The sequence below is a fragment of the Eurosta solidaginis genome, chromosome 5, assembly GCF_040869045.1.
Source record: "Eurosta solidaginis isolate ZX-2024a chromosome 5, ASM4086904v1, whole genome shotgun sequence".
Lineage (NCBI taxonomy): Eukaryota > Metazoa > Arthropoda > Insecta > Diptera > Tephritidae > Eurosta > Eurosta solidaginis.
In genome coordinates, this window is record NC_090323.1 from 18,252,832 (window position 1) to 18,397,010 (window position 144,179).

Consider the following 144,179-nt stretch of genomic DNA (forward strand, 5'->3'; position numbering starts at 1 on the left):
GAAAGAGATTGGAACAAAGAATACCAAAATTGCCAAATCGAAAAAATTCCAATCCAAGTCGAAATGCAGAATAGGGCTGAAGATTATTATGTAGTTTCTTATTTTGAATGAGATATGACGAATAAATGCATCATAATCGCATTCAAAAATGATTCAGAAATCCCAACCAAAACGATTGAAATATGTTCACGAATATAATCGGAAAATGGCAGTCAAATATTACTCTAAAACAATTAAAGCTCAATTTTACAATGATATCAAAAATTAATAAAAAGCGTTCCGAAAAAGGAATCATATGATTATTCAAGAATAATCACATTTAAGGTACATTTTTCTCCCCACGATACATTAATTTTCGAATAGAAAATGCTTTTAAATTCTATCTTTTCTTGTTCCAAAGGATCAATTTGTTCCATATGGATCAATTCGTTGTTGCATGTTAAATTTCTATTCGTATCTGAATCGCGCTTCATTGGAACGTAACATTTTATAAATAGCTATCGATTTTGTTGAAATTTTATTCTCATCGCTATGACATCTTATTAAAATTGCAGATTTTTTAATTAAAGGCAATTCCTTGATCATTTAATTCGTTTAATATAGGAAATTTTTGAGAAATTGCGTTTATTAAGTCGTTAAATTTGTGTGAGTATATTTCAATTGCATTTATCTTGTGCAGACAAAAGAATATGTGTGAAAAACAGTGAACACCTATATACTATAAAGCCGGCTGCAAAATGCAAGCCTCAATGCAAATATAAATTAAGTTTGCTGTTGCAAAATATATACACTTATTTCGTTTTTTATTAAAAAAAAAACACTTATAGGTTGTTGAAAATGTCAAGTCTCGATATATACGATGATACGGAAAATCTTATAAGTAGTGATGAGTATAGCGATGAAGATGAATTAATGAATGCCGCTGTAAGTACACATCATAACAAAAAGCCGGAGAACTCTGAACGGTACTACCATAGACCAACTGTACATAAAAAAGAAAAAGTAAAGGTACATCCACGACCGCCGTTTAAAAAAAAATTATGCAGCAAGTATAAGTCTAGATCACTTAAATGGTATGTACTATAATATGATACATATCAAAGTCGCCTAAGTCCATCATAAGCAAATGTTAAGAAATTCTATTTATTTGTTTCCGAACAGTCCATTTAATGTAGCTGTTCAAACTGTGAGGATATTACGGTAACGTGTTACAAGAAGGTACACCACCTAATTTTTATCAAAAATTATCAAAGGTGGTATCAAAAGACGCGTATCGACCTCCGTTTTTAGAATCCGAAAGAAATTTTTATTTCAGTCAAAGGGTATAAACAAAAAATCGCTTAAAATTTTCATTTGGTTGTTGTTTTTTGGCAGATTTCTTGTACACACACACACACCCTAATGCTGAAAGGTGTTCTGCGCGCATTTAGTTTTGATCCCCAAACCGGTGTCGGACCCACCCATGGTAATTATTTATAAGCGCGGGGATTGGGCCCCATATTTTGAACCATCTAGGGGTCATTTTACGGTTTTTTGTAAATAACTTTCGACAGAAATAAAATTTTTGATTTCCGCTTTCGGATTCTTAAAACGGAGGTCGAGACGCGTCTTTGATACCACCTTTTATAATTTTTGATAAAAATAAGGTGGTGCACCATCTTGTAAAACGTTACCGATATTAGTAAAATTCCACTTTGAGAACCATTGCAAAAAATTTTTTGTGCAAAGTTAAACCATGTTTGTAATAAGGTCTTGTTGTTGTAGCGATAAGGATAAGTTTCAAGCTTAAATTGGTCCTATTTTATGCCTTTTACCGACTAGCCCTATAAAATAATGTTTGCCAAATTGGTGTGCTGGGCTGAATTGCCTAATAAGTACAATACTCCCCGAAGGCCTTTGGAAGTGTTATCGATGTTGATCGCCCTTTGCCGGATGCAGCTCCGGTAAGTTTCGGTAACAAGCTCCATTAAGGTACTAGCCCGACCATCTCGGGAACGATTTGGTATGACCGCATGGAACCTTCTAGGCCATACCGTCCTCGCACCCCCTAGATCCATGAGGGACTTGGGGTCGCCAGAGCCCCGCCTGTTAAAGAAACATAATTCACCACGGTGAGGTTGACAATCGGGTTGAAGAAGTAATATATTGCGCTGGCAACCCCTGGAAAGGCTTGCGCTAGACAATCCCTTGAACAATTTGGTATTTTGGTCGCCTCTTACGATGGGCATACCTGCCGCAGGTATATTGTATGCCCCCTAACCCGATGGGCGACAATTTGACGTTTCGACTTTCGAAATTCCAATAAATTTGTCACAACATGCAGTAGCAGAGCACAATCCGAGTCGCTTCACGTCTTCTGTTTTAAACTATACATAATAATATTTATGCATAATGTAAACAAAATCTGAAAAAAATTTCATCCGTGGACTGTGGCACCCTTGATATGTATGCCCACATATGATGTATATAAGCTATAACTTTCAACAAATCTTTTCAAAACAGGCTTAATGGCCGAGCGAAACGTGAAAAAAGCAAACAATATTTGCTTTGCTTAAAACGAAGCGAAACAGCTCGATTAGGAACACTGAAACGCCACAAGGAAATTGACTCAGCTGATGAGTGGAAGGACGATAAATATTCTATTGATCAATCAGAAACTATAGAATTAGAAGAGTCTGATACTGAATATAGCTCACCAATTAAATGCGATGAGAAAAATAAAGGGGATTCAGCAGAAGTCAAGGAGAAAATAAAAGAACGCAAGATCGAGAAAACTAGAAAGGAATTGGTAGAAAAGTCAAATGAGCTGGAAATTGAGAAGCAGAAAGAGCTAAATGAAAAGCAAAAGGAGTTGGTTGAAAGGCAAAAGGAATTGCATGAAAGGCAAAAGGAGTTGGTTGAAAGGGAAAAGCGTCTGGTAGACAGGCAAACGGAGTTGGATCAAAGACACAAAGAAACACTTGAAAAGCAGAAAGAAAAGGCTGAAAAACCAGAAAGTTTAGATGAAGAGCAAAAAGAGTCGATTGAGAAGCCTAGTGCAGTTGAGGTAAATATTCAGAGTTAAAAAATTTCAACTTTTGAAAAAAAGTCATATTTTTCTCACAGAAGCAAAAAGTATACTTTCTGTATTGCAAGGGATATAAAATTATTTCCCTTGTCGTGGCTTTTTGAAACAAAAGAAAAGTTTAAACTAGTAATTTTTTCCATTCCTCTTCTTGGAAATAGTAAGGTAGCAAGGTAAAAGCATTGTTTATTCAGCATTTCACGTGGAACTCCTAGGAAAGTTTGATAAAGAACTTTTGCAAGTTTGCATACACCATTAATGTAATAGCCCGACTATATTTAATATGACTACAGTTAGGCAATTCCGCATAAAAACAAAAAAAAAAAAAATTGCTGGTCACTCGAAAAAATGTCTTACATCCACCATGTCGTTGTTGTTGTAGCAGTGTTTCGCCCCATTGGGCCACTCAGAATTTGTCATCAATATTCTCTAACTGGAGACCAACTTGCAGTTTCAACAGGGGTGGACCAGAGTGAGAGCGGTGTTAGAGGCATTGGTTCCACTTTGCAATTAAAGAAATGGTTGGTGTCATGTGAGAACACATTGCAAGCAGGATATACATTAGGTATATCGGGGTTGATTCTGGATAGGTAGGGGTTCAAGCTGCTACGGTATCAAGATCGAAGTTGAGCTAGGGTAATGGGCGTCAGCGGGGAGTGCTTTCCTCTTCTTCGAGTTCAGGGTATTTATTCATGACAATTAATAGTTGTTGTTGTAGCAGCAATTAGGAGTAATAGTATTTAGTTTACGGGACATCCCAAATTTGCTCCTTTATTCCGACCGTGAACAGACTATAAGCGACCCGACTCTTTGTCAGTTTGTGTCTTGTGGATGCTTTGCACATGACTTCTTCTAAAAAGTTGCAAGTGCCGCTGGGTCACGTGTATATTGTTGATGGGAATATTGAGAGAGGCATAAATCGGTGGTAGATAAGCACGTTGAAGCAATTCAGTTTTCTATCACTATGCCTGCGTAGGTTATTTTAAAGCATGCTCGTATTAGGGGTCTGTACTCTTAAAACACTTAAATGTAAAAAAAAAGGCTAGGATACTAGCAACTAACAATCAGGCCACTGGCTCACCTGGACCATGCTAATGTTATGCAACGTAGAGTATCAAAGTACCAAAAACGATCCACAAAGGACATCAACAATGACTTTAAGTGCATCTATTTAAACATAAATAGCCTAGTAGCTAACAAATCCGATTTGGAAGTGTTGGCGGAAGTTCATAGACCAGGCATCATACTGTGCTCTGAAACTTGTACAACCAAAGATATTCTAGACAATGAATTAAAAATAGCAACCTATAAAATGATAAGATGTGATTCCCATAGTAGGCACACAGGAGGTGTGTTAGTTTATGTACATAGTACAATTGATGTTAAAGTAATCTATAATGATAATATAAATGAAAACGTTTGGTGCATTGTAATAAAACTGAAGAAGGTTGATAAAAAGTGGCAGATTGGAGTTCTGTACCACTCGCCGAGCACTAGTAATGCAGCTTTTGTTGAATACCTAAATGAAATTCTAATTGATAAATATGAAAAAAGTAACCATAATATAGTAGTCGGTGATTTTAATATTAACATGAACTGCATTTCAACATATAGTACTAAATTAAATGAGATATTTGCTGTGATGGGGATGAGCCAAAAAATAGAATTTAATACGCGAATCACAGATACAAGTGAATCGAAAATTGATCTATTATTTTCAAACTCGGATGAAATTCTCTGTAATAATTTGCAGGAATACAAAATATCTGATCATGAAACTATAAAATTTAATATTAAAACGTCCAAAGTATACAAGATGAGACTGACCAAGAAAATCATAGCATGGGACAAATATAATAGTGATATTTTAATAAGCGTCCTTAGATCATTTAACTTCAACTTTACTATAAACTTATCAATTGATGTAAAAGTCGAATTAATTAATAATATAATGATTCAGGCTATGGAAAGTTTAACCTACGAGAAAGAAGTGCATATCAAGTTAATGAATAAATGGTATGATAGAGAATTGGCACAAATGAATAAATATAAATACAATATGTACACGCGTGCGTTACAAACTGGAGAGTGGGATAAATATAAAAATATAAATAGGTCTTACAAAAAATTAGTCAAATTGAAAAAAATAAAGTATATGGAGAATAAAATCATTTTGAATGAATATAATGCTAAAGAAATGTGGAAATATCTCAAACAAACGGTCAATCAAACTAAAGATAACGAAGGGATAAAAAAGGTGATACTGGATGGCATACTGGTTGAAAACGAAACCGATCTGGCGAATGGTCTAAATAGATTTTTTGTAAACAGTGTGATTGAAATTAATAATAACATCGAAACCTGTCAAGTAGCACTAGAGGATACACAAGTCCATTCAAAATTAAAGTTTGCTGAAATTACCACCGATGATGTTATTAATATCCTAACAGACTTTAAATATAAAATAGGTGGAAGAAAACTGCTATCCGAAGGTGTACTAAAAGATTGTATATCGTATACCGGATATTTCTATGCTCAAATAATTAATAACAGCTTAGAAGATGGTGTAGTACCTGAAATGTGGAAAACGTCAACAATAATACCTGTGGAAAAAGTTAAAAAGACAATGCAACCTGAAGAACTTAGACCCATAAATACCCTGCCAAGTGATGCTAAAATTCTCGAAGTCGTTGTTAAGAATCAGTTGGTGAATCATCTTGAAGTAAATAATATACTAGTCTACCAACAGTCAGGATTTAGGAAAAAACACTCCTGTGAGACAGCGCTGAACTTGGTGATATCTGATTGGAAAGAAGAGCTAAACAACAAAAAAGTAGTGGTTTCAGTTTTCCTTGACTTCAAAAGAGCTTTTGAAACGGTGGATAAAGAGATATTAATAAAAAAAATGCAGCGGATTGGCATAACTGATATTGAACTTAAATGGTTCCGCAACTATTTGAAGCAGAGAAAGCAGAAAACAGTTATAAATGCTGTGACGTCGGATGAATTAGAGGTACCCATAGGGTTACCTCAAGGCTCAGTATTGGCACCTATATTATTTCTTATATACATAAATGACATAGTCAATGCTATCGAAGGTTGTGAAATTAGACTTTTTGCGGATGATGCATTAATTATGATAAGTGAAAATAATATTAATACTGCACTCGCCAAAATGCAACATGAAATAAATAACTTGTATAAATGGTTGTGTGGTAATAGACTGAAACTAAACATAAATAAAACTAAATATATGATAATAACAAGGAGGAATATCAATGAGGATGATATAGCCGAGCTAAAAATAAATGATGAAATTATACAAAGAGTTAACAGTATAAAATACTTAGGAATAATAATTGATAATAAACTCAAATTTGAAGATCATATAAATTATACAATTAAAAAAGTTGCTAATAAAATAGGAGTGATGCAGAGAACAACGAAATTCATTCAGAAAAAGTACAAAATAATCTTATATAAATCAGTTATAGAACCGCACTTCGTGTACTGCCCGTCCATTCTATTCATAATATCGGATAAAGAAGTAGACAAGCTCCAAAAGCTTCAAAATAGATGCATGAGATTTATTCTTCAGAGACCTAGAGATACACGAACGGCTGACATGTTGAAGACTTTAGACTGGTTAAGTGTGAAACAAAAGATTTTTTTTCCACTCCATGAAATTCATATTTAATATTAAACATGGAAATGTACCTGAGTATTTAAATAAAAATATAGCATTAGTTGAGCAAACTCACAACATAAATACGAGGAGCAAACATAATTTCAAATTGCCGTTTTTTAGAACTGAAATTGATCAACAGAACATTTTCTACAAGGGTCTGAAAAGTTACAATGAACTGCCTATGGATATAAAAAGTTGCAACCAAATAACAGTATTTAAAACAAAATTATATGAATATTGTAAAACCTTAGCTATAAGATAAAAAAACTGTAATATTTTCAAATTTACGAATTAGGCTTCTGGCCGTAATAAATAAATAATCTAATCTAATCTTTCTTAACAATAAATCAAAGTCTCAGATTTGTTTATGTTTTAGTTGAACAGGTTTTATAATTCACAATTATTCTTTCCTAGCTATGTCCCCAAGAACGAAATACTGATATTGAAATTAAGAAATCACAAAAGAGGCCGCGTTCCGTTTCGCCAATGTCAGAGAAAGACGAACATGATAATGTGAATGAAATAAAAAAACCACAACCAGAAAGACGAACTTCCACACAGTTATACAGAGAAATCAATGAAATGTTTCCTAAGTACGATGAAGTTGTCAGTAATCATGTAAAGCACAACAGTACTACGATTAATGCAATAGATGAAAATATGACACGACTAATGCAGGACATAGAAACATTGAATGATATCTTGCAAGCAAAAGAAACAGAATGGAATCGTTTGTTGAATTTGAAAAGGGTCAAGGAAGAAATACTTGGAAGATTAGTACGCAAGAAGCACTTACTCTATATGCAAGATAGGAAATTTGAAGATCAAAAATATAATTTACAAACTTTAAAAGAATTAGAACTATATTTGTCAGAATCACAACCGTCGTCGAAGCCAGTCAATATTGGTCTTTCTACTACACATCAAATAATTGAGAGTCGTGCCAGTATGAAAACGGAAGAATTGCAAAAGGAACGTAATAATACCAATCGTTTACAAAAGTAAGATTTGTAATCTTTTTTGTTAAAAAATTCTATATTTGGTTGTTTGTTTTAGCATTTTAATTTCGAGTAATATACTGCAGCGTGCAGAGGCGTGCAATAATGAGTTTAATCCTTCGAAAAATAGCTCAACATCTTTACACCATCATCTGCATGCATCGCATGATGACAAAAACGCAGAGTTGCAAAAGTATCAGTATTTGGAACAAAAAATTAAATCAAAATCTGGTCGACAGGGCCCACTTGTTGATGTTAAAAGTATAGTTGCAGATTTTCGTCAACAAAATCCTATAGTATTTCCACGCGTTGGAAAGCGCATTAAAGCAAATGATGTTAATTATAATATTAGAGCATTGAGTACATCTCCAAATGTAAGTTTTAAATTTTTTTGTTGCTGAATTAAGCAGCCCAATTAGATGATCGTACTTCTAATCAAAAAAATATTTTTTTATTCGTTGTTGCCAATGCTTTTGATTTTATATATAGGGTATTGATGCCAATAGCGCATTTATGGAAACATACAATGGCAATGGATCAAATTATTCACCAACACTAGAAAAATTATTAAGTACATCGTCTCGTAACAACAGCCTAGCACATGCCAAACATCATGGTGCGCCTTCAAAACAGGGATTTAAATTTAATACAGACAGCCAAAAAAGTTACTATCACCTACAGAGTGATGATGGTTGTAATGAAATTTCTATAACACCAGTGAATTGCATTAACCGCTATGCACAAAGAATGCAAAATTCCAAATCTGGATTGCTTCGGACTGCATTAGATGTGGTAGGGAAATTGTACAACGTTTGATGTTTTTGTTATAATTCACAATTATTATTTTTACTTTATCATAGAACTCTCACCATAATGACTATTACGATTTAACTCACAAAGTAATTCGCGATGTACGCAATAATGATTCACAATTATGCCAAGAGTGTAAAATGAATGAGGCACGTTTTGTATGTGCTGGTTGCGGTAATCAGTGGTATTGTAGTAGGGAGTGTCAGGTGAGCTTGAGATTTTATTTTACAATTTTCCTATCAATAAAATAATTTTTTTTTTATTAAATTTGAATTAGGTCAACGCATGGGATAAACATTCAGAGATCTGCAATGAGTGAAAGATGGCACATTACGAATGACTCAATAATGTAAACATTTTCAATGTGTTTTTTTTTTTTCATAAAATATTATAAATATACGTGTATGTATGTCGTTAGCTTATAAAATTTCATAATACATATTCAGTAAAGTTTCCATGAATTAATATGTTATTAGTAAAGGTCTAATAAACATCAATCATATAGCATTAAAGTTAATTAAATTTTGTTTCCCTTGTATGTGGCAAATTTTCAATTAGCCAAAGGAGATTAAAGGAAAAAAGGCGTTCACTTTAAAGATAAATAACATTTTGCAGTCGTTTTATTTTGTAATGCCCACCATAAATGTACATTTTTAATTATTTTCACAATACTTAAATACTTTTTCAATATAAATTACAGGCTACATACATATATACATACTTTAACAATCATATTAGTATCAACACTTAAATCTACAATATCTTAAGAATATACGAATTAGCGGTGGTGAACCGCGGTTATTCGCTTGTCACAGATTGTTCACGCTCATCAAATACACTTTTAGCATAGTTGACCTGTAAGAAATGTTTACTGATAGTTTACCTATGTTATTTATGCAAGTTTATAACATAAATCAGAAGTGGATATTAACTACGTTTTTCAAAATTTTGGATAGTAAATTTCAAAAGTGGAATAATAATTGTTTGCCGCAAAGCTTCAGATCGCGAAATACTCTTGTAGGGATTTTGTAAGTATCATAAAAAGTTACAAATTTTTATCTATGTATATTCACTGTATTTACTTAAGACAGAATAGAACAAATCATTGTATTAACAAAGCAGCTGCTGCCAAATCATAGTACATTTTTTTGAAGATATTTAGCCATAAGCAAGGGCAGGTAAAAGAGATTTTTAAGTTGCCAAGATGTTGTTGTAGCAGTGCTTCGCCCCATCGAATAGGCGTGACTATTGTTTACTAAGATTTATATGTAAGATTTACAATGGCTGTGACCGATCACAAATTGTCATCAATATCCTCTAACGGGAGTCCAAGGATCTTTTGAGGATATATGAACGTGAAATCAACAGGCCGAGGTGGTTTTCATGGACAAATTTCTGTGCGGACGTAGAATGCTCCAGCGAAACGGCGAGATTGAGGAAAGTCTATCCAAGGGAGGTACGGCCCAGCGACTAAAAAAAGGAAATTGTCACACGTGAACATTCCCCCGAGGCATTACCTAACATATACTTCCCATCAGGAGATGATGCGGAAGAATTATGTACCAACGTCTTCACTTAGTCAGAGCGAGAGGTACTAGGATTGGTGACAAATACTAAAATTAAGTGGGCAATAAAAACTTGTGCCAAGTTAAAATCGTCAGGTCCAGATGGAATATTCCCTGCTATGCTGCAGATGGCAAGTGAAACGATTGTGTGGCTTAGAATAATCTTTGATCTGCAAAATTTCCAAGATCATGTGCAAAGCCTACGATATTAAGACGCACAAAGTGGCTCATATCTATAAAGAGAGAAGACTTAAGGCTCACGATGGGCATACTAACTGGACACTATGACCGGCCCAGTTCATCCTAACCTATCCATAAGAAAAAATTGATTTCTTTGTTATGTGCTTTCGTAGTTGAAACCAAGCCTATCGTAACTTTATTTTAAATTAACGTATTACAAAAACGAAAGAAATAAAAATTTGGGCGTGAATCGAATTTTTTCTTATTCTAATAATTGTTTCTAACCGTTTTATTCGGTACTGTACAGTGTACAGCTTCTCCAACCCAATTGTCAACCGCACCTACCCGTGGCGAATCCTGTTTCATTAGCCTTTTTTTACAAGCGTATACGTTTACGTTTGCGCGTAAATGCTTAGATAATGCTTAGGAGACCCATCTATCGACAGTAGTTAAATATCTAGCTACAGAGCAGGGTGTACCTAAAATCGGAGACACAAACCTCTGGTGGCCCTGAATCAGTTGCGATGAATAGGACACGCACCATTTTAAGAGGTGATACATAGAATTAGTGTGAGGTGAAACATAGACACATATTTCAGTTACATCTGAGTATAATGCGTATTGAAATTTAGTAGCACAAATTTTATGCGCAGCAATTTCAGAGGTGTATTTAAAGTTTGACGCTTACCAGTCTATATAAAGTTTAAGCGTAAACATCTATAGATGTAAAAAAAAAACACAGCTATTAACAGCCGAGGCTCTGGCGACCCCGAACTCCTCATGGATGTAGAGGGTGGGAGGCCGGGATGGCCATAAGGTCACATGTGGCCATAACAAAGCGTTCCAGAGATGGTCGGGCTTGGCACCGGAACGTACCGGATCTGCATCCGGCAAAGGACCATCAACATCAATAACACTCCCAAGGCCTTCGGGGAGTGTACTTATTGCTACAACAACAAAAGCCGCATCTATATCCGGCTATGGACCATCAACATCGATAACGATCCTCAAAACCATCGGGGAGTGTCTTTATGGCTACAACAACAGGGATACTCTTTATATGGAATATATGTTATGTATGCATGTTATATACATCGCATGAGTGAAGTGTATGTTTGGCTCATTTCATCAGGTGATTTTATTTTTTTCGTTGCAAGTAGCGTAGTGATTGTCAAAAGATGAAGAATGCAAACTGATATGAACACCTAAACAATACCCCAGCGGGTTAAGGGGTCAGAATATTCCCGCGGTAGGTATGCCTGTCGTAAGAGGCGACTAAAATATCAGATTCAAGGGGCTGTGTAGCGCAACCCTTCAGGTTGCCAGCGCAATATACAGCTTCTCCAAACCCAATTGTCAACCTCACCTATCCACGGCGAATCCTGTTTCACTAACAGACGAGGCTCTGGCGACCCCAAGCTCCTCATGGAACTTGGGGGTGGGGAGGGAGGGAATGGCCTGAAGGTTTAATGTGGCCACGTGTGCGGGCTAGCAGCTTAATGGTGCTGTTACCGGAGCGTACCGGTTCTGTATCCGGCAAAGCACCATTACATCGATAACACTCCCCAAAGCCTTCGAGCAGCAACCTTATCGCTACAACAACAACAACAACAACTAAACAATTATTTATTGCCATGGTGGTAAATTTTTATTAATAAGTACTTTCACGTCGCTAAAGTTATTTTGTTAGTAAATGCATCCAAACTAGTGCATTATTTTCCCACAACACAAGAAATTCGAAGTTTTATATTTTCTCTTAAAAAGCCTAACACCAACACGCAGATTTTGACTACTTGAACACAGGTACGTTGGTCCTGTACAGATGAGGATTTGAACCATGATACATCGTAAAGTGAAATAGATCTGGAAATCTCTTTTTAAGATTAATTTATAAGATTTAGATATTAATTTGCATAATAGCAAATTGAAATTTAAAAGAATTTATCGGCAAAAAGTAGTTTAAATTGCCGATCGACACTCGCAATAGGTTATCCGATTTCTCTTAAAGCTCTTTAATATGAACTTTATATCAACTGTTTAATTAAGTTGTTTTCATTTTCAAGCACAAGTCTTTAGGGGCGAAACAGCGACAGCGACCTCTATCAAGTTTTGGCCTCACCTCTTGTTGCTCTCGCCATTTTAACGGTTCGATTTCAATTGTATCCAAAACAAGTAAAGGTGTCTAAATTTGGGGGTAACCGAACATTATATACTCAGCGTGAGCTTCAATTGTACATTTCATTTCAGATAAATTACCTTTCTACATAACACGTGGCACCGCCCTTTTAAAAAAAATGTCTCCCCATTTCCTCTTACAATAAAAATTGATAAGTGAAATATCATTGATTCAAAACTATTTCTTGTTAAGTTACAGCTCATTATTCTAGTATACAACCCTTTTAAACTTGTTTTATATCTAAGTTGCCGTGGTCTTTAACCGATCCCGTCCATTTTTACTAGAAATATTTTCTGCTATAAGGAAAATATGTGTACACAATTTCATTACGATGTGTTAATTCTTCTTCGAGTTATGGCTCCCGAAACATAGAAAATTGCTTAGTCATAAAGGGGCGGTGCCACACCTATTTTTTAAAAATCCAAGTTTTTCCTATTTATTGTTATAAATCCACTTGGGAAATGAAATACCATTAATATAAAGTTCTGCCCCTATTACCGTTTACAACTCAACTTAGTTGGGTTGTAATTAAAACAACTCAACTTTAAGACAACTCAACTCCTGTTTGGTATTACGAATTACAACTTATTTCAGTTGAAATTGAATTGAGTTGCCAACTTCAGAAAGTGATGATTTGACAGATAAATAAACAGCTGATCAATTTGTGGCAGAAATTTAAGCATTTTCAAATGTGTTTTTTTTTTATTAATATTATATGAAATCTATTTTATAATGACAAAAATGTTGGTGATTGACATTTCGCGAATACGGAAAACATTCGCGTGATCATTCCAATCCCTTGGAACCACCAAGCACCAAGTAAGACAATTTTTAAGTGACAAACAAATAATGAGTTTCATATGAAGTTATTTTGCAGATTTGAAAGGGAGCATTTTACTCAGTACTAAACAAAATTAAGGACCATTTCCGCATACGCGTTCGTATTTTCAAATTATGCGCCATACTCCGATTCCTTGCTGACGGCAGCTATCAAATATGATGTGGAAATGATTTTGGTGTTGGACTGGTTTTAGATATTATTGAGGAGAATATTTGTGCGAAATAGATTAAAACCCAAACAGAAAAAACTGTATTTTACTCAAATAGGATTCCCAGGAGTAGTGATAAGTATCAATGGGACTCGCATAATTATTTCACCTATTTTGGCTGCATCCGAACTGCGGCCAGCGTCGTCCAACTAAAGTCAAAAAGTTATTCAATGTAATTCGTTTAAACGTTGTTTTTTCTAGAAATGTGTACAACATTGTTGATTATTGTTTGATTAAAAAAGGTTTAACTACCGGCTTTAAATGTTTTGCTTTTTTTTTTTGGTAACGTTTTATAAGCCCGTGCACCATCTAACTCTTATGAAAGGTGGTATCAAAAGACGGGTTTCCATCTCCGTTTTTAGGATTCGAGAGCGGAAATTAAAAATTTTATTTCTTTTGAAAGATATTTACAAAGACCCACAAAATGGCCCGAGAGGGTACGAAATATGAGGCCCGTTCCACAGTTTTTTTTTGCACAGAACATCGTTCTGCGTTGACCGCCTTTGGCCGCGATTCGTAAAAATAACTCTGGTTGGGTCCAACACCTTTCTGCATAGCTGTGTACAAAAAATCTGGCAAAATACAACAACCACATGAAATTAGATTTTATTAGAAATAAAATTTTTAATTTTTGTGGTAATTCTTTACGACAGCATGACACTGCTAATACGTGTCCAAAAATATCGAGAGAGGTATTAAACGATGCGTCTTGGCATCAGTATTAATAATCCGAAGGCGGAAAATAAAAATTTTAACTCCTTCAAAAGATATTAAACAAAAACCGAAAAAAGACAACAACATTACAACAACCACATGAAAATCGCCAACTTCAACTACAAATATCTCCGGACAAGAGATAAAATGTTTCTTTTCCGCCTTCGTATTACTGTTCTCGAGATTAATACGCGTCTCGATATTTTTGGACGCGTATTAGCAGTGCCATGCTGTCGCAAAGAATTACAATTTTTGTTTTCGGATTCTTAAATCGGAGGTCGAAACGTGTCTTTTGATATCAACTTTGAGCATCTTTGTTAAAAATTAGGCGGTGAACCGTCTTCTAAAACGTAACATTTTTTCAAAACAACTGCAAAATTGCATGAGACAACTGCTAGTAAGCAGTTGTAAGATTTTGACGTCTTTGACAACTACACCAACACAAGGTTGTAAACGGCAATGCCACAAAAAGTTGTAAGACTAGACAACTCAACCGAAATTTTTTTTGACAGGTTGAGTTGTAATCTGTAATACCAAATTGCGAAATTTCAACTCAACCAGAGTTGAGTTGTAAACGGTAATAGGGGCATTCGTTTTTGCAAAGATATAGCGTATTTTATTCGTCCACGACCCTTTTAAAAATCTTTTATATAAAATTGGGCATGGCCTTTAAACCGATCTCGCCCGTTTTTTCTAGAAATATTTCCTACTATAGGTAAAATTTGTGTACCCAATTTTAATACGATCCGTTAATTTTTCTTCGAGTTATGGATCCCGAAACAGAAAATTGCTTAGTCATAAAAAGGGCGGTACCACGCCCATTATTTTAAATTTTAAGTTTTTCCTATTTACTGTTATAAATCCACTTGGGAAATGAAATAGCATTGATATAAAGCTCTTTTTGCAAAGATATAGCTTATTTTATTCTTCCACGACCATTTTAAAAATATTTTATATAAAAGTGGGCGTGGTCCTTAACCGATTTCGTTAATTTTTCTTGAAAGCATTCCTCATAGTAAAGGCAACCTCTGCCGAATTTTGTTACGATAGGTTTAACGATTTTTTATTTATGATTAATAATCACCCCTATTCTGCATTTCGATTACGTTCCCGTTCTGCTTAAGTCGAAGTTGGGTATTCTGCATTACGACGGAATCGCAACGAGAAGAGGAAGAGCAAATGATTTTTCGAAATCAGCTGTCTGTACGGAATGTGTGAACACTGGAACAAAATAAATTGAGGAAAAGTTGTAAAAAACACTGAAAAACGTTTAGATTTTATTATCAAAGCCATTTTGTACAAAGAAAAGCAATAGAATATATTGCCGCAGTGTTATATTTTTTTGAGTGAAGTGCTTTCATAATTGTAAGGGTGTTTTTGTCGTTTTTTTGTCGTTTTTTTTTGTCCAATTCCCTGCCATGGACACCAAGTTTTGTTAAAACGGATTCCTGCACGAATATAGTTGACATTTTCTCAATTTTATGAATGCTAATTTCATTGCAGTGGCCTAAAATACTTTATGAAGATTTATTTATTCTTTCCGCATGGATTGTTTACGTTTTCGCTTCAACTTCTTCTACTCCGGCAGCTTGCTTTAGCATATAACTGGACCCAACGAACAGACAAAAATTATAGCTGTCTATTATAATGGAATCAATAGCCGCGGCATTATTTGTGGAGTTGGAAAGCAACGCATACGAAAATGGCCAGGTAAGGATGGAAAGGCAAATATTGCGAGATTTGTGTAATCAATTTGAGATGAGTAACGAATTGTAAGAAATTTAACTTAAAAGTGGTAAAGTTTAATGACTTATTTTCTTATTTAGGTTAAAAACTTTCGACTTAATAAGGATGCTTTCAAGTATGTGTTAGATACTTTTGCGGGGGCAAATACGTCCAAGGACTTCGACATCGACAGGTTGTTTTTGACCTGGAAACATATAAAAAACAATCATCATCAAGCCTTTTACGTTTCTCGACAAGTTTTACTTACATTTTTGCTAAAATTCTGTTATAAATTAATAAAAAAATAAAAAGAAAATATTTTTCCGCCAACTAATTTGCAACTTAGAAAAACGGAACTACTATGTTGTTGTTGTAGCAATGCTTCGCCCCACCTAACAGCCGCGACCGATCACAAATTGTCATCAATATCCTCTAACGGGAGTCCAAGGAAACTTGCTGTTTCAACAGGGGTGGACCATAAGGAAAGGGGTGTTAGAGGCGTTGGTTCCACATTACAATTAAAGAGATGGTTGGTGTCATGTGGGGACACATTGCAAGCGGGGCATACATTTTGTATGTCGGGGTTGATTCTGGATAGGTAAGAGTTTAACCTGTTACAATATCCAGAACGAAGTTGAGCAAGAGTGACACGCGTTTCCCTGGGGAGTATGCGTTCCTCTTCCGCGAGTTTTGGATACTTTTGTTCGAGTACTGGATACACCGGGCAATTCCCGGCATAAAGGTCCGACGCCTGTTTGTGGAGTTCACCAAGGACCTGCTTGTGTTTTTTTGCTTCATACGGCTGAGTTCTCAGGTGCCGTATTTCCTCAAAATGCTTACGGAGATGACTCCTTAAGCCCCTAGGCGGTGCTGGTTCATCAATCAGATGTCTGTTGGGATGCTCAGGTTTCTGGGTATTCAACAGGAACTGTTTGGTCAGAATATCATTCCTCTCCCTGATGGGGAGTATTCTCGACTCATTATGCAGATGGTGTTCTGGGGACATAAGAAGACAGCCCGTGGCAATTCTGAGAGCAGTATTTTGGCAGGCCTGTAGCTTCTTCCAGTGGGTAATTTTTAGGCTTGGCGACCATATGGGTGACGCGTAGCACGTAATCGGCTGGCTAATGGCTTTGTATGTAGTCATGAGCGTTTCTTTATCTTTTCCCCAGGTACTGCCAGCGAGGGATTTGAGGATTTTTTTACGGCTCTGAATTCTCGGAACAATTGCGGCTGCGTGCTCACCAAAATGTAGATTCTGATCAAACGTCACACCCAAGATTTTGGGGTGTAGGACAGTCGGTAGCGTAGTGCCATCGACGTGGATGTTCAAAATGGTCGACATTTGGGACGTCCATGTTGTAAATAAGGTCGCGGAAGATTTAGTCGGTGATAATGCCAGGTTTCACGAGGCGAAAAAACTGGAGAGATCAGGGAGGTAGCCGTTTATTTTATTGCATAGCTCATCGATCTATGGCCCTGGGCCTGTGGCCATTATTGTGCAGTCATCGGCGTAGGAAACGATTGTGACTCCTTCCGGTGCTGAAGGTAGCTTAGATATTGTTACGAATATTAGCAAAACTAAGGGGTGCTGCCAACTCTAAGCCGATGCTAAACAGTGATATCATGCACATCCATAGATCAATCATTATGTATCTACTACATAAACGAATCAATAATTGCGTCTACACATATGTACGTATACGAGCAGCGGAGAAACAATGCACAAACACATGCATATATCTTATCTGAGTTGTCACAAGAGAGGGCAATAATTTGTGCAAGTATTACTCAAATGAGAAATTATACATCCGTAGTTGTAGCTGAGAAATGTATAACTAAGTAAAATTCTGGAAGCGCCTAGAAGATGCCACGAAGAAATCACAGAGTATAAAAGCATCAGCGGTAGAGGCGCTATGGGCAAGTTTCGATTCAGACGCTATCTAGCAATAGCAGTAATTATTTCGATAGTAGAGTTTCATTCGAGCTATCAATCAGTTTGTTTATTAAGCAAGCTAATCGTTGCAAAGTTTAAGTGTTATTGTGAAGTACTTTAATAAAGGCCATTTTGCATTATTAAATATTGGAGTTATTTATTCAACAGTTTAGTGATTCGAACTCAGCAGAAGATTGCAAATAAGGAGAATTGCAAGTAAATTCGTTACAATTGGTGTCAGAAGAGGAATTGTTGAATTAATTCCGAAGATTGGGAATACAATTTGGACATGGCAAAGTTCAGTGAATTGAAGATCCAGCAACTGAAAAAGGAGTTGGAGAACCGTGGATTAAATACAACCGGCAATAAGATCGAACTTCAAGCATGGCTACGAGATGTAATGGAGTCGCAAGGAATTGATGTGGACGAGTTTGTCTTTTATCGTGATGGGGACAAAACAACAACAAAAATTGAAGAGAAAAACGAAACATCGCAGACAGTTACAAGCACAGACTTGAACATGATATTGGCTGCAATAACTGCTCAAACATCGACAGTGGCATCTCAGCTGGAATCGCAGGAGACACGTTTAACATCCAAGATGGAAGAACAGAAAACGTATATGTCATCTCAATTGGAATCACAGGAGACACGCATAACATCGAAGATTGAAGCACAGAAACACAAATTTCTACACAACTGGAAGAACAGAAAACATATATGGCATCACAACTGGAAGAGCAGAAGACATATATGGCATCCCAACTGGAAGAGCAAAAGACATATATGGCATCCCAACTAGAATCACAAGAGACACGTATCTCAGAGATATCGTCAGAAATAACATCTAAAATTGAAGCACAAGACGCACGAATATCCGAAATGTCGGCACAAATTTCAGCACAGGTATCATCGCAGATCTCTGCACAACTCGAAGCGCGTATGGACGAGAAAATAACGCAGTTTGAAGAAAAATTCGAGGCAGAGGTGGATGCTTTGAGAGGTCGTATACAGGAGTTGCAACTAATTCGCCCAGTTGTTTCAGCAAGCAATACGAAGGTAAAAACTCCATCTTTTGACGGCTCTGTTCCTTTCCAGGTCTTTAAGCTACAGTTTGAGAAGACCGCAACAGTGATCAACTGGACTGCTGAAGATAAAGTTGCTGCACTCTTCGTAGCATTGAAAGGACCAGCTGCCGAAATCTTACAGACTATTCCAGAGTACGAACGGAACAGCTATGAAGCATTGATGGCCGCTGTCGAGAGACGTTATGGAAACGAGCATAGAAAACAGATATTCCAAATTGAGTTGCAAAACCGTCACCAAAGAGCGAATGAGACTTTGCAGGAGTTTGCCTCGGGTGTTGAAAGGTTGGCACATTTGGCAAATGCGGACGCACCCGTGGAGTACACCGAGAGGGTAAAAATCCAGAGTTTTATAAATGGCATACGGGACGTAGAAACGAAGCGAGCGACATATGCAAACCCAAAACCTACATTCGCAGAAAGGGTATCCCATGCACTGACTCAAGAAACAGCGTCACTTTTGAGTAAGCCAGCGTACAAAGCTCATCGCGTGGAAGTGGAAAGGCCAGAGTGGGTAGACGCAATATTGGAGGCGTTGAAAGGATCGCAAAAGCGGAGTGAAAAAGTTATCAAATGCTTCAAATGCGGGAAGTCCGGTCACATTGTACGTCATTGCGATCTTGGTCCTAATAGTTCAAACAATGTGGGTGGCCGTAAACGCAAAGCTGGAGGAGATGAGCAAGAGCGAGTAAGAGGTAAAGATCGAAAGCTAGATCCAGCTATTGAATGCCCTGTGATATCTGTGTTGCAAATTGGTAGAAAATTGAGCAGTCTTACCGTCAGAGGGAATGTGGATGGTAAAGAACGTGTACTGACTATAGACACGGGCGCATCTCATTCCTTGATCCGATCTGATTTGGTCAACAGGAGAATAAAACCGTTACCTGGAGCAAGGTTGCGTACGGTCACTGGCGAGTATAACCAAGTCCAGGGAGAAGTGATATGTGAAGTCTTGATTGGAAAGGTCACGGTTCTACACAAATTCGTTGTGGCGAAGATCGTTGAAGAAGTCATATTGGGAGTAGACTTCTTGGTTGACCATGACATAAAGATCGATATGCAGAGAAGGGTGATGCGTTATGAGAACCAGGATATACCACTTAACTTCAAGTTGAAGAAAGGGTTCATTAGTAATCGAATAATGGTGGAGAAGACTCGACAAAGGCCACGAAAGTCAAAAGAAAAGGTTTATGGATCGAATGGGCCAAATAAAGCGAAATTAAAAGTACCTGCGAGAAAAAGACCGGCATTGACAAACCCTAATGGACGCACTAAAGCGACTGAAAGAATTTTTCAGAAAGAATGCAAGGGTCGTTTCAAGCCAGCGCGCACTACTGTTGTGAAACATCAAGACGATAATGATGATGCAGATTGCACAATCTGTCAAGTGCAAGCTCTGCGAAGAAGTTCATTGGCCAAACAACAGAGTGCGAGGGAACGATCAAGAATAATGAGTAGTAAGATGAAACGCAGGTACAACGAGAACAAAAATTCGGAAGGTTTCTTGGAGGGAGAATTGGTACTGTTAAACAACCCTCACCGGCGGAAAGGTGTTCCAGCCAAATTTCGGTGCAGTTGGGAAGGCCCGTACAAAGTTGTGAAGAAGATCAGTGATACCATCTACCGCATACAAACCACTGGGAAACCACGGATTAGAAGAGTGGTACATTTGGAGATGCTAGCGGCGTTTAGATCGGGAGATTTGTCTGATCGGGACGATCAGACTTAGGTGGAGGGCAGTGTTACGAATATTAGCAAAACTAAGGGGTGCTGCCAACTCTAAGCCGATGCTAAACAGTGATATCATGCACATCCATAGATCAATCATTATGTATCTACTACATAAACGAATCAATAATTGCGTCTACACATATGTACGTATACGAGCAGCGGAGAAACAATGCACAAACACATGCATATATCTTATCTGAGTTGTCACAAGAGAGGGCAATAATTTGTGCAAGTATTACTCAAATGAGAAATTATACATCTGTAGTTGTAGCTGAGAAATTTATAACTAAGTAAAATTCTGGAAGCGCCTAGAAGATGCCACGAAGAAATCACAGAGTATAAAAGCATCAGCGGTAGAGGCGCTATGGGCAAGTTTCGATTCAGACGCTATCTAGCGAGCAATAGCAGTATTATTTCGATAGTATGGTTTCATTTGGGCTATCAATCAGTTTGGTTACTAAGCAAGCTATTCGTTGCAAAGTTTAAGTGTTATTGTGAAGTACTTTAATAAAGGCCATTTTGCATTATTAAATATTGGAGTTATTTATTCAACAGTTTAGTGATTCTAACTCAGCAGAAGATTGCAAATAAGGAGAATTGCAAGTAAATTCGTTACAATATGTAGAAATTAAACAAAAGTGGGGATAGGACACCACCCTGTGGCACCCCTTGTTTGCACCGATGCCTGCCGACCACCCAGATAATTTGCGGTCCACCTTTTAAGACATGGGGGAAGGGTAGACCCTTCCAGGTCTTGCAGTAACGAGCCATGGTTGACCGTATCAAAAGCTTTTGATAGGTCTAGCGCTACGAGTACTGTTCTATGGTGGGGGTATTGATTTAAACCGCAATTTATCTGGGTGTTAATGGCATTTAGCGCGGTGGTAGTGCTATGGAGTTTTCTGGAGCCATGCTGATGAGAGGCTACCTGCAAATTTGCTTGGAAATAAGGGAGCAAAATGGCTTCAAGCGTCTTTGCTACTGGCGATAGGAGAGATATCGGACGATACGACTCTCCTATGTTAGCTGGCTTCCCAGGCTTTAGTAGCGGGACCACCTTGGCCATTTTCCATTTCTCGGGTATGACAAAGGTGGAAAGAGACAGGTTGAAGACATGCGCTAAATATTTGAAACCCTCTTTCCCTAGGCTTTTAAGCATCGGCATGGCTATACCGTCTGGGCCCACTGCTTTGGATGGTTTAGCGCGACCAATGGCGTCCTCAACCTCTTTAGCGGTGATGGTGATTGGTGACGCGCTGAATTTGTGTTTATGTGCGTGTCTATTGGCCCTCCGTCTATCTTTGTCGACCGTAGAATGCATTATATATTGTCGTCAGAAAGCGCTCGCACATTTTACGGAACTACGATCGAAATGCAGAATACACAAAATCGAACGATTCGAAGTTGGATCGAAAGAGATTGGAACACAGAATACGAAAATTGCCAAATCGAAAAAAAATCCAATCCAAGTCGAAATGCAGAATAGGGATGAATATTTGTAAAATTGATTTTATCACAAGTGGGCGGTGCCATGCCTATTTTGAAAAATGTTTTCAAATTTTTATCAAGAGTCTCAATACCAGTCCACATGTCAAATTTCAACATTCTAGGTGTATTATTTACTAAATAATCAGGTTTTTTGTGTTTTCCAAAATGTTATATATATAAAAAATGGGCGTGGTTATCATCCGATTTGGCCCATTTTCAATATTCTGGGTCCAGATAAGCTCGTGTACCAAATTTGGTGAAGATATCTCAATATTTACTCAAGTTATCGTGCTAACGGACGGACGGACCATGTCAATCAAATTTTTTTTCGATACTGATGATTTTGATATATGGAAGTCTATATCTATCTCGATTCTTTTATACCTGTACAACCAACCGTTATCTAATCAAAGTTAATATACTCTGTGTGCAAAGCACGCTGAATATAAAAAGCCTATATAACTAGAAATTAGCGTGAAAATTTCATTTTGAACAGCTTTTTGGGCCTCGTGTATTTTTTTTGTTTAAATTTGGGGTTTAATATTTATACTTACACAACGTGCCGCCCGCTCTGCTACCTCTTCGTTTTGACATTTAACGCGCGGCCTCGTTATCTTTGGCAGGTTGGTTGATATTTCAATGTAATAACACGGCATATGTTTGCTACTACTAGCTCCTGCCGCACTCGCTACATTCGTTGTAAGCGGATGACACGAGAGTACTTCACTCAAATGGCATTCAAACATAATGGCTGGATCTTCTTCGCAGCGTGAAAATATGCGTATGAACTCAGTCGTGACTAGCAGTCGTAGCTTAGCATCTTTATCATTGCACAAATTCGGTTCATAAGACATGAGTTTCTCTGTGAAATTTCTGCGATTTATTATATACAAATATTGCTGCCCCTTAGCTTGCCGATATGAGTATACGGGCAAAAGTCCACCAGGTGCGCCAGTTACACAGCGTGGTAAGCGTTTGCGATCGGGCAGCATATGTCCTGAAGTTTTGCTCGTCTCACGTACTGCGCTCGCAGTTTCGGAGGCTAAGTCCAGTACACCGATGATGGGTTTTGTTACAGTACCGACAAGTCCTTTTCCAAAGCCACTCAATAGCCCGGGGAAACCATCCGCTTGTGCACCTGTATATGTCTGTCGTACAATACTTGTTACACCACCAAGCAAACCAAAGCCAAGACCCTTGAGACCTGCTGCCAGATGATTTCCTGAAGTATTTGATTGTATTTCTAGAATACGTTGACGTGCTTCATTATCATGTTCATCGAGCACAACACGCCCTAAGCTGTCCGATAGTGTTTCGGTTAGCTTTGCTGTTGAATTGGAAATACCATGTGTAACATTCTTCACCAGACTTTTTACAGATCCCTCGAATATTAGACCTGAAACGCCCTCCGAAAGATCGTTCGCAAATCCAAGTGGGTTGCCGAGGAAGTCAACACTGCCTAATATTGACGCTGCATGTCGTTTTATTTGGCCTACATAATGACTTTTTATGGCTTTTAAATATACCTCTAAAGGTTCAAAGTGATTTTTATCAGAAAACTTATCAAACTCTATAAGAGCATCTTCGAACTTAACCAAAGTCAAGCCCAGCTCCTTTTTTGTTTCAAATAGCTCCGGTGTTAGCTTGGGAGCCGTTAATACGGATACGCGAACCTGAAACGATTCGGAAAAATGTTAAAATGTTATATATCAAAATGATCTGGGCGAAAAAAGAAATTCATTTAGATATGTCCGTCCGTCCGTAAACACGATAATTTTGAGGTATCTTAAAGAAATTTGGTATGTAAGTTCCTGGGCACTCATCTCAGATCGCTATTTAAAATGAACGAAATCGGACGATAACCACGCCCACTTTTTCAATATCGAAAATTTTGAAAAACCGAAAAAAGTGCGATAATTCATTACCAAAGACGGATAAAGCGATGAAACTTGGTAGGTGGTTTGACCTTATGACGCAGAATAGAAAATTAGTAAAATTTTGGACAATGGACGTGGCACCGCCCACTTTTAAAAGAAGGTAATTTAAAAGTTTTGCAAGCTGTAATTTGGCAGTCGTTGAAGATATCATGATGAAATTTGGCACGAACGTTACTCCTATTACTATATGTAATAATGCTAAATAATGACGGATGACGAACACGCCCACTTTTAAAAAATAAAAATTTTAAAAGTCAAATTTTAACAAAAAATGTAAAATCTTTACAGTATATAAGTAAATTATGTCGACATTCAACTCCAGTAATGATATGGTGCAACAAAATACAAAAATAAAAGAAAATTTCAAAATGGGCGTGGCTTTTAATGCCATAAGTCCAACAAATATTTACCAATCCTTGTGAAATTTGGTAGGGGCATAGATTTTATGACGATAACTGTTCTCTGTGATAATGGGCGAAATCGGTTGAAGCCACACCCAGTTTTTATACACAGTCGACCGACGATAACTTGAGCAAAAATCGATATATCTTTACTAAACTTAAGATCGCGGGTTCGAATCGAGCTAAAGGCCTAACAATAATTATTTTTATCATTATTATTGTTATGATAAATATTTTCTTAATTGAAAAAATTATTAAATTAGAATGGAAGAAAGAAAAAATTTGGACAACTGCCAAAGCTCGTTGTATAGATCCATTTCGGGAACTGCTAAATTCCTTCATCGGCAACGTTTAGGCGCCGCTGCTATAACCATTCAGCCATCACAGCGGTTTTTTGTTTGTCTTCATTAATCCTACATCTATTCTGGTTCTTGCCAATTGTTATTCACAACACTGCGACATCTGTTGCAGAATGAATGTGAAAATTGGACTTGTTTGATGGCAAAGCTGCCATAGTGTCATATTTTACACACTTTTTCCCCGTGCTCTGGGATGTATTAACAATTTTTGATGTTATATCGGCCTACTGATTTGTAAGATCGGGGGTTTGAATCGAGCTCAAGGCCTAACAATAATTATTTTTATCATTGTTATTGTTATGTTGTCGATTCGAACCCGCGATCTTACAAATCAGTAGGCCGATATAACGACAACAATTTTTTACTAAACTTAGTTTACGTTCTTATCTGAACTCACTTTATCTTGGTATTAAAAATGGGCGAAATCCGATTATGACCACGCCCACTTTTTCGATATCGAATATTTCGAAAAATGAAAAAAAAAAAAATGCCATATTTCTTTACCAAATACGAAAAAAGGGATGAAACATGGCGATTGGATTGGTTTTTTGACGCAAAATATAACTTTGGAAAAAACTTTGTAAAATGGGTGTGACACCTACCATATTAAGTAGAAGAAAATGAAACCGTTCTGCCGGGCGAAATCAAAAGCCCTTGGAATCATGGCAGGAATATTGTTCGTGGTATTACATATACAGGCGGCCACCGTGGTGTGATGGTAGCGTGCTCCGCCTACCACACCTTATGCCCTGGGTTCACACCCCGGGCAAAGCAACATCAAAATTTTAGAAATAAGGGTTTTCAATTAGAAGACAAATCGGGGTCGCCCCTCGGCAGTGTTTGGCAAGCGCTCCGAGTGTATTTCTGCCATGAAAAGCTCTCAGTGAAAACTCATCTGCCTTGCAGATGCCGTTCAGAGTCGGCATAAAACATGTACATAGGTCCCGTTGTTGTTGTTGTTGTAGCAATGCTCGTCCCACCTAATAGCCGCGACCGATCACAAATTGTCATCAATATCCTCTAACGGGAGTCCAAGGAAACTTGCCGTTTCAACAGGGGTGGACCATAAGGAAAGGGGTGTTAGAGGCGTTGGTTCCACATTACAATTAAAGAGATGGTTGGTGTCATGTGGGGACACATTGCAAGCAGGGCATACATTTTGTATGTCGGGGTTGATAGGTAAGAGTTTAATCTGTTACAGTATCCAGAACGAAGTTGAGCAAGAGTGACACGCGTTTCCCTGGGGAGTATGCGTTCCTCTTCTGCGAGTTCTGGATATTTTTCTTCAAGTACTGGATTCACCGGGCAATTCCCGACATAAAGGTCCGACGCCTGTCTATGGAGTTCACCAAGGACCTGCTTGTGTTTTTCCGCTTCATACGGCTGGGTTCTCAGGTGCCGTATTTCCTCAAAATACTTACGGAGATGACTCCTTAGGCCCCTAGGCGGTGCTGGTTCGTCAATCAGATGTCTGTTGGGATGCCCAGGTTTCTGGGTATTCAACAGAAACTGTTTGGTCAGCATCTCATTTCTCTCCCTGATGGGGAGTATTCTCGCCTCATTATGCAGATGGTGTTCTGGGGACATAAGAAGACAGCCCGTGGCGATTCTGAGAGCAGTATTTTGGCAGGCCTGTAGTTTCTTCCAGTGGGTGGTTTTTAGGCTTGGCGACCATATGGGTGACGCGTAGCACGTAATCGGCTGGCTAATTGCTTTGTATGTGGTCAAGAGCGTTTCTTTATCTTTTCCCCAGGTACTGCCAGCAAGGGATTTGAGGATTTTATTACGGCTCTGAATTCTTGGAACAATTGCGGTTGCGTGCGCACCAAAAAGTAGATCTTGATCAAACGTCACACCCAAGATTTTGGGGTGTAGGACAGTCGGTAGCGTAGTGCCATCGACGTGGATGTTCAATATGGTCGACATTTGGGGCGTCCATGTTGTAAATAAGGTCGCGGAAGATTTAGTCGGTGACAATGCCAGGTTTCGCGAGGCGAAAAAACTGGAGAGATCAGGGAGATAGCCGTTTATTTTATTGCATAGCTCATCGATCTTTGGGCCTGGGCCTGTGGCCATTATTGTGCAGTCATCGGCGTAGGAAACGATTGTGACTCCTTCCGGTGGTGAAGGTAGCTTAGATATGTAAACAAAAGCGGGGATAGGACACCACCCTGTGGCACCCCTTGTTTAATTCTCCTTTGTTTTGATGTTTCGTTTCTGAATTGCACCGATGCCTGCCGACCACCCAGATAATTTGCGGTCCACCTTTTAAGACATGGGGGAAGGGTGGACCCTTCCAGGTCTTGCAGTAACGAGCCATGGTTGACCGTATCAAAAGCTTTTGATAGGTCTAACGCTACGAGTACTGTTCTATGGTGGGGATATTGATTCAAACCGCAATTTATCTGGGTGCTAATGACATTTAGCGCGGAGGTAGTGCTATGGAGTTTTCTGAAGCCATGCTGATGAGAGGCTAGCTGCAAATGTGCTTGGAAATAAGGGAGCAAAATGGCTTCAAGCGTCTTTGCCACTGGCGATAGGAGAGATATCGGACGATATGACTCACCTACGTTAGCTGGTTTCCCAGGCTTTAGTAGCGGGACCACCTTGGCCATTTTCCATTTCTCGGGTATGACAAAGGTGGAAAGAGACAGGTTGAAGACATGCGCTAAATATTTGAAACCCTCTTTCCCTAGGTTTTTAAGCATCGGCATGGCTATGCCGTCTGGGCCCACTGCTTTGGATGGTTTAGCGCGACCAATGGCGTCCTCAACCTCTCTAGCGGTGATGGTAATTGGTGACGCGCTGAGTTTGTGTTTATGTGCGTGTCTATTGGCTCTCCGTCTATCTTTGTCGACCGTAGGATGCATTATATATTGTCGGCAGAAAGCGCTCGCGCATTTTTTCGCATCCGACAGCACCTTATCGCCAAAGGCGATGGAAACTTTGTCTTTGTGCTTAGTCGGATTCGATAGGGACTTTACGGTGGACCAAAGTTTACCTACACCGGTAGAGAGGTTACAACCTCTTAGGTGCTCTTCCCATTTCGCCCGCTTGTGTTCGTCCACAAGCAATCTGATGCGTTGGTTTATATCCCTTATTTGGGGGTCGCCTGGATCAAGCTGTCTTATAAGGTCGCGTTCCCTCGCTAAGCTCGCGGCCTCCGCCGGGAAGTGGGGCCGGATTTCGGGAATTCTCCCGGCGGGAATGAAATGTGCCGAGGCGGATTCAATGACCTTACGGAAGGCACGCTCCCCTTGGCGGGCATCAGTCGGGATAGGGAGGGCAGCAAAGCTGCTGTCTGTTGTAGATTTTTATTCTTCCCACTTTCCTTTTTTGAAGTTTATGAAAGTGCGTTTTTCGGTGACGATGAAGTCGGCGGTACGCTCGAACGAAATAAGTATGGGCAGGTGGTCGGATGCCAATGTTACCATCGGCTGCCAGTTGACGCAGTTTACGAGTTCTGCGCTCACGATTGAGATATCTGGCGAGCTATGACAGCTTCCTACCATACGTGTGGGGGCGTCTCCGTTTATTGTGCAGAACGTCGTTTCGTCTATTTGATCCGCCAACATCTCACCCCTACTGTCCGCCCGCAAGTTTGAATGCCATAGGTCGTGATGGGCATTAAAATCGCCTAAGATAATGCGATTGTTGCCAGTGAGTAAGGCCTCGATATTAGGGCGGTATCCACTGGGGCAACAGGTGACAGGAGGGATGTAGATGTTGATGATTTCTAGATTTGCATCGCCTGACCGGACAGATAGGCCTTGACGTTCTAAGACATTGTCACTGCGGTCGATGCCAGGATCAAATATATGATATTGCACAGAGTGTGTATAATAAACGCGAGGTCGCCTCCATTTCCGCTCTCGCGGTCTTTCCTGTGGACATTATAACCAGAGCAGGTCTGCAATGCAGATCTTGCTGTGAGTTTAGTCTCTTGAATCGCAGCAATGCGGATGTTGTGCCGCTTCATGAAATCGACTATCTCCGTAATCTTCCCAGTTAGTCCATTACAGTTGAACTGCAGAATTCTGAAGTGCATGAGGGGTGACGCCGCCACTCTAGGGGTAAGTGAGGGGTGACTACGCCTAGGTTGTGGAAGGCCAGGACGCAATTGCTGTTGTGGCCTTGGGACTGGGCGCCCTTGGGCAAGCATTGGGGTACCCGCATGATTTGGGTTTGCGACCTGGCAACATGGCGCGATGAAACCCGTCGGGGGGTTGCCGTCGCGGAGACCAGAACATCTAGGAAAGTGGCACCACCCAAGGCAGGAGCTGCATTGAGCGGATGTCGCAAACCTATATATTCTGTGCTGGCAGACGGTGCAAACGGAGGCAGGGACTAAGAGTTTGTTTCCCTGACCTGCACGATTGCTGCCAGAAAAGAGGGGGGGAGAAGAAGACGGGGGCAGGGGCTGATGCTCAGCATTGCAACCAGCTCTACTACGAAGGTAGTAGTTATGAGTGGTATCAGCTGTTTGAGTTGTTGGCGCCGTGGGGCGCGAGCAGCAGCGGGTACTTGTTGTGGCTTGCTGAGCAGCGAAGCTGCTGGAAGGTAGTGGGGATACGCTTAGGCGTAGACTACGGGACGCCCTTGGGCGTGAGCAGCAAGGAGCCACAAAAGATTTATAAAAGTTGCGTGGACGTCGGGTTTTGGGATCAAGCCCAGAACAACCTGTCCGATGCAACCATCCCTTGCACGAGACACACTGAACAGAGTATGACCGTCCTAAAAAGATTCTTTTCTGGCAAATGCAGCAAAACCATTTCTCATGACCGGTGTCAGGAGACGGACCCGGATTGGGTTCGATACCTTCCCGGAGTAAGAGAATATGTAGCAGTCCTGCTGCAAGGAGCTGCTGGGAGGATGACAATTTGTGGGAGGGACGAAACAAATTAAATGGGGTCACACTGAAATGACAGTCCTTGGTCGGGAAAAATCCCGAGTCGCTCCGGTACATAGAACCGACTGCCTTGGGAACCGACTACAAAGTGGTCCCGTCCGGCCAATTTGTAGGGAAAATTAAGAGGAGCACGACGCAAATTGGAAGAGAAGCTCGGCCTTAGATCTCTTCGGAGGTTATCGCGCCTTACATTTATTTATTTTTTATTACATATACATATAAATAAATTAGCGGTATCCGACAGATGATGTTCTGGGTCAGCCTAGTCAACATTTTGGTCGATATCTCGAAAGCGCCTTCACATACACAACTAAGGGCCACTCCCTTTTAAAATCCTCATTAATACCTTTAATTTGATACCCATATCGTACAAACACATTCTAGAGTCACCCCTGGTCCACCTTTATGGCGATATCTTGCAAAGGCGTCCACCTATAGAACTAAGGGTCACTCCCTTTTAAAATTCTCATTAATACCTTTAATTTGATACCCATATCGTACAAACACATTCTAGAGTCACCCCTGGTCCACCTTTATGGCGATATCCCGAAATGGCGTCCACCTATAGAACTATAGTCCACCCCCTCTTAAAATGCTCTTTAATACCTTCCATTTGATACCCATGTCATACAAACACATTCCAGGGTTACCCTAGCTTCATTTTCCTACATGGTGATTTCCCTTATTTTGTCTCCAAAGCTCTCAGCTGAGTATGTAATGTTCGGTTACACCCGAACTTAGCCTTCCTTACTTGTTTACATTTCATATCAAAACACTTGCGGGTAGGTAGTAGTAGATAAAGCTCATATGTCTAGCTAAGGCGGCAATTAAAGGTGCTATGAGTTTTCATTAAGGCAATCCTACCCTAAAGACATGTGTACGTGTGATGCTTCTCCATTACCTTTATGACATTTGCGATGGGTGTGTGTTAATTAGAAGAGGAAGAGGGCGGACCCTAATACGCTGGAAGGACCAGGTGGAAGGCGACTGGCGCGTCTTGTTATGCGTCACAAACGTGTTGCTTATGTTTATGTTTAATAAACTGGGCGACAGGCTAGGGAACTGTCGTAGAAAAGCATGGATATTAGACTGGGTCGATTTATTAACCGATATCGCGCCATCGATTTTTCGCATACCCAAAAAAATAATTTTCGGGCCTGCGAAAAAAATTGGAGACAGGGTCAATTTTTCGACCAAAACACTCCCCAAAACCCAAAAAATATTCACCCTTATTGTCATTGTCGTCACTGAACGACGAGGACTCACGACGACGTGTTAAATTCGGTATTGACATCGTCGTTTTCGATAACTATTGACGACTATCGACACATGCTTGGTATTGGCTAAAGCGCCAAATACACGACACGAACATTTCCGCGAACATTCCCATTATGTCATGTTTCTACGACCTTTTCTGTCGTGTTTGGTGGTGTTTGCCAGTTCGCGCAAATGTTCGCCAAAAATCAAAATATTTTAATTTTTGGCGAACATTTGCGCGAACTGTTCGTGCGTGTATGGCGAAATAGCTCATAATCGTAGTAATTTCTGAACGGAACAGACGTGCGCGGAAAAGTAAAATGGACAATAAAAAATTTCTGAAAGAGAACTAATGTTCGGCCAAAAGTTCGTATGGTGTATGGCCAAATCTGCGAACAAGATTGCGGAATGTTCGCGGAAATGTTCGTATCGTGTATTTGGCGCTTTATCCATACCGATTTGGTGTCGAAGTGACGACGACGTCGATACGATGTGACGTCGACTGAAAAACGACGACGATGTCGACGACGACAATGACAATAAGGGTATTTTTTTTTTTTTTCAAAAAACTGTTATCGCCAACGTTTTTACAACGGTTAAAAAAAAAACAACATTTTTGTTGGGTTCTGGGGAGCGTTTTGGTCGAAGAATTTACCCTTTCGCCATTTTTTTTCGCAGGCTCCTATCCTATTGAAAAATCGATGGCGCGATATCGGTTAACTTTCGTCCATACAAATCGACCCAGGTTAATGGATATGATATATGCAACACTCAATTGGCCTTAGGTTAGGTTGGGTTGAACTGGCAGGTCCATGAGGACCTCACATAGACTGAATAAGTCCGTAGTGTTACCAGAAGTTTGTTTTAACGACCAAACTGAAAAACCCTATCAAAAACCAGGACCTATGTTATAAAATAACTCCGTCCTCTTGGCAAATACTAGAAGCTTCCTAGGATTTAAGGCACTTGCTGCTTCTAGATCTTACAGCTGTAAAACTCCTAATAGCTGGAGTCTTAGCCTGGCAAGCTCAGGGCAAGAGCACAGAACGTGTTCGATCGTTTCCTCCTCCAGCCCGCACTTCCTACATCTGCTATCACTGACCAAGCCAAATTTAAAGGCATGTGACGCCAGAAGGCAGTGTCCAGTCAGAATACCCTCATGAGTCTACAGTCCTCTCTTTTTAATGATAGAAGCAACTTTGTTAGTCTAAGGTTGTAAGACCTGCACATAATCTTCGACACTGTACAGCCCCGCGCTTGAACCCACGCCTTTCCTGCTTGGTCGATCATGTGCACCTCTCGCCTTCGCTTAATTTCGCCCAGTCTAATTGGGACGTCTACGGAGCAAGCTTCAAGGGAAGCGCCCTTTTTAGCTAGTTCATCCGCTTTTTAATTCCCATCTATTCACATGGTCTTTCCTTCCTACAAAAATATAATCCGGCTGAAGACTTAAATTGAAACTTATAGGATTTAGTGGTCTAAATTCTGGCTTGTGGAATTTGTATCTGTATTTTGAACATCGCATCTCATTTATAAAATCGAGTTTTTATATACCGGCCCTTCAAAACATTCGTGCGCCATGTTTGAGTTTTATATATTTGTGTATATTGTTCAAGCTTGTAAATTACCTGACTTGATCCAATATTCAGTGTTTCGAAATAGAATCTTCGGGAGTTCATAGAAAGGGATAACTCTTCGATATTTTGTAGACCATAATCGTAATCCTTACTCGTTTTGTAATCTTCCAATTTGCCAAAACCAAGAAAGTAAGCCACTTTTAAAATCAGACGCTCTTCCAGTATCAAAACGAATGGTTTAATATCAAATATTAAATATTCAAATATGATTGCGTGTTTGTTGGGACTGGGCAAGAGTTTCGTTTTCAAAATTAAAGCGCTGCTGGACGAATCATCGCTAGTCATGCGTGATGTATGCAGTAATACTGGACAAGATGTATCCAATAATTGATTATCAATTTGTAGATCGACAACTCTACAATCAAATGATTTGACAAAACGTGTTGAATGCACATCGATTACGATGGTTTCCAAAGTTATAAAGACTAACTCCTCACAAGGTTGACGTGTGACGACCGAAATGCCTAACCCCTTTTGTAAATCAACTTTAAGCTGAAAAAACGAAATAATGAATATTAAATTATATAATTTTCATATTATCAAGTGCGCACCGAGAAATCATCGAAGATTGTCGTTTTGTGCTCATCGACAGTCATACGACTGCTAATAGATGCATGATTCCAATTTGGATCAGGTGTAAGTTGAACATCTTCTGGCTTCACTTTAACATCGTGTATTTGTATAGTACGTATGGGTCCATCCATTTTGCTCACAACCTCCAAATGACCAGAACCAGGACGTAGTTTCTGAATTTCGATGCTTTGTTCAAATGGAACATTATCACAGCTAGGAAAACGTGAACTCGATTGTATGCGACCCAGTACGACTTCAGAGCCTGGACGTAAGCCGAAGACTCCATTACGAACCTAAAATAAACCGGAGAAAAAAAAATATACCAGGTTAATTGAAAACGTTGCATAGTATTCGGTTATTAAGGATCAGTTGAACTTTTGGGGTTTAACTTAAGAACTCCATATTGTGAATTTGGCCGTAGAGATGTAGTGAGTTTTGAAATCCCCGTAAAGACAGAGCAATCCTGTGATTGAAAATGCTATGATACTATTGAGCTTTTTTTTTTTTTTTTGTTTTTGCTCCCACTCTGAACATGAACAGAGCATAGAGCAGAGCTGTAACATAAAAAATCATAGCATCTGTAGTGGAGCGATAGCAAAAAAAAGAAATTAATGCTACTTGCTGTGTTGGGCATTGTTATGCAGAACAACAACTTGCAATGCAACGTGGGAAGAGAGGTGAGTGTCTCGATGCAATAACAATAACAGAATCAATATGCTACGACAACAACTGAAATATCGACAAATAAAACCACGGTTACAAAAATAGTCCAACAATAAAACCGATAGAAACTTAGATCTAGCTACTTAGAGAATCGTTGGGTGCAACGATAAAGCTCCGAATGATACCGATCTCAACTTTGGATAAATCCTCGGGAGATCGAAGTGAGTCGCGACCGCAGTACTTTCGCCTAGTTCTGGCGAAAGCTGGGCAATCAAGCATAAAGTGATTTGGTGATTCCACCTCATCATCCTCCATACAGCTGCAGCAGGATGAAGTTTCCAGTATATTGAGACGTACCACATGGATACCCATGGGACAGTGCCCTGTCAAAACCCAAATGTCCATTGATAGGTGAGCCTTAGTGAACCCAATTATTTCAGCAGGCCTCCTGCCATCAACTTTCGGCCAGAAAGATCTTGCTACCCTGCAAGACGTAGGCTCCGCCCAACGTTTGCTGAGCTGACTCGAGGCCCAGCTAAATTACAGCAGCAAATACCAACAAACAAATAAAAATAATAATGTTTGCGAACGCTCCACTCCAAATACTATTTCGTTCGTAGTTTTAATTTTGCCATTTGCTCTGCTATCGGTCTATATCCGGTATATACCACCAACATCGATAACTCTCCCCAAATCTTCGGGGAGTGTATTTACCGCTACAACAGCAACAACCACATTACTGAATCAGACGAACTCATAGAACAAGTACAAGAGAAACAAGTATGTATGGACGGGACTGTCTTAGGCTCAGTCGAAGACCACATAACTTTCATAAATGGATCTGAACAATGTGTTGAAATTTCTAAAATTCATAACATCTGAACAATCAGTTATATATGGGATATATATTATGTATACGATCGACTTATTTTGTTTTGTTGACGATGTATATTGGAACGATTTTCCGTCATCCCTTGTCAAATTTGTTATACGACCGACCTTAACGATCTTTTCAGACAACATTGTGTGCCTTATATGTAAACATCTTGTGAAATTTCAAGTTGCTAGCTGTTAAAATGGGGAGGAAATCACCTTCTATCTGAACAATCGGTTGTAAGAATTATATTTTGTATATATGACCGATCGTGACGACTTTTCAGACTATAACGTATCGTCGCCCGCTTGCCAGAAGCATGAATGTGCAAAATGAAAATGTTGGGAAATCGAGTTTCAAAGTTTATTGCTTCCTTAAAATTAGAAGTAATAGGTTTTAATGTAAACATGTATCAATAAATCATACTCACAATATGCTCTTTCAAGTGAGATAACTGTTTTGTTCGCATCCCTTTTATTCTCCGAGATTTAGCACATTCATTTTTCTAGCACAACAAAAGTTTTAAAAACTGATCTAATTCTTTGTTAACACAGCTATACAAAAAAAATTCAAAGTAGTCGGATCACGTAATGCGGCTCATGTTTTCTGTACCTTTTTATGCGCTGAGTCCGAATACGCTATAAGAATTTTAAGAAGTAAAAAAACTCCTGCAGGCCAATTCCGTTGGCGGATTCGAGTTCAGGGCATCACAATACTTGGGAAAACATCCGTGGCTGTGACTCATAAAAAGTATGTAAAAGAAAAAAGTTCCACATTAAATTAAATTTCATACACACTAATATGTTTTTATCTAAAGTTGCTTTTTTTTGCAAGCGAGCTTGAAAAAAACGCTTCAACTAGCTAAACAGTTTCACTATGGCAAAACCATACAGATGGTGGAAGTTTATCAGCTAATTGTTACTTTTTTTAGCTGCTATGACATTTCTACTTCTAGCGCAGTATGTTTTTGACACTCAACCAGAGAATTATTTCATTTCATTTATTTGGGTTTTTTTTTGTACAAGTAAGACATAGTCTTTTAGATAGTACATCAATCGTATTACATTATCAAAGATAAAAGTAGAGTAATATAATATAATGTAAATACAAGAGCTAGAAAGATTGTTACGGTCTGCTGTTATGGTCTACGGTTACGGTTGACTTGGGAGCGTGTTCGTGTGAACACACCTAATGACTGGGGATGGGGCGAAAGTTGCAATACAAAAGTATCGAAACAAAGAAAAGAAAAATTCGGCGATCACTAGCGAAAATTACCATGAGTTTCCGGCAAGATAAAAAAGTGGAAGGGTGGAAAAATTTGGTGATCACAAAACATCCTCGCTGGCTGTGCACATACGCAGGTAATTGTCCAGAAACTAGGAAAGAGTCGATAGCGCAAAGCACCGAAACCGTTCTTTCCGACAAATCTCGTTTCTACGCGTCTATTTTGGGTGGTAATAAACTCTGCACCGGTTGTGTTGTGTGGACACAAGGTCCAGTTGCAGTAGGTCGGCGTTCGCAGTCACACTTAGTGAGATAAACCTCTTCCTCTACGTTTACGAAGAACACTACCACCTGCCGAAAAGCGTCCGAGACCACCTCCGCCTCCAGGGCCAGCAGTACGACCCAAAGCGTCCACCACCACCAACGGCGCCTACTATTATCACGGGCATCACCATCAGTAGTACCTCCCCCAACCCTTCCATTAGCGCCAACCACGAGCGCAACAACCACCAGACGTACCGCCACCACCAGCTGCAACGCACACAGCGGGGCCGCGAACATAGGCCTGCGGTCACTAATGTTAACACCTACAACAGGCGGTACCACCGACAACAATACTAGCCGCATCTTTATCAGCTACGTCCATACCGGCTATAACAATACTAGCTCAACCCTATCAGCTACGACCATAACGGCTACAACAATACTAGCCGCATCTTTATCAGCTACGACCCTAACGGCTACAACAATACTAGCCGCATCTTTATCAGCTACGACCATACGGGCTACAATATACCAGCTACAATGACAACCACAGGGCAGCGAACATAGGCCTGCGGCCAGGCCAATTGCGACAACGAATATGAGCGGTTAAAGCGGTGAGTTCGCTCCAATACTGAACTAAATATACGTATGTGTAGCCTCAACCTTGTTCTTTAGCAAGCTGCATCCACTTGTAGTAAAGTTAACTTATTATACCATGCAAAAAAAAAAAGTAGACGTACGTAAAGTGAAGTAAGGAGGTTTAATTAACTTAGAAGCATAAAAAAAGAAAAAAACAAAACATATCTTAATGGTCATAGGTAGGCAATTTGTACTGCCCGTGAAACAAAAAAAAAGTTTCAGGTATTAAAAGTTGCTTTGCGTTACAGTAAAATTTTACTATTACTTTTTAATTAATGCAATTGTTGCGGATATGGTTTTGGAATGAGCAAAAGGTATTGATATTGTTTCTGTAAGGAATAAAGTTTTATTGGTAATTCAAGTTCAATTGCATTATCAGTTAAAACGCATTAAATTTATATTAAGGGATGCAATTAACGAGTAATGCAAATTAACTTACATTATCAACAAAAAAAAATATATACTATTTTCTATACTCTTTATCAGTAAACTGTTAAATTTAGTGATAATGTAAGTTACAGTACATGCAAATTTTTATTGCTTACTGCCATCTTACTAACTGCAGCATGCCCGCGTAAATTGTGAATAATTAATATGGCATCTACTTTATTGCTTTTTTTCATTATCAACCTCAACTCAAGAAGTGAATTCATTGTCGAGTTTAACTTACAAATCATAAAATTTGCAGTGGAACTTAAATTGCTTCATTCTACATGAATATATGTCAAAAATAAATTTATACATATTAAAGTAATATTATTATATACATACATGAAACCTTTCAAATCTGAATTATTTTCTTTGTTCTTTCATGTTATTATTTTAATTTTATTTTTTTTGACTGAGTTGAACTAAACACAAAAGAATACCAGCCCTGACTGGTACATGCAAAACAGTATACGTTTCACCTGAACAAGTAAAACGATTTCATTAATTTCACTATAAATTTCACTTTTTGCCTGAACAGGTAAAACGATGTCGTTAGTTTTACTATAAATTTAAAAGTTCATGTTTTACCTGAACATGTAAAACGATTTCGTTAATTTTACCATAAATTTAAAAGTTCACGTCCTACCAGAACGGGTAAATGATTTCATTAATTTTTCTATGAATTTAAAAGTTCACGTTTTACTTGAACAGGTAAATGATTTCGTAAATTTTTCTATGAATTTAAAAGTTCACGTTTTACTTGAACATGTAAATGATTTCGTTAATTTTTCTATGAATTTAAAAGTTCACGTTTTACTTGAACATGTAAATGATTTCGTCAATTTTTCTATGAATTTAAAAGTTTACGTTTTACTTGAACATGTGAAACAATTTCTTCGAGGAGTATGATTTACCCCAAATTTAGTCTTAGTTGCGTTTATAACAATTTTCTTAGTACATAGTACATATTAGTGTCATTATACTATGTGTTATACCGAATTGATGTTTTGTTAAACTCAAAATAAGTCTACTACAACAACATATTAATTTTGTAAGGGGGCCCCAATTATCGGAAGTTGTATCCAAACTGTACAGCCCTAAGATAGGTTTGTGAATGAAAACAGAAAGGGCATTTAACCAAATTTCTACTTTGTATGTAATCTATCTACTATTCATAAGCACATTTATTTACAATTTTTTTTTCACCAAGCGCTTATAACCCTTGTCAAAAAAAAAGGAGGTGACATAAATATAGGTATAGCTTTAAATATTTCTTTTATAGCATACATATGTTAGTAAAAATGAAATTTGAATAAACTTGTAAATAATATGGGAATGCTGGCGTCGCCATTTATTTAGAAGGCACGTAGGGTTACCAGGTAAGGGGCCACCGAAAATTTAGGTGCGTCGGTGGCCATGGATTTTGAGGGTGGGATAAGCACCGGGCGTCGCAACACCACCCGCGGCGCCCCCAAGATATATTCGGCCCTTTTATTTGTATTTTTATTTTTCAGCCGTTTTTTTTGATTTTGATTTTGAGCTTGTGGTAACCGGTCATTTCCGGTTCGAATAAATTTTGTTGCGCTTAGTGTTTTTTTGAATTTAAATTTTTGAATGTTAACGGTCTGTCCGTGGCATCCGGTTCGGCCGGATGTCGTTTTAATTTGTATTGATAAGCGTTTTGAGTCGGTATCTGCGCTTCTGTCGGTTTTTTTTTTAATTTGACAGCTTTTAGTTTTGATAGGCATGATATGACATTTTTTTCTGATTATGGCGCAGGAACAGTAAGGTTGGCAAGGACCCGCCCCAGCCGACAATGACTAGCCACTGTGTACCACCACATCATGCCGACCGCCTTCCTTACTGATTTGGTGCCCGAGGCGCTGTCGCGCTGGTCATTCCGGGTCAACTTGTGAAGTTGACCATCCCACCAGTCCGAGGTGAGCAGCCGCAGGAGCAGCCACCTGCGTTGCGGTGGGATGGTTAGATGGATCAAGTTGTCCGGAGTGATCATCGTTGACAGTTGCTGAGGGCGCCATAACAGATGGCGCCCAACGTGGCGCCTGAGGCGCTGGCCGCGAGGGTCAGTCGGGTCAACCTGTGAAGTTGACCATCCCACCAGTACGAGTGAGCAGCCACAGAAGCTGCCACCTACGTTGCGGTGGGATGGTTGGACGGATCAGATTGTCCGGGCTGGTCATCGGGGGCAGTGGCTGACGGGGCCACGGACTACACGTCAGTTATCCGGATTTTTATATTCACCCGATGAGGCAGTGCTGCACGCACTTGGTTTTTTTTGTAACGTCTAATTTTTATAACTTTTTACCTGCCGAATTTGTGTTGTCTTGTGTGAGTGAGTGGGTGAATTGTAAGGACCCCACCTCATCCCACGTCTCAGGTGGCAACACCTAATGCCACCTGGATTGTGACGGGTTGAGCTGGGATTCAAAGTGGCACTCCTTCCTGGCCCACCAGACTGGGGGAGCGGGGTCCGAAACCGCTCCACCCATTGCGGCGGAGGCAGGAGGGGTGTCCAATAAGAATGAACGGGAGGCCTCAACACCCTCAACCAGTCCCAGGGGCAAGCCCCTGGAGACTGCCCCTGCGTTGCGGCTGGGCGTGTTGAGACCAAACCGTGTGTGCCTGGAGTGACCCTAGTGGCCCCAACCAGTCTCGGAGGGGGGCCTTAAGACCCCCTCGCATTGCGGTTGGGAGCACTAGGGACAAGTATGAATGGATTTGTGATTTTTTGTTTTTGCCTGTGGCCCGAGTGCCTTCGAAGAATGGGATGCCAGCGTCCCATTGACTACCCAAATATTTTTTTGGCCTTCTGTGGGGGCGATAACCACTAGCCTTTCGGAGTTTGGACGAGTTCTCCTTTATCAAAATGTCTACCCAAATATTCTTTTTTGGCCTTCTGTGGGGGCGATAACCACTAGCCTTTCGGAGTTTGGACGAGTTCTCCATATCAAAATGTCTACACCTTTTTTTTGTTTTGCCTTTCTGTGGGTGCGATAGCCACTAGAAATCATCTTTCGGAGTTTTGACGAGTTCTCCATAACAAATGTCTAATTGCCGCAAAGCCCTTTTAAACTAGAAAACAGAATTAATTCCCCACTTGACTTAACCTTTTTTTTGATGGACCTATGTTGCCCGGCTAGCTTCGTAGTAGGACTTTGAGACTCTTATCTCAGGGGTGAGTCGTGCCCCACGTTGATTGGCATCGGAGGCCCCTGGCAGTGGCTTCCCACAGAGGATCCGGTTTCCTGTTCACTTCATCGTCAGGTCTTCGAAGCGAAACAGGTTTGTTACGGTCTGCTGTTATGGTCTACGGTTACGGTTGACTTGGGAGCGTGTTCGTGCGAACACACCTAATGACTGGGGATGGGGCGAAAGTTGCGATAAAAAAGTATCGAAACAAAGAAAAGAAAAATTCGGCGATCACTAGCGAAAATTGCCATGAGTTTCCGGCAAGATAAAAAAGTGGAAGGGTGGAAAAATTTGGGGATCACAAAACATCCTCGCCGGCTGTGCACATACGCAGGTAATTGTCCAGAAACTAGGAAAGAGTCGATAGCGCAAAGCACCGAAACCGTTCTTTCCGACAAATCTCGTTTCTACGCGTCTATTTTGGGTGGTAATAAACTCTGCACCGGTTGTGTTGTGTGAACACAAGGTCCAGTTGAAGTAGGTCGGCGTTCGCAGTCACACTTAGTGAGATAAACCTCTTCCTCTACGTTCACGAAGAACACTACCACCTGCCGAAAAGCGTCCGACACCACCTCCGCCTCCAGGGCCAGCAGTACGACCCAAAGCGCCCACCACCACCAACGGCGCCTACTATTATCACGGGCATCACCATCAGTAGTACCTCCCCCAACCCTTCCATTAGCACCAACCACGAGCGCAACAACCACCAGACGTACCGCCACCACCAGCTGCAACGCCCACAGCGGGGCCGCGAACATAGGCCTGCGGCCACTAATGTTAACACCTACAACAGGCGGTACCACCGACAACAATACTAGCCGCATCTTTATCAGCTACGACCATAACGGCTACAACAATACTAGCCGCATCTTTATCAGCTACGACCATACGGGCTACAATAAACCAGCTACAATGACAACCACAGGGCAGCGAACATAGACCTGCGGCCAGGCCAATTGCGACAAGGAATATCAGCGGTTAAAGAGGTGAGTTCTTTCCAATACTGAACTAAATATACGTATGTGTAGCCTCAACCTTGTTCTTTAGCAAGCTGCATCCACTTGTAGTAAAGTTAACTTATTATACCATGCAAAAAAAAAGTAGACGTAACGTAAAGTCAAGTAAGGAGGTTTAATTAACTTAGAAGCATAAAAAAAGAAAAAAACAAAACATATCTTAATGGTCATAGGTAGGCAATTTGTACTGCCCGTGAAACAAAAAAAAAGTTTCAGGTATTAAAAGTTGCTTTGCGTTACAGTAAAATTTTACTATTACTTTTTAATTAATGCAATTGTTGCGGATATGTTTTTGGAATGAGCAAAAGGTATTGATATTGTTTCTGTAAGGAATAAAGTTTTATTGGTAATTCAAGTTCAATTGCATTATCAGTTAAAACGCATTAAATTTATATTAAGGGATGCAATTAACGAGTAATGCAAATTAACTTACATTATCAACAAAAAAATGTATATACTATTTTCTATACTCTTTATCAGTAAACTGTTAAATTTAGTGATAATGTAAGTTACATTACATGCAAATTTTTATTGCTTACTGCCATCTTACTAACTGCAGCATGTCCGTGTAAATTGTGAATAATTAATATGGCATCTACTTTATTGCTTTTTTTCATTATCAACCTCAACTCAAGAAGTGAATGCATTGTCGAGTTTAACTTACAAATCATAAAATTTGCAGTGGAACTTAAATTGCTTCATTCTACATGAATATATGTCAAAAATAAATTTATACATATTAAAGTAATATTATTATATACATACATGAAACCTTTCAAATCTGAATTATTTTCTTTGTTCTTTCATTTTATTATTTTAATTTTATTTTTTTTGACTGAGTTGAACTAAACACAAAAGAATACCAGCCCTGACTGGTACATGCAAAACAGTTTACGTTTCACCTGAACAAGTAAAACGATTTCATTAATTTCACTATAAATTTAAAAGTTCACTTTTTGCCTGAACAGGTAAAACGATGTCGTTAGTTTTACTATAAATTTAAAAGTTCATGTTTTACCTGAACATGTAAAACGATTTCGTTAATTTTACCATAAATTTAAAAGTTCACGTTCTACCAGAACGGGTAAATGATTTCATTAATTTTTCTATGAATTTAAAAGTTCACGTTTTACTTGAACAGGTAAATGATTTCGTTAATTTTTCTATGAATTTAAAAGTTCACGTTTTACTTGAACATGTAAATGATTTCGTTAATTTTTCTATGAATTTAAAAGTTCACGTTTTACTTGAACATGTAAATGATTTCGTTAATTTTTCTATGAATTTAAAAGTTCACGTTTTACTTGAACATGTGAAACAATTTCTTCGAGGAGTATGATTTACCCCAAATTTAGTCTTAGTTGCGTTTATAACAATTTTCTTAGTACATAGTACATATTAGTGTCATTATACTATGTGTTATACCGAATTGATGTTTTGTTAAACTCAAAATAAGTCTACTACAACAACAAAAAGTAATTTTGTAATGGGGCCCCAATTATCGGAAGTTGTATTCAAACTGTACAGCCCTAAGATAGGTTTGTGAATGAAAAGAGAAAGGGCATTTAACCAAATTTCTACTTTGTACGTAATCTATCTACTATTCATAAGCACATTTATTTACAATTTTTTTTTCATAGCATACATACTTTAGTAATAATGATATCTGAATAAATTAGTATATAAAATGGGAATGCTGGCGTCGGCATTTATTTAGAAGGCACTTAGGTAAATCAGGTAAGGGGCCACCGAAATTCAGGTGCGTCGGTGGCCATGGTTTTTGAGGGTGGGAAAAGCACCGGGCGTCGCAACACCACCCGCGGCGCCCCCTATATATATTCGGCCCTTTTCCTTTTTGCATTTTAATTTTTCAGCGTTTTTTTTTTAATTTCAGCGTTAGTAACCGGCCACGTCCGGTTCGGTAAATTTTTTTGCGTGCACCACCACATCATGCCGACCGCCTTCCTTACTGCTTCCACCGAAAATGCGTAACCATAACAAGATAATAAACTTATTCTTTAACAATTAAACATCCTCAGTTTAAAATTTTTATAATATATAATTAAAAGGTAAGTTAAGGGTTGAGAAAAGATAATACTGCCTGCTTAAAACATCCTGCTTTCCTAATAGCTTTAGTCGCGTATGGGAGTGAGTTCCATAGACGGATTGTACTGACAAAGGACATTCTGGATGACGTTGTGTACTTAAAATTCGGGACTAATAGATTCAAAGTCCGTGTAGATTGGCAGAAACTTAGTTTGTTAAATAAGTACGGCGGTTTTTGTGAGTGTATTAAATAAAAAATAAATGTAAGGCGCGATAACCTCCGAAGAGATTTTAGGCCGAGCTTCTCTTCCAATTTGCGTCGTGCTCCTCTTGATTTTCCCTACAAATTGGCCGGACGGGACCTACATGTTTTATGCCGACTCCGAACGGCATCTGCAAGGCAGATGAGCTTTCACTGAGAGCTTTTCATGGCAGAAATACACTCGGAGCGCTTGCCAAACACTGCCGAGGGGCGACCCCGCTTAGAAAAATTTTCTTCTAATTGAAAAATCTTATTTCTAAAATTTTGATGTTGCTTGCCCAGGGTGTGAACCCAGGGCATACGGTGTGGTAGGCGTAGCACGCTACCATCACACCACGGTGGCCGCAAAAAACAGAGATTTCGCATTTTTAGGAAATTATAAATATCGCATCTGAGAATCTGCATTGCATATGAAGATATGTGATCTTGTGTGTGTTAAGCTGTTAAAATGAGGAAGGAACTACGTCAAACCTCTTATCTCAATAATCGGTTGTATGGTATATACATAATGTATACATCGATCTTGACATTTTTTTCAGACAACAATGTATGCGTTATATGTAATCATCGTGTCAAATTTCAACCGTATAGCTGTCAAAAGGAGAAATGACAAAAATACCTTCTTCGAAAAATCGGTTATGGCGAATATTTGCTATCCTGTTCCAACCCGTCGGTTCCGAAAAATGATCAATCGGACACCCAAATATACTGGCTAATCAAATTTCAGCAAGATATCTCAAAAATTGAGCGACTAGTTAGCGTTCATAAAGACAGACAGACGGATGAACACGACTAACACCCCTATTATGAATTTTCATACGATAAACGATGAACGCTTGCTAGCGTATCGTAAAAAACTATTGTGAATGACAGCAGAGTTTTTTTTACAAATTATTGTGAATCTATACGAAAAAGATAGCAAAACAAAACGCAAATACTAAAAATTCAATTATCTTGTACGTAAAAGGGCAAAAGTTTTTAAAAGCTGTAATAATAACATGTTCTCGGCAACATCTGTTGCCTTTTATGTAAACTCAAATGAACAAATTGAAGAAACTCGAATAAAGGCCATAGAAAGAAGAAAATTTAGAGATGCTTCCAATCGTCTTAAAATGAACTCTACACTGTAAGTACTTGACATACTAGAAGTAAAAAAATAAATTTCAGAGTATGTCTTAACAGAAGTAGGAGGCAGTTTGCGCGTCCGTAAAAATAGGTCATTCGTCCCAAATATTTTGAAGGTTTGTGCCACTTTAAGGTTTCTTGCCAGGGTGTTGCAACAGTGTTGGGAATGAGGCTTTATTTAGATTCTTTTGGATTTTTAATTTTATTTAAATAGCTCCCAACGTATCGTGCAAAAATTTATCAACGATAGCTATCGTAGAAAATGTAACAGCTGATACGATAGTTAGCGTATGGCAATACCACGATAAACGATAAACGCTAACGATCGGTCACAATCTATAATTTATTTCATAATACGGTATAACAGATTGCAAGCGTTTATCGTGTATCGTATGAGTTCATAATAGAGGTGTAAATCATGATAATTTAGTTATACTTATTGGTGGGTCTATCTCTTCTGCTTTGGATGATCTACAATTTCGAGACACGTGACCAACTTAATATAACATTTCATTTTTATGAAATGTATAAAAAGTATATCCAAACGAATATCGAACAATTTGCAGCATACACTTACCTGCACACACATATTCGTATGACACATTAATCGTCCATTCTCGAAACGCCATCTTTGGGTGGTTACACGTTGCTTATTCGGTGGGCGTACAACCAAATTTGTGTAGTCATTTGGATTAAGCGCTGTTTCCACATCCAATACCATACGACACCCAGTCGATTCATTGTGTTTACCAACAAATTCGGTGGGCGGCGATGAACCTTCATGTTCCAATTGACCAAACGAATTCATCAACCACAATTGTGAACGATCCCCAGTGCATTTATGTGCTACAATAACTTTCTTATCGCGTACTGCCAAAACAAGTTGTTGCCCTTCAATGCCTAATTGTGACATTTCATTTTCGGTATAAGCGAAGGTTTCTTTAAAAGCTATATATATAAAATTAGCATAAGTTATACTATTAGAGTTGCCCATTTTATTAAGTGGAAATTCTATAGAATTTCCACCAGGTGCCTCAATTTGTAACATATGTGCACCTAAAGGATCATCCAAAGCGTATGCGAGCGATGACTGTGACCGGACTGTGCAACGCCAATGTGGTTTACAACCATATTGATAGAAATGTATTATAATTTCAGAATAATTATCAATACGTATCGGTGGTGGGAGGGAATTTGCATCACTAAATATGAAAAAATATGTTGCGCCCTTTGATATCACTTCCAAACGTAAAAAGAACATTTCCCCCAAATCATTTCGTATGTTAATATAAATGGAATGCACTTCATTAATGGGTATGCCATGTGACCAATGGCAAAAGCTTACGTCACTTATGCGCACACATAACAGTGGTTCTTGTTCGTAATTTGGCCAATGAAAAGGAAAATTTGATCCCGGCATTGCTGATATAATATGCTCGGCATTTGCGGAGTCCTGATATTATTACACGAAATTACTTAACAATTTTTGTGAATTTATTCGTGATTAAATTTTTCAACTTACCGGCTTTTTTATATCACATTTTTGTGAGAATTCTAATTTTCTTGTAGATTTATTATAAAGCTGATAGCGAGGTGATAAAATTATGAAGGTCGTCCATGAATATAGACCACGACCTCTACGTATATTTATGCCAATGGCATAGCAGCCTTTGTACCTTTCGGCACGCAACTGCCTTTGGTAAGTTTCTTTGTGTATGTTAAAGCTTTTGCACCACTGAAAAATTATTAAAAAATTGAAGTGAAAAAAAGGAAATAAATACAAGGCTATATAGCCTCAGATTTTAGGCCGAGAAGCCTGTTACAATATGCTCCTTTTTAAATTTTGTCTACAAATTAGCGGGCGGATCATGGCTCAATTATATGGTTGGCTCATCTCATCAGCTGATTTTATTTTTATCATTGCATGTTCGACGGGATTGTCAAAAGGAGATGGCAAACTCAAAATGAAACCAACACATTGACAACATTTTCTTACCACACACAAAAACTGCTATGTTATATGTTTTCATTTCATTCCATTCGCCTAATACCAATACACAGATTTTGACAATTTGAACATACATAATTTGTGGCTGTACAGATGAGCCAACCATATAGTTGAACCATGGGGCGGACCTACATAAATCTTTCCCGTCGAATCCGAACGGCATCGGCAAAGCTCACTGAGAAAAAGCAGAAATACACTCGGTGCGTTTGCTAAATCAGTGCTGAGGGGCAACCCTGCTTAGAAAAACTTTTTTCTAATTAAAAATAACTTGTTTCTAACTTTATGGCGTTGCTTTGTCTGGGAATTGAACTTAGGATCATCAGTGTGCTAGGCGGGGCCGGATACCACCACATCACTGCGGCCGCCAAAAAAATTAATTAACGTTATTCTTGCTGTCGTGAAGTTAAAGAAAACATCTTTAATTAAATGGAAAACGAAATATATGTAAAAACAAGTGAAGGTGTCTAAGTTCGGGTGTAACCGAACATTATATACTCAGCGTGAGCTTCAATTGTACATTTCATTTCAGATAATTACTTTTCTACATAAGACGTGGCACCGTAAAATTTTAAATTTTTCCTATTTATTGTTATAAATCCACTTGGGAAATGAAATACCATTGATATAAAGCTCTTTTTTGTAAAGATGCAGCTTATTTTATTCGTCCACGACCCTTTTAAAAATCTTTTATATAAAAGTGGGCGTGGTCCCTAACCGATTTCGTTAATTTTTCTTCAAAGCATTCCTTATATAAGTAAAGGCAACCTCTCTGCCGAATTTTGTTGCGATAGGTTTAACAATTTTTGATTTATGATTAATAATATTTGTAAAATTGATTTTATCACAAGTGGGCGGTGCCACGCCCATTTAAAAAAAAATTTCAATTTTTTATCAAGAGTCTCAATATCAGTCCACATGTCAAATTTCAACATTCTAGGTGTATTATTTACTAAATAATCAGGTTTTTGTGTTTTCCAAAATGTTATATATATAAAAAGTGGGCGTGGTTATAATCCGATTTCACTCATTTTTAATACCAATCTATTCTCAATCTACTCAAGTTATCGTGTTAATGGTCGGACGGACGGACGGACATGGCTCAATCAAATTTTTTTCGATACTGATGATTTTGATATATGGAAGTCTATATCTATCTCGATTCCCTTATACCTGTACAACCAACCGTTATCCAATCAAAGTTATAATACCCTGTGTACAAGTACAGCGGGTATAATAAGACTGCCCTCAGAACCGCTACGGGCTTTCTTCTTATGGCCCCAGAACACCATCTACACAATGAGGCGAGAGTACTCCCCATTAGGGACAGAAATGAAATGCTAAACAAACAGTTTCTGTGGAATACCCAGAAACCTGGGCATCTCAACAGACATCTGGTTGATGGGGCTATACCGCCCAGGGGCTTAAGGGGTCATCTCCGTAAGCATTATGAGGAAATACGGCACCTGAGAACGTATGAAGCAAAAAAGCACAAGCAGGTCCTCAGTGATATCCACAAACAGGCGTCGGACCTCTGTGCCGGAAATTGCCAGGCGATTCCGATACTCAAAGAAAAATACCCAGAACTAGCAGAGGAGGAACCCACTCTCCCTAGGGAAACGCGCGACACTTTAGGTCAACTTCGATATGGGTACTGTAACAGGTTAAACTCGTACCTATCCAGAATCAACCCCGACATACGAAATATCTTGCAATGTGTCCCCACATGACACCAACCATCTCTTCTATTGTAATGTGGAACCAACGCCTTTAACACCCCTCTCATTATGGTCCACCCCTGTTGAAACAGCAAGTTTCCTTGGGCGGCCGTTAGAGGACATTGATTACAATTTGTGATTGGTCGCACCTATTGGATGGCGCAACGCACTGCTACAACAATAACACCAACATGAAAAAATTTATGAAAAAACACAAATTATTTGTATTGAACATTAGGCGCGGGGATCAGATTCTAAAAATATTACTTGTGTAAGTGGTGCGTTCTCTAAATGTGGCATATTTGGTCTGGAAAACGTGAAATAGTTTCATCGTTTACTTCGCTTCCTCGACTGAGAAAATCGCCCTTATGTATCTGTTATTTACCTTTAGTAAAAAAGTTAAAACTTACCGGATTATTATTCCCATAACTATTGCCCAAACGTATTTCTAACGAAGGTGAGCCTTCTTGATCGGAAAATGAGAAAAGCAACGGCGACACTATACGCGCCTGTTCGTGTTCATCGAATTGTCCTGATCCTATTCGATTGGTGCCCTCTTGTCGATATACCAAAGGCAGTCCAGTACGATTAAGTATCCAAATGGGTGCACTTATGAATATTTCCATACCTTTGCCTTGAAACGATTGTATTGAAACACGTAGATAAAGCTCACGATTCAAGATATCAATCAATTTTAATTTTGGTTCTACAATACCAGTATGACCCATTGGTATTTTCAATTGCCCTGATAACTTATAATTATCCAATGTTATGCTCAATACAAAGGAATCACATGCATTTATTGTGTGGATATTTACAACTTCCGACGAATTAATTCTACCTTGAATATGACCAGAAACTTTGAATAACAAATCGCATGAGAGCATGTTTCTTAATTTCAATGGCGGCAGTAGAGTGATCGTGTGTCCAGGTGTATTTAAATCTCTATTCGGATATTTTGCTTTACGTATTTCGACGAGTGTATAAAACACGGCTTTATTTTTACCATAACATGAGAAGAGTTCATCTACAGAATCTTTACTACATGAAGTCCACGATATACCACATGTACTGAATTCCAAATCATCACAACGATTACTACATAAAATAGAATTTTTCCGTACAAATATTGTTTTGCCATTTGTCGCATGCGCCACCAAATCATCAATTGTTTTGTTTGTGGGGTTACTGTTGGTGTTGGTGCTGCTGCTGACGGTGTTGGCAGTATATGGACGAAAATAGATGAGCGAATCAACCAAACGTAATGGTACGCTCAACTGAGCATTGGCTTCTAGTACGGAGAGCGCAACATTATGCTCATGTTTTACTTCCATTTTGAGTAAAATGCGTGCGTTCAAACGATTCACTACCGTTAAAGCCGAACGTATTGTTATCATTTTCTGTGCTGAGCCGAACATTGAAATGTCAAATACAATGCGTGTGCGTTTCTTATATTGCATATCCAATGTGGCATAACGAAAGAATACACCAACCTTATCTATAGATATTGGACCAATCAAAGTCCAGCCTTGAATTTGTACCAATATTTGATGTGTATTCAATTTGTGCGAATTCATATGTCTTAACTTATTTTGTGGACCAAAATCGAATGGCAAAATTTCATTGGGTTCAACCGCTAACCAATCGCACATAATATCCAACTGATTTACTTCCGTACGTGTAATGCCGCCAGGTGCAGCGTAGTGAATTTTGAATAGCAAAGGTTCACCGGTGAGATTCTTAAGCGCAAACGGCACAAATGGTGAACGACGACGAAAACACGCTGTGGTGAGCGCTGCGTTTTGGAAACCGCAATTGACAATAACATTACCCCCACCGCTAATATTGTTGCCTTGACTATAATAATCTTTGATCCAATTATAACGTACAATATCGCAGAGTTCTAACAGTGTTGTTGTTATATTCATTTTGAGTAATTGTTTGCTACTCACTTGCATCACCAACATCTTTGGTATTAAAACATTACGACGTGTATGCTGCCAATGTGCTGAGCATTCCCATGGCTCAATAACTGGTTCCCAACCGCTCAAGCGACGATTATAATAATCACTAGCGAATATTGTCTCGAGGCGCCCCTCTTGATATAATGGCATGCTGCGCCCACTACCAACCGTCGTATTTGGTGATTGGTCATTGCATAAATGTTGCGCCAAAGTGAGCTGTGTTAACGCAATCTCCAATAATGGTACATCTGCATCCATACAATCATCGATAATACAAATCGATATGCAATTAGCGTTTATCAATAAATCATGCACTTCTAAATATGCTGCTTTATCGGTTTTCAAATATTTTTGTTGTGTTAGCCACATAGCGGCATCATTTAAATTATAATTACAAACTTCCATTGCTTCCCAGCAATCTTTTTGTTTGAAACCCATTGAGATAAGTGGTGCAACAATTTCAAAATTTGCATATTTGGCGGCGTGATGCGCGTTTTTCTGTGATGTTTTCGTTTGATTTGGTATTGATTGTAACATTTTCGAAAATAATTTTACATCATTATATGATAAACGTATCGAGAGTTGTTTGTGTATGATAATGTGAAAACAATTATTTTTCAATTCCATATTTAATGAAAATGGATCGATAATTGACAAAGCGCTCTCTTCTTCAGCACCCAATATGCATGAGAATACTTCCAAATGATTGACATCAATCGATAAAGGCCAACTGCTGCTATGCGGTTTGTATTGCAGTACAGTGGTATTTTTTAAAATAATCGCATTTGTATCAGCCAATTCGACGTTCTCAACAAAAATTACTTCAGAATCAGTGATATTTAATATAATTTCCGTATCAGGTGCTTTTAATTCGCTGCCAACAATACTCTCATGCGTGCTTTGTGATGTTTGTTTCATAATTTTATTCGTACGCCACGTTGGCGTTACCGTTGATGATACTGTTGGTTCTTCTTCGAGAAATTTTTTTATGCTCTCCAAACAATCAAGTATCGCCATCAAACGCATATTATTTAATAAAATTGTATATTTTGATGATGAATTATTATGTTTACGACTATGTATTTCAGCTTGTACGATGTCTTTTGCTTCACGTTTATCACGTTTTGGTTTCAAAATGTGTCGAAATACATTTTTCGATGTTTGTTCGGGACGTGTATCCAACACTAATACTTCGCTTGATACCAAATCTATATCTTGTGCACCATCACTGAATGTATCAATTTTTAAAAATGATTTTATAAAATTGATGCATGCTAACGATTTTAACATAATTTCATCATTATCATCATCATAATTTTGTTGATCTGCCAATGAGACTGAAACATTTTCCAATTGCAAATTAATTGACATTGTTGTCCAAATGGGCATATCAAGCGTATCCGCCGAATTATATGTTTCGTTAACATTATTAAGTTTATCAATGGATTCGTAAATATTTTGTTGCTCGTAACTGTCATAAACATCATCAATCATTTCACCTAAATTGTAGCTAAGAAATCCGCGTAATAATTTGTATTGTTGTAAATTTATAATAGCATTAAGTTTGGTTAGTACACCTTTAACTGTTATGTCGGCACAATTATGACTAACAGCTGTATCGGTATTACGTTCTACTTGCAATTTTAAATGACATGTTTCCTTGAATAAATTATTGCCCAATTTTAATATGATGAAATTGCCAATATTCACACATTCACATGGATTATAATTAAGCATTTTATTTGTTTTCCATATACGTTCACCAGAAAATACATTCATATTGACAAGATCAATATGCATTACATCGAGTATTTCATCCATTCCGAATTCATCTTGTCGCTTGCTTACAACAACATTTCCATCACTTGCAAAATGAAATGCATTTTTCAATGTGAATTCACCAAGATCGGCAACAATAACTTGATTGCTATTATAACTGAGTGGTAGGAGTACAATCGGTGAGGCAGCATGTATGCGTAATCCGATTTTAATGGGTTTGGCATCAATATTGGCTTGACTTTCGGACATTTTTATGCGCCGAATTACAGGCTAGAAAAAAGAAGAGGTTGCAAATAAAATTTAAATTCAAAAAATATTCGGAAATATAAAAATAATGGTGATAAATTACACTGTATAGCTGGGTATTTGACCAAATCAATTTTTTTTAAGAGACTGATTTATAAGCAAAAGAAATGTCCCCGGTTAGATATTGGCATTCGTAGTTCGGAATATAACCATTCCTAATATATATATTGTGACGAATATTACCTTCTCTAAGCTGTTACTAAGTAAATGCACAACAAAAAAACATTAAAGCAAGCTACACAAACACATTAATCATCAATTACCCACATACATACAAGGCAACGAAGAGATAACTCACACACAGATGTAGTCATTAGTCGAAGTAGTACTCACATATATACACGCATATGGCTATGCGAGAGGCTAACCAAGTAGAAAATTCTAGAAGAAGAAACGTCTAGACATTTGGGGCAGAGAGTATAAAAGCAGCACAAGCTGAGTAGTCAGCATCAGTTTTGATTTAAGCACGCTATTGGTTGCGAAGTATAAGTGTTACTGTGAAGTACTTTCAAAGTAGTATAATAAAGACCATTTTGCATTATTGAATATTGGAGTTATTTATTCAACAATTTCGCGATACGAACGTTAGTAGAAGGTGTTAAATAAGTGGAGTTTCTCTAAATTCGTTACAATATATTATTTATTAACTGTATTTGAAAAGTTAAAACAAAGAGAAAATGTGGGCCTGCCTTGCCTTCCTTTCTTTCAAAAGACACATCTGCGAAAAAATTAAAACACAGCCGTACAAAATATAGTTGGCGGATGTAGCAATGCGACACAGGTGCACCCATGCAGTTTGATGTCCCTAATTTGAAGCTTTCAAAATCGTCTATAGGGTCGCAGTTCGGCCATAACTTCAAAAAACTCTCAATCTCCAGTGAAATTTATAATTTTTGTTTTTTAAGTTAGGGCTAAACTTTGATCCATTTGGCCAATTCTGGGAATACGTACGATCCCCTTCTGTTTTTTGTGTGGTTGCGTAATTTATCGCTTTTAATTTTTTCGAAGATCTGCCTTTTGCTCCCTTAGCATACCAGTTACTTATGTATATTAGCTCGAAATAAATGTATATAGAATAAGACAACGAAACAGCCCACGCCTACATTCTTACTTTTTTAATGTTTCAGGAAGTTGCGAGTGCCCGACTTCGAAGTTCGAAAATCAAATATCTATGTTTTGGAGACCAACATCGAAATATGGAAACATTGCTATTTGCTTATAGTTTGACATCTTTAATAAAAATTGGTTTAGTCCCATGCGCAGAAACAATATTAATTCACCATGCGTTTAAATGTTTTGGCGTAGTGAAAAGTTATTTCTTTTTTGTTTTCATATTCTTCATTGAATTTAAGAAAAATTATGGAAAAAACGTTCCAATACAATCACAATTTAAGACGTAGTGGCAATAGAAACTTAGTGCAATGTGCCCAACTATGACTGAGACTACTTGGCCAGCGATATAACCACGCCTTATTACACTCTGTTTTTACATACATAGGTTAGAAAAAAACCGAATATATATTACAAGCCGGGGCAGGATGCGTAAACTACGATTAAGTTTGCAACAAAACTTTCGAAAAGAGTTTAGGTTTCAAATATTTAGTGTTTCAACGACCTATATAATAGCCGTGTTTTTTTAACACGCGTATACGTTTACGTTTGCGCGTAAAAAAACGCTTATCCTCGCTTAGATAATGCTTAGGAGACCCATCCAGCGGCAGTGGTTAAATAACTAGCTACAGAACAGGGTGTACCTAAAATCGGAGATACAATGTCGTATTCGATTGTTATATTGCAGTTTTTAATTGCGAAAAATGTTACACAATTTACCAACCAGGGGGAAAAATAATTTCACTTGCAAAGTGTGCCAACACCCTTAGCCAAAGCAAATGTCAAATTCTTCATCGTATGATTTGCTTGCAACAAAATTTGGGAGTTGGCTACTTTTCAATATCAGATGGCGCCAGTGTCGCTCATTCTACCGTTCTCCATAAAAATACGTGCAATCTACCCATAATGCATAAGCTTGTGTTAAACTCATCTATATGAAAAACTGCTTATGTGTCGGGGTTTTAAAGTTTGACGCTTAGCAGTCCATATAAAGTTTAAGCGTAAACGTCTATAGATGTAAAAAAAACACAGCTAATGACAATTGGAATTCATTATTATTTACAAATAAATACTCTGAAAATTTCAAGGCAGTGTAAACAAGCGATGTAATTGCCGGCAAATTAAATATTGCCTACTTTTGGGCACTGCAAATAAGGTTTCCTAGTTCAAAAAGACACAATGGGGTTTCGACCTAACCAATTTGCTAACAATTTGAATACTTTAGGGCACTGCATACATACGTCAATGAAAACTTACTTCGTAAATATGCAATTTCGATACGATACTTTACCATATCTATATTTTTGCCACTCGATTTTTTTCACTCGATACTTTTGTAATGATACCTTTTGGCATCAAGTACTACTTTCGAATTTTCGATAATAGGCGGAAATATACAAGAAAAAATTTATCTAGCAAATAGGCGGCTCTATTCCGCCCGATACCCATACAAATTTCAGAAAGCATTTCCAATTGAAAATTGGAAAGTAAGCCCCAACCTTCATTTGAACCTAAACATTCGCCCATTTTAAAGTGCAACTAACGTACTGCATTATTGAAACGCTCATTTGTATTATAATTTAAGTACCCTGCAAAACTCGCGAGTACTCCATGCATATATGTATGGAGTACTCGCTCCCTGCAAAAATCGTTGGATCATGTGGTCCACTGGAGTACTTACTACTATACTCCACTGTAATGCAGCAATGGACCAACTCATGTTTCTACACGAACATATTGTAAACCGATCAATGCTCGTTTTTAACGATTGTAATCACTATGTTTATTGGAATGTGGGTACTCCATGGATTACTCTGATGTAATGCTGAGCTGGAGCATATGGTCCAGTCCTAGGACATCGCAATGTTAATTGAACCATATTTTTTGTATGAATTGTGGTTAATTTTGGAGCACTCGCTTGGTCCATAGCGAGTACTCCATACATGTATGCATGGAGTACTCGCGATTTTTGCAGGGCTATGGACCAAGCGAGTGCTCCAAAATTAACCACAATTCATACAAAAAATATGGTCCAATTAACATTGCGATGTCCTAGGACTGGGCCATATACTCCAGTTCCGCATTACATCAGAGTAATACATGGAGTACCCACAGTCCAATAAACATCGTGTAGTGATTACAATCGTTAAAAACGAGCAATGATCGGCTTACAATATGTTCGTGTAGAAACATGAGTTGCTCCATTGCTGCATTACAGTGTAGTATAATGGTATGTACTCCAGTGGACCACATGATCCTACGATTTTTGCAGGGTACTGATACTTTGAGCATCGAGTTTTTTTGATTCAATACTATCGGGTACCCGATACTGGAAGAGCGATACCTGTAATAATACGGTAACTTTGCATTCGGTACCGTGTCCCGATGGAAGAAAAGTTCATAAGTTAATACTACAATTAACGAAGAACAACTTACCGACTGTAATTCTAATAGGTCTTTAACAAATATATGAATTTCCATTATAAATCTCTTCGTGTGTATATAACGTACAGATGACATTTGTATGCGCAATTTTGCATCCATTTCGAGTGAGCGAGTATTTGATTTTCCATTATCATTTAATCTAAAATAAATAGCAAAGATAGTGTAATATCGAAAAAAATTGCAGCAACGTTTTGTGCCATCAAACAACAATAACCACGATACCTCTCATTATACAAATATTACAAGGTAAAACCATGGTATAAATATTACCAGGTAAAACCATTTACTCTTCTTGGCGGCCATAATGGTTTTTTGCATGATTCAATCACAGAGGTTTGCTCGACGGGCACATTTTTTGACAATTGCAGCCATTTTGCTCCCAAATCGAATTGACATCCGTTAACTGTGTTGTTCCTTGCGATTTTTTGAAAAAATATTTGTAGTAGAAATATGAAGCAATTAGTTTACAAATACCCGATAAGTACTTAACTGCATAATTCCTTAGAACATTTATTTTAATTTTATGATGAATTTATTAACTATGCCATGACCTATTAGTGTGGCTGGACATAGGTTTTATGAAAAGTACGGAAACCCAGGAATCGTGCACTTTCGTAAACCTATGAACATACGAAACCTAAACTAATTCAAAATTCATCGTTCAACGTCAAAACCTCGACTATTAATTCGATTTACGTAAAAATGTCATTAGTAAATAATGGAGATGCCATAACGAAATGTACTCATTGGGCATGTTAACTTATGCAGGTAAAAGTCTAGAACAGGAGTACAGTGCTAATACGCGTCCAAAATTATTGAGAGAGGTGACCTCGACAACAATAATCCTAAGGCGGAAGAGAAAAATTGTATCTCTGTCCGGAGATATTTGCAGTTGAAGTTGGCAATTTTCATGTGGTTGTTGTAATGTTTTTGTGCACTGAAAAAGATTGTGTGTACAAAGGGATTTTGCACGCATTTAATTTTGATCCCACCTCATTGGTGGACCGGCCAGGGTAATCTTTTATAAGCTCGGCTGGGGTCATTTTTCGGTTTTTCGTCAATATCTTTTGAACGAGCTAAAATTTTGATTTCGGCCTTCGAATTATTGTTATCGAGGTCAATACGCGTCTTTTGACACTTCTCTCCATTTTTTTGGGCGCGTATTAAAAGTCGAACTTCTGTTCTATTAATTCCGTATGTTCGGAACATTCGCCTCCATTTTACAATTTGGAGAATCGGTTTATATTTGGAATATTATGTATATTCGGAGGTAGTATCAAATGAACGTTTTCCGAATATTCTAAATTAACGGTTTATCCGGAACGCTTACATGAATACTTAACGGAAAAGAGCTTTCCGAAATTTCAGAATAAAAAGGTGAATACTCCCTGTGTAGCAGGACCGAACAAAAGCTTAACTCTTCTGTCAAAGTCAAGGTAGGTATAAAGTTCTAAGACCATAAGCCATTTTCTTTTATTTTTGTTTTTGTCAGTTCATTGGTGCTGCTGAGTAGCGTATCACCCAATGTCGGCTGCCTGTTCAAAATCATGCTATCTAAAAATATTTTGCAATATTTTCCCAATTCAGGATTTGTCACAAAACCGCCCTATATTAGAGTTAGATTGAAGAACGATTCATCTCAGAATGCTTTTCATTAACTCCCTATTATGAGAAAATGCATTGAACTTATGCTCATGTAGGGAGTTTTGGAAACAAATTTTGAGCTAGTGCATTTTTGAATAAAATTCTTACGTACGGCATTCTTCAAACAATTTCTGAAAGAAGGACCAAACCAACATTACACGAAATATTTAGACGAAAATGAATTATTTCCCCAAAAACTTTTGGCATTTACAAATTTATTATCACTACTAATATACTACCAAAGATACTTTTCTACTACAATTTTCACTGAAGGGGATTGAATTATTCCCCGTTTTCCTTACTTCGTTAAAGCAACCTGTCCAGATTTTTCAATTTGGGAGTGTCAAAGATCTGTCATCATTGAAGAACAAGCCTATAGTAATTGAATCATGGGTTTTTTGATATAAAAAAAAAAAAATTTAAATCACTCTCTTAAACTTTGTGGAAATGCCAAACCAAAGTAAACACAAAAAAATTGTTGGTTTCACATTTTCATTTTCTTTAATACCAAAAAAAATAAAATGCTTATGAAATAAGTGAAAATATATGTATTTCGAAAAGTTTTGAAGTTGGTTTTTATGTATATGGCAAGAAAATGAGTTACCAATATAATGGATGCCCTCACCACGTGCTATTTTTGCAAAGGGAAAGAAGAACGAATGTTGGATACCACCCCTATTGATTTTTCATTCATCCTTCTTCGCTTGGTTGATACGTCTTTAACCTTTAAATATGCTGAAACTTCACTTTATAAGAGATCAGCAGTCTCAAGTGTCCTCGCTACTGCGGAAAAAATGATCTTGAAGATATTCTTTGGTTTGTTTTGGTCGTTTTTCTCGCGGTTGGAAGATACATTTTTTAATTGGCGCTTAACCGTTTAGGAGATGCTGGTCGTTGCGTAACAAGTCACTCCAGATAACCCTGTTTCGCGATAACTGACGCCAACAGGAGGCACCAAGAGAGATCAAAGTCTTCCCTCACCTGCTTCTCCGAACCCAGTGATCTTCCCATAACTTGCCACGTCAGCAAAAACGCTGTAGCTCTTCGCAGCTTAGCTAAACATCATCGTCCAGCTGGAGTATCATAGTTCGTGGAGGCTGCATTTACCGGCTGAACGGTCAAAGTCTGCCACCGTGGTGTAGAGCTAGTGTGTTGGCCTATCCATCAAAAATATTTAAGAAAATTTGTATAAATGGTATTGATTGTCCATCGGCATTACCTTGACACCAAAAGTTCGTCCGAATTAGCAGATAAATTTTTAGGTCGGCACAAAACATGTATTTAGGTGAGACAGTTCGGAGAAAAACGAATACACGATAAGTAGCCTTCGAATTGTATGGAAAGCTTGACCCAGATATATACACCCAATTGTTATTACTAGTAGATATGTATCTCTTCCGTACACCTTGGCGATAAGTCGGGGTTTTCTTCTCGTCGCGCAGACGCTGATACATTTCTAAACAATTTGTTGAAGAAAATTCCTCAGAAGAGGATCGTGTCCTGATTCTTCCTTTTGTGGGAAACCACCATACAATTCTTGTATTGAAAATTCTGGAATGCGGTTGACCGTTGAGATTTTTTATTTTCTGGTTATTTCCACCAATAAAAAATTCGGTTTTGGATAAAATATCATAATATAATTGTTAGAACGCAAAAATATATGGTAATTCTATACGACAGCATGACACCGGTAATACGCGTCCAAAAATACCGAGAGAGGTGTCAAAAGACTCGTATTGACCTCGACAACAATGATCCGAAAATAAAAATTTTAGATCGTTCAAAAGATATTAACAAAAACCCGAAAAATGATCCCGGAGTGCTCCGAAACCGAGGGTGGGATCCATAGTATTTTTGCGCAGAACACCTTTCTGCATTGGCGGCCTTTCACCGCGCTTATAAAAAATTACTTTGGGTGGGTCGTATCAACCAAGCGAAGAAGGATGAATGAAAAATCAATAGGGGTGGTCTCCAACATTCGCTTCTTAATTAGAAGAGGTTAAGAAATAAGGCCTTTTCTTTTTTCCCTTTGCAAAAATAGGACGTGTTGGGGCATCCATTATATTGCTAACTCATTTTTTTGCCATATACATAAAAACCAATTTCAAAACATTTCCAAATATTTTTGCGCTTATATCATAAGCATTTTATTTTTTTGGCATTAAAAAAAGTAAAAAATGTCATACCAACAATTTTTTTTGTTTTCTTTGGTTTGGTATTTCCACAAAGTTTAAGAGAGTGATTTTAAAATTTTTTTAAAAATCAAAAAACCATTATGGCCGCCAAGAAGAGTAACTGGTTTTACCTGGTCATATTTTTATCATGATACCTTTGAGCTTTATATAGTTCCTTTTAAATTATGAATATATAAAAATTCTAACGCTTGAAAAAATTAATTGCTCTTATAATAAAAGTACGGATTTAACTGTTATTTTATTTCAAATATGTTAAATTTTATAACTGTTTATGTCCTTGCTGCCTCTAATAATAACAAAAGCAACAGCTACTTACCTCTTATAAGAGAAACTAAGTGCTTCCGGTCCAGATGTTGAAAATTTTTCCCTATACAAATCTCCAAAATGTGTCAGATCATATAAGGAAATAGATTTGAGGCGCCCCTCTATAGATTTAACTCCTCTTCTACTTGCGATTTTAAAATGTGCATGTGATATATTAACTTTAGAGAGCTCAATTTCATTTCGCACTAATATTAAATTTAGCGAACGAACAGATACTTTTAATTCATCGAAGGAGATTGGTTCGCCTATAAGAAAAACAAAAGAGTGATATATGTACAAACATTTGAGGTAAACAATGGGACCCTCAGCGGGTTAGGGGGTTAGAATATACCCGCGGTAGCTATGCCTGTCGTAAGAGGCGACTAAAATACAAGATTCAAGGGGTTGTGTAGCGCAACCCTTTCAGGTTGCCAGCGCAATATATAGCTTCTCCAAACCTCACCTTCGAGGGGCGAATCTCGTTTCACTAACAGGCGAGGCTCTGGCCTGAAGGGTTTAATTTGGCCATATAAATCGTTCCCGAGATGGTCGGGCTAGCACCCTAATGGAGCTGTGTTACCGGAGCGTACCGGATCTGTATCCGGCAAAGGACAATCACATCGATAACACTCCCATAGCCTTCGGGGAGTAACCTTATCGCTACAACAACAACAACAACAGGTAAACTATGGATGGGTGTTATCAGAAAACAAATAGGAAACTTCGTAGTTTTGGAAAAACAAAAAATGTTAATTGATCCAGGAAATTTGAGTAAAGAATAGTCAAATATGTAACCCTCAGAAGAAGAAGAAGAAAAAAAAGGACCCCAAGCTAAATACGATTTTCCTGTGGTTATGGAAAATTTCAAAATGATCAAGAAATTAACAATTGTGTTAATTCAACGATGAACATCAAATATAAATTCATAAAGTTATAGTGCAATGTTTTCGCAAATGGTTTTGAAATGTGTCAAAATATTCAATGTTTTTACCTAACTGAAAGCAATACAGTGCTGCAGCCATCTAGAAATCGTCGGCTGCGCTAACTCATCGTTTGCTCGTTTACCTGTTCGAAAGCGCTTTATCACAGACATTTTTTTTTTTGTTTGAAAAATACCAAAGCTGAAAATTCGATTGAAGAACGCCTAATACCACATTATTTATTTTTTATTATTTTCAAAAACGACTTATCTCAAAATTTGGATGTGGAATACCACATTACATTATATACTCAGCGTGCTTTGCACACAGAGTATATTAACTTTGATTGGATAACGGTTGGTTGTACAGGTATAAAGGAATCGTGATAGATATAGACTTCCATATATCAAAATCATCAGTATCGAAAAAATTGATTGAGCCATGTCCGTCTGTCCGTTAACGCGATAACTTAAGGAAATATTGAGACATCTTCACCAAATTTGGTACACCAGCTTATCTGGACCCAGAATAGATTGGTATTGAAAATGAGCGCCCACTTTATATATATAACATTTTGGAAAACACAAAAAACCTGATTATTTAGTAAATAATACACCTAGAATGTTGAAATTTGACATGTGGACTGATATTGAAACTCTTGATACAAATTTAAAAAAATTGTTTAAAATGGGCGTGGCACCGCCCACTTGTGATAAAATCAATTTAACAAATATTTCTAATAATAAATAATCAGGAACGATTATTATGACCATATACATCCTTCCAGGCCATCCCGCCCTCCCACCCCCTAGACGCATGAGGAGTTCGGGTTCGCCAGAGCATCGGCTGTTAATGGAACAGGATTCGCCACGGATAGGTGATGTTGGCAATTGGGTTTGGAGAACCTATATATTGCGCTGGCCACCTGAAAAGGTTGCGCTACACAACCCCCTGTATCTGGTATTTTAATCGCCTCTTACGAAAGGCATACCTACCGCGGGTATATTCTAACCCCCTAACCCGCTGGGGAGAGTTATTTGTGTTCTTGTTTGTATTCAATGTAAAATATAAAATTTACGCGAGATTTTTGACGCTAGGCATTAAAAATATAGAAACATATATACTTGTGAGGAAAGCCGACAAAAGAAGGACAGCTAATATCGAAAAAAGGGGAAACTAATTTTATGCTTACGGAATAATCTCTACAAAAAATTGGTTTGGTTTACGGTCCCTGGAAAAAAGGTATTTGTCGTAAAGTGTAATTTATGCTTTCATCAACCAAATTCTAAAACACAAATTTGGCTTTTTTCAAATTCATTATAAGCGAAGGCATTTGCCAACCGGCCACCGAGATATAAAAGATAACTCGCAATTCAAACCGCTTTAAAGAAAGAGTATATACAATTAAAGTTATTTCCGTTGAATACTCACCCTCATTGAGCTCATTTTTCGCTGGCACCGTATTTTTCACCTCATACGTCGATACTAAACCAAAGAAATCGAAAATCGTAAACCATCTGCTTACAGATATTGTCAAATTTAAACAATTAAAATCAATTGAACTTTTAGTTTCGCTAACAGGTTTTCCATCTGTGCCCAAAACGATTTGTGTAAGCGCTTTATAGGTTACTAATTTATCGTCACTAGTTTTTGTTGTAGCATTATTATTACCACAATGCAATTTCTTTACAGGCGTTTGCGCTGATGTGGCTAACATAAAGGGTCGATGATTTAATTTACATGGCATAGATTGTGATAATTCACTTTGTTGTAAATGTATATTTGTTAGATTTGGACATGATAAACTTTTTTCAGTCTTATAAATTATCTCCTTTTCAGTTGATGTTGAATCAACCATATTACGAAAACGTGAATCCATAGCACATTTAAGATCTTCCATTACAATAGAGCGCAATAGTACTTCCAAATTTGTAATATCATTTTGTTGATTATATTGAAAACTAAAATCACGAAATGTTACATCGATTAGCGCATTATTTGATTTATTTTTCAAATGTATTTGAAATATGGGCACAGAAAATATTAGATTTGTTTCGTAGGATTCTTCAAATGCAGTGCCTAGCTCTTCATCATTTACTTTGTCATCTTCAGGCAACACACCACTATCCGGCTGGTCTACGTTGGTCATGACGACATGCGATTCATTGTGTGCGCTATTGCTAGTTCTTGATTTCGAATACGAATTTAAAGTGTCAAGCACTTGTTCGTATTGACTGCGAGATAAAGACATTTGTAAGCATTGAGTGATGCTGCCTTCAACCTTTGAGAATATAATTATTATAGATTAGCTTGAGGGTGCTTTTTTTTGCTAAATTGTTTTGTATAAACCAAGTACTCACATTCAATCTATTTTTTAGCTGCAATTGATTTTCCATTTTTGTTTTTGTCGTGAAGTTTGTTAGTTTGAATAGCATTGCTGTGTCGTGCAATATTGGCACCGCATCGGTATTACAAGCGTAGAGTTCGTTTACCTTTGGCAATGCTGAAAAGCCCAACTCTTTACGTTTCGATGTATTCAAAGAAAACAAGTTGATATTACGTATATCAATAAAATAATTAACTCTAGCCCACATATTTAAATTTTCTTTAGATTTCGAAATTGATATCTCGTTTTCTTCGTGTGTGTTGTAAGCGGTTATTTTGCCTAAATTAGCGACAAGCACATCTAAACTCTCACCGGACCGTGGTAAAACTAAAACGGGTGTATTCAATACGACATCGATGCTGTAAAGAACAGAGAAAGAAAAAGTATTGAAGAAGGAAATTATCAATGTTGGTTCGTTGTTAGAAAATGACTGAATAGTTTATTTTCAAAGTACTTTCTTTAATACAAAATATTTCGACATTACTAATACGTATCTACACTAATACTTACAAACTAGAAGTACATAGATTTATAATACATAAATGACAGCATATTATAATGACCTATTTATGTACATATGAATATAGTTCGACAGTCACTATGACCAATACACAAATATGTTGATCAGCGTGACTGATCGATAAGTGTGTTGGTCAATGTGACGGATTGACAAATGTAAAGAAATATGTGTCGTGTGTGTCGGCATGCACATATGATGTTGAGCTCCTGCTGGGTTCAAGTAATTATGTGGGTCAATATAACTTGACTACTTGTATGGTCTATATGTGTGTATGTATATTATATTATACCATCAAATGCATTGAACGCGTTCTAAGTAACGCTACACCACCAGCCTTTGAAGAATGATCGCATATAATTTGGCGCCTAATTATTTACGGTCATTCAAGTGGCATTGATATAATTGTGCCGTGCTGTTTCATCTTACGTTTTATGACCCATTTAATATTAGCTTGAGTTTACAAAATTTTTATTGTCTTCCGTATTCTATTGTAATTTATGACATAGTGGTAACTTGATACTAAAAGTAATGAGTTTGTTTATTTTTTTTGACATATCATGCTGTTTTTTCTTTTTCTTTGTTCTTTGCTTGTGTGCATATTTATAATTATGAGTAATTATGGCAGGATCGCCATGAAGAAGGATTAAATGAAAGAATGGTCAACGTTGGTTCGTTGTTAGAAAATAATTGAATTGTTTATTCTCAAAGTACTTTCTTTTATACAAAACTAGCTTTACCAGGCGTACGTTGTAACGCCCGAGATAGAATGAATGTTGCGTTATTTTTTCTGTTTTGTTTTCTGATTGAATTGAATTGAATTTTGTACGCATATTTGGTGAAATTTTCGTTTAAAACATTTTATTATTGTATCTTATTGTAATGCAAGTGGTTTTTTGGTTTTTTCGTTCGGTGCAAAGATAAGCAAATTTTTTGGTTTTCCAACTCTATAGCAAGCAACATATAGCTGGTCATGGGAAAAGCACGGACTGTCTAAATTTAAGCATGCAATAGTAAGCGATTGTCCTTGTGCTTGCAAAAGCAAGGCGTACAGGAAACTGCAAGCGCTTAAAATTCTGTAGGAATGATTGGGATCCGTGGTATGATCCCATCTTCACCTTTGCTTTTACCGCTAATTATTGTTGCTTCGATTAAATTCGGTATTAATTTCTAAACGCAAAGTCCATTTGCACAATTTTGGTGGCTTAAATTCCGAAGAAGCATGATTGGTGAGCCAATTTTCAAAGTTGATATATCCGCAGGCATTCCAGGTGGTTCTAAAGAGTTTAGAAATTCAATTGGATAATTCACAATTTTATCTTCATCTGTAACTGTGTCGATCGATTTATATTTCGCCGCTTCACCAGGAAATCGGTTTTGAATGCGATCATTGATTTTGTTAACATGATCATTTTTGGGAGCGAAGATAGTTCGTTCGCATAGCAAAAAAAAAAATATTTAAATTTAAAATTATTAATTCTGAAATATGAAAAACTTTCGTCTTGACCGAAGGAACCTACAGCCAAAATTTGGTGATGATTGATGTATGGGAAACACGTTTTCATAGGGAACACACACACAGAATTTGATTTTAATATATATAGATAAATGTAGATAGACTGAAGCTAACAAAATTTGTTTAACGGCGGCAGATTACTAAACGTCCAAAAGGCATAACAGCCAAACTTAACAATGCAGTCAAACTTTAGGTGTTAAAATAACTTAAGTTTGTACGGCAGCCATAGTTCTGAAAAATCCCATTTGTAGGGAAGGTGTCACGCCCCTTTTTCGCCATTCCACATTTTACTGGAGGTGTTAGGACAACGTCATATAGCTCCTTACCACTTTTCATTATCCTACCACTACATTACTACATCAAGAGATATGCAGTATGATATATTCCATTTGTATTGGAGGTGCCACGCCCCGTTTTCCCAATCCCACATTTTCTTGGTGGTGTTAGGGATTGACCTCATATAACTCCTTACTGAATTTCTTACATGAATGTTCTGGCATGTATACCTTCAAAGTTATGCATTACCGGAAATACGTTTCCCTAGCGAACATACATACATACACAGAATTGGATTTTTATATTCTTATGGCTAAACCGATTTGGGATTTCAAAATCAACTAACCATCATCTCTCCTTCCTGTATCTTTCCTAAAAATTTCATGGCAATCTTTCTATTCGTTCTCGAGTTATGGAGTGACAATCAAAATGTACACTTCTTTTTATATATATGTAGATATTTCGACATTACTAATACGTATCTAAACTAATACTTACAAACTAGAAGTAGATAGATTCATAATACATAAATGACAGTCTGCATATTATAATGACCTATTTATGTACATATATATATAGTTCGACAGTCATTATGACCAATAGACAAATATGTCGACCAGCATGACTGATCGATAAGTGTGTTAGTCAATGTGACGGATTGACAAATGTAAACAAATATGTGTCGTGTGTGTCGGCATGCACATATTATGTTGAACTCCTGCTGAGTTCAAGTAATTATGTGGGTCAGTATACCTTGACTACTTGTGTGGTCTATATGTGTGTATGTATATTATACGATCAAATGCATTGAAAGTGAAACGCGTTCCAAGTAACGCTACAGTATATACAATACTTAAAGTGCAGCGTCTTCAACTAAGTTTTATGGAAATGGAAAGATTATTGTAACTCAGAACGAGAGACTTGTGAAAAAATACGAATATTTCAATAGGTTTGAAAATGTATTTCAGAAAAGCCCATTACATTTGACAGTTGCCGTTTTCTGATGTATGTTTGACCTTTTATACATTTTTTCTTCGGGTCTTCTTAGATGTAAGCGTACTTAAACTAGTAACTTACGATATTTGACCGGCCGTGTGCACATTTTCTGTCTCAGTTTCACTGGTTTTTTGTATATGCTGCACAAGTTGGCTAGCCATATCACTTGCCTTGTTCCGTAAAGATGTAGCAAAATTTCTAAAAAAAAAGTTGGTATTTAACAAATTTTGCATTCAGATTTAAGCTTTTTTCAAACCTACTTAAAGTAATGCTTAAACTGTGATATGCACATATTTATTTCTTGTATGAAACGCGGACAATGCACATACCATACTGAAGCCATACGTATTTTTAAATTTGGTGTTGAATCCTTTTGACAGTAAATTTTAAAAGATAACGCATTCAATTGCGTGTCATAATAGCTATCGTTATACAATTCATTGGTGAGTGTATTGAGTAATTCATGTTTGTACATTTGGGGTGCATCATTGGTAAGTGGATCTTTACCAACCGAAAAAATGCGCTGATGATTAATTCCTTCAGGTGTGATATCGATAATTTGTACACCGCCCAGTGAACCGGTCACACTGATGTCTTCACCAAACGTAGCATAAATTTTCGCCTCGCTCATAGTTAAAGTGCCCACTTTGCGTCCAACACTAAATTCACCTTTGTTTATGCTACGCAATACTAATATATTTAAACGATTGAAATCGAAGCATATTTCTGTGCGCAAATTAACATTGGTATCATCACTTCGCTTCTTATTAGTATTATACGTATTCGTATCGACGGAAAAATTATGATTACGATGAAATACCATATTATGTGTATTGTGTAAGCGCTTCGCAAAACCGAGCAATTCAACAATGGTTTCTTGATTGGCTAGATTCGTAGATATAAACAAAAATTTCAAGTTTGAACATGCGATTGAAGAAAAAAAACACTCCTACCAATAATATCCAAATTATTGAAAGCGATATTTGCAATTTGCAGTGAATCATTTTGTTCAGTTGAATCTATTAAATTTAAATCAATATTTATTAGCGCTTGCGATTCATCATAATCCATATCGAAATATTTACGCCCTGTAATGAGAATCAATTTTTTAATACCTACTTATGCCCGATGAAAGTTGATTTACGAATAAACTTACCACTTTCAAGCGCGTTTATAGCTCTATTTAATGTATGTGGACTGGTACACCGTTCGTCGTTACCTAACATTGGATCAGGCGAAGAGGGCGTTGTAGGCGAACAGGGCTTACTCTGCTTTAGACTACCCGAAATACTATCCATTCTATGATATCGAAATTTTTTTTTATTTTCAAATCTATATATCGCACACTAACTAAAAAAGAGTCACAACTTGAAAAATGTAAATGTTCAGGACAGAAGAAAAACGGTTTGTGTCTGTTATGTTATACTGAAATCCAGTTTTACAAAGGAGGAGACCTTCATTATAGAATGAATTGACGAAATTTTGTTATAATTATTTGTTTACGGACAAAATATATAGCAATTTCGAATTATGACTATTTGACTACTCTTACATTCACAATTATTTCATCAAAAAAGGCACATTTCACAATAATACAAGCAAATTTACTTACTCTTTACGTATAAGAAGACACAATTTTAATTAATACACAACACAGTTAAAACTTCTTTGCAACAAGATAGTCAGAATTTAAAATAATACGTTTTATGCGTAAAAAACCTGTTCACTTATTCTTAAGCACATTGACACAACTAAAAATAGTACTCATTAGTTGATACAGCGCAAGCGATGCAATCAACACCAAAACTGGCATAACGGTAATTTTCCAGTTAAAGAAGAAAATAAAGACAACGAAATTTAAGGGGCAGTTAGAGATGTGTACTGTGAATTGGTTTATGGAAAAAAACCGATTTTGAAAAATTTTAGGTTATGACTCTTTTGTAGTTAGTGTGCGATATGTCAAAATTTAAATTCGAAAGTTATGTGCGCATCATGATTCATTCACAAGAGGTTTGCTCGACAGACACATTTTTTGACAATTGCAGCCATTTTGCTCCCAAATCGAATTGACATCCGCTAACTGTGTTGTTTCTTTGCGAATTTTCGAAAAATATTAGTAGTAGAAATAGGAAGCAATCAGTTTACAAATACCCGATAAGTACTGAACTGCATAATTCCTTAGAACATTTCTTTTTTATTTTATAGTGAAGTACCTGGGCGACAGAGCTTTGCTCGGCAACGTTTCGTTGTGCTGGCAACGTTTATTTTTTTTAATTTCGAATAGGTGGCAACCTTAAATGGCAACCCTACTCAAACCTACTAACCCTATTGTAATGCGGAGTGAAATACCTTTCGTTTGATACCTTGTGAAACATTCTGAGTGGCAACACCTAGGTAGAAAGTCTTAGAAGGTGATACATTATCTCCGTGCCAAATTTCATTTAAATCGGTTGAGCCGTTCCCGAGATCGTTCGGATATACAAACAAAGAAGAATTGCTCGTTTAAAGTTATAAGATTTATTAACTATGCCTCCATCTATAAGTATGGCTGAACATTCAACATAGGTAATTTTATGAAAAGTGAGGACACCAAAAAATCGTGCACTTTCGTAATCCTATGAATATACGAAACCTAAACCAATTTAAATTTCATCATTCAACGTCAAAACCTCGACTATGAAATCGATTTACGTAAAAATGTCATTAGTAAATAATGGAGTTGCCCTAACGAAATGTACTCATTGGGCATGTTAACTTATTCAGGTAAAAGTCTAGAATAGGAGTCTACTGCTAATACGCGTCTAAAAATATCGACAGAGGTGACCTCGGCAACAATAATCCGAAGGTAGAAAAGAAAAATTGTATCTCTGTCCGGAGATATTTGCAGTTCAAATTGGCAATTTTCATGTGGTTGTTGTAATGTTTTTGTGCACAGAAAAAGATTTTGTGTACAAAGGGATTTTGCACGCATTTAATTCTGATCCCACCTCATTGATGGACCGGCCAGGGTAATTTTTTATAAGCTCAGCTGAAGGCCGCCAACGCAACCCGGGGTCATTTTTCGGGTTTTCGTCAATATTTTTGAACGAGCTAAATTTTTTATTTCCGCCTTCGAATTATTGTTATCGAGGTCAATACGCGTCTTTTGACATTTCTCTGGATATTTTTGGGAGCGTATTAAAAGTCGACCTTCTGTTCTATTAATTCCGTATGTTCGGAACATTCGTCTCCATTTAAGAATTTTGGGAATAGGTTTATATTTGAAATATTACGTATATACTTATTTGATATATTCGGACCTCGTGAGGTAGTATCAAATGAACGTATTCCGAATATTCTAAATTAAGGGTTTATCTGGAACGCTTCGATGAATACTCAACCGAAAAGAGCTTTCCGAAATTTCAGAATAAAAAAGTGAATACTCCCAGTGTAGCAGGACCGCACAAAAGCTTAACTCTTCTGTCAAAGGCAAGGTAGGAATATAAAGTTCTAAGAAAATAAGCCATTTTCTTTTATTTTTGTTTTTGTCAGTTCATTGCGGCTGCTGAGTAGCGTATCACCCCATGTCGGCGGCCTGTTCAAAATCGTGCTATCTCAAAATATTTTTCAAAAATTTCTCAATTCAGGATTTGTCACAAAACCGCCCTATATTAGAGTTAGATTGAAGAACGCTTCTTCTAAGAATGCTTTCCATTAACTCCCTCTTATGACAAAATGCATTGAACTTATGCAAATATAGGGAGTTTTTGAAACAAATTTTGAGATAGTGCATTTTTGAATAAAATTCTAACGTACGGCATTCTTCAAACAATTTCTGAAAGTATGACCAAACCAACATAACTTTATCAATTCACGAAATATTTAGTAGAAAATTAATTATTTCCCCAAAAACTTTTGACATTTACAAATTTATTATCACTACTAATATACTACCAAAGATACTTTTCTCCTACAATTTTCACTGAAGGGTATTGAATTATTCCCCGTTTTCCTTACTTCGTAAAAGCAACCCGTCCAGGTTTTTCAACTTGGGAGTGTCAAAGATCTGCCATCATTGGAGAACAAACCTCTAGTAATTGAATCATGTGTGCGCACCATGGCTCAATTATGTATATGGTTGGCTCATCTCATCAGTTGATTTTATTTTTGTCTTTTCACTGGTATAGGGATTGTCAAAAGAAGAGGGAAAACGCAAAATGTAACCAACACACTGACAATTATTTACTGTCGTAGTGGTAAATTTTTTAGAAAAAAATTGTTTCACATCATTTTAAATAAATGCATCAAATTTAGCGCCAGGGTCGGATTAACAAGTAGGCAGAATAAATAGGTAGTTGCCTGGGGCTCCCGATTTTAGGGGCCCCGAAAAATTAAAAAGACTTAAAATTTCCTTACAAACATAAAATTCTAGAGAGTGGAAGAGAAATATAATCAGAACTGAAAATAAATTTTACCTCAAATAAATAAAACTCAATTGACCGCATTCAATTGAGATTTGTCATTCATTTGACAAATTGTATGAGCGTGCAAAGAAGTGTATCGAAGTAAAAGGAGAGTATATTGAATAACAAAAAAGAATTATCTCAAAATGTACAGTGGTTGTTTTTATTTTGAATAATTTCGGTTATTTTTGGAACAGAGGGTGTAGCAGCCTTCAAGCGGAAATTTCAACTAGAATGATGAATGAGTGAATGATTAATGATGGATGACAAATAAATGAATGTATTGTAACGAATTTGGGATTTCCTGATATTTTGCACCTGCTAATGTTCGTATCGCTGAACTATGGAATAAATAACTCCAACATTCAGTATTGTAATATGGTCTTTATTTAGTCTACTTTGGGACTAGTACAATTATACTTCAATATCGGGTATGTGTGAGTAACTACTTCGGCTGATGACTACATGTGTGTGCGTGAGATATCTCCTCACTTCGAGCTGCTGGTATATAAGCTTGTATTTTTTAATCGAAAAAGGAAGGGAATGGGCGTGAATAAAGGCCCCCAAATTTATGGTTGCCTAGGGCCCCGTTGAGGGTTAATCCGGCCCTGTTTAGCGCATTATTTTCCCACAACACACAAGAACTGAAAACTGTTATATTTTCTCTCCATTCCATTCGCTTAACACCAACACGCAAATTTTTACAATATGAACAAAGGTATGTTGTTGCTGTAGCGATGAGCCAACCATACAGTTGAAGGGGGAGAGTCCAATTCATGTCTCTTAGAATCTTAGATCAAATCTATTTTTGTCTAATACATTTTTGAACTAGTGGCTTAAATTGGTTAAAAGATATAGTAAGATAATACGAGGAATATTTTTTACTAAGTTTATCCCATTACCAGCCCCACGAAAGGGTTTTTATGAATTTTTTTTTAATGAAAATATAATGAACTTGAAAGTGTGCTAGAGTCAAAATGTTTTAAAAAATAGTTACTTCTTAAAATGAATCTCAATACAAAATACGAAAAACCACGCAGCAAACAAAACATCGTTTCCCCCCTAGAAGTATGCAACAGCATTCTCCAATCTTTATTTTATTGACATCTACTTATATATTGTGGCGAATGTTGACATTGAATAATCACGCAACAAAAAAAACATTAAAGCGAGCCACACCACAAATCATCATTTATACACATACATAGAAGGCGACGAAAAGCTATCTCGCACACACAGATGTAGTCATCAGCGAAGTTGTTACTCACACATGCACACGCATATATGTAGCTCAATTACCAAGAGATACAGCAGTTCTAGAAGGCGAAACGTCTAGACTTTAGTAGAAATATGCGAATGAAGCAACGGAGAGTATAAAAGCAGCGCAAGCTGAGCAATCAGTAATCAGTTGCGAAGTGAAGTACACTCCCAAAGCAGTCTAATAAAGACCATTTTGCAATACAGAATATTGAAGTGATTTATTCAACAGTTTAGCGATTCGAACGTTAGCACAAGGTTTCAAATAAGCGGAATTTCCCTTAATTCGTTACAATATATTTGTTCAAAGTACTGTGTATTTAGGAGAGTGCACAAAAGTTGTACTTGAGTGGTGAGATGGTACTGAGACTGGTATATATGAAAGGTCAGCAAAAACAATTTATTTTGAGTCTGAATAAAAGAATAACTTATAAACATATCCGTAGAAACGAAGTACGAAAAAATTCAGTAAAAACGGGACTTCCCATATAACTTTCATAAAAGGTTTCAAAGCTTTGTCCCATTTTTACTGAAATTTTTTGTCTATACAGACTTCGTTCTAATGTATATTTTTATACGTTTTTCAAATTAAAAAGTGTTTGGAGCTTCTCTTCCAATTTGCGTCATGCTCGTTTTAATATTTCCTACAATTTGGTAGAACGGGACGTACATGTTTTATGCCGACTCGGACCGGCATCTGCAAGGCAGATGAATTTTCACTGAGAAGCTTTTCAGACAAAAACATACTCGGCGTATTTGCCAAATCACTGTCGAGGGGCTACCCCGCTTGGAATTTTTTTTTAATGGAAAAAACATTTTTTTCAAATTTTCAATATTGCTTTGCCCGGGACTCAGGACCTTCGGTGTGGTGTGGTAGGCGGAGCACGCTTTGACCAATAAAAGTTATTTGTAAGCCTTGTTTATACTACAAAATAAGCAGTTGTGCAAGTTTCAATTAAAATGCATATATGAAAACAAAATTTAGTAATTAAAACAAAGAGATTTGGAATTCTAGACTTGAAGCCATTCTTTTGTACTATCTATGCAGTTAGCTTACCCCACATGCCGATGACTTGCCACAAGCAATTCAAAGTCTGGTCCAAACGATTGTATTGCATCGACTAAGAGCAAACCATGCACTGACATGCTAATATGCGTATCTTCTGAACGTTTTGTAATACCTGCGCGTGCGCCTATCACTTGTAATTCAGCTATGCTTCGCTCAAGCGATTGCACTTCTAATGTCATTTGGCCAATAACAAATTGTATTACCATTAAATTTGTATTTAAAAAATTTGGAGGTAGCTCTGACTGAAAATCGTTTGCAATTCCATTTATAATTTCTTCACTCACTAACCCATCAGTAACTGCTTCTAGACGAACAGTATCCATATGCACTTTGTTAGTATTTCCTATGTCATTTTTTATCTCATTTTTTGCGGCAAATCCATTGGTGATGATGGGATATAAAATTTTAAAGAATTCATTAAGCTTTTGCTCATTAACATGTGCCACGATTTTGGGCAAAGTGCCGTATAATGTTAGTGATGGATAATCCGGATCGATAGTATAAATGACGCGTCGCTCCAACTCTAGGCAAATACTAAATTTTTCTAATAAATGAAAATTCGATGTATGCTTAGTGCAAGCATGATTACGTTCACGGTTTTTGCATACAATCACTTGTAGATCCGTTAGATTTATGAAATATTTATCATAAATTTTTCTGTGAAAGGCACTTTCCAATCCAGTATCAGCATTAACAATAGAAGCAGAATTTTGATGTAATGTGGGCGATTCCATTAAACTCACTTCGGAACCGGGTGGCGTGGAGCAGGGTGTCATAAAATCATCATCATCTTCTTCGCTATCCTTGTGCAACTTTGAAGTAATTTCACTTAATGCAGCGCCGCTGTCATGTTCACCAGCAATAGACTCTTTTTTGCGACACTCGTTTTTAAGCATTTGAAAGCGTCCAAAATCGACCAACACTACTCCGGTGTTTTTCTCCAAATGATTATCAGCGAAAATTATGCGTGGTGCAGATATATCGATTTCTAAAGACCATGTCGTGCGAAAATCCTGAAAAATATGAATTCAAATACTTTTTGTATTTAAAATTTTCTATTTTTCCTAAAAAAGCTTTTTGGCTTACCTCATTTCCTACTAAATATTGTTGCCAATTTTGCAAAAACATCAATCTTTTTCGATTACTTTTAGTTAATTTGTACTTTAAATATACATCGTTGATCGGTTGCACAAAGAACGATTTCAAACAGTCAAATGCATTTTTGTTGTACACAATATCCAAACTGCGCGATTTTATAACCAAAAGAGTGCCCGATTGTATATCTGGTGGACCTTTTTCATAGCGCAATTGAAACCACGGCTCTGGCGTACAGTCGATTTTTTGTTCGCGCATAAATAATCTTTTGAAATCAACAAGTTGATAACCTGTGCTTGGTGGTATCGGCTTAGCAGGCAATTCTTCAAATTGTGGTTTTATTAAAAATGGAAATTCAGTATTTTGTGTAAGCTTATCTTTTAAACAAACCGAGCCCAGTGATATTCCAATTATATATGAGCTAAACTTCGGTTTCATTTCAATAAAAGATATAAGATTTTGAAAATCCATTTCGAAATTAATTGTTGTTCGTCCCGTAGTGGCATCTTCAGTGCTAACAATTAATTGAACATCAACTAAAATAAAACTAAAATAACAGAAAATAGCATCACGTTTTGAAAATGATTCATTTTCCATTGTATCCTCCAACGCATTGAGTATATCACTTTCCATTTTTTTGTATGCCTCATCTTGAGCTGGTACAACATTACTTTCTCCGCCTCCATCCGTATTGTTGCCGTACCAGCCCCACCAATTGGGAAACCAATGAAATAGCATGCCTTTGCCATCATGACGTATTGTATTTGCTTCTAAGTTAACATCATTTGTAAAAACATTTGTGCGGCATGTATTACGCAATGCGTGTAATTCGTGTAGCTCCCGAGATTTTTCCAATTGTGTCTTGAGCTCCTTTTCTTCTGTAGTAATATTTTCATTGGGATTTATCAATAGACGTTTATAGATGCGCATATAATGGAGATTTTCTTTTAATTTTAACCATTTACTTTCGCTACTTTGATATTCAAGCCCATGGCATTTGGCTGCATATTTCCACCAAAGTGAAGCATTTTCAAATACAGTACAAGTTGGACGTATTAATTTGAATTTACGCGTACGATTTATTTGCCGTAGTCCATAGGCACAATCGGCAATTTGTTTGTATTGAAGCTGAAATGTAAAGAAAAAAAACAAAATACAGATACAGATATGGGAGTTCAACTCATGATAAAGACCCAAACTATAACTTCAATTGCGCCTAAAAGCATACAATATATTTTTTTCGCTTGCTTTCTTTAAAATTTAGATGCCAAATAATTCGGCGGTTATATCATTGCCTAAAAAACTCTTATTTAAAGTTCACATCTACATATAAGTTACGTTGCCTTATACCACTATACTTCCCAATGACGCACCCTGTGATCACATTGCAGTACACGTGACCCCATTGCTCCAATTAAAGTTCACATAAGAACTTTCGCTGACACGACACACGCGCAAGCGATCAATAACAATAGCCAATGCTTGGGAATTGCAATGCAAGCATATTGATCAACACGCGCAACCCAATGATTGCGAAATACCGGCAAGTGGTGGGAACTGCAACGTTAGCAAATTAGCTTAGGTTAAAAAGTTAGGTGGTAAGAAGAAATGATTAAAATCGGTTAGTGTTGGAAGTGCGACGAGCGCACAATAAATTTTATATTCGTGAATTAAATTGATATCAGTCTTTTATTTACACCGGTGAACGAGTTGGTTCACCGCAACTTTAATTTTTTGACCGTTCCTAAAAGAGGAACTGTAAGTGGCGCCCGAGCAATCGGTGCGAAGTGACTTGTGAAAAGAAAAAGAAAACTTCATTCAAGTTTGAATACGTGAGAAAAAAATTTGGAAACATTTGGTTCTGATCACGTCGTTTTTTCAAGAAGCCAATGAAATATTGGATTGTGTAAGTCTGTCAATTTATTAATCAAGATCTTCTATTTTCAGAAAAATGAACTCCGACGAGATTTCGAGGTCCCTCACGGAGATGAATGGCGCTTTGAATGCCATTCTCGCTAAGGTAAAGAAGTTTGGGGAGCGTCTCAATAGGGTGGAAGCGACGAACAGAGATGATTCTTTGCAAGGCCTTACACAGGACCTGGAACGAATAGAGAGAGAAGTACAGGAGGTACGGAGACAGTCCACGGACACCAGGCCAGAACCAGTCGAGCCTAGTTACGCCTCGAACGGAAAACGAACTAGCTCAAGTGGCCAAGCTTCCGGACTGTGTCAAGGAGCTGCAGGTATTCGACGGTTCACGGGAACACTACGGTTTCTGGGTGCATAGTGTAGAGTTGGTGTTAAAGGACTACGAAATAGTGCGGCACATGCCGATATATACTGCCATCCTAAGACATATTAGGGGAAAAATTAGGGGAGCCGCGGATTCTGCGCTACTTGCGCACAACATCACGATTCGGACTGGGCGAAGATTAAAGAAACCCTTTCGCTGCACTATGCAGACATTAGAAACATCCAAACGTTGGAACAGCAACTGACGTTAATGTCGCAAGGGCGACAGAGATTATCCGACTTCTATTCACAAATTCAGAAGCAATTATCCCTGATGATAAACACAATCAAACCAGAAAAATACGCACATAAGGAAACGATAGAAGCGCTGACAGAAGCGCACCGTCGAAGAGCATTAGACGTGTTTATTAGGGGGCTTAACGGAGACCTACCGGCCCTGCTCCTCGTTGAAAACATTAAAACCTTGCCAGAGGCATACTCTGCTTGCCTGAAGATGCTGAATGCGGACCGCAGAAATGCGTTCCACCGTCCATCCCTAGCAAATAGAGGAGACGGGAATACTATTGATACCCCATCCTTCTCCCGTAACAGAAGGGACTACACTGGCTCAGGCCAAGGCTATTCAGACCAGTATCGCCCACGCCAGCCGAACAACAAACGAACGTGGCAAGCCCGCAACCGAGAAGTACCAAGACCGTCTTACTCAGGTTCGGGGCAAACAAGAACGCAAAATTGACGGAGCACTCCGTCGGCGTTGGTAAAAACAAATTACGAGCCATCTTCCCAGTCGCGAAACACTAGATTTTCCGCATATGACGGCGCAAAGAGGGGTGCAGGTTCCACGAGACATATGAACCAATCCCCTAGTAAACAACAAAAGTTATTCCACCTGGTACCGGTAGATAAAGAAGAAACCCATGATACAGTAAACAAAGAACAACTCACGGGCTATCAAGTAAATTTTACCATGGGAGCCTCATGTCTGGCGTACCATATTTAGAATATATTACGCATGATCAGGGTACGTTAGAGTTTCTAGTAGACACGGGGGCAAACAAAAATTACATAAGTGAACGCGTAGCACACAACACCATGCCAGTGGAAAAGCCATTCAAAGTAACCTCTGCGGGTGGCGACATAAAAGTAGACAGGAAAATATGTGGATATTTTTTTAAGTTTGTGGGCAAGGACACTCCCACCACATTTTTCGTCCTCCCAGGACTCAAATCGTTCGACGGGATCATAGGCGACGACACGTTGACTGAAGTTAGAGCGGTAATAGATAGGGAACTCAACGTCCTTATGCTAAAACCAAATGTAGTACTGCCCCTTAAGCGAAAAATAGCACAACAAGTTCATAAAATAGAAACGAACATACCGCTGGATCCCAATATTACTAACCTTACTATAAATAGGCTCTACCAAATATTAGATAAATACGAAACTTTGTTTGGCCCGGTTGACCGAAGTATGAAAATTCAAACCAACGTCCAAGCCGAAATAAGAACTAATACCGGAAACCCTATCTACACAAAAAGTTACCGCTACCCTGTAAACATGCGCGAAGAAGTTGAGAAGCAAATCCAGAATCTACTTTCAGAAGGAATAATTCGTTCTTCAAAAAGCCCATACAATTCGCCCATATGGATTGTGCCGAAAAAATTTCAGTCTGATGGGGAAAAGAAATATCGAATGGTCATAGATTTCAAGCGGTTAAACGCCGTAACTGTCCCTGACACGTATCCTATACCTGACATTAATGGCACCATCGCGAGTCTTGGTAACGCTAAATATTTCACGACACTTGACCTCACTTCGGGATTTCACCAAATTCCAACGAAGGACAGCGACATCGCAAAAACAGCATTTTCCACAATGAACAGAAAATACGAATTTTTGCGACTTCCTTTTGGTCTCAAAAATGCACCCTCTATCTTCCAGCGAATGATAGACGACGTGCACAAAGAATTCATAAGTCGTATATGTTTCGTATACATCGGAGACATCGTAATCTTCAGCAAAGACCAAGATACTCATTTAAGCGACATCGAGACCATTCTCCACAGGCTTCTGAACGCGGGTCTCAGAGTTAATCTAGAAAAAACGCAATTCCTTAAAATAAGCGTAGAGTTTCTAGGTTATATTGTGACCTCCGAGGGAATACTTCCAGACCCAAAAAAGGTAGATTCTATAAGGAAAATGCTACCTCCCTCCAACTTAAAGGAGCTTAAAAGTTTCCTATGCACGCGAGGGGTTCATGCGCAGGTAAGAGCAACACAATCCAAAAAGCTACCGATAAGCTTGGACACAGAAGCACTAAAGGCATTTGTTGATCTCAAGGAGATACTGACGACATCGGAAGTCCTAACCTTCCCCAACTTCGACAGACCCTTCAATCTGACAACTGACGCCTCCGACTTCGCCATTGGTGCCGTGTTGTCACAAGATTACGATGGTAAAGATAAAACAATAGCATTTATATCAAGAAGCCTAAGTACTACGGAGGAAGCGTATGCTACCAACGAAAAGGAGATGCTCGCCATCGTTTGGGCATTGGACAATCTCCGGAACTACCTATATGGCGCTAGGAAGATACGAATATTCACCGACCATCAACCGCTAACATTTTCCCTCAATAACCGGAACTACAACGCAAAACTAAAGCTATGGAAGTCTAGGGTTGAAGAATATAACTATGAAATAATATACAAACCAGGTAAATCAAACGTCGTGGCAGACGCTCTTACTCGCTTAAAGACTCAGGCGAATCCCCTTGCAACGCCCATATCCGAGAACGCAAGCCAAATGGCAACCTCAGGATCAGAATCGGACTCGAGACGCGAGGACGGTTCAACAGGCAACACCGCCCACAGAGCAGGACAAGATAATTCGGATCTGATACCATTCGTGGAAGTGCCAATAAACGTATTTAGAAATCAACTTGTGTTTGGAGGTAGGTTAGAAATATTCGAGGAACCCCATCTCGGTTACTCGCGGCACTACCTAGGGTCAGAGGGAATTAGCGAAGCAGAGCTTATCGACGTCCTCAAGAAAAACTAAGACCAAACGTAATCAACGGTATTAAGATGCAAGAAGCTCAAGAAGGTATATTTAGAAAATTTTACGCAATATAAGATCCGGGTAGCTCAGACTATGGTAGAAGACTTGAGGGATCCGGATAGGATTTGTGAGATAATATGGGGAGAACATAAAAGGGCTCACCGCAATGCTAGAGAAAATAAGAAACAAATCCTAGAGAAATACTACTTTCCCAGAATGAATAGTATAATCAAAGGGTATGTCTCGTCCTGCGAAACATGTAAGGTCAGTAAATACGATAGACATCCGAATGCACCAGAGCTGCAAAAAACACAAATTCCATCACGTCCTTGTGAGATAATCCATTTGGACATTTTCGAAATTCAAGGGGAGAAATTCCTCAGTGTTATCGACAAATTCTCAAAATTCGCGAAACTTTTCCTTTTAAGTAACAACTCCACTTTGCACCTTAAGGACAAAATAATAAAACTCCTACACTATTTCACGACACCTGATATTCTCGTTACCGACAATGAGCGCGGTCTAATTAGTCCAATAATCCAGAACCTATTAGATTCTTTGGGAATAAAATTGTATCGCACACCATCCCAAAGAAGCGAAGTGAATGGTCAGGTAGAAAGACTTCACTCCACCTTAATAGAAATAATTAGATGCCTGAAGATAGGCAACCCAAACTTAAGGACAAAAGAATTAATTAACATAGCAGTAGACCGATATAATAATTCAATTCACTCGGTTATAAACCAAAAACCAAGTGAAATATTTTTTAACCGAGCAAAGTCCTCTAGCTATCAAGAGCTGTTAGAAAAAAGTAGAAAGACTAATAAATATTTGAAAGCCTTGCTGACGAAAAAGCAGCTAGAACAGATCAAACGTCACAATAAGAAAAGATCTCTACCGGAGCGTTATGACGAAACCGATGTCATATACGTGAAGGACAAGCAGATTAAAGGAAAGCAAAAACCCGCGTATAAGAGGGAGATTGTTCCAAAGGACAACAAAGTATCAGTCACCACGCTAAGTGGCAAGAAAATACACAAAACTCACATAAAAAATGTGAAACACAGGAATACACATCCTAGCACATAAAACAAAAAACATATAGGCAATTCACGGAGTATCCTATTGTCTTATGTGCTATCCTTTTTTGATAAATTTATCAGGGAAACCATGGAAACAAAATACAATATACAGCGATACGACGAATACGAGACCTTTGTGAGTTGCCCGATATAAAAAAAAAAAACAAAAAAACAAATAATAATAAAGAATAATTCTGAATAAGAAATGAAAAGACTACCGAAATAAACTAAAACAAGAAAGAGAACTTGGTACTAAGGAGTAGTTTGTCTAACAAGAGCGGGCTTGTAAGTGGGACAAATCCTGCCTTAATCGGATAACACGATTCTCCATAGCTGGTTCGAGAAATGAAAACCCCTCTAGTCCAGAACAAAAGGAAATGGTCATTACTACAAGATCGGGCTTGTTAGTGGGATGAATCGTGCCCTAGTAGGCTCGTATTGCCATCGAATTTTACAAATGGCTACACTACTTCCAAACGGGATTCTGGCGATCTCCCCGTAGCTGGTTCGAGAACAGTATGACCCTCTGTCCTATGCAAAAATTGAAAATGCCTCCCTCGCCTAATTCGTTGGAGAAGAGAGAAAAAAAAATATAAAAACAAAATTTAAAATGCCTCCCTCGCCTAATTCGTTGGAGAAGAAAAAAAAAAAAATAAAATTTAAAAATGCCTCCTTCGCCTAATCAGTTGGAGATGCCTCCCTCGCTTAAAATTCGTTGGAGAAGACAGAAACAAAAAAAAAAAGAAAAAGAAAGAATTTTTTGAGCTTATGCGCCTAATCCGCTAAGCAAATATTATGAAAAAGAAGAAAAACGAAAAAAAACGTTAAATGAAAAAGAAAGAGACAAAAAAAACAAGAAAAAACATAACTTGTACACCACTGACAAGATAATATCGCAGGAAAAGCGAAAATCCTAAACCAAGATTGTAACACTAGGTTAATGATAATCAATCTAATCCTAAGAATTCCGCTTACTAATAATACCTTCCTACTATCAACATTTTTTCTTTCCACTAAATAGATAACCGTAACTCACCCTCTTAGAACCTAACAAATACTAACTTACTAATAACATTAAATTAGAATTAACATCTTGCGTTGCAGATTCCCACTGCTGGCAAATGCCATCAGCGGTTTGAACATTTTCAATTACAAGGCTCTGATCGTAGCAATCCAAGATGGAAAGGGGTGGATCATTGACGGGTCATTCAAACTGGTTCACGTCATCAACCTACAACAATATGCTACAACTATGAGGCAAATGGAGAACTTAACAAACCGAATTGAGGATCAGATATTAGCACAGCACTACATTAGTCAAACGCTAGAACGACTTCATGAACTAATGGGCAACCCAAGTAGAAGAAGGAGTACTCGATCTATTGACTGGCTAGGCTCAGCGTGGAAATGGATAGCAGGATCACCTGACGCAATGGATTGGAGCAATATCCTGCACAGTCAGAATCAGATAATTCAGAATAGCAACCATCAATACAGGGTCAACAGGAAATTATTCACGGCTACACAGGAGGTATTGAAAAAAATCGACGAGGTCGTGAACCGCACGAATAACGTGGCAAAAGAAACAGAAATCATGGAATTCAGACAAAACGCGCTCCACAACATTTTTCTCCTTCGCGAGGATGTAAACGAAATGGTGCGGGGATGTCAGTTGGCAAATAATGGAATTGCCAACACCAACCTACTGGAAATGGACGAAGTTAACCAGATCCTATCCGAAATAGAAACACTCCCATATCAGAATATAATGGAAGCAATCGAATATGGCCAACCGTCGGTACTGACTAACGGGACACATCTCCTCTACGTCCTTTCATTGCCAAAAGTAACAACTAAGAAATATAATCTCCTGGTCACTCGCGCTGGAATCTATGTAGGTAAGCAACTAAATCTTCCTTTTGACTGGATGCTCGTCAACCAGGAAGAGACGTACGGCCTAACAAAAGATTGCCTGGTAACCAGCTCATCCACGGTATGTAAAGCAGAATCCTTAACTAAACTGGAAGAAAGCAGTTGCCTAACGCGACTCTTAAAAGGTGGAGAAGCCAATTGCGAATTCATCAGACAGAATGGGTCCCAAATAGAGCTGATAAACGGGAACACTGTGTTCATATCAAACTTCCAAGGAGTAATCAATGCCTCGAGTATGGTAAATGGCACTTATGTAATCCAATTAAATAACGAAACAGTTACCATTGGTGACCAAGTATTTTCCAGTTATGAAACCATTACCGCACAGGCCCTTCCAGCAGTACTATCAAAGGTAAAGAGCCACACCATGAAGGTCAACCTAGAATACGTCCACGACCTGACTATGGAAAATATAAGGTATCTTGGGTACGTTAATGAAAAAGTAAATTTCTCTCTCGCTTCAGAAATCCTCTCGATATGCGCAATTGTGCTTATTGCTGCCATGCTGTGGAGATGCTACAATAGAAAGCTAGACCTTCCGCCAGTTGAAATCCCGACCCATTGGGCAGATAACACTCACAACAGCAAAATCATTAGAGGAAAGTCAGCTGCTGAAATTTATCGCCTGGACAATAGCCTACCAGTCACACCAGTCACACCAGTCAACACCAATATGTCGCCATGAAACTGTAATTACTCTCAACAAAATTTTACCCCCTCGTAATTTCTGACTTTTGATCTGCGGGACGCAGATCTTTAAAGGGGGAGGAGTTACGTTGCCTTATACCACTATACTTCCCAATCACGCACCCTGTGATCACATTGCAGTACACCCCCCAGCGGGTAAGGGGGTAAGAATATACCCGCGGTAGGTATGCCTGTCGTAAGAGGCGACTAAAATACCAGATTCAAGGCGTGTGTAGCGCAACCCTTCAGGTTGCCAGCGCAATATATAGCTTCTCCAAACCTAATTGTCAACCTCACCTATCCGCGGCGAATGCTGTTTCATTAACAGACGAGGCTCTGGCGACCCCAAGCTCCTCATGGAACTTGGGGTGGGGAGGGAGGGGACGGCCTGAAGGTTTAATGTGGACACATAAATCGTTCCCGAGATGGTCGGGCTAGCACCTTAATGGTGCTGTGGTACCGGAGCGTACCGGATCTGTATCCGGCAAAGGACCATCACATCGATAACACTCCCCAAAGCCTTCGGGCAGCAACCTTATCGCTACAACAACAACATTGCAGTACACGTGACCCCATTGCTCCAATTAAAGTTCACAGAAGAACTTTCGCTGACACGACACACGCGCAAGCGATCAATAACAATATCCAATGCTTGGGAATTGCAATGCAAGCATATTGATCAATACGCGCAACCCAACGATTGCGAAATACCGGCAAGTGGTGGGAACTGCAACGTTAGCAAATTAGCTTAGTTTAAAAAGTTAGGTGGTAAGAAGAAATGATTATTAAAATCGGTTAGTGTTGGAAGTGCGACGAGCGCACAATAAATTTTATACTCGTGAATTAAATTGATATAAGTCTTTTATTTACACCGGTGAACGAGTTGGTTCACCGCAACTTTAATTTTTTGACCGTTCCTAAAAGAGGAACTGTAAGTTATATATATATATATTGTCACGGATATTGGCATCGCTGAGCTGTACCATCACTAAGGCGATGCTAAGGCCATGCCAAGCAGTATTTACGTCAATAATCAAATCATGTATACACATATATAAGGCAGCCGAAAGAAATGTCACACACAGATGCATTTACTTATGCGCCTATGTATGCGCGAGAGACTGTAAACTACAAACATTCACATCAATAATTCAATCATTATGTATCTACATAAACGAATAAATAATTGCGTCTACATATATGTACGTATACGAGCAGCGGAGCGGCAATGCACAGACATATGCATATATCTTATCTGAGTTGGCACAAGAGAGAGCAATAATTTGTGCACGTAGTTGTGGCTGGCGATTTTGTAGCGAAAATAACTAGTAAGTTCTGGAAATCGAAGAGCCTAGAAGTATGCAGCGTAAACTATAAAAACGGGGCAGGCGAGTAAGAAGTAATTCAGTTTGATTTGAGATTTCCATTAAGCACGCGATCTTGCGGCCAATAGTAGAGTTTAATTTGAGTTATCAATCAGTTTGGTTATTAAGCCAGCGAGTAGCAAAGTATAAGTGTTATTGTGAAGTACTTTAATAAAGGCCATTTTTCCATCATTCAATATTGGAGTTATTTATTCAACAGTTTAGTGATTCGAACTTAGCAGAGGATTGCAAATAAGAGGATTTGCAAGTAAATTTCGTTACAATTGGTGTCAGAAGAGGAATTGTTGAATAAATTCCAAAGGACAACAAGGACATGGCAAAGTTCAGTGAATTGAAGATCCAGCAACTAAAGAAGGAGTTGGAGAGCCGTGGATTGAATACAAGCGGCGTTAAACTTGAACTTCAGGCACGGCTACGAGAGGCAATGGAAGCAGAAGGAATTGATGTGGAAGAGTATGTCTTTCATCTTGATAGCGAGGAGACAACAAAAATTGAAGAGAAAAACGAAACATCGCAGACGGTTACCAGCACAGACTTGAACATGATTTTAGCTGCAATATCTGCTCAAACATCGACAGTGTCATCTCAACTGGAAGAGCAGAAGACATATATGGCATCACAACTAGAATCGCAAAAGACAGATATAACATCCAAGATTGAAGCACAAGAAACGCGTATGTCAGAAATGTCGACACAGATTACATCGAAGATTGAAGCACAAGAAACGCGTATGTCAGAAATGTCGACACAGATAACATCTAAGATGGAATCCCAAGAGACACGTATAACATCAAAGATTGAAGCACAAGAAACGCGTATTTCGGAAATGTCAGCACAAATTTCAGCACAGATATCCACACAACCAGAAGAGCAGGAAACCCGTATATCATCTAAACTGGAAGCGCATATGGAAGAAAAACTAACCCAGTTTCATGAAGGCTTCAGTGGTCGACAGGATAAAATCGAGGCCGAGGTGGATGCTTTGAGAGGACGTATCGAGCAGTTACAACTAAATCGTCCAGCAGTTTCAGCGAGTAATCCAAAGGTAAAAACACCATCCTTTGACGGTTCTGTTCCTTTCCAGGTCTTTAAGCTACAGTTTGAGAAGACCGCAGCAGTGAACAACTGGAATGTGGAAGATAAAGTTGCCGCAATCTTCGTAGCATTGAAAGGACCAGCTGCCGAAATCTTACAGACTATTCCAGAGTACGAACGGAACAGTTATGACGCATTGATGGCTGCTGTGGAACGGCGATACGGAAGCGAACACAGGAAACAGATATTTCAAATAGAATTGCAAAACCGCTACCAAAAAGCTAACTAGACTTTGCAGGAGTTTTCTTCGGACATTGAAAGATTGGCTCATCTTGCAAATGCGGATGCACCTGTGGAATACACGGAAAGAGTGGAGATTCAGAGCTTTATAAATGGCATAAGGGATGTCGAAACGAAGCGAGCCACATACGCGAACCCAAAGCAAACATTTTCTGAAACGGTATCCCATGCATTGACTCAGGAAACGGCGTCATTATTGAGTAAACCAGCATACAAAGCTCATCGTGTGGAAGTAGAAAGGCCAGAGTGGGTAGATACTATTTTGGAAGCTCTGAAGGGATCACAACAGAAAAATGCCGGAGTTATTAAATGTTTCAAGTGCGGCAACCCAGGTCATATTGCACGACATTGCAGCCCCGGTCCCAATAGCTCCAACAATGTGGGTGGCCGTAAACGCAGAGCTGAAGGAGATGAGCAAATCTTCAAGTCCACTCAATCGTTAAACTAAAGCGAGTCAGCCGCAAGAGGCGACAGCTGGCTCCCTCAATTGAATGCCCCATAATCTCTATCTCACAAATTGGAAGAAGGTCAAACAATCTTACTGTCGGAGGACATGTGGATGGAAAGGAACGTTTACTGACTGTAGATACGGGTGCATCTCATTCCATCATTCGAGCGGATTTAGTCAACAAGAAGATAACACCATTGCATGGAGCAAGATTGCGTACAGCCACTGGAGAAGACAGCATGGTTCTAGGAGAAGTATCATGTGAAGTCGCAATTGGGAACGTCACGGTAGTACACAATTTTATAGTGGCAGAGATTGTTGATGAAATCATAATTGGAGTGGACTTCTTAATCGACCAGGGCATCAAGATCGACATGCAAAGCAAGACGATGCGATATAAGAACATGGATGTACCACTTAATTTCGGCTACGAGAGAGGCTATAGCAGTAAACGAGTGCTGGTGGAAGAGAGTCAGCGAATACCACCAAAATCCGAAGCAGTCATCTGGGCAAAGGTTGATGGAGATTGTGGGACAAACAAATTGTGGGTTGTCGAAGCAGCAAACAAATCAGCACTGAACATACTTGTAGGAAAAACCCTGGCTATGACAAAACAAGATGGACGTATTCCGGTAAGAGTACTCAATGAGTTCAATTCACCACTCAAACTGACTAAAGGAGCTATTTTGGGAAGAAAGGTTGATGGAGATTGTGGGACAAACAAATTGTGGGTTGTCGAAGCAGCAAACAAATCAGCACTGAACATACTTGTAGGAAAAACCCTGGCTATGACAAAACAAGATGGACGTATTCCGGTAAGAGTACTCAATGAGTTCAATTCACCACTCAAACTGACTAAAGGAGCTATTTTGGGAAGATGCCAAGAGGCTGAAGTAGTTATTAACTGTGAACAGCTCCAGGAACACGTTTCAGCTAGTAATACTAATATTTCAAATGACATCACGGCATGGACGCAGTGGCTAGAGGAAGCATATCAGACTAAGGCAAAACAACTTCTCCTAAAGTACGCGAACATATTTGACCAGGATGGTTCTAAATCAGGCCGCACCAACATTGTGAAACATCAAATTGACACTGGAGATGCGAGGCCGATCCGTCAAGCTCCACGTAGTGTTCCACTGGCGAAGCGGGAAGTTGTGAGTCAAATTATAAAAGAAATGAGCGACAGCGGCGTCATCGAACCATCAGCTAGTCCCTGGAGCTCACCGGTAGTACTTGTAAAGAAGAAGGATGGAAAAATGAGGTTTTGCGTGGACTACCGGAAGTTGAATGACGTTACGAAAAAGGATAGCTACCCATTGCCAAGAATTGACGACACTCTGGACTCGCTCTCTGGTACGAAATGGTTTTCCACACTGGACTTGAAAAGCGGCTACTGGCAAGTGGAGGTAAAGGAGGAAGACAAAGAGAAAACAGCCTTCAGCGTCGGAGATGGTCTTTGGCAATTTACAGTAATGCCCTTTGGACTATGTAATGCACCAGCTACTTTCGAGAGACTCATGGATCAGGTATTGAAAGGACTACATTGGAAAACATGCTTGGTGTACCTGGACGACATCATCGTATTGGGCAAGAATTTCGATGAACATCTTAAGAACTTGGAGGAAGTTTTCCAAAGAATAGCTGGCGCTGGTCTGAAGTTAAGTCCCAAAAAGTGTGCGCTGTTTAAAAAGGAAGTAAATTATTTGGGTCACAAGGTAACGGCAGAGGGCATCTGCACTGCGAACGAAAAGATAGAGGCTGTAAAAGATTGGCCAAGACCACAGAACCTACATGAATTAAGGAGTTTCCTTGGGCTGTGCACATATTACCGCCGATTTGTACAAAATTTTTCCAGCGTAGCCCATAGCCTCCATGAGCTTACAAGAAAAAATAAAGCTTTTGAATGGAAGAAGGAGCAAGAAGTGGCTTTCCAAACATTGAAGGAGCGTTTGTGCACTGCCCCAATGTTAGCATATCCGATTCCAGGAGCAACATTTATTCTAGATACAGATGCGAGTGGATATGCTATAGGAGGCGTTTTATCACAACTGGTCGATGGACAGGAGAAGGTAGTTGCATATTACAGCCGTTCGATTGGAAAACCAGAGAGGAACTACTATGTTACGCGGAGAGAGCTGTTGGCATTGGTAGAGTGCGTTAAACATTTTCACAAATACCTCTACGGCCAGCGATTCCGTGTCAGGACAGATCACGCAGCTTTAAAATGGCTATTGCAGTTCCGTAATCCGGAAGGACAATTGGCACGGTGGATCGAGCGACTACAAAGCTATGACATTTCCATTAAGCATCGAAAAGGTAGTACCCATGGAAATGCCGATGCAATGTCACGAAGACCATGTAGTTTGGAATGCAAGCACTGTTCAAAAGCCGAGGCTAAAGAAGACATTATAGATGTCCGGCTAATGACTATAACATGTACAGATGAATGGGACAAGGAACAGCTAAGAAAGTGCCAGCTAGAAGATGCAGATCTGTCACGTGTTATGCAAGGGCTCGAACGAAATGAAAGACCAAACAGAGAAGAGATGTCAGCAGAGAGTCCCATTGCGAAGTCATATTGGGCACAGTGGAACAGTTTAGAATTGATATCCGGTTGCCTTCATCGAGTATGGGAGAGTGAGGATGGTAAATACAAGAATAAACTGATAGTTGTTCCCAGAAAGAAGATTCCTGACGTACTCATCGAGCTGCATAATGGTCCAAGCGGAGGTCATCTTGGAAACACGAAGACGCTCGAGAAGATTAAACAGAGATTTTATTGGGTTTGTTGCCGTCAGTCGGTCACTGAGTGGATTGCGAATTGCGAGGTATGCAACAGAGCGAAAGGGCCCAAAACCCGAAGTCATGGCCAGAAGAAGCAGTATATTTCAGGTGCACCATTTGAAAGGATCGCCATGGATGTCGCAGGTCCATTTCCTACTAGCAACCGCGGAAACAAATACGTACTGGTGGTTATGGATTATTTCAGTAAATGGCCAGAGGTATACCCAATCCCAAACCAAGAAGCAGAAACAGTAGCAGAAGTGGTTAAAAACGAATGGGTTGCAAGGTATGGTGTACCAATGGAGTTACATTCTGACCAAGGCAGGAATTTTGAATCAGCTGTGTTCCAAGAACCGTGCAAGAAGTTGGGCATTCGAAAAACACGGACAACTGCATTGCATCCTCAGTCCGATGGTATGGTGGAACGTTTCAATAGAACATTGGAGGAGCATTTAAGGAAAGTAGTAGACAAGTACCATAAGGACTGGGATACACACATATCATTATTCTTGATGGCCGATCGGCAGTACATGACACAACGGGCCAAACTCCCGCAAAGGTAATTTTTGGCAATGACCTTCGACTGCCAGCTGATTTGAAGTATGGGATAGATGCCGATGCGGAGAGGAATGTCAAGAAATCCACTGATGTCTTAGAAGAAGAGCTGAGAGAGATACACGATCTGGTAAGGCAACGAGCAAAGATTATGAGTGATAAGATGAAAGCGAGGTAGGTAGGTAGGTAGGTTGAACTGGCCGGTCCATGAGGACCTCACATAGACTGATTGAGTCCGTAGTGTTACCAGAAGTTTGTTTTAACGACCAAACTGAAAACCCCTATCAAAAACCAGGACCTATGTTATAAAATAACTCCGTCCTCTTGGCAAATACTAGAAGCTTCCTAGGACTTAAGCCACTTGCTGCTTCTAGATCTGACAGCTGTATCACTCCTAATAGCTGGAGTCTTAGCCTGGCAAGTGCAGGGCACGAGCACAGAACGTGCTCGATCGTTTCCTCCTCCAACCCGCACTTCCTACACCTGCTATCACTGACCAAGCCTAATTTAAAGGCATGTGACGCCAGAAGGCAGTGTCCAGTCAGAATACCCGTCATGAGTCTACAGTCCTCTCTTTTTAATGATAGAAGCAACTGTGTTAGTCTAAGGTTGTAAGACCTACACATAATCTTCGACACTTTACAGCCCCGCGCTTGAACCCACGCCTTTTCTGCTTGGTCGATCATGTGCACCTCTCGCCTTCGCTTAATCTCGCCCAATCTAATTGGGACGTCTACGGAGCAAGCTTCAAGGGATGCGCCCTTTTTAGCTAATTCGTCCGCTTTTTCATTCCCATCTATTCCCATATGCCCTGGGACCCAATATAGATGTATGCTTCTCCCTGTCCCGATTCTCTCCAGAGACTGCTTACACTCTAACACGCATTTAGATGCTGTGCTATGCGAGATTATTGCCTTAATTGCTGCTTGACTGTCAATATAAAAATTAACACGGTTGCAGCTTAAGCTATTCTCTTCCAGGGTTTCTACTGCTTTGGTTACGGCTAATATTTCCGCTTGGAAAACGCTACAGTAATCCGACAGCCTGTAGGATCTGCTTAATTCCGGATCAGCGCAGTATACCGCAGACCCTACTCCTTCCACTATTTTGGAACCATCGGTGTACACATGTATCGCCTCGTCCGCCATTTGCGCACCCTTGCGCCAACCGTCCACCTCTATTGTGGCCTTAAGAGCTCCCTCAAAGTGCAGGTAGGGAATCATGTAGTCTGTTCGTCTTGTGACTGAGGACGCTATACTACTATGGCCATATGGTCGGCGCTCAAGCTGCCCCGAAGCATCGAGCCTGGTTGCGGTCGTTAACGCTTTGTTCTTTGCTACCAGGTCTACAGGTGGAATTTGCAGAATGGCATACAGTGCAGCCGTCGGGGTTGTTTTCAGGGCTCCCGTAATGCAAAGCATCGATAGTCTGCATACCCCCTCTAATTTTTTGAGGTATGTTGTTTTTTGTGTGGCTTTCCACCAAACAAGAACTCCATAGTATAGAATAGGGCTTACAATCGCTGTAAAAACCCAATGAGAAAGAGAGGGCGATAGGCCCCACGTACACCCCAGCATTCTTTTACATGCATAGAGTGCCGTTGAGGCCTTCTTGACCCTCTCCTCCACGTTGAGCTTCCATGACAGCTTACTGTCTAGGATGATTCCTAGATATTTTGTGCAAGGTTTCTCCTGTAAGGTCACCGCTCCTAACTTAGGCCTGGTCCAATTTGGGACCTTGTACCTCTTTGTAAACAAGACCATATCCGTCTTCTCCGCATTGACTTTCAGCCCGACATTAGATGCCCAGAACTAATCGTTGGAAGGCATTTTCCACTTATGACAATTGCAACGTCATCTGCGTAAGCCGTAAGTTTTACGGGTCCCTCATCGAATTGCCTGAGCAGTTGGTTGATGACCAGTGTCCACAGCAGAGGTGATAGCACCCCTCCCTGCGGCGTGCCCCTGTCCACTGATTTCGTGGCCTCGTACAATCCCCATTGTGATGTAATCTTTCTGCAATTTAACATGCAGCCGATCCATCTGATTAAGGCAGGATGTACTTTAATGTAATTAAGACCATCCATAATCGCCCATTTTGCAACATTATTGAAAGCCCCGGCAATGTCCAAGAAGACTCCTAGAGCATATTCCTTATATTCCAGGGATTTCTCTATGCTTATTACCACCCTATGCAATGCGGTGTCTACCGACTTGCCTTTGGTGTACGCATGCTGTGTTGTGGAGAGCAGCTTTTCATCCACGTTGGACTTTATGTACACATCTATCAGCCTCTCAAAGGTTTTGAGCAGAAATGATGTTAAGCTAATGGGTCTATAGTCTTTGGGATACACGTGACCGATCTTCCCCGCCTTTGGTAGAAAAGCTACACGAGCAGTTCTCCAAGAGTGCGGTACATGATTCAGTCTTATGCACCCATCGAATATTATTTTAAGCCATTCCACGACCGCCCTACTTGAGACTTGTAGCATGGCCGGGAATATACCATCTGGGCCCGGCGATTTAAACTTAGAAAACGTCTTCACTGCCCACTCGATCTTGGTATCGGTCACCAAGCCCAGCACCACTAGCTCCGTGATCGAAGTGTGAGTGATGTCTGCTGGTTCTTCTAAACCGTCTCCCGATGGGAAATGTGTATCGAGAAGCACCTCAAGGGAATCCTCACTTTCACGTGACCATTCCCCGTTCTCTTTCTTTATTAGTCCCTGGACTATGTTTCCCTTTGCTAGGACTTTTTTCAACCGTGCTGTTTCACTGGAGCACTCTATGTCCGTACAGAAACTTTTCCATGAGTTTCTCTTCGCCCTGTACTCGTCCCGACACGCTTCACTTTCCGCGGTCTTTGCGAGTTTAAACATTTCTTTTACCTGTCTTCTTAGAAGACTCAGCTCATTGCTCCACCATGGCGGCTTTGCTTTTCCTCTGAATCTTCTTAGAGGGCAAGCTTTGTTATACGCAGTCGTAAGCGTCCTTGTTAGGAATTCATTCGACTCCTCCAGTTCCTCTACATTAGCAACCTCTTTGGGTTGTCCCAGTTTCGTTTCTACATGTTTCTGGAATTTAGTCCAATTCGTTGCCCTAGGGTTTCTAAAGGTTCCTCCCTTCTCTACCCTCTTTAGTGGGATGCTGAAGCTTATATACGCATGGTCGGAGAAGGATGGTCTATCGAGAACCATCCAATCATACCTTGATATATCACGCTCGGAGCTCAATGCAATATCCAGAACATTGCTGGATGTTGGACCAATGTATGTAGGAACATTTCCCCTGTTGGCTATCTGCAAATTGGTTTGCAGGATGTAACAAAATAGAGATTCGCCTCTCTCGTTCGTATCTGCTCCTCCCCACGCATTGTGGTGCGCATTTGCATCTGCGACTATGACCAACCGCACTTTGCGCCCTTCCTCCTGTACTAACCTTTTGCACTCCATCGGTGGAACCACCGCAGCATGGGCCATGTAGCAGGACGCCAGGATAAATGCCTGCTTATTCTTTTGCTCAACGGCCACCGCTACGAGATCCTCGGTGGTGTAATTAGGCAGCATATATGAATGCAGCTGTTTCCTTACCATTACTACAGCTCGCACCCGTCCTTCCATTTGTGCGTAGTAAACGCCAAACCCGCGCGCGCTAAGTCCAGAAACCTTTCCTCCCGATGAGAGCCACGGCTCCTGGATCAGCGCCACGTCAAACGAACCCTCCTCAAGGGTTAGGAGGAGTTCGCTCGACGCCACTTTACTGTGTTGGAGGTTTATCTGTATGACTCGCAGCACCATTGGGCTGTTTGTCCCCCTCCAGCACCTTCGTCTTGGCGTCGTCGTTCTCCCCTTGCCCTTTTGGTTTAGAGTATTCGAAGCCCCCTTCAGCCTCTCGTGACTGTTGTGCAGGGTGTTCCTCTGTGCGAGTCACAGCACCATTTAGCGGTTGGTCCTCTTCTAGCACGTTCGTGGTGACGTCGGGGACCTCCACCTGTCTTTTTTCCCTTAGGCTTCTGAGGTCCTTTTCGACTTCGCCCACTTCCAGCGTGTTAGGATTTTTATCCTCGGGACTTCTTTTCCTGAGTCGCATGTAAATTTTGCCAGTGCCAAAGGACATTTTGCCAAGCTGCGTGTACAAAATATCCTCCGCCTGCTTGTTTATTTGGAAGATGTAGAACTGACCATCCTCGGTAGGCCGAGATACAGTAAGTACCTTCCAATCCTGTGTCGGTATGTTCGGATTCTGTTTCTGCAGAAGTCGCAGTGTATCCTCCGACTTCATCACGCATGGTATCCATACCTTAACTTTTGGTACCGTGGGGATTTGCGCTTTATCCACCACCTCAAACCGCGCGTTCTTGCCTTGCCTTTGGAGGTTTGGAACGACTTCCTCCAGCCACCGCAAGCTCGCGATGTTGTCGTACGCTATCATCTTCACACCATTATACCATCCCCCCGAATCAAAGGTTGGAAGGGGCTTACTTGGTTGTTCCCGCATCATCTTAAGCATTAAGATAATAAGCTCCCTTTCCACATCCACCTTTCAGTAGTCATTTGTCCGAACGGACTGCTACGATCAACCAGCGCCACAGTCAGTGACTGCTTTGCCACATCACTCATTTTCTCGGGAAAAGCAGGAGTCTTAGTGTTATCTCCCTTTGGAACCTCCGAGAAAGCCGGAGTCTTAGCGTTATCTCCCTTTGGCTTATCTCCTACTTCCGTAGTTGGAACTTCCCTCTGACTGGCAGCTTTCGAGGTAGTTGCTACCTCGCTATTGGAACCCATCTGTCTTACAGCTTTGGGCCTACTTGTCTTGTCTATGCGACTGCCCTGCCTCGCGGCTCTAGGACTGGGTCCTTTCTGCCTCTTGAAAGCAGGCTTGTCGCCTTCTGCCGAACGTTGCCTCTTCATTCTGCCATTCGACGCTTCTTCCTCCTTGTACCGGTTGCAGAACCGAGGGTTTCTCGCAGCAAACCTTTTGAACTGCCTTCGACCTACTTCTACCGCTTCATGGGCCCATTCCAAGCGCTCGATCTCCACTTCTGTTGGGTCGACCACTGCTCCCAAGCGTTGTACAATTCTTAGTGCTGCACGGTACTGCGAGAGAGCTCTTTTACTTCCTCTGCTCCGTACCCTTCTCCACTCTTCTACTCCATTTTCATTTGTGTGCTTCTCCAACACGGAGTTCATTGAATCAGCACTACTCTCGCTCCCCGAGTCCGACGCATCGCTTAATTCGTATTTGTCGTCCTTGGATTGCGACTCAGTCCTCCTCTTTACATCCTCCTTATTACATTCAGGTAATGAGTTGTTCATCTTGGTCGTACGACCACCTGCCCGACAAGGCGGGCTCAGCGGTCCAGTATTATATACGGGGAAAGAACCGTCCGCCACAGCAGCGCCCCTTACTGCGGTAAGGCCATAAATACTTCCCGAGATGGCCCGGTATCGGGAAGGCTCCGTTCGAATACAGCCGAATTTATCCCCTGGCTGCAAATCGTCCAATAGGCACGGTCCGCATAACACCCTGGATTAGGGGGTTGGCAGTTCTTGGTCACCGACATCCCGCCGCCCTCCTATGAGGCGAAACGGCGTAGATGTCAGTCCTAAACAGCTCCGCCTCATAGTCGGGCGCTATGGAGTTCGGCTAAGCCCTCACACCAACGACAAGGTGCCTACCCTAGTGAGGGGAAAGCGAGGTACGATAAAGCAATTAATTCGGAAGGGTTTCAGGAAGGAGATTTGGTGCTGCTATACAACCCATAACGAAAAAAAGGTTTGTCCCCGAAATTACAGTGTAACTGGGAAGGCCCATACAAAGTTGTAAAACGGATCAACGATGTAGTGTACCGCATACAAACCACTACCAAACCACGAACCAAAATGAAAGTGGTTCATTTGGAGAGATTAGCAGCGTTTAGATCGAGAAATTTGTCTGATCGGGACGATCAGACTTAGGTGGAGGGTAGTGTCACGGATATTGGCATCGCTGAGCTGTACCATCACTAAGGCGATGCTAAGGCCATGCCAAGCAGTATTTACGTCAATAATCAAATCATGTATACACATATATAAGGCAGCCGAAAGAAATGTCACACACAGATGCATTTACTTATGCGCCTATGTATGCGCGAGAGACTGTAAACTACAAACATTCACATCAATAATTCAATCATTATGTATCTACATAAACGAATAAATAATTGCGTCTACACATATGTACGTATACGAGCAGCGGAGCGGCAATGCACAGACACATGCATATATCTTATCTGAGTTGGCACAAGAGAGAGCAATAATTTGTGCACGTAGTTGTGGCTGGCGATTTTGTAGCGAAAATAACTAGTAAGTTCTGGAAATCGAAGAGCCTAGAAGTATGCAGCGTAAACTAAAAAAGCGGGGCAGGCGAGTAAGAAGTAATTCAGTTTGATTTGAGATTTCCATTAAGCACGCGATCTTGCGGCCAATAGTAGAGTTTAATTTGAGTTATCAATCAGTTTGGTTATTAAGCCAGCGAGTAGCAAAGTATAAGTGTTATTGTGAAGTACTTTAATAAAGGCCATTTTTCCATCATTCAATATTGGAGTTATTTATTCAACAGTTTAGTGATTCGAACTTAGCAGAGGATTGCAAATAAGAGGATTTGCAAGTAAATTTCGTTACACTTAAATTTCGTTACAATATATTAGGGCGGGACAAATTGTATAGGGGAAAAAGGGGAAAAAACTTCAGGTGCAGACCCAGTTTCTGAATCTATGGGTCATACTGAGTAATATTGTCCATGGGACCATAGGTCTGAAATGAATTTCGAGCCTCCCTAATTTTGTTAGAAACGTTTATATCCCAATCCGAATCCGAATTTGACATTTATTTTCATGTATTTTATTTGTGACAGCCGCTATTCGGATTGGAATATAAAATTTTCTAACAAAATTAGGGAGGCACGAAATTCATTTCAGACCTATGGTCCCATGGACAATATTACTCAGTATGACCAATAGATTCAGAAACTGGATGTGTCTTTTCAACAATAAATTTGACCGACCCTAATATATATATATATAAGTGAATTGCTGTGGGTTAGTCTTCACCTATTTCGATCATTTTTTGTTCGTTTCCTTCTTCAAGGTTCAAGGATGGTGTAGAAAAAAAGATTGTTGAAATGTGGGCGAAGCCACGCCCCAGGCAATATAAACTTCATATTGCCAAAAATTCGAAAAAGGCTATTTATTTCTAGATAATTCAGAGACATTGTATGTTGTAACTGCTTGTAGGTGCTCTTGATAATATGAATTGAACTGTGAGATTAATAACACCCCTATTATGAATTTTCATACGATAAACGATGAACGCTTGCTAGCATATTGTAAAAAATCAGCTTTCATATTGCGATTTCCACACGGCCGATAGATGTACTATTGTGAATGACAGCAGAGTTTTGTTTACAAATTATTGTGAATCTATACGAAAAAGATAGCAAAACAAAACGCAAATACTAAAAATTCAATTATCTCGTACGTAAAAGTGGCAAAAGTTTTTAAAAGCTGTAATAATACCATGTTTTCTGCAACATCTGTTGCCTTTTATGTAAACTCAAATTAACAAATTGAAGAAACTCGAATAAAGGCCATAGAAAGAAGAAAATTGAGAGATGCCTCCAATATTCTTAAAATGAACTCTACACTGTAAGCACTTGACATACTAGAAGTAAAAAAATAAATTTCAGAGTATGTCTTAACAGAAGTAGGAGGCAGTTTGCGCGCCCGTAAAAATAGGTTATCCGTCCCAAATATTTTGAAGGTTTGTGCCACTTTAAGGTTTCTTGCCAGGGCGTTGCAACAGAGTGTTGGGAATGAGGCTTTATTTAGATTCTTTTGGATTTAAAATTTTATTTAAATAGTTCCCAACGGATGGTGCAAAAATTTATCAACGATAGCTATCGTAGAAAATTTAACAGCTGATACGATAGTTAGCGTATGGCAATACCACGATAAACGATAAACGCTAACGATCGGTCACACGCTATAATTTATTCATAATACGGTATAACAGATTGCAAGCGTTTATCGTGTATCGTATGAGTTCATAATAGGGGTGTAAGTCTTTCATGCTGAATAGAAGTTATTTCACCCAACGCAATGAGCTTGAAATTGGTACATTTTCAATTGAAGAGACCAACTCAAAAAGACAAATATTTTAGATATTCAACAATTGATCACTGTATCAATAACCGCTGGAGGAACATTCTATTTTTTTGAGTTGACTGCCTAAATCTAGTGGTACATACTTATACATACATATACGAGTATAAAGCGAATTCATACATACATCACTAACAGTCACTTTGACTTCTTGCACTTGGAATTCACAATTAATTCGCGGTTTGGATTTCGAACGTATAGCTTGCTTGCAACATTCACGCTTGAAATGCGCACTCGCTCTTATCGGATGCAACAAATAGTGATGTTGACGTTCGTCGCATTTTTCGTTCATATATGCCAATAAATCTTTTGATAATAAATTTGAACATTTATTATCATCCGTCATACAATCCCAATATAAGGAGAAATCTTTCAGCTCAATCAATTTATAGGAAACATGTTGATCGTTCGCTGTATTTGAGCGTGTCGCTTGCCAATTAACGTCACAACTTTGAACAGTCAACGAATTGATTTTTATGCCAGCAGCAAATTGTATGCCCTTCACTGTTAACGTATCCTCATAACGTATATGCACGTCTTTTATTTTCAATTCCAAATTCTGTAGTATATTTGTAGCTAAAGTGGTACCATAATTAAGCCAACTTGTATATGAATTTGAATAGTAGGTATCAATTTGATAACCATTCTCGACGCGCCACTTGGCTTCTTTGGCATCGAGCTCAGCCACTTTGAATTCATATTCAGCTAATTTCTCACGTTCATCGTCCCAGTCGTCGAGATCTTTGGGACCGAATACGCCATAAATACGTTCAATAATTATACACCATGGAGCTGTACGAAATTGTCGTACCGGTATTTGTAGTTTTATTTTGCCAATATTTCCTGATTGCGCCTGAACTGGTATACCGAATGAACGGAGTGCATCCTTTCGTATTGGAACGTTTTCTAATTCAACTTCACCTGCAAGAAAATAAGTATAATAATTATGTATGTTTGTAATTTGAAGTGTTTGTAATTGACATGAACTACGTATGGGTAATATATGGTACGCTAGCAAAGCAATCTCATTCTCTTCCTTTTTTATTTTTCCCTCTCTCTTATAAATCATATATTGGCTGTTTACAAGCAAAAGCTTTACCACGTTTACCACGGTGGGGTGGATGGAAATGAGCATGCGGACGATCTGGCCAGGAAGACAATGGGCGAAAGGCCAAAAGGCCACGAGCCCATAATGGCGATAGGATCACACACAATAATAAGGGAAGAGCTCAGGCAGGAGAGGATGTGCCACAGAGAACAATACTGGCGCAAAAAAAGCGTTAAAATGTCATGATCAGCCTCCCCAAAAGGAGTCTTAGAATCGTAAAAGCCACATAAACAAGGCTAAGTATCCTTCCATCGGTAAAATTAGAAAGTAGGTACACACAAAACCGCGCTCCGTTCCGGATTTCCTTTCGGAACGCTAGTGCTGTTAAGAAAATTTGCTCACAAGAGACATGTATGTTGCAGTGTATAGCCTCACAGTTATCTATATAGCCCTACCCACACCCTGTACCGCTGTTAAGGAACTTATGTTTAACAGACCTTCAATTTCAACATTTTTCTCATAAATATTAGTCAAGAGAACAATACAACGACAATGTGGAGAAGGGTGGTTGCTCAGCTAGCCGTACAAGCCTTGAGGTAGAGTTGGTACATCAGCATATTTAATACTTCGCATATAGTTTATTGTCTGATATGAATTCACTAAGCTCCAGCACTAGCAATTTCCGGTCCTAGCCTGACTGCTGTACATAATAAAATTTCCAAAAGACGTCTGGTGGTAAACGTAAACACAACATGAAGAGAAAGTAGGAGGTTTAAATCAAAAACCCCACCATAGAACAGTACTCGTTGCGCTAGACCTATCAAAAGCTTTTGATACGGTCAAACATGGCACGTTACTGCAAGACCTGGAAGAGTTTATTGTTATCGAAGGAGTTATTATCGTTTCCTACGCCGATGACTGCACAATAATGGCCACAGGCCCAGGCCCACAGATCGATGAGCTTTGCAACCAAATAAACGGCTACCTACCTGATCTCCAGTTTTTCACCTCGCGAAACCTGACTTTATCACAGTCTAAATCATCAGCGACCTTATTTACAACGTGGACGTCCCAAATGTCGACCATTTTGGACATACACTTCAGTGGCACTACGCTACCGACTGTCTTACACCCCAAAATCTTGGGGGTGAGGTTCGATCAGGATCTACACTATGGTGAGCATGCAGCCGCAATTGTACTGAAAATCCAGAGCCGCAATAAAATCCTTAAATCTCTTGCTGGCAGTACTTGGGGAAAAGATAAAGAAACGCTCATTACCACTTACAAAGCAATTGGCCAGCCCATTGCATGCTACGCGTCCCCGATATGGTCGCCAAGCCTAAAGACTAATCACTGGAAGAAGCTACATTCCTGCCAAAATACTGCCCCCAGAACCGCCACGGGCGTCTTCTTATGTCCCCAGAACACCATCTACATAATGAGGCGAGAATACTCCCCATCAGGGAGAGAAATGAAATGCTAACCAAACAGTTCCTGTTGAATACCCAGAAACCTGGGCATCCCAACAGATATCTGATTGATGAGCCAACACCGCCCAGGGGCTTAAGGGTCATCTCCGTAAGAATTATGACGAAATACGGCACTTGAGAACACAGCCGTATGGAGCCAAAAAACACAAGCAGGTCCTCAGTGAACTGCACAAAAAGGCGTCGGACCTCTATGTCAGGAATTGCAGGGTGAATCCTGTACTCAAAGAACAATACCCTAAACTTGCAGAAGAGGAACGCACACTCCCTAGGCAAACGCGAGTCACTCTAGCCAACTTCGATCTGGATACTGTAACAGGTTAAACTCTTGCCTATCCAGAATCAACCCTGACATACAAAATGTATGCCCTGCTTACAATGTGTCCACACATGACACCAACCATCTTTTTAATTGTAATGTGGAACCAACGACTCTAACACCCCTCTCTTTATGGTTGAAAAAGCAAGTTTCCTTGGACTTCCGTTAGAGGATATTGACGACAATTTAATCGGTTACACCTATTGGATGGGGCGAAGCACTGCTACAAAAACAACAACAGAGAGTAGTAGTTTGGTAGGGCGAAGTTAAAGGGGCCGAATAAGTTATCGAATTTCACAGTGCTAGCCTTTTCAGAACAAATCTCGCAGTGCTGTTGTTATTGTAATGATAAGAACACTACACGGAGATTTTGTTATCAATGCTGCAAGTACGAAATTGGCCATTTCTAACGCAAACTATGTTGGTTTGTAAAGTAGTTGCTATAAGAGGTGTTAGTTCCAAATTATAGTTAGATGTATGCGTTGTTTACCGGGTAGGAAACACTAAATGCAGGGCATCAGTCACTTATACCAGGTATGACGCGCGACTTCCCGGGCAGTATTTTATTTAAGATGTTAAGGTGGCTATTACAAAACAGCATCCATAGTAAAGATGAGTTATATTCTTGATGCTAGGCCAATAAAAATGTTGATTAATTATTGAATGAATGAAACGGCTCGTGGTATCAAATTCGGGTAGCGCGTCTAGTAGGGGATCTCCCTTTTCGCAACTCCCATGTACCCATGTTTATAAAAATAACAACAATAATATAAATCAATGAAGTTTACGCGAATACGTATGGATGTACATTTGTATGTAAGCGCATTTTGCGGATCAAAGGTATTATTATTATTATTATTATGATTTATTAACATAATTAAATAAATTAACTAGTTAAATAGACTAGTGAGCACTAGCTGCCAGGGCTATCGGTTCTATATTATAACTTAAATATATGTAATTAACAGAAGGAGTTTTTTGAGTTGGTTTGCTAGATTGTTGCTTTAAAAGCTTTGATGAAATTGTATATTGCGTTTAGGTTGTCGTTTGTGGGATTTTTTAGAATGGTTATCCAATTTTTCTTTAGATAGATGTTTCTTGTTGCTTGCAGTATGGTACAGTCGGAGAAAATATGTTTCAAGGTTAATGTATTTTGGCAGAGTGCGCATGTTGGTGCAGGCTCTCCTGAGAGCAGATACTCATGTGTACATCTTGTATGCCCAAGGCGAATGCGAGAATAGATTTCAATTTGTTTTTTCCAGATGTTTGGTGGATAGGTTGGAGATACCAGTTCTTGGTTAATTGATTTATAGTGTTGGTGGTTGTAGCTATTCCATTTTTCTTTATCTTCTTGTCGTAGACGGTGTATAATGAACCGTCGCATATCATTTTTTTCAATGGTGCTATCTGCCGTTACAGGCAAGTTGCTAGCTGACTTAGCCGCGGTGTCTGCTGCTTCATTGCCTGAAATATTTACATGTTCTGGTATCCAGAGAAGTCTAAGTATTTCGTTGTGATCAATAAGGTTATCTCTGATCATCTGAATTGTTTTTGACGAGATTGTTGGGTTAAGAACTGCTTTCAAAACCGACAGGCTATCGGTGCATATGATAGTTTTGGTGTTTTCTTCTATTGCTATAAGTATAGCATGCTGTATGGCTACGGCTTCAGCGGTGAAAGTTGAAGCAATATCTGTTAGGTTTTGTTAGTGTCTACGACAGAGTAGCTGGCGGGTTTGTCTACGGTTTTTGACCCATCTGTGTATAAGAATTTCCATTCATTTTCTTCGTAGTAGCTTTCCGTTCTTGGAAGAGTTGTAAATATATGCTAGGTGGTGTGTTATGTTTTTTGTATCTGGACAGGCTGAGGTCGCATGATGTTTTTCGGATCGCCCACGGGGGGTTATTAGTTTGAGCCTCTTCTTCAACGTATAGTAGTCCCAAATTTGTTGCGGTATCGAATATTCTATACAGAGCAGATCGCAGTCTTGGACTGCTGCCAGGCGAACTTTGCATTATCATTTTTACGTCTTTATATATAATGGAATCGCATTCAATCATTATTTTGGGAGTTAACAGTGTCTCTATATGGTGGATTCTTTCTTCCAGTGTGGGTAGATTCGTCTCTGCCAAGATGTTTCTTACTGGTGTTGTTCGGAAAGCATAGGTGCACAATCTTGCTGTTTGATGGTAACTCGGACTTAATATTTTAAGTGTGGATTTCGGAGAGTTTCCGTAAAGGTATAGCCCATAGTCGATCTTACTTAAAACTAGTGCCTTACTGAGATAAATTAATGTATTTATGAATGTGACATTTTTTGCTTGAAAGATATGATATAAAATTTACTCTGGCAGCTAATGACTTCTTTAATTCTAGACAATGGTTATTCCATCTGTAATTGTTGGAGAATACAATACCTAATATTTTAAGATGCTTCACATTCTCTAGTTTGACATTGTCAATTGATATTTTTAGATTGTTAAAATCGCATTTGCGTTTTCTACATACGTGATAGTTTTTTGTTTTGCTCAATGATATTTTGGCTCCGGAATATTTAGACCAATTCACAATGCCGTTCGATATATTTTCAAGTATGTTTTTTGTTTGTGTAGCATCTCTCTTGCAGAGAATGTACAAGTCATCTGCATAGAGACAGTGCTCTATGGAATTGTTTGTTTTGATAATTTTACTAATTTCGTTAAATGCGATAGAAAAAAGGACAACAGATAGGGGAGATCCTTGAGGAATTCCGTTATTAAGTGGGTAGACGTTGGAGAAAGTATCACCAATTCTTACCCTGAATTGTCTATTTGATAAAAAGGATTTGACAAACTGCAATATTTTTGGGTCAATGCCCCAGTTATGCAGGCAATTGAGAATGACATGTGAACCAATTCGATCAAACGCGTTTTCGAAGTCAACCGAAAGAATAGTTGCGTGATGACGGGCAGATAGTGCTTTGCACACGTAGTGGTCTATATGGAGTAGAGCGTCTGTACATCCTCTATTTGGCTTGAATGCTACTTGGAAAGAATCAACGAGATGTAGGGTTTCCGTAAACCATGATATACGATTAGCTACTATTCGTTCTAGAGTCTTTGAAAGGCAGGACAATAGTGAGATCGGTCGATATCCGCTAGTTGAGAGTTGGTTTTTATTAGGTTTAGGGATGGGAATTATTGTGGCTGTTTTCCAGCTTTGTGGAATTACACCGCAGTAAAAAATTTGATTGTAAAGTAATAATAGACGGGACTTGGCAAAAGGAGATGCCGACTTCATCATGGCATACGAGACACAGTCGAAACCTGGCGTTTTCCCATTAGATATTTAGTTCTGCTTGGTCTATTTGTGTTAAAGTAAATTTTCAATATGATTGGGAAGTGGTCGCTATTGTACAGATCGTCGATCGTTTGCCAGGAGATTATTGGAAGAAGGGAGGGTGAACAGAGTGAAATGTCTATATGTGTAAAAGTGAGTTGCGCTACCATCATTCAAAACGCATAGGTTGCATTGTGTAATTGAATTTTCAACAAGTTTTCCTCGGTGATTGATCACACTAGATCCCCATAAGTTACTCCAACTGTTGAAGTCTCCTAGAACAATGATAGGAGTATTAATAGCCGAAAAAATGTTTGTTAGGTCTCTGCTATTAAAGGTTTCATTTGGTGGTATGTAGACGGACAAAATAGTGAACTTAATATTCATTTCAACCTCGACGGAAACCATCTGATGTTGGGTGTTAATATTTATTCGTTTGTGAGGTATAAAGTCTTTGATTAGAATGCTACTACCTTGTTTTGACTGGGTGTTTGAGACGGCGTTAGTAAAGTAGCCTTTGTATCCTTTAGGGAGTATTGGAGTGAAATTATTGCTACAGTGGGTTTCTTGGATTGCTATGATGTAGGGGTTGTAGTGTTTGAGAAGTATTTGAAGTTCTGAGTAGTTATTTATGAAACCTTTCATATTCCATTGAAGAATATTGAAGTCCATAAGTGCAGAAAAAAAAAATTTAACTATACGATTTTTGTAAACAAGGGTTTACAAAAACGATAGGATATATAGAGATGTAGGGGGTGTGTTTGCTGTTTAGAATAAAGCTTTTTCTATGGATCTTCTTAGGAAGAGTCCATAGAGTCATCTATGTCTTTAGAAATATTAACAAAATAGTCATTGGTTTTTAGTAATTTTTGGGTAAATTGGGAAAATGGGGATATATTTGGAGATTGTTGGGATAAGGATACTGGAGTTGTTAAATTGACCGAGCTGTGAGGCTCTGGGGTGGAGAATGAGGTAGATTTATTTGATTCTGTGGTGTTTATGTTGTTGTTTTCGGTTTTTTTTGTTGTGTTGGATGGAGGTTTTTCTACTTGGGTTGATATTGGTTTAGTAGTGTATATATTTTGTGAAGGTGGTGGGTTAGTATTTGTTTCTGAAATGGATGAGGAGTTGGTTTTTTGGATAGGATTGGCTGTTGTGTTGGTTTTTTGAGGAGGATGGGTTGTTGTATTGGATTTTTTAGGAGGATTTGTTTTGGTCATGTTAGCGTATGAGGCTGCTTGTTGTTGGAAAGGGAGTATTTCCTTGTACATTCGGCGTCCTTCTCCGATGCTGCACTTCTCTAGCGTTAATATTTTGAGAATCTCTTTGGCTTTGATATATTCGGGACACTTCCTATCTGATGATTGGTGGTCACTAGAGCAATTGGCGCAAAGGGTTCTTGTACATTTTTCCAGCGAATGGGGTGGGAGGTTGCACCCATTGCACAATGGGTCCTTTATACACCGTTTTTGGGTATGTCCAAGTAGTTGGCATTTTTTGCAACGCATGGGATTAGGTATATAAGGTTGTACTTTTACTTTATGCCAGGCGATATCAACGGATTCTGGTAGACGGAAAAGATCAAATGTGAGGACCATTAGTCCGGTGATGGTGGGTTTGCCTTCAATTAGGCGCGAAAATTTATATACACCGGTGACATTTTGGCTTTTCATCTCGTTTACGATTTCATCTTCTGGCACGTGTTTCAAGCAAGGAGCGTATATTACACCCTTGACAGAGTTTAAACTGTCGTGAAGTTTTGCGTTGATTGGACATATATTTAGGAGGGTTTTAGCTTTTAAGAACTTTTCGGCGACTTTAGCATTGCGTGCTAGGATTAGGAGGTTGCCGTCCCTAATCTGCGAGATCGATTCTACTTCCGTGGAAATAGATTCAACCCACTTTTGGATCGCGAATGGGCTTAATTGAGAAAGACTGGCATTATTATCAGCAGATGATATTAGGATAAACTTGGGGTTATTGGTTGGGGTAGCTTTGTGGGGGAGTAGTGGAAAATCAAATTGTTTACTGTTTGTTTTTTTCTTTTTTACCGGATTATCATCGAGATCCGCCAAAGCGGAAAATCGATTTGGTGGCTTATCCGTAGGCCACGGCATGTTGGCAAAATAGCTATATAAATTTAATTTTGTTAAATTTGGTTACTCGAAATTATACACGTGCAAATCGTGTAAGAATGACAACAAAAGAATTGAAAAGTAAATAGAATAGCGGTACTTAGCACAGTAGTGAACACTAATACACGTCTGATCGCTTTGAATGATAGTCGGCGACTGGGGATCAAAGGTAAAAACTACATAATAACATACACACCCAGAAAGAAAAATAGGAAATTCCATAACACCTCTCCTTGAGTACCCAGATATATTTTTATTAATTATTGCATATAATATACGGATGCAGCGGATGCTCCCCCAGCGGGTTAGGGGGTCAGAATATACCCGCGGTAGATATGCCTGTCGTAAGAGGCGACTAAAATACCAGGTTCAAGGGGCTGTGTAGCGCACCCCTTCAGGTTGTCAGCGCAATATACAGCTTCTGCAAACCCAATTGTCAACCTCACCTATCCACGGCGAATCCTGTTTCACTAACAGACGAGGCTCTGGCGACCCCAAGCTCCTCATGGAAGTTGGGGGTGGGGAGGGAGGGAATGCCTGAAGGTTTAACGTGGTCATATAAATCGTTCCCAAGATGGTCGGGCTAGCACCTTAATGGTGCTGTTACCGGAGCGTACCGGTTCTGTTTCCGGCAAAGGACCATCACATCGATAACACTCCCCAAAGCCTTCGGGGAGCAGCTTTATCGCTACAACTAGAACAACATGCAGCGGTTTCACCGGCATGCAAAGATACATATGTATGTACATATAAAATAGTGAATACGCAATTTGGTCCCAAAGCGATTCTGTTTTATTCTGCAATGTCATTAACTATTTTCACCATAATGAAACAACACATAAACTTCGGAATCCTCTTGTAACAAGATATATCATTGAATTTGGTAATAGTCTAGTTGAGGGGTCGACTGCTAATACGTTACCAAAAACATCGAGAGAGGTGTCAAACGACGCGTATTAATCTCGAGAACAATAATCCGATGGCGGAAAAGAAAAATTTTATCTCTGTCCGGAGATATTTGCATTTGAAGTTGGCGATTTCCATGTGGTTGTTGTTGTGTTTGTACCCCCAAAAAAAATTGTGCATCACCGTGGCGGTAGCCACGGTTATACCACACACCCGGACTTGGCATGGCGTAGCCCAGGGTTATTTTTTATAATAGCGGCCGAAGGCCGCCAACGCAAAAAAATGTTCTGCACAAAAATACTATGGATCTGACCCCCGGTTTCGGAGGTACCCGCGGGTCATTTTTCGGTTTTTCGTTAATATCTTTTGAATGCGTTAAAATTTTTATTTTCCGCCTTCGGATTATTAATACTGATGTCAAGACGCGTCGTTTGACACCTCTCTCGATATTTTTGCTAGCGTATTAGCAGTCGACCCCTCAACTAGACTATTACCGGCATTAAAAACACAAAATTATATTTATCGAGTTTTACTCTTTACATTAAGTACACAATTTTGCATATAATAAATAATTATGCGCAGCAAAATTGCTATATAAAAAAATGTATATTTTTCTTGAAAAGAATCAGCAAAACCCACCTGAAAGCAAAGCAACAGACAATTGTTGTGGATTGAAGTCTTCCAAATATTTGCCAAGATATGTATTTAAAACCCACGATATTAATTCGTTTAACATAATTTGTCGTTTCTGCACATTGATTGAAACAATAAAAATTCTAATTATCTCGAGTTTTGTTTACGATTTCATAATGGAAATGTTAGGATAGGAATAACAGCAATGACCAAATATTAGAGATCACATTTTGAGAATGTCAAAAAGAAGCAGAACTTGTACAGAAAATCCCGAAAGCTGCATTAGTAAAGGTCCAATTAATGGTGACTTATAACCATAAAACCATAACCATTTAAAACAGCCGATCGAACCTACATTATGGAAATCAATATAATCGATTAATGGTGCCATACCATAACGCTAACACCATAACCATACCATTGCTAACCAATTGGTTTTTGGTTTCTCGCCATATCCATAACCTAAAAATATTCGAGTTGGTGGATTTAAAAACTTTTTGTGGATGTTGTTCATTGTTTTGGATACGTTATAACTAAGAGACTTATTTTTTGTGGAATATGTTTGTAATTTTTTTGCGTTTTCTTCATTTTTGTGAAATTTTCACGATTTTTAGGTTAGGCACCGTTAATCGATCACATTGGAGATGGTTTTGGATATGGGTATGGTTGCGACTATTGCGTTAGGGTTAAGGAAGTTTAATTCGCCCTAAAAACTAATTGGTTGGCTATGGTATGATTATGGCATTAGCGTATGCACCATTAATCAATTACATTGATTTCCATAAGGTATGTTCGGTCAGCTGTTTTATCTGGTCACCATTAATTGGCCCTTAAGGAAGTTTAATTTGCCCTTTATGTTTGCGATATCCATATCCGTATAAAATAGATAATAATTATTTTACTATGTCCAAATTGACGCCTAAAACTTGTTAAATGGACAAAGCATTTGTAAATGTGTTAATCACAAGGAAATTGTTGCAAATTGAACCATTTAACTCGTTCAAAAACCAGTTCGACACAAATTTTCTTTCATTTCTGCGCTCTTGATATCGTTTAAAAGATTTTAGTTTAGAGTTTAAGCCAAACGAAAGCTAGAATTTCGGGGCAGGCCTAAAATTGTCATCTGTTTATTACTTAAAAGAAATCTATAAAATATGAAAAAACAATTTTAAAACATTTGCAAAAGTGCTAAAATATTAAAATCGAAAGCGCTTGTTAAAATACAAAGTGAAGAAGACCCTCCCTCTTACCAATCCCCCGTTGGGCAGAAGTGCTGTGAACTGGCTTCTCCATGTGTACATATGTGTTGTTGCATTTGCACGTTAAACTTTTTTCGGGATCTGGATCACTGTCCATTGGATCGCGGGGTATAATATCACTCATCAGCCGCGTCGCGTGGATTAAAAAAAAAAAAAAATACACAGCCGTCTGGACGGCTTTGCTTGAAATATGTTTTCCCAATTAAGCTAAGGGCACATTGAGCTGCACTGAGCAACGCGGCAACTCATATTCTTACGCAGCAACTCATATTTAGCGGCAGCAGCACTACGCGGCGCGGCCATGTTGATCAAATAGGCAAAAAATGAAGCCCCGCCGAGTTTCTCTTCCTATTTGCGTCGTACTTAGAGTGATTGCCAAACACTGCCGAGTGGCAAACCCGCTTAGAAAATTTTTCTTCTAATTCTTGTTTCTAAAATTTTGATGCTGAGACTTGAGAATCAGAGGTCGTGATATTTTTGTACATATGTATTTAGTTGTGATGGGCAGATGTCGCCGTTGTATTTCAGTGAACCAAGCAGCGCCATCTATTTTTGAAAAAATAACTGTAGCTTTGCTAAACTAAAAAGAAACTAACAAATTATCTGGCTCACCAATTGAACCAGACCTCTATCTGAATTTATCTGGCTCAAATCATTGTTGCATTTACATGCACAATTATTTGTCTGGCTCAGGATCTTTGCGACAGGATGATTGCTATTGTCTGGCTATGGTATGGTTATGACTAAGCTAAATCACCAATTTTCATTTTCAAGATAAAGAAGCTTGCAATTTCCTTAGGCTGATATATCGTACATGGCCCTGGCTCTAACCTATTCTTGATAAGACTGTTAACATGGTTTCACAGCGTGCAAAATACCGTAGTTTAAATTACTACATTTTTTATGGTTTGCTTTATCATAAAACAATTTACGTTCAAAACGCTACAGTATATTTCAACAAACTGTTTGGAAACATAAAACTATAGTGTTATAATAATAATGTTAATCAAATACATATATACAACATTCGACGATGAAAAATTTTCATATATGGGTGAATGTATATATATTATTTTTTATATATGTATTTCTTTAATAAATATAATTACTGCAAAATCTCCGGGTAGAAATGTTTACATTGTATAACAATTTTCTTTAAAGTTCTGCTTATATAATCTTCACATTGTGATTTGTTTCGTATAGTTTTCTTATTTAATTCATAAACATTTTTAATAATATTTGATTCGCTTAGGCGCGAATACTTTTCCATAGACCACGAATCCTTCCTATGCACAAGATTGGAAATTGCGTGAACAGCGCCCGCCTGCACTTTTCTATCTGAATGAAACTGAAATCAAATATTAATAGATTTACATTCAACTTTGCACAAATCAAGTTTATAACATACCAAAAATTCGGCCAAGTGCTTCATGATTTTGTTATCAATTATTATATAATCAGCATTCTCGGCCTCAGCTGCAATGTTGCCAATAATACATAATGCTTGTTCTTTACTTTCGGCTGATTGTTGAGACTCTAGTAGCTTATTTATAGCTTCGAGTATTTGTGACGCATGCGTATTCATTATTATTTCAACATGATGAGTTTTACTCAGTAGATTTCTTAACAGCCCTAATGTTTTCATCACAATCTTTGTATCGGTATCGTTCAGCAATTCCAAGATACGTTTTATTCCTAATGTATTTATAATATCGGTTTTTACAAATAATTCAGACTGAAACGACAAATTCATTAAAGCCCATACGCTATTTAATCTAAGTGAGGGATCTTCATGCAATGTAAACTGGCATAATTTATCAATAATGCCAGCATTTATAATAGGTTCCTTAGATGGTGAAAACTCTAACAGAAGATTGCATATGGTTGAAGTAATGGAAATTAGATAATCGATCGAAGTTTCGGTTGCAAATATTTCCATTAAAGGCTCCCAAATTGTATAATCCTGTAAGGAAAGCTTGGTTTATTTTTATTTAAATATATATTTGTATTTTGTACTTGAAAGGTGGTACGTAATTGCTGTACAGATCTTGATAATGAATGCAGGCATCTAATCGCAGCTAGTTTGACCTGGAAAAAGAACACAGGAATAAGTTAATTTGTGAAGAAAAAGTTTAGCCAAATAAGATTGTTTTGTAGTTTTTAATAGGATATCTTAAGAACAAAAAAACATACAGTTCCAAAGCAGGTTATGACTACTACGGAAACGCATTCATGCTAACCTGTGTATTATTATCTTTTAGGCCATTTAATATAGCATTTATTAAGCCATATGTATCCATTAAACGTTTACGAATCGCCTCATCATTTGCACCCAATGACGCAAAGCAACACAGAGCTGCTTGTTTAACTGACGGGTCTTCACTTTGTAGTAAATGTGATAAAGACTTTAGCAAATGATTTGTTATGGCTGCGGTGCGCTGTAATTCTGAATCAACCTAAGAAAATATATATGAATTAAAGAATGTTAATTAATTTTATTTTTCATCTATTACAGTACCTCTATTAGATATGCAAGCGTCTCTGAAGCAGAAGCTCTTATTGAATGATCAAAATTTTCAGCGCATAGTCTCGCTAAAGTTGGCAAAGCTTTTTGCGATATTCTGTTGTCTGTTGATGGTAGAGTACCCGATCTATAAACATAAGTTAAGCATCTAGCCGCAGTCAATTGTATTTCTGGACAAAAAAGTCTCGACATTAACGAATTTAGGATATCTGGCAAGGATCTGCCCTGAAAACTAAGGAACAAAATGTATTTTATTTTTTTATTTATGTATGCGCATATTGTCCGCTGAGTGAAAGGCCGAACTATATGGTTATTGGTATTATTGTACAGATAAAAACACTCTTGGTGAGCGCTACCGGTGTGTACACTGGTCTCTTGTATAGATAATCCTAAGTAGGATTCAACCGATTTCAAAGATATTACGTCGAGATAAAAGTTATAAGACGAAAGGGTTCTCACTCAGTATTTCAAACGTAAATATTTAGGTAGCTTGAAAATGCAATAACATTTTAAAAAATACCTTGTAACACATATATTATCCGCTACCGAACGATTTGAATAGCACATGCAGGCTAGGCACCGTAACGCCGGTATTTGTATATCTTCATCATCATAGCAAATAATTCGAGCTAAAATATGCAGAGTGCCAGCTTGCAAAAGGCGCAGTTGATCTTCATTTGTTTGACAGACGGAAAGAAGTATACTTGTAATACAAATTTGAGTTTTCAATGAACTATTGGCCGAAGCTAAACCTGGGATTTAGAGAAAATTTACATGAATTTAGATGCAATGAATAAATAAAATAAAATTTGCTAACGTAAAAAATGTTTCAGCACATCTGCATCTGCAAAAAAATCCTTTTTAGGTGCACACGGATGTTCAAATATCGAACGTAACGTACTGAGGCATGTTTCAACACATTTTTTACTATTACTTTTTGAAGTAATTTCCTTTAGCAAGTATGGTACGACATTATATTGTTTAACCAACATTTCAACTTGCTCTTCCGAACCTTTCGCCAAGGAGCCTGAGATAAAAATAGGAAGCAAAAGAGATTAGTTTTCAAAAACAAACAAATGTATAAATATATGTATATGTAAACTTAAACTAAATTTGAGGGAAATAAATTTGGTGTGCTCGGGTACTAGCCACTTATCGGACCTTCAAAATAGTTTTAAAGTTAACAGTGCCACAAAAAAAAACAAGATAGGTAATGGAATGTTAAATGTGTCATATAGGTAGACCAGCCAACGAGAAGCACTTCCCACGGCAACCGGTTCTGTGTACCGGAGCGACTCGGTATTTTTCCCGACCAAGGGCTGTCATTTCAGTGTGACCCCATTTAGTTGGTTCCGTCCCTGGTCGCACCTATTGGCTGGGGCGAAGCACTGCTACAACAACAAGTACTTATATAGCCACCCAAGTGGCAGACTTGATACTGGTAATGTGCCTTAGTGGGACGATCAGGCTGAGATAAAAAACAGTGGAACGATATAACACGTGCAAAAAACACACCCGCAAATATGCGACCGTTACTACCAATAGTAGTATAAAGAGGCCGGCTGGAGTTATGCACTATAGAGCCATAGCGTATCGCCACAATGCAAATTAAAGACAGATTCTTCAAAATATCAGTTACGTGCGCATACCCCACATGGGGGGAGAAGAATGCACCAATAAATGATTAACGAATTTGCGAAAGCTATGTACACATGTATTATTGTTAAATAAACGTACAAACACATATTAGATACAATATTGCAAAAATCTTTGAACAATCTATTTCAGTATCTTTTGTGTCCGCAAAAGTATCTAAAACTCACCTAAGATGACAAGTGCATCCATTTTGCGGTCTGGGCTTTGATCTTGATCAATGCAACTATTGATTATGACAGGAACCAGTTCGTGCGAGATGAGTGCACCTTTCTGTTTGTTACTTCCAATGACCGCATCTTTTATTTGTATCAATGCGTCTCGGCATTCTACTCCATCACCATTCGAGATTACATATTTCAACTCATCCCAATTTGCTTCCTGAGATATTGTCCACATTTTGAGGATTATTTAACTATAAATATAGTACACTTCTCCAAATTTCATCCCGGAATGCGAGTGTGTGATATGAAATATGTCAAAGCAGCTTCTTTTTGGACTGCGCATTCACAATGGACGCTTTCAGCAAACACAACTGTTGATCGAGCATTGAGTGATTTCTGGACCTGTTTTCTGTTATAATATGACGGCTGCATTGAGAATTTATGCAAGTGACGAATGTGTGGAAAAAATCGGTCACAATAGTAAACGGCCTCGGTTATCTGTTAAATCGCTTTTCGAATACTTAAATAGTCGACTGGTACCTATATGGAATTTTTTAAATATTTTAAAATGTTTTCTTAATTGTCTGCTCATATTTTCTCTATATGTTCTCTGGGTTTCTGTAGATACATTTAAGTACATTTTAATATTTTGGATATTTGCAGTTGAAGTTGGTAATTTTCATTTGGTTGTTGTAATGTTGTTGTAACCACAAGAAAAGTCGTGAACATAAGTGTTTTGCGCGGATATATTTTTGATCTCCAAACCGGTGTGGACCCACCCAGGGTAATTTTTTATAAGCGCGGCCGAAGGCCGCCAACGGAGAAAGGTGTTCTGCGCAACAATCCTTGTGGGTACACAACATTACAACAACTACACCGAAATCGCCATTTTTAACTGGAAATATCTCCGGACAGAGATAAAATTTTTATTTTCCGGCTTCGGATTGTTGTTGCCGAGATTAGTACGCGTATTTTGACACCTCTTTCCAAATTTTTGGACGCGTATTAGCAGTGTCATGCTGTCGTATAGAGTTACCTTTTTGGTAGCGTATCAGCAGTCGAACCCTCAACTAGTCTTTTACCATTTAAATGAAAGGTTGGTTTGAAACCCAGGTGGCCATTCATGGCACTTCAACTTATTAATCGCGAGCAAAACACAAACCCTTCTACAATTCTCTGGCTATTCGCAACAGCCATTAATTGACTGGTAGATAGGTATGGCAATGGAGGAATAGGAAGATTTTACACTTGTAGGAATTCTCAATGGACGAATAGAAAACCAATTTCACTCAAACAACAGTTTTTTACAATAACACAAAACGGACCTTGAACGTATCGTTGAGGATTTCTGATCTACATCATAAAGGGCTAATTAAACTCCCTTAAGGCCAAATTAAACATACTTAACCCTAACGCCATAGTCGTAACCATACCCATATCCACAACCATCTCCAACGTGATCGATTAATGGTGCCTTAACCTAAAAATCGTGAAAAATTCATAAATATGAAGAAAACGCCAATTACAAAACATATTATGGATATGGCGAGAAACCAAAAACAAATTGGGGCTATGGTATGGTTATTGCGTTAGCATTGTGGTATGGCACCATTAATCGATTATATTGATTTCCATAAGGTAGGTTCGATCAGTTGTTTTATCTGGTTATAGTTATAAGTCACCATTAATTGGCCCTTAAGTAAGCAGTTGTTCTCTGGTATTCACTACAGACTTCCGATTTGTTCTACAAAATATTTACAATTATCGATTTAACCGGGGGCTGGCCGTCCTGTATAGGTTGAAACGAAAAAGTAAAATAAAGCTATCCGATAGTTTGCTATCCTCCAGGTAAAATCTAACTTAATCTTAACTTAAGAAGATATGGTAAAAACGACCCTCAATGTTTGAATGTAACGTCAATTTAAATTTTTTTATTTTTTTTTATTTTTAAAGCGGCAATTACCCACCGACGTGTGCCGTACGTACTGACGTTTGTCGTCCGAAACACATTTGACCGAGCCCTCAAGCCCGTGAGAATCAATGTGTGTATCTGTGTACATGTACATAACATATTTGCGTGTTTATTGTTTACAGATAAGCACTGTTGCCATTGACCATTTTGCATGCATGCTTATGGCAACATCAACTTTTTCCAATTTAATTTTTGATGTTGTAAAAGGCTGGAATTAATATTGTCACGGATATTAGCATCACTAAGCTAAACCATCACTAAGCTATACCATCACTAAGGCGATGATAAGGCCATGCCAAGCAGTATTTACGTCAATAATCAAATCATGTATCCATATAAGGCAGCCGAAAGAGATGTCACACACAGATGCATTTACTTATACCAAAGAGGATAAATACAATAAGAGCCGTCACTCGTTATTTTGTGGCGAGTATCTCGCTGGAAATTGAGAAAATTGATGCATTTATCCATGCCGTGTAGGCCCCTTGTGCAACTGTGATCTTTGGAAAGAGAATAAAATTAATTAATTAAATACAGTCGAAAAATAAACACAAAATACCCCACGAAAATGTATAGAAGACATTTATAAACATCTCGCCAAAAAAAAAAAGTAGCGACTACCTCTCAGTATACATCGAGTAAATGCCAAAAAAATAACGAGTGACGGCTCTTATTGTATTTATCCTCTTTGCTTATACGCCTATGTGTACTCGAGAGACTGTAAACTACAAACATTCACATCAATAATTCAATCATTATGTATCTACATAAACGAATAAATAATTGCGTCTACACATATGTACGTATACGAGCATCGGAGCGGCAATGCACAAACACATGCATATATCTTATCTGAGTTGTCACAAGAGAGGGCAATAATTTGTGCACGTAGTTGTGGCTGGCGATTTTGTAGCCGAAACTAACTAGTAACTTCTGGAAATAGAAGAGCCTAGATGTATGCAGCGTAAACCATAAAAGTGGCGCAAGCGAGTAAGAAGGAATTCAGTTTGATTTGAGTTGTCAAGCAGTTACGACTAAGACGATATCTAGCGAGCAATAGCAGTATTATTTTGAATAGTGGAGTTTCATTTGAGCTATCAGTTTGGTTATTAAGCTATTCGTTGCACAGTTTGAGTGTTATTGTGAAGTATTTTAATAAAAGCCATTTTTCCATTATTCAATATTGGAGTTATTTATTCAACAGTTTAGCGATACGAACCTAGCAAAATGGCAAATAATAGGAATTTGCAGCAAATTCGTTACAATATTAAATAAATATAAATAGATAACATATTTATAATCTGCACTTTTACATAATTATTTCGAATCATTTTCACAATTTTTCAAACTTAAATTAGGTGTTTTTGCATAAAACTGCAAACGGTCAAAAATTAGCGCACAAAAGTTTACTAGGCAACTCTGTCTAGTGAGAGAGCGATCAGCTGACACGGTCTTACGAAAAAAATCAAAATTGTTTTGATTTCTACGTTCCGGGCTACGTACGTACGGGCGTTGCACATCGGTGAGTTTTCGTTTACATTGCACACTCATAAGATAGGTCGTGTCAGCTGACACGTTTTTGGTACGTACGTTCGTGAGTAACTGCCGCATAACGCTTGAGTTTGAACTCTTACTTATCCAAAATCAACCCTGCCTAGGCGATGTTCGTTCTGTATGTGATGTATCCCTAGATGTCACAAACCATATTTTCAATTGTAATTTGAAACCAACGACCTAAACACAATCCACTGGACAAAACCCTCACGCAGAATGCTCAGCTAGATATGTTCTTCGCCTACACTCGAATCTACTTGCTATCTCCTATAATGGTATACTGAATATTTAATACTGCTGTGAAGCCAATAGTTGTTGTTGTTGTTGTAGCAATGCTCGCCCCACCTAATAGCCACGACCGATCACAAATTGTCATCAATATCCTAACGGGAGTCCAAGGAAACTTGCCGTTTCAACAGGGGTGGACCATAACGAAAGCGGTGTTAGAGGCGTTGGTTCCACATTACAATTAAAGAGATGGTTGGTGTCATGTGGGGACACATTGCAAGCGGGGCATACATTTTGTATGTCGGGGTTGATTCTGGATAGGTAAGAGTTTAACCTGTTACAGTATCCAGAACGAAGTTGAGCAAGAGTGACACGCGTTTCCCTTGGGAGTATGCGTTCCTCTTCCGCGAGTTCTGGATATTTTTCTTCAAGTACTGGATTCACCGGGCAATTCCCGACATAAAGGTCCGACGCCTGTCTATGGAGTTCACCAAGGACCTGCTTGTGCTTTTTCGCTTCATACGGCTGGGTTCTCAGGTGCCGTATTTCCTCAAAATGCTTACGGAGATGACTCCTTAGGCCCCTAGGCGGTGCTGGTTCGTCAATCAGATGTCTGTTGGGATGCCCAGGTTTCTGGGTATTTAACAGAAACTGTTTGGTCAGCATCTCATTTCTCTCCCTGATGGGGAGTATTCTCGCCTCATTATGCAGATGGTGTTCTGGGGACATAAGAAGACAGCCCGTGGCGATTCTGAGAGCAGTATTTTGGCAGGCCTGTAGTTTCTTCCAGTGGGTAGTTTTTAGGCTTGGCGACCATATGGGTGAGGCGTAGCACGTAATCGGCTGGCTAATTGCTTTGTATGTGGTCATGAGCGTTTCTTTATCTTTTCCCCAGGTACTGCCAGCAAGGGATTTGAGGATTTTATTACGGCTCTGAATTCTCGGAACAATTGCGGTTGCGAGCGCACCAAAATGTAGATCCTGATCAAACGTCACACCCAAGATTTTGGGGTGTAGGACAGTCGGTAGCGTAGTGCCATCGACGTGGGTGTTCAATATGTTCGACATTTGGGGCGTCCATGTTGTAAATAAGGTCGCGGAAGATTTAGTCGGTGACAATGCCAGGTTTCGCGAGGCGAAAAACTGGAGAGATCAGGGAGATAGCCGTTTATTTTATTGCATAGCTCATCGCTCTCGGGGCCTGGGCCTGTGTCCATTATTGTGCAGTCATCGGCGTAGGAAACGATTGTGACTCCTTCCGGTGGTGAAGGTAGCTTAGATATGTAGAAATTAAACAAAAGTGGGGATAGGACACCACCCTGTGGCACCCCTTGTTTAATTCTCCTTGGTTTTGATGTTTCGTTTCTGAATTTCACCGATGCCTGCCGACCACCCAGATAATTTGCGGTCCACCTTTTAAGACATGGGGGAAGGGTAGACCCTTCCAGGTCTTGCAGTAATGAGCCATGGTTGACCGTATCAAAGGCTTTTGATAGGTCTAGCGCTACGAGTACTGTTCTATGGTGGGGGTATTGATTCAAACCGCAATTTATCGGGGTGCTAATGACATTTAGCGCGGAGGTAGTGCTATAGAGTTTTCTGAAGCCAAGCTGATGAGGGGCTAGCTGCAAATGTGCTTGGAAATAAGGGAGCAAAATGGCTTCAAGCGTCTTTGCCACTGGCGATAGGAGAGATATCGGACGATATGACTCACCTACGTTAGCAGGTTTCCCAGGCTTTAGTAGCGGGATCACCTTGGCCATTTTCCATTTCTCGGGTATGGCAAAGGTGGAGAGAGACAGGTTGAAGACATGCGCTAAATATTTGAAACCCTCTTTCCCTAGGTTTTTAAGCATCGGCATGGCTATGCCGTCTGGGCCCACTGCTTTGGATGGTTTAGCGCTACCAATGGCGTCCTCTACCTCTCTAGCGGTGATGGTGATTGGTGACGCGCTGAATTTGTGTTTATGTGCGTGTCTATTGGCTCTCCGTCTATCTTTGTCGACCGTAGGATGCATTATATATTGTCGGCAGAAAGCGCTCGCGCATTTTTCCGCATCCGACAGCACCTTATCGCCAAAGGCGATGGAAACTTTGTCTTTGTGCTTAGTCGGATTCGATAGGGACTTTACGGTGGACCAAAGTTTACCTACACCGGTAGAGAGGTTACAACCTCTTAGGTGCTCTTCCCATTTCGCCCGCTTGTGTTCGTCCACAAGCAATCTGATGCGTTGGTTTATATCCCTTATTTAGGGGTCGCCTGGATCAAGCTGTCTTATAAGGTCGCGTTCCCTCGCTAAGCTCGCGGCCTCCGCCGGGAAGTGGGGCCGGATTTCGGGAATTCTCCCGGCGGGAATGAAATGTGCCGAGGCGGATTCAATGACCTTACGGAAGGCACACTCCCCTTGGCGGGCATCAGTCGGGATAGGGAGGGCAGCAAAGCTGCTGTCTGTTGCAGATTTATATTCTTCCCACTTTCCTTTTTTGAAGTTTATGAAAGTGCGTTTTTCGGTAACGATGAAGTCGGCGGTACGCTCGAACGAAATAAGTATGGGCAGGTGGTCGGATGCCAATGTTACCATCGGCTGCCAGTTGATGCAGTTTACGAGTTCTGCGCTCACGATTGAGATATCTGGCGAGCTATGACAGCTTCCTACCATACGTGTGGGGGCGTCTCCGTTTATTGTGCAGAACGTCGTTTCTTCTATTTGATCCGCCAACATCTCACGCCTACTGTCCGCCCGCAAGTTTGAATTCCATAGGTCGTGATGGGCATTGAAATCGCCTAAGATAATGCGATTGTTGCCAGTGAGTAAGGCCTCGATTTTAGGGCGGTATCCACTGGGGCAACAGGTGACAGGAGGGATGTAGATGTTGATGATTTCTAGATTTGCATCGCCTGACCGGACAGATAGGCCTTGACGTTCTAAGACATTGTCCCTGCGGTCGATGCCAGGATCAAATATATGATATTGCACAGAGTGGTGTATAATAAACGCGAGGCCGCCTCCATTTCCGCTCTCGCGGTCCTTCCTGTGGACATTATACCCAGAGCAGGTCTGCAATGCAGATCTTGCTGTGAGTTTAGTCTCTTGAATCGCAGCAATGCGGATGTTGTGCCGTTTCATGAAATCGACTATCTCCGTAATCTTCCCAGTTAGTCCATTACAGTTTAACTGCAGAATTCTGAAGTGCATGAGGGGTGACGCCGCCACTCTAGGGGTAAGTGACGGGTGACTACGCCTAGGTTGTGGAAGGCCAGGACGCAATTACTGTTGTGGCCTTGGGACTGGGCGCCCTTGGGCAAGCATTGGGGTACTCGGATGATTTGGGTTTGCGACCTGGCAACATGGCGCGATGAAACCCGTCGAGGGATTGCCGTCGCGGAGACCAGAACATCTAGGAAAGTGCCACCACCCAAGGCAGGAGCTGCATTGAGCGGATGTCGCAAACCTATATATTCTGTGCTGGCAGACGGTGCAAACGGAGGTAGGGACTAGGAGTCTGTTTCCCTGACCTGCACGATTGCTGCCAGAAAAGAGGGGGGAGAAGAAGACGGGGGCAGGGGCTGATGCTCAGCATTGCTACCACCTCTACTACGAAGGTAGTAGTTATGAGTGGTATCAGCTGTTTGAGTTGTTGGCGCCGTGGGGCGCGAGCAGCAGCGGGTACTTGTTGTGGCTTGCTGAGCAGCGAGGCTGCTGGAAGGTAGTGGAGGGGCGCTTAGGCGTAGACTACGGGACGCCCTTGGGCGTGAGCAGCAAGGAGCCACAAAAGATTTATAAAAGTTACGTGGACGTCGGGTTTTGGGATCAAGCCCAGAACAACCTGTCCGATGCAACCATCCCTTGCACGAGACACACTGAACAGAGTATGACCGTCCTAAAAAGATTCTTTTCTGGCAAATGCAGCAAAACCATTTCTCAGGACCGGGGTCAGGAGACGGACCCGGATTGGGTTCGATACCTTCCTGGAGTAAGAGAATATGTAGCAGCCCTGCTGCAAGGAGCTGCTGGGAGGATGACAATTTGTGGGAGGGACGAAACAAATTAAATGGGGTCACACTGAAATGACAGTCCTTGGTCGGGAAAAATCCCGAGTAGCTCCGGTACATAGAACCGACTGCCTTGGGATGCGTGGCTACCGCCACGTTGATGCACAATTTTTTGTGTGGGTACAAACACAACAACAACCACATTAAAATCGCCAACTTCAACTGCAAATATCTCCGGACAGAGATTAAATTTTTCTTTTCCGCCTTCGGATTATTGTTCTCGAGATTAATACGCGTCTTTTGATACCTCACTCGAAAATCTTGGCCCAAAATTAGGGTGGGCACCGTAAACTGCACTACTACCTAAAAACCTCTACCTGCACATGATCAATGCATGTAAAAATAAGCATTGAGTTACGACGGTCAGCTCAAACTTACCTAATCACATCGTATAAGTCTCCCATCAAACTTGGTCTGAAAGAAGACGGGATCCTTAGAGTATTCATGCGAAAAGTTCCCTCAAGGATATATGATCTTTGCCGTAATGCCAATGGACTAGCAAATCACTGTCATTTGGGGTTAATGACTGGTTAACGAAAGGTGAGGCCTAATTTAATTTTACACTTCAAGTAAGTATTTTCGGCAAAGTACGTAATTACGTCGAATTTGTTTGTGTTTAATTTTTTTGTTTACCTGATGATTCTTTTTTTGTGGTTTATTTATCCTTTAAGTCTCTTAAGTTCTCTTTTCTAAATTTGGAGCAGTAATATGTCGTTCTCACTGATTCTTCCAAAATGTTGAGCGTTGTTCTGTTTAGTAGGTGGGTTCGTATCTACATACTTGCATATATAAGTAATTGAAACTAGTGATGTGCGGGTCTGAGTATTTGCACCGCTGGTTCTATCAAGTCAGCATTATCAGCCGGGTAAGTGTTAGTAAATTGTTTTCCCGGTCGATTTTCCAGTTTTAAGTAAAATTTTGGTAATTTAGTCGTTTTTTTACAAATATAGGAACGGTTATTTTGGAGTCCGAACTTTTCGAATACCGAATATTTTTTATTTTTTGTTTACTTACTGGCGCTTATACGGAGCATTAAGAGATCTGTGTCTTGACAAATAAGCACAGAGTGGTTCCTATGTTAAATGAGGACAAGACAAAGTACTTGCTGTCATTCAGAAGAGAATCCGCGCATTCGCGCCTTGCCAGCCACGTCACTGTTGAGGAATATAAATTCAAGACTGTGAAGGACTTTTACTATTTGGGAACCAGCAATAGCAGCAAAAACAATGTCAGCTTAGCAATCTTGCCAACAAGTGCTACTTTGAACGGAGTAGGCAGTTGAAAAGTGAAGTACTCTCTCGACGAACATAAATCACGCTTTACAAGTCGCTCATAATACCTATCCTCATTTATGGTTCAGAATCATAGACGGTGTCGAGAGAAGATGAGATAGTCTTGGAATGTTCAAAAGAAAAGTTCTCTGGAATATCTATGGTCCTGTCCGTGCTGCGGACGGCAAGCATCAAAGAAGCTTCAACGATGAGCTGTATGAGCTTTACGCAGATATGGCGATAGTGCAGCAAATAAAACCCAAAAGCTTCGCTGGCTAGGTCATGTTATGCGAATGGACGAAGACGCTTCGGCAAAGAAGGTATTTCAGTCGACACTGTAGTATGGGCGCAGAAGAATGGAAGACCTCCACGAAGTTGGAAGAGACAGGTAGAGGAAGAATTGGACCTCCTTTGGTGCTCTCATTTGGGTCAGTTATCTCGTAACAGGGATAGCTGCCGTAACTTGTTACGAAACGACCAAAATCGCTTAGGAGGTGAAGCGCCAGTTAATGATGATGATAAGTTACTCACTTATTATACAAATACCCATTTAAAATTAATATTCAAAGAAACAAAAACTTTTTAAATTTGGTTTTTACTTGAAATACCTTAAATATCGAAATCAAAAATTATTTTTTTTCTTTTTAAGCGATCCAACAGCGTTCCTTACATATGTAAATACTTATTTTACAGTTTTGTTTTGAAACCTAGTTTTTCTTCTTTTAAAATTTCCCAGTTCGTGATATAAATGAAACTCCCCATTTAAAAAAAAAAACAGGGTTCTCACACTTCTCAATTCGAATTTGGTGCTTTCTCATATTCAACTTTAGTTTTACTTCCTTTATATTAGTTTCGTGTCAGGTGTTTCCGCGAGTTTCAGAACAAAACTTGCAAATCTATTTTTGAGTAACTTCTAAATTTTGTAACTTGGAAAGCTCTTCAGAACTTGATAAGTACGCAACATGAATTGCCAGATGGTACAGGGAAAATTAAAAAAATCGTCCCAACATGGAAATTTTGCTTTCGAGTTTTAAGGAGCTTCCCGATAACCTAGGGGTCTGGAGCTTGGAACAAAGCTAAGGGCCCTATTGGTTGTAATATTTAGGATAAAAGAGTTTTCTAGATAGGACAGGGATCGAGATATTTAGAAAATCCATTTAGAATATGTAGAAGTTTTTTTTTAGTAACTTCTAATTGAGAGAGAACCCTTACACTTAGTTCAGGTTACCGTGACAATGCAACTAAATGAGAAACAATTACACTAGGCGACGCATGCGTGGAGCTAATAAAAAATCAAACGTCCCAGAAAACGAAATGCTTGAAATTTACGGAAAGAAAGTAAAACACCTTAGGGGCTCACGGGTCGATGTTCTTAGTAAATCACCGGGAAGCTCGAATCTAACGATAAAGTTTTGACTTTGATAATCTGTTTACAGTAGGTATTGTAAAATTTTCAAATTCCAAATTCATCCACAACATGCCTGTGTTAGATAACACATTTTTCGCTGCGTTTTGAACCATTTATATAAAGGAAGTGTTTAAAAATTTGTTTATGTTATTTTTTATGATTTGTTTGCATAATTTACAAACAATGAAAAGGTAGAGAGGGGAATGTTAATAAACGTGTGACGGTATCGCTGAGGCACAGTGGTCCAGTTTTGCCAAAAGTAATCAAAATTAACCTATACCTATAAGTAAAAACTTCATCTTTTTACAAATATATACACTACGGTGGAGTGAATTTTTTTTTCGAAATCGCTTTTGGCTGACCTTCAGAAAGTTGCCTTTCTAGACCAGAAATAAGGTTGAACATTTTTATTTCACCCATCGTATGTTTAGAGGTGCCCCAACGCAACTAAAATTTGAAAAAGACGGTAGGTACAATTTTTTTTTTTTGTCATTGATTTACTTTCGCTTCTTGTTATTGTGCTCATTCATTTCAAAACCTACTGAATTTTATGGGCTACTATGTGCCTGTAAAACTCTTACTTATACACTTGATTAGAAACATACTATTATCAACAAAAAACTGTAAAACACCATTTAAAATTTGTCGTTTTTAGTTATAATATGGAATTTTACTAAAGTTATGTATATAAAAAAAGAAATAAAATAAATATGTAAATAATAAGCTTTGTAAAATCGTGATTAATTTGCTCAACTTCATGGGGCCGGGGGAACCTCAAAACGCCATCCTACGAAAATAATATTTGGTGGTTTTGGTTAACTCTTATAAAGACAACTTTTTATTGCTAGGCCATTACAAAAAAAAAAAAAAAAAATCCAACTGGACCACCCTAATATTCACCCATCATAAAATGTTAGTTCGGAAATAGAATAAAACGAGCAGGGTAATTATAACTTTTTCAGCTATTTAATTTTCTGAATTTTTCAGCTATCAAATGAAAGAATGGTTGCTAAGGAAACTGTTTCGTTCTGTTTTTCTATAGCATTTTTTTACAAATTTTGTTTTATCTTAAGTTGATACTAATTCTAAATTTTTTTCCTCGGTATACTGAGGTGTGATATATTTAAAGTATGTACATTGTCATTGAAAATTAATCGTGTAAGACCATTGTCAGAATTGATATGCTTATGGTTGCTATGGTTACGTGATCGACACTGCTATGGGGAGGGTTAGGGTTATGCCTACAGTCAGGATTATTGTTACGGTTACTTCTCTGGCTGTTTCGGTATTAGTTACACTTACGGTTATAACTACGGCGCCGGCCCCCGTCACTGCTTACACATTTAGCTTTATATACACTGGTTTTTTGTGCAAGCTGATATTGAGTTGCTACACTGTGCGATGGCCAGGGCCTCATTAACAAGTAGGCAGAATAGGCAGTTGACTGGGGCCCCTAAAAAAGAAAAAGACATAAAATTTTCTTACAAACATAAAATTGCAGAGAGTGAAAGAAAAATATAATCAGAACTGAAAATATATTTTACTCAAATAAATAAAACTCAATTTACCGCATTCAAAAGGCGACGACCGACGAACTAGACAAGGTTCCTAAAAAGGACATTTCCGACTCATTTGACAAATTGTATGAGCGTGCAAAGCAGTGTTTCGTGGTGAAAGGAGAGTATATTGAATAATAAAAAAGAATTATCTCAAAATATACACTCGTTGTTTTTATTTTGAAAAATTTCGGTTATTTTTGGAACAGAGGGTGTAGAAGCCACCAAGCGGAAATTTCAACTAAAATGATGAATGAGTGAATGATTAATGATGGATGACAAATAAATGAATGTATTGTGACGAATTTGGGGATTTCCTGATATTTTGCACCAACGGTTACTTGAAGTCGGTGCGAAATTTGATCCTTTTTTGCCAGGTCATATTGTTAGATACGGCAATGCTGGGACAGGTGTAACTTCTTATTTATCGAAGACAATTTGCGAGGAGTTCATGAACATTATTGGTAAAAAAGTCATGATCATACATTTTAAAAGAGGTTATTTCGGCTAGGTATTTTAGCTTATCTGTCGATTCGACTCCCGATGTATCGCATGTTGATCAACTGTCTATTATTTGAAGATATTGTAACGAATTTACATGCAATTCCCCTTATTTTCAACCTTCTGCTAAGTTCGAATCACTAAACTGTTGAATAAATAACTGCACTCTTCAATAATGCAAAAATGGCCTTTATTAAAGTACTTCACAATAGCACTTATACTTCGCTTACTGATAGCTTGCTTAACTCAAACTGATTCTCGCGCCTCTACTGTTGTCGCCTTTTATACTGTCTGGTTTCCTCGTTGCATACTTCTAGGCTTTTACATTCCAGAACTTACTAGTTAGTTATCAGCTACAAAATCACCAGCCACAACTATGCGCGTGAGTAATACTTTCACAAATTATTGTCCTCTCTTGTGAGCACCTCAGATAAGATATATGAACGTGTTTGTGCGTTGCTTCTCCGCTGCGTGTACGTACATATGTGTAGACATATTGATTGAATTATTGATGTGCATCAAGTCACTGCTTAGCATCGGCTTAGAGATGACAGTACCCCTTAGTGTTGCTAATATTCGTAACACTGCCCTCCACGTAAGTCTGATCGTCCCGATCAGACAAATCTCTCGATTTAACCGCTGCTAGCCTCTCCAAATGAACCACCCTTCTATTTCGTGGTTTCCCAATTGTTTGTATGCGGTAGATGACATCACTGATCCTCTTCATAACTCTGTACGGGCCTTCCTAATTGCACCGATATTTGGATGGAACACCTTTCCGCCGGTAAGGGTTGTATAGCAGTACCAAATCTCCCTTCCGGGAACCTTCCGAATTATTTTCCTTGTCGTACCTGTGTTTCATCTTACTAGTCATTACCCTGTGCCAGTCCTTCACACTCTGTTGTTTGGCCAATGAACTACTTCGCAGAGCTTGCGTTTGACGGATTTGCTTTGCATAATCAGTATCGTTCCGACGCTTCACAACAGTAGTGTGCCCTGGCTTGAAACCACCCTTGCATTCTTTCTGCGAAATTCTTTCCTTCGTTTTAGTACGTCCGTTAGGGCTTTCCAATGCCAGTGTTTCTCTCACAGGTACCTTCGGTTTTGATTTGTTTGGCCCATTTGTTCCATCAACCTTTGCTCGATCTACTTTCCTTGACTTTCGTGGTCTCTGTCGAATCTCCTCCGAGTGCTGGGCTTACTGCTGAACCTTTTTTCCAAACTGAAGTTAAGTGGCACATCCAGCTCTGAATTTTAAACCTCTCGGTGTATTCCACGGGTGCGTCTGCGTTTGCGAGATGAGCCAATCTTTCAACATCCGACGCAAACTCCTGCAAAGTCTCTTTCGCCTTTTGGTAACGATTTTGCAACTCAATTTGATATATCTGTTTCCTATGCTCGCTTCCGTAATTTCTCTCTAGAGCGCTCATCAATATTTCATAGTTGTTCCGTTCGTACTCTGGAATTGTCTGTAAGATTTCAGCTGCAGGCCCTTTCAATGCCACGAACAGTGCAGCAACTTTATATTTAGCATTCCAGTTGTTCACTGCTGACGTCTTCTCAAATTGAAGCTTGAATACCTCGAAAGGAACCGCCAAAAGATGGAGTTTTTACCTTCGGATTGATCGCTGGAACAGCTGGGCGATTTAGATGTAACTGTTGCATAACACCTTTCAACGCTTCTATCTCGGCATCAATTTTGTCCTCGAGTTGTAAAATTCTTGCATCCTGCTCTTCCAGTTTCGCAAAGAGCTGCGATGATACCTGTTCCGAAATTTTTGTTGACATTCCAGATATACGTGCCTCTTGCGCTTCCAGTTGAGATGACATATATGTCTTCTGTTCTTCCAATTGAGATGACATTTGCGACGCCATTTCTGAAATGCGTGCCTCCTGTGACTCCAGCTGAGATGCCGTTGTCGATGTTTGTGCAGATATTGTGCTCGTCACTGCCTGTGGTGTTTCGTTTTTTCTTCCATTTTTGTTGTTGTTTTGTCGCTATCATAATGAAAGACATACTCCTCAGCATTGATTCCTTCAAATACCATAGCTACACTTAGTCGTCTTTGTAGCTGGGATTTATCGCCAAAAGTAGCCAATCCACGGACTTCCAACTCCTCCTTCAGTTGCTGGATCGTTAATTCACTCAACTTTGCCATGTCCGAGTTGTATTCGAAGTCTTCGGAATTTATTCAACAATCCCACTTCTGACACCAATTGTAACGAATTTACTTGCAATTCCCCTTATTTGCAACGTTCTGCTAAATTCGAATCACTAAACTGTTGAATAAATAACTCCACTCTTCAATAATGCAAAAATGGCCTTTATTAAAGTACTTCACAATAGCACTTATACTTCGCTTACTGATAGCTTGCTTAACTCAAACTGATTCTCGCGCCTCTACTGTTGTCGCCTTTTATACTGTCTGGTTTCCTCGTTGCATCTTCTAGGCGCTTTCAGAATTTACTTAGTTACTGGTATATAATTATAACTAAAGTTGCACGTGTGTAGCTCTCATATGCGCGTGTATTTATGAGCGACACTTCCACAATTACAATTGCATACTTTTGGGAGCATCTCAGATAAGATATATGCATGTGTTTGCGTTGCTTCTCCGCTGCGTGTACGTACATATGTGTAGGCCCGATTCGAAGCCGGTAGAAGAACTTTGTAGAGCAAAATTTATGGACAAAAGGTTCAAGGATACCTCTACAGGACTCCATTAGAGTTGAAGTTGGATATTAAAGAAGCTTGGGAAGATTTAAGCAGTGTGCTCCTGCAAAATTTAGCCAAATCGATACCCAATCGAATATATGAAGCCATTAATAAAAATGGAGGACCAATTAATTGGTAAAAATTCAATAAATGAATAAATATTTAAATATAAAGTTGCTCCGTTTAAACGAATATGCACCTGTTCGTAGTAGTATTTTTGAATATGTGATGATAAGAGTACAACAACAGCAACGAAAACAGGTTTTTTGGGCCAGTCAAATTTCCGTTAGATTACCAAAAAATATTGGCTAGAATTGGTTGTTATGAATGCATAAACAAAATAAATCCAAAGTGGTAAAACTAAAATTAAGAGTGCGCTTAAACGAATATGTACCACTGTATATTTGGCAGAGTGATTGGATTTCGATCCATCGGTGAACATAAAGTTATAATCGTTGATATACTGAAGATGGGGTAGATTACTTGTTGTGAGTACGCATTGAAGTTACCATAGCCCGTGCGCGAAATTTCCATGGTGGGATATTTTCTGTAAGTGAGGGTTCGGAAGAGTATGAAATTTTTGTACGATCAAACGAACTTACCTGAAGTGAAGTTCGATCATAATTATACTAGCTGTCTCGTCCGAAGATATCAATAACTTGTAGTAATGTCAGTTGCCAGATCTAGCCACAACATTTCACCATTCTAAAAGAATTTTATAGAATTCCTACCTGAGCCGCCATCTTTTCTTCATTAAGTTTACAAATCCCGACAAATCGAAATAAGGGAGCTTACCAAAATTGCTCATGAATATTACCTCTTCATTTGGAATTTTGGGGTGGGTGGGTTTGATATCTTCGGACGAGACAGCTAGTATAATTACGATCGAACTTCACTTCAGGTAAGTTCGTTTGATCCTACAATTATACCACGCTGTCTCGTTCTCGATATCAATAACTTGTAGTTATTTACAAACTCATGAAATTTGTCATACAGTTTTTTATTTGGATTTCATATTAAAGATAGAAACAGCAAACTTTGCTTCATCAATGATTGGCCGATGATAAAATCTGGCAAATGTCTCCGATTTTATCGTCCATCCTGCCGCCTTACGGATGGTTTCAACATCCACCCCATTTCTAAACGCAGCTGAAGTAGCTGCATGACGCGTGCTATGCGCTGTAAACTGATTTATATCCAGTCCACTTTCCTGCATGACTTGCTTTATCCATCTGCTAATTGTCTGCGATGATGCTTCCCGATGAGGCTTCTTAAAGGTAATGAAGAGGCAGTTTTCCCTTTGACTTCTTAAACTATTTGTTCTATCAACGTATGCCTGTAGGGTCGAAACTGGGCATATTATATCGTTCTCGCTGAATACCGGAATGATCAGATTGGGCTGCACGCCGCATACCGATGTCGTCTTGATTTTATCAGGAATTTTTATCGCTACTAACCCCGCTTTGAAACTTATGTTTGAAAATTTTATTTTGGACAAAGACTGCACCCTTTGCGCTGTCACCAAAGCGAATAAGATAGCAAGTTTTCTCGATAGCTGACCGAGGTCTAATTTATCATTCGGTCCCATATCTGTAAGAAAGTCTAATACTATACTAGGATCCCATGTCTGATTGTATTTGGGACGTTGCGGCTTGAGTACCGATACCCCTTTACAGAACCTTTTTATTGTTGGATCCTTGCCAATATCCCACGTTGACAATAATGAGATAGCCGATCTGTAGGTATTAAGCGTTCCATATTTGTTTTCGCCGGTTGCTAACGGTGATAAAAACTCCAGTACTGCCGACACTGTCGGCTGAAAAGGAGAAAGTTGTTTGGCTTGGCAAAACTCATACCAGGAAATTATTGGCTTACTGTACTGCTTCAGCGTGTTTTGAGATAACGATGCTAAAATGTATTGCAGAGATTCCTCTGGTGCTTGTTTGCTAATGAATGCTGCCCTGATAATTTGCCTGCAACTAGGGTTAGACACCTCCAAGTCGGGTGATATTCCCTGAAAAGAGAACGTAGCAGATGAATATCTCTTTCAAAGTAGATAGATTCATTCACTAGTAAATCATAAAAAAGGGGAAAACAAGGTCTTGAAGGCCAATTTGGTACTACCAAAATACCCTCTGCCTTGTCATTGATTATTTTTCTTATTACTTTTAAAATAAACGCAAATGGGGAAAAGCATAAAATTTAAGATTAGCCCAATCTACTGTAAAGGCATCTATTTTTGTTGCCTCAGGGTCAGGAAACCAAGAAAAGAAAATTGGACATTTTGTATTTACATTTGTTGCAAACAAGTCGACTTTTGGTCGGCCAAATTTATGTTCAATTTCATCGTAGGCATACTCCACCAACTCCCATTCCGTTTCTTCTGATTTTATGCGTGACTCCTTATCAGATTTTTTGTTTTGTGATGATTTAATATATGTTGCTTGGACCCACAACTTTCTTTTTGGCACCATTTCCAAATTTCTTTACTAAGTGCAGACAGTTTTGGATACTGAATGCTACCCATTTTGTTTATATAACTAATTGTGGTTGAGTTGTCTATTCTTAGCAATATTTCTGTCGACTTTAAATTTGTGGCAAAACATTTTAATCCGTAGAATGCTGCTCTTAGCTCAAGGAGGTTAATATGATTTTGCTTCTCCGTGTCGCTCCACCAACCATGTGAACATTCTCCCCCGCAAGCGATTCCTCAACCAGATAACGAAGCATCAGAGAAATTTTCCTTCTCTGATGGGATTATTGACTCCATCAATGTTATTTATCCACCAATCTAGGTCTTAATGCAGATAAGAAGCCACCTGTACCTCGGGATCATAATCTCCGTTTTACCTTTTGAGAGCTAGGAATTTCTGTCTCTCTAGTTGCGTGGTATAAAGCATTCCATATTGAACTGCAGGACAAGCTGCGACAAGGTATCCTACAAATTGGGCCAGAAAAGCAATTTTTACCTCCGACATTAATTTTATATTTTTTGCTGCCCTCTTGATTTTCTCTCGCTTCTCTAGTGGAAGACTCAAACAAAATTTTTGTGTATTTACTACGAATCCTAAAAACTTGCAATTCTGAGACGGTTCTGGTTGTGATTTTTGGTAGTTTATCTTGAAACCCAATTTTCGTAAAAGCGACATTGCTTCTATGGTGTTGTTTTTGCAGTGCATAAAAGAGTTTCCCAGTAGTAGTATATCATCAAGATACACGACCGATTGCCAACCTCTCGACCTTAGTTCCTTGACGACTGGTTTCACCTTGGTAAATATGTAAGGAGCCACTGATAACCCGAAGGGCAAACAGTTGAACACATACAATTGACCCACAAAACTAAATCTTAGGTATTTTCGGAAATTGGGATGTATGGGTATCAAAAAATAAGCATTTTCAAGGTCGAGAGTGGCCATGAAAGCATTTTTTGAAACTATTTGAGTTACCGTCTTCCAATCTTGAAGCTTGAAATGGGGAGCAATAATAAATTTACTAAGCTTCTTCAAATTCAAAATAAACCATTTACCACCATTTGGTTTCGCTATTAAAAAATATGATGATACGAATTGCCCTTCACTTGGGGGGCATGCACTAATTGCACCTTTCCTGAGAAGCTTTTCAATTTCTGCTTCATAGTTTGCAATTTCTTCATGCCTGATTTCAGGTCCTTTGGGTACATGTTCCTGGTAAACTGGCAAGGAAAATGGAATTTCATACCCTGCTATGGCTTGCAGAACGCTCTCATCTGAGGTGATCTGTCGCCATTGGCGTATAATATATTTTAATCGCCCTGCAACATTCCTTACCTCATCTAACGTCGATGGTTGTTGCGATTCCTGCTGTCCCGATGACGATCTGTTTTGTTCCGAGATACATTGCCCCCTTTCTGGTAGCTCTTTTTCTGGCTGTTTTTCCTGACAGGGGGTTTCGAGTTTAAATACTGTTTTTGCGTATATCCCGACTCTGCTTTCGGAGTTGCGGTCTTTGTGGTAGCTGACAATGTTTTAAGCATGTCTTTGCCTGCCTTCTCCAGTGTAGAGGCCGTCTTTACACGTCCGGTGAACGATTCTCCAAACAGTAGCGTATCGACCGGACCATCTGTTGCAACATTTTTTGACAGTAAAGTCAGACCAGGCAAGATAAACGAGCGTCTGGTTGTAGATAGTTTATAATGCAAATCGGTTAATATTCTGCCAGCGTCTCCCAGAGTTGCATTGATGAACTTATTTGTTTCATTTTCCGGGTCTTGCTTTAATGTTTTTGAAAACACTTGACCTAAAGCACTCAACGCCGCCCCCAGTTGATTTTGAAGTGCCAGTTGATAATTGTCTCTTTTGATAGTATGAACCGTCAAAGTTAATTTTAGCTCCGGGTTTAAAGCTGGGCCGCCTAAGCCAGGACAATTGTCAGGTATTGGATATTTGTTCGACAGCTCTTCTGAGCTCTCTTTTGATAGACCTGATCTTGCCAGAGCCAACCAATTTTCAGCAATAGGCTGTAATATTGTCTGCCCTTGGGCGCGTGCGGCAGTATTCGGACCAATATATGCTAACATGGAGTCAGGCAAAGCAACTTCCTTATCTGGGGACTCTGGTGATACATTTAAATTGTTGAACGGTTCAATGTTATTGGCCATAAATCTGAAATTCGAGCTATTGCTAACAATGTCAGGTGAGTTGCCTGACGCCCGTGTCGTACCTCGCAGGTGGCACTCGCCGGGGTTGATTTTTTGACGTGTCGTTCGTCGCGCGATACGCTCACCGTCAATTTCAGAATTTTTATGTGCCGACCTGTAGCGAATTCGATTAGAATTTTCACCACTTCTCGAGCGTGAATACCGGGTAGTACCCGAGCTACAGGATGAAGACGAATAACGTCTAGACATGTGGACATGACCTCGTTGCTGCGAATTTCTAGTTGATTGATGTAATGAATAATGGCTACTTGAAGTGGAGTCGCTGCTAACAGAACGTCGACTGCGCTGCTTAGGCTGACGACTTCTGCGCTTCCCCCCGAGACTTCCATTTCTTATTTTCTTATTAGATTGTTGCTCGATTTAATGTATTTCAGTATTTTTCAGTTCCTCAATAAAAAACGCGCGTGACTAGATCAGCACAACAAAACGTAATTAATAAAAGATGGCGGCTCAGGTAAGGTGTTGCCAACTGAGGTAGGAATTCTATAAAATTCTTTTAGAATGGTGAAATGTTGTGGCTAGATCTGACAACTGACGTTACTACAAGTTATTGATATCGAGGACGAGACAGCGTGGTATAATTATTTAGAAAGGAACATTGATGTAAAGTTTTGGAAACAACGGACTCAGAATTTTTGTTTTGTCTATGTTTTGTATAATTGTCGATTATGTTGTGGATAGGAGTGTCATGGCTAGTTAAGAGGTTCTTGAAGAGGTTTGTTGTGATGAAGTCTCGGTTATTTTTTATTGTATGTAGATTAGCTTCGTACATTATGTTACGGATGCGCGTGGTTCGGAATGCTCCCAAAGTTAGGCGTGCTGCATAGTTAATGGTGGATTGAAGTTTAGTAATATGTATTTTTTTCAGATGTATATCCGTAAAGGAATATGCCGTAATTGATTTTTGATTCAATAAGTGCCTTTACGACTGATTGAGAGAGCTAATATTGCAGTTGAACTCAGAGCTTGATAAACATTTTATGATCTTTAACCTATTTTCTAGTGAGAGTGACAGATAATTAAGGTGTGAGTTCCATCTGTACTTAGAATTGACTATGGCTCCTAGGACTTTGAGTTCGTCTACATCCGTAAGACATATGTTGTTTGCTTGTATATGATCACAAATTGTTCTGCCGAATGATCCTTCTCGCAGTTAAAAAGAATCAAAGTTGCTGAAAAAGCTACAACGCGACAAGAGCGACTCGAGATGTTAGGTATACTTTGCATTGAGTCAGATCTATTGAACAAAATCGATATTGATGATATAATTGATGGATTTGCCGAAAACAAATGTAGAAAACGACATGTTACAAAGGTAGATAGTAATTTTATTGATAATATTATATTGTGACAATAAAATGTTTATGAAAGATAGAAGTTTGTATTTTTTAATCGAAAAAGAAGGGAACGGACGTGAAAAAAGGGCCCCCAAATTGATGGTTGCCTTGGGTCCCGTTGAGGGTTAAGGCGGCCCTGTGGATGGCTCTTAAAAGTTATTTATATACCGAACCGCCCTTCCAAGCGCACAACATACATACATAAATACATACAAATATGAGTTAATTTAGGTTTTATAGTGTTAGCAATTGCTCGTTTACCTAAATATCATAGTACGTACGAGTATTTGATAAAACACTTTTAGGGAGCGTACGATTTCCTCGCTCGACATTTGTGCGCACAATCCAGTAAAAGCAGGCTGCCGAAAAACTGCCAGCTCAAGTTGTAGAACGTTTGGTCTTGGATGCTGATTTGCGCTTGCATTGCAGTTGTTAACGTTCATTGTGAAAGTGCGATATTAGCGACGGTTAAACGAATATAATAATAAAATTAAAAACACAAAAATAGCCACAAACAGTCATACATATGTACGTACATAAGTATATCTAATTTATAATTTTTTTTGTTATTCAAAGTGTTCATTATTAATTAAATAAACAAATATGCGTTTCCTGCAAGCAACGGTTATATCCAGGCAATATGCCATTATAAAAGGTAAAAAATTATGAAGATTTACAAAAATTGTGTTAAGAAAGTGAAAAAAAAAGAAATGCTTAAAATATCCAATACGGCAAAATCGATTAAATTCATTCATAGAGCTAATCACATTGCAAATAACATTAGTGTCTATTTTGACTTTTTTCTTTTTGCACTACACTTGACATGTCCTTTTGGTCTTGTGCTGTCCTTAGGCTTGGCATATCCTAGAAATTACGCTACTTTAGCGGAACCATCAGCGCCAGCTGTTAAAACGCGAAACATACCAGGTCCTAAGTCATTGGAATTGAAGAATAAATTAAGCGCAATACAAGTAAGTGAGAAAATGTGTGTACCTTTAATAAAAATAAAGTTGATTGCCTCAAGTATCATGTAACTAATATTTATTAATTTTACTAAACTATGATTTATGTATGTATGTACAGGGCTATAGAGAGAAAATCCGGACCCGGGACTAAACAATTTACGGGCCCCCTATAAAAAAACCACTAATACATTTGATTAATTTGAATTAATGTCGCCTCAGTCATGAATCATTGATTATTGATGGATTCCATCAAAAAAAATTTTTGAGAGTGGCTTTTCTTGCTTTTTTCTCTGCAAATTTTTTTTTATAATAATATCAAAATTTAACTGTCTTGCCAAAACGGATTCAACACAAAGCGTGGCAAGTCCTGAAACTCGCTCTTGAGATGAACACGTTCTATGAAAGTTTTTGATTCTTGCAAGGACGCTGAAAGAACGTTCTGCACTAGCTTCAGTGAAAGGTATAGTGCAAAAGATACGTAAAGCAACACAAATGTTGGGCAAAATTGTAGGTATACAGATTTTGAACATAGATGTCATATAGCAATTCCAATGGTGACAGACCTTTATCAAAATTTGCTTCGTAAATGTGGTTCAAGTCAATTATTTCGCATTCTAAGCTTTGAGAAACGCCCGACTTGTATTTTTCGACAAATTTTGCTGCGCTCGCCCGAACCGTAGTTTCATCCATGTCTTCAAATAGCCACAAAAAGGAAAACGTCTCGTTCAAATTTCTCATAGCTGCAAATCGTTCAGTAATGCCAGTAATGCCAGTATTGTTAAACGGTTTTGTTTTTAAAATCAGACTGTTGTTGTTGTTGTTGTAGCAATGCTCGCCCCACCTAATAGCCGCGACCGATCACAAATTGTCATCAATATCCTCTAACGGGAGTCCAAGGAAACTTGCCGTTTCAACAGGGGTGGACCATAAGGAAAGGGGTGTTAGAGGCGTTGGTTCCACATTACAATTAAAGAGATGGTTGGTGTCATGTGGGGACACATTGCAAGCGGGGCATACATTTTGTATGTCGGGGTTGATTCTGGATAGGTAAGAGTTTAACCTGTTACAGTATCCAGAACGAAGTTGAGCAAGAGTGACACGCGTTTCCCTGGGGAGTATGCGTTCCTCTTCCGCGAGTTCTGGATATTTTTCTTCAAGTACTGGATTCACCGGGCAATTCCCGACATAAAGGTCCGACGCCTCTCTATAGAGTTCACCAAGGACCTGCTTGTGTTTTTTCGCTTCATACGGCTGGGTTCTCAGGTGCCGTATGACTCCTTAGGCCCCTAGGCTGTGCTGGTTCGTCAATCAGATGTCTGTTGGGATGCCCAGGTTTCTGGGTATTCAACAGAAACTGTTTGGTCAGGATCTCATTTCTCTCCCTGATGGGGAGTATTCTCGCCTCATTATGCAGATGGTGTTCTGGGGACATAAGAAGACAGGCCGTGGCGATTCTGAGAGCAGTATTTTGGCAGGCCTGTAGTTTCTTCCAGGGGGTAGTTTTTAGGCTTGGCGAACATATGGGTGACGCGTAGCACGTAATCGGCTGGCTAATTGCTTTGTATGTGATCATGAGCGTTTCTTTATCTTTTCCCCAGGTACTGCCAGCAAGGGATTTGAGGATTTTGTTACGGCTCTGAATTCTCGGAACAATTGCGGTTGCGTGCGCACCAAAATGTAGATCGTCACACCCAAGATTTTGGGGTGTAGGACAGTCGGTAGCGTAGTGCCATCGACGTTGATGTTCAATATGGTCGACATTTGGGGCGTCCATGTTGTAAATAAGGTCGCGGACAATGCATTAGTCGGTGACAATGCCAGGTTTCGCGAGGCGAAAAAAATGGAGAAATCAGGGAGATAGCCGTTTATTTTATTGCATAGCTCATCGATCTCTGGGCCTGGGCCTGTGGCCATTATTGTGCAGTCATCGGCGTAGGAAACGATTGTGACTCCTTCCGGTGGTGAAGGTAGCTTAGATATGTAGAAATTAAACAAAAGTGGGGATAGGACACCACCCTGTGGCACCCCTTGTTTAATTCTCCTTGGTTTTGATGTTTCGTTTCTGAATTGCACCGATGCCTGCCGACCACCCAGATAATTTGCGGTCCACCTTTTAAGACATGGGGGAAGGGTAGACCCTTCCAGGTCTTGCAGTAACGAGCCATGGTTGACCGTATCAAAGGCTTTTGATAGGTCTAGCGCTACGAGTACTGTTCTATGGTGGGGGTATTGATTCAAACCGCAATTTATCTGGGTGCTAATGACATTTAGCGCGGAGGTAGTGCTATGGAGTTTTCTGAAGCCATGCTGATGAGGGGCTAGCTGCAAATGTGCTTGGAAATAAGGGAGCAAAATGGCTTCAAGCGTCTTTGCCACTGGCGATAGGAGAGATATCGGACGATATGACTCACCTACGTTAGCTGGTTTCCCAGGCTTTAGTAGCGGGACCACCTTGGCCATTTTCCATTTCTCGGGTATGACAAAGGTGGAAAGAGACAGGTTGAAGACATGCGCTAAATATTTGAAACCCTCTTTCCCTAGGTTTTTAAGCATCGGCATGGCTATGCCGTCTGGGCCCACTGCTTTGGATGGTTTAGCGCGACCAATGGCGTCCTCAACCTCTCTAGCGGTGATGGTGATTGGTGACGCGCTGAATATGTGTTTATGTGCGTGTCTATTGGCTCTCCGTCTATCTTTGTCGACCGTAGGATGCATTATATATTGTCGGCAGAAAGCGCTCGCGCATTTTTCCGCATCCGACAGCACCTTATCGCCAAAGGCGATGGAAACTTTGTCTTTGTGCTTAGTCGGATTCGATAGGGACTTTACGGTGGACCAAAGTTTACCTACACCGGTAGAGAGGTTACAACCTCTTAGGTGCTCTTCCCATTTCGCCCGCTTGTGTTCGTCCACAAGCAATCTGATGCGTTGGTTTATATCCCTTATTTGGGGGTCGCCTGGATCAAGCTGTCTTATAAGGTCGCGTTCCCTCGCTAAGCTCGCGGCCTCCGCCGGAAAGTGGGGCCGGATTTCGGGGATTCTCCCGGCGGGAATGAAATGTGCCGAGGCGGATTCAATGACCTTACGGAAGGCACGCTCCCCTTGGCGGGCATCAGTCGGGATAGGGAGGGCAGCAAAGCTGCTCTCTGTTGCAGATTTATATTCTTCCCACTTTCCTTTTTTGAAGTTTATGAAAGTGCGTTCTTCGGTGACGATGAAGTCGGCGGTACGCTCGAACGAAACAAGTATGGGCAGGTGGTCGGATGCCAATGTTACCATCGGCTGCCAGTTGACGCAGTTTACGAGTTCAGCGCTCACGATTGAGATATCTGGCGAGCTATGACAGCTTCCTACCATACGTGTGGGGGCGTCTCCGCTTATTGTGCAGAACGTCGTTTCTTCTATTTGATCCGCCAACATCTCACCCCTACCGTCCGCCCGCAAGTTTGAATGCCATAGGTCGTGATGGGCATTGAAATCGCCTAAGATAATGCGATTGTTGCCAGTGAGTAAGGCCTCGATATTAGGTCGGTATCCACTGGGGCAACAGGTGACAGGAGGGATGTAGATGTTGATGATTTCTAGATATGCATCGCCTGACCGGACAGATAGGCCTTGACGTTCTAAGACATTGTCCCTGCGGTCGATGCCAGGATCAAATATATAATATTGCACAGAGTGGTGTATAATAAACGCGAGGCCGCCTCCATTTCCGCTCTCGCGGTCTTTCCTGTGGACATTATACCCAGAGCAGGTCTGCAATGCAGATCTTGCTGTGAGTTTAGTCTCTTGAATCGCAGCAATGCGGATGTTGTGCCGCTTCATGAAATCGACTATCTCCGTAATCTTCCCAGTTAGTCCATTATAGTTTAACTGGAGAATTCTGAAGTGCATGAGGGGTGACGCCGCCACTCTAGGGGTAAGTGACGGGTGACTACGTCTAGGTTGTGGAAGGCCAGGACGCAATTGCTGTTGTGGCCTTGGGAATGGGCGCCCTTGGGCAAGCATTCGGGTACTCGGATGATTTGGGTTTGCGACCTGGCAACATGGCGCGATGAAACCCGTCGAGGGGTTGCCGTCGCGGAGACCAGAACATCTAGGAAAGTGGCACCACCCAAGGCAGGAGCTGCATTGAGCGGATGTCTCAAACCTATATATTCTGTGCTGGCAGACGGTGCAAACGGAGGTAGGGACTAAGAGTCTGTTTCCCTGACCTGCACGATAGCTGCCAGAAAACAGCGGGGGAGAAGAAGACGGGGGCAGGGGCTGATGCTCAGCATTGCTACCACCTCTACTACGAAGGTAGTAGTTATGAGTGGTATCAGCTGTTTGAGTTGTTGGCGCCGTGGGGCGCGAGCAGCAGCGGGTACTTGTTGTGGCTTGCTGAGCAGCGAGGCTGCTGGAAGGTAGTGGGGGCGCTTAGGCGTAGACTACGGGACGCCCTTGGGCGTGAGCAGCAAGGAGCCACAAAAGATTTATAAAAGTTACGTGGACGTCGGGTTTTGGGATCAAGCCCAGAACAACCTGTTCGATGCAACCATCCCTTGCACGAGACACACTGAACAGAGTATGACCGTCCTAAAACGATTCTTTTATGGCAAATGCGGCAAAACCATTTCTCAGAAAATCAGACTCTGAATCATCCGTAATCATCTCATTTCCATTATCAACGTCTTTTGAGTTTTCTCTTTCGAATGTCCGGAAACTTTGGCGAGATATTCAATTGAATAGCAATTGTTTTGCATTCGTTTATGGGGGGGGGGGGGGGGGGGGGGGACTAGATGTCGGACCTCAACATCTATGGTGGCGGCTCTAGCTTGGAGTACGACATTTCTTTGATTAATTGTAGTCAGTATTTTGAAACAAATTGAGGACAGCAAGATACATTCGAACTTGTTGATGTACTTGAGAATGCCGGTAATATCTCCGTATGCTTGTGCAGTCAAATTTAGCTTGAGTAATGCCTTTAGTGCTTATGTTAATCCTGGAACATGGTTTGTGAATGGTCTGGATGCCTCAATTCTAGCCGACCACCTATTGTCTGAAAGACTGGGAAGAGAGCTCGGTAAATTTTTTTGAGGATGTCCCATCGTTGTGGACTGCTGCTGTAAATAGTAAACATTTTTGTACAACTCCGAAGAAAGTAATTGCAGCCGTACAACATTCTGCAGCATCAAGACCACATAAATTGAGACTGTGGGTTGCACAAGGCGAGTAATCAGCATTCGAGTTTTTGTTGAGAATGTGACGTAGTGCTCCGTTATAAGATCCTTTCATATTGGCGCCTTTATTGTACCCTTGTGCACGACTATCTTTTAATGGGATTTCATGTTTACCTAAAGTATGGCAAATTAAATCAGCGATTTCCTGACCAGTTTTTTGGTTCTCCTGCAGTTTATCTCTAATGAATGTATACATGTGTGTAAGTATGTAGGACGGTATTTTAATAAGTAATTTTTTTAATAAGGGAAGTCGATGCGACGCCGTGCAAAGGGTAACAAAGTGTAAAATAACTGGCATAAGTATGTTAAGTAAGACGCGTACTCCGCTTCACCTCAAGACCTGCACACGAAACTACTTTTAATCGTCGCTAGAAGAAACAAACAATTGTTGAAAATAATAATAAATTAAAATATTTAGGCTATATTCGTTATCAAAACTAAAGGTGAATAAGTTTTGATTTCAAACAGTTTTTTTCACTTTGGAATATATATCTCACGCACAAAATAGAAATAAAATAAAAATATTAACCACTGCCTTTATATAAATGGACAAAAATTAGCGAAAAATGTCTCCTTATATAAAGACATATTCTTGCTAAACTTTGATTTTTAAATTTTTACAAAGAATTTGCGAAAATATTTATGAGTAATAAAGCTGCAGGGAGGGGTGCCATCACCTCTGCTGTGGACGCTGGTCATCAACCAACTGCTCAGGCAGTTCTATGAGGGACCCGTAAAACTTACGGCTTACGCAGATGACGTTGCAATTGTCATAAGTGGAAAGTGCTTTCCAACGATTAGTTCTTTGATGGATCGGGCGCTTCGGGATATTCATACCTGGGCATCTAATGTCGGGTTGAAAGTCAATGCGGAGAAGACGGATATGGTCTTGTTTACTGTTTAAGCCGCCTTAAGCACAAGGTCCCAAATTGGACCAGGCCTAAGTTAGAAGGGGTAACCTTACAGGAGAAACCTTGCACAAAATATCTGGGAATCATCCTAGAGAGTAAGCTGTCATGGAAGCTCAACGTGGAGGAGAGGGTCAAGAAGGCCTCAACGGCACTCTATGCATGTAAAAGAATGCTGGGGTGTACGTGGGGCCTATCGCCCTCTCTTTCTCATTGGGTTTTTACAGCGATTGTAAGCCCTATTCTATGCTATGGAGTTTTTGTTTGGTGGAAAGCCACACAAAAAACAACATACCTCAAAAAATTAGAGGGGGTATGCAGACTATCCATGCTTAGCATTACGGGAGCCCTGAAAACAACCCCGACGGCTGCCCTGTATGCCATTCTGCACATTCCACCTGTAGATCTGGTAGCAAAGAACAAAGCATTAACGACCGCAGCCAGGCTCGGTGCTTCGGGGCAGCTTGAGCGCCGACCATATGGCCATAGTAGTATAGCGTCATCAATCACAAGACGAACAGACTACCCGATTCCCTATCTGTGCTTCGAGGGAGATCTTAAGGCCACAATAGAGGTGGACGGTTGGCGCAAGGGTGCGCAAATGGCGGACGAGGCGATACATGTGTACCGATGGTTCCAAAGTAGTGGAAGGAGTAGGGTCTGCGGTATACTACGCTGATCCGGAAATAAGCAGATCCTACAGGCTGCCGGATTACTGTAGCGTTTTCCAAGCGGAAATATTAGCCGTAACCAAAGCAGTAGAAACCCTGGAAGAGAATAGCTTAAGCTGCAACCATGTTAACTTTTATATTGACAGTCAAGCAGCAATTAAGGCAAAAATCTCGCATAGCACAGCATCTAAATGCGTGTTAGAGTGTAAGCAGTCTCTGGAGAGAATCGGGACAGGGAGAAGCATACATCTATATTGGGTCCCAGGGCATATGGGAATAGATGGGAATGAAAAAGCGGACTAACTAGCTAAAAAGGGCGCATCCCTTGAAGCTTGTTCCGTAGACGTCCCAATTAGATTGGGCGAGATTAAGCGAAGACGATAGGTGCACATGATCGACCAAGCGGGGAAGGCGTGGGTTCAAGCGCGGGGCTGTAAAGTGTCGAAGATTATGTGAAGGTCTTACAACCTCATGACGGGTATTCTGACTGGGCACTGCCTTCTGGCATCACATGCCTTTAAGTTAGGCTTGGTCAGTGATAGCAGATGTAGGAAGTGCGGGTTGGAGGAGGAAACGATCGAGCACGTTCTTTGCTCGTGCCCTGCACTTGCCAGGCAAGACTCCAGGGTGATACAGCTGTCAGATCTAGAAGCAGCAAGCGGCTTAAGTCCTAGGAATCTTCTAGTATTTGCCAAGAGGACGGAGTTATTTTATAACATAGGTCCTGGTTTTTGATAGGGTTTTTCAGTTTGGTCCTTAAAACAAACTTCTGGTAACACTACGGACTCAATCAGTCTATGTGAGGTCCTCATCGACCGGCCAGTTCAACCTAACCTAACCAAAAAATATAAAAGTGGAACACACATTACTTGAATTGGAAAGTTGGTAGGAATGGAGATATTATTAGTCAATCAATTGTGCTCCACCTTTATATTTTTAATTCTCATAAATATTTTTGCAATTTCTATGTCAAA

General features: G+C 39.4%; 4 protein-coding genes across 8 annotated transcripts in view; 2 read left to right on the forward strand and 2 right to left on the reverse strand.

The window, feature by feature from the left end:
- Positions 1 to 494: 494 nt before the first annotated feature.
- Positions 495 to 9,082, forward strand: LOC137252001 (putative leucine-rich repeat-containing protein DDB_G0290503). Its single transcript, XM_067787126.1, has 8 exons — positions 495 to 645; positions 828 to 1,073; positions 2,503 to 3,046; positions 7,167 to 7,753; positions 7,809 to 8,124; positions 8,240 to 8,542; positions 8,611 to 8,766; positions 8,838 to 9,082. Exons 2-8 carry the CDS (start codon positions 838 to 840, stop codon positions 8,877 to 8,879), a joined length of 2,184 nt encoding a protein of 727 aa, XP_067643227.1. The 5' UTR covers positions 495 to 645; positions 828 to 837; the 3' UTR covers positions 8,880 to 9,082.
- Positions 9,083 to 9,150: 68 nt separating this feature from the next.
- On the reverse strand, positions 9,151 to 108,743 carry Vps13D (vacuolar protein sorting 13D). 4 transcript variants are annotated; one of them, XM_067787123.1, is made up of 19 exons: positions 108,553 to 108,743; positions 98,828 to 99,621; positions 74,969 to 76,105; positions 73,871 to 74,895; positions 68,271 to 68,413; positions 68,068 to 68,202; positions 67,375 to 67,999; positions 67,196 to 67,312; positions 63,784 to 64,168; positions 62,855 to 63,704; positions 60,517 to 60,769; positions 56,353 to 56,500; positions 49,168 to 52,770; positions 46,557 to 46,769; positions 45,612 to 46,487; positions 33,261 to 33,575; positions 32,701 to 33,201; positions 22,764 to 23,882; positions 9,151 to 9,415 (listed from the first exon to the last, which is right to left on the reverse strand). In XM_067787123.1, exons 1-19 carry the CDS (start codon positions 108,647 to 108,649, stop codon positions 9,359 to 9,361), a joined length of 12,393 nt encoding a protein of 4,130 aa, XP_067643224.1. In that variant the 5' UTR covers positions 108,650 to 108,743; the 3' UTR covers positions 9,151 to 9,358. The 4 variants fall into 4 exon arrangements, with proteins under 4 accessions (XP_067643224.1, XP_067643225.1, XP_067643226.1 ...); XM_067787124.1 differs by having other exon boundaries at positions 9,151 to 9,431; XM_067787122.1 differs by lacking the exon at positions 9,151 to 9,415 and adding an exon at positions 14,840 to 15,465.
- A 2,111-nt stretch (positions 108,744 to 110,854) lies between these two features.
- Positions 110,855 to 114,448, reverse strand: LOC137254110 (armadillo repeat-containing protein 8-like). Its single transcript, XM_067791848.1, has 8 exons — positions 114,153 to 114,448; positions 113,147 to 113,356; positions 112,850 to 113,081; positions 112,324 to 112,561; positions 112,046 to 112,261; positions 111,822 to 111,893; positions 111,214 to 111,768; positions 110,855 to 111,153 (listed from the first exon to the last, which is right to left on the reverse strand). The coding sequence occupies exons 1-8, from the start codon at positions 114,379 to 114,381 to the stop codon at positions 110,911 to 110,913; spliced, it is 1,995 nt and encodes a 664-aa protein (XP_067647949.1). The 5' UTR covers positions 114,382 to 114,448; the 3' UTR covers positions 110,855 to 110,910.
- Positions 114,449 to 135,759: 21,311 nt separating this feature from the next.
- The window catches only part of Gabat (4-aminobutyrate aminotransferase), a 19,755-nt gene continuing 11,335 nt past the window's right edge, over positions 135,760 to 144,179 (forward strand). The window contains exons 1-2 of one of the 2 annotated variants that reach the window (XM_067791229.1): positions 135,760 to 136,094; positions 136,292 to 136,410. In XM_067791229.1, the coding sequence (XP_067647330.1) occupies positions 136,043 to 136,094; positions 136,292 to 136,410 (171 nt within the window). In that variant the 5' untranslated portion in view covers positions 135,760 to 136,042. The remainder of the gene's footprint in view (positions 136,095 to 136,291; positions 136,411 to 144,179) is intronic. The other variant, XM_067791228.1, reaches the window with a different exon arrangement.

Bases quoted from the DNA above. Each gene is read 5' to 3' on its own strand.
- LOC137254110 (XM_067791848.1), bottom strand. From the start codon at position 114,381: ATGTGGACAATATCTCAGGAAGCAAATTGGGATGAGTTGAAATATGTA. The intron at 113,357-114,152 runs GTGAGTTTTAGA...TTTTTATCTCAG, and splicing joins GGATGCACTTGTCATCTTAG to GCTCCTTGGCGAAAGGTTCG. The intron at 111,154-111,213 runs GTATGTTATAAA...ATTTGATTTCAG, and splicing joins AGCACTTGGCCGAATTTTTG to TTTCATTCAGATAGAAAAGT.
- Vps13D (XM_067787122.1), bottom strand. From the start codon at position 108,649: ATGTTAAACGAATTAATATCGTGGGTTTTAAATACATATCTTGGCAAA. The intron at 67,313-67,374 runs GTAGGTTTGAAA...CTTTTTTTTTAG, and splicing joins CAGTTTAAGCATTACTTTAA to AAATTTTGCTACATCTTTAC. The intron at 63,705-63,783 runs GTGAGTACTTGG...ATATTCTCAAAG, and splicing joins AGCTAAAAAATAGATTGAAT to GTTGAAGGCAGCATCACTCA.
- LOC137252001 (XM_067787126.1), top strand. From the start codon at position 838: ATGTCAAGTCTCGATATATACGATGATACGGAAAATCTTATAAGTAGT. The intron at 7,754-7,808 runs GTAAGATTTGTA...TGTTTGTTTTAG, and splicing joins AATACCAATCGTTTACAAAA to CATTTTAATTTCGAGTAATA. The intron at 8,543-8,610 runs GTAGGGAAATTG...ACTTTATCATAG, and splicing joins TTCGGACTGCATTAGATGTG to AACTCTCACCATAATGACTA.